The sequence below is a fragment of the Phascolarctos cinereus genome, unplaced genomic scaffold (assembly GCF_003287225.1).
Source record: "Phascolarctos cinereus isolate Bilbo 61053 unplaced genomic scaffold, phaCin_HiC Scaffold_5;HRSCAF=322, whole genome shotgun sequence".
Taxonomy (NCBI): domain Eukaryota; kingdom Metazoa; phylum Chordata; class Mammalia; order Diprotodontia; family Phascolarctidae; genus Phascolarctos; species Phascolarctos cinereus.
This window is the reverse complement of record NW_027555958.1, coordinates 376769809-376895392: the sequence shown is the minus strand read 5'-3', so window position 1 is coordinate 376895392 and position 125584 is coordinate 376769809. Positions and strand designations below refer to the sequence as shown.

General features: G+C 41.5%; 2 protein-coding genes and 1 long non-coding RNA gene across 3 annotated transcripts; 1 reads left to right on the top strand and 2 right to left on the bottom strand.

Annotated features, from left to right (window-relative positions):
• The first annotated feature begins 26534 nt into the window (after window positions 1-26534).
• On the top strand, window positions 26535-91922 carry SLC60A1 (solute carrier family 60 member 1). Its single transcript, XM_021002911.2, has 10 exons — window positions 26535-26918; window positions 57964-58162; window positions 59402-59644; window positions 67682-67850; window positions 73719-73834; window positions 75059-75232; window positions 82209-82356; window positions 86585-86655; window positions 88852-88972; window positions 90638-91922. Exons 1-10 carry the CDS (start codon window positions 26689-26691, stop codon window positions 90667-90669), a joined length of 1503 nt encoding a protein of 500 aa, XP_020858570.1. The 5' UTR covers window positions 26535-26688; the 3' UTR covers window positions 90670-91922.
• Window positions 28187-38690, bottom strand: LOC110219527 (uncharacterized). The gene is made up of 3 exons (XR_002327660.2): window positions 38441-38690; window positions 31732-31806; window positions 28187-28339 (listed from the first exon to the last, which is right to left on the bottom strand). It is a non-coding gene; the product is annotated as an uncharacterized LOC110219527 (long non-coding RNA).
• A 6685-nt stretch (window positions 91923-98607) lies between the features above and the next one.
• Window positions 98608-118960, bottom strand: ELK4 (ETS transcription factor ELK4). Its single transcript, XM_021002912.2, has 5 exons — window positions 118622-118960; window positions 111903-112118; window positions 109859-110740; window positions 108905-109021; window positions 98608-107015 (listed from the first exon to the last, which is right to left on the bottom strand). The coding sequence occupies exons 2-5, from the start codon at window positions 112107-112109 to the stop codon at window positions 106917-106919; spliced, it is 1305 nt and encodes a 434-aa protein (XP_020858571.1). The 5' UTR covers window positions 112110-112118; window positions 118622-118960; the 3' UTR covers window positions 98608-106916.
• Window positions 118961-125584: the final 6624 nt, after the last annotated feature.

Sequence of the window (125584 nt, the reverse complement as noted above, 5' to 3'; positions counted from 1 at the left end):
TGAGGCTGGATTTGACCTCAGGTCTTCCTGACTCTAGGGCCAGCCCTCTACACCACCTAGCTGCCCCATGATACAAATGCGAGTTATTACTATTATTGTCAATATTAATCCAATGCTTGAAGGCCTGTCATTTGAAAGAGAGATGAATATTTTTCCTTGGCCCCAAGGGCAACGAGGAGCACTAGGTGGATGCTATAGATAGGCAGACTTGGGCTTGTAGTAAGAAAAACTTCCTAATAATTCCCAAAGTGGAAAAGGCTGACTTAAGATGTGGTGGGTTCTGGGGGCAGCTAGGTGGCACAGTGGATAGAGCTCCGGACTTGGAGTCGGGAGGACCTGAGTTCAAATCTGGCCTCAGACACTTGACACTTACTAGCTGTGTGACCCTGGGCAAGTCACTTAACCCCGATTGCCTCGCCAAATAAATGAATGGAAGATGTGGTGGGTTCCCCTCATTGGAGGTTTTTGAGGGAGGCTGATGACTTATCTACTCTGTTATAGTGCGGATTCTTGCTCCCTTAGGCATGGGTTGGACCAGATGGCCTATGAGGGTTTTTCCAGCTTGGAGATTCTGTGGTATACTCCACAGAGAAAGATTTTAATGGGGAAACAGGATGGGGACTAAACACTCCCATCCTTAAAAAAGAGAAAGAATAAAAATGAGCCTAGCAACAAGAAGAGGACAACTGTACTAGAGGTCTGCTTGTGCCTTCTGATGATCTTCCCTTCACTCCTCACCTCTGTCTTCAATACATGTACAAACATCCCCTTGCAGTGAATTACTCAGATCCTTTTCTCTAGGTCAGGACAGATAACACATCACATTTAAATCTATACAGTAAAATGGAATCATATGTAACTTGTTCTACACTCAACTCTGGGCTCACATGGAGTACAAGTGAAGTTTCCTATAGCAGATTGTTTGCCATCTTTGGGAGGGGGAGAGGAGAGAGAGAGAAAAAAAAAGCTCAGAACTCAAACTCTTATAAAAGTGAACGTTGAAAATTTTCTTTACATGTAGTTGAAAAATATACTATTAATTTTTTTTTACAGAGTGGAAATATTTTGGGTGAAATTTTAATTATACTCAGATGGTTGGAGCCCCTCACCAGTTCCCCAAGAACTTCTCAGTGTCATATTAATTCACCTTGTACCTTACTAAAAGATGGTACAGGAATCATAAATGGAAGATATAGTAAAAATATTTTATCAGGACACAATTGCAGAGCAAGATGCTTGGAAAACCCATCCTAATACCTATTCTTGAATGAGTATAACCTCACCCTTAATTTCCATTAGAGTATCTTAGGAAAACGGTTCCTCCGGGAATCATCTTCCTGAAACAGGAAAAGGTCTCTCTGCTCTCAGCCTAGGCTCCTTGAGATTGATGCTCCTTTCTGTTCCCCGCTCCCCTTTTCTGCCATGACCTAAGGAAGGAGTTTGGAGGTAGGGGTCACAGTACTACGAATTGTGCAATCTCCATGCTAGGTAGGGTGCAGGGACAGTAGTTCCTCCTGGGGAGGAGACAAACTTTACTTCCTTCTCCTAATATATTAGTGCCCTGTGGCAAAGTCCCAGAATCCCCTTGCCAGAAGTGGTTCTGGAAGTCTCTCACATTTAACTAGCTAAACTCTAAGGTTTACAAAAGTAACTTCCTCAAACAATCCTGTTCTGTGGTTTTTTGGTAGGGTTGGTAGTGCTGGTATTATCCTCATTTTTTTTTTCAGATCAAATAAGATAAAGGACATAAAGTGACTTGTAAATCTTATAGCATTACATAAACATCAGCTGCTTTAAAGGGTGTGCTGGAGCCAGCTCGAACCAGCATATTTATTGCTAAATTTTCAGTGTGAGCATTTCTGCCTTGGAAATCTGACAAAGGCCACATATCAGGGCTTTGTTAATTGTCTGGATTTAAGAAAGTGGTAGAGAAAATGTTCATAATGAACTGAAACTTCAAAAGGTACAACAGCACATTTTCTTCTGCAGAGTCACTTATTGTTATTAAGTATGGGGAAACTGAGGCTTAGGAGTAAAGGGGTTTTCCCAGCGTCACAGCTAATTAGGGTCATAGCCAGGATTAAAGTGTCAGGCTTAGCACCAAGAACCCAGAGCCCTTCCCACCACACAAAGGAAAAACTAAAGCCCAATGAAGTACTATGTTGCTGAAAGAACTGGGAGCCCCAAGAACTGGGTTCAAATACTGACTCTATTTTCTGTTTGACTTTGAGCAAATAATTTTACCTCTCTGGGCTTCAGTTTCCTGCTCTATAAAATGTTAATGGTAATAGTTGCACAACCTACCCCACAGGGTTTCTGTAAGGAAACCATTTTGTAAACTATAAAACCTTATGTAAATATGAGCTGTGATTATTGTGAGAAAGGTTCAGTGTGCTCCCAGGGACATACAGAAAGGCAGCCAGAGAGTGGAGGTTGCCCCTTCAGGCTCTAGGCTTCAAGATGAGCGGGAGGAACAGGGGGAGACAAGGGGTGGGGTTCTTCCTAGGAAATAACCTCTTATTTTGCCTTTGTTTATTAGCTGTCCCAGTGGAGGGAAGCGGTCTGGGGACAACAGTACAGCCTGGGTCCTGGCCCACTGCCCAGAGCTGATGGTAGGACTGAGGAACAAGAATGCATAAGGTTCCTCTACCCAGAGCCATCATCAGCCCCCTCCAGTCATCAGTCAGTATATTCTCAGTTCTCAGTGGCAAGCCTCCCCCTCCCATTTTCATCACAGTTGAAAAGGAGGGGTTTTTCTCAGAAAGCAGAGGACATGTCCTTGATATGCATCAGCAGTGTGATATGGTAGTCAAAGGACCTGTGAAAGCTTAGGCTGCAGCAAGAAGCCATATGCAGAATGACAGAGAGGATGGTCCTACTGCATCCTCCCTCGGTTAGAACGCAGCTGGAGTACCTTGTTCAGTTCTGGGCACCACATTTTAAGAAGGCTTAGAGTATGACAAGAGAAGGGAGCCTGGGAAAATAGATACACTGATGTGGGTGGAACCATGAGTCATTCTAGGAAGCGATTGGAACTGTGCCCCCTAAATCACTAAACAACGTATACCCGAAAGAGATCAAAGAAAGAGGAAAAGGACTCAGATGCACAAAAATATTTATAGCAGCTCTTTTGGTATTAGCAATGAACTGGAAATTAATCGGGTGGCCAGTTAGGGGAACAGCTGAACAAATTATGATCTATAGATGTAATTGGAATGGTATTGTGCCATAAGAAATGATGAAAGGAATAATCCGTCAGTACATATGTATTAAGCACCTCCTGTGTGTCAGGCACTGTGTTAAGTGCTGAGGCTACAAATAAAAAAAGAAAGAAAAAAATTAGTTCTTGTCCTCAGGAAGCTTAATGATCTAATGAGGGAAGACAGCACACAAGAAGAAGCTGCAGAGCAAGGGTGGGAGGAAAGAGAGAAGGTGCTCAGCTTAGGAGCATGATGGCGGCCAGTCCAAAGGAGTGCAGAGGGTGAAGGAAGAGAGGGCTGACCTGGGAGCTTTCTGAGACTGTGAGAGAAGTTCTTAGCTCTGCCCTCCAGCTCTCCAATCAGAGAAGGAGAGGATACCGAGAATACTGATAAGCTGTACCAAGACTGGTGAATCTTGCAGGATGATGAGTTTCCAGCTAATGAGATTTCCTAAGGGCACAGTGGAGTCCAGTTCAAAGGAACTGATGAAGAATGAAGTGAGTAAAGCCAGGAGAACAATTTCTGCAATTATAAGAACATTGTAAAGATAAATGATTTTGAAAGACTTCAAGGCAATGACTGACCATGATTCCAGAAGACCAACAATGAAGCATGCTGTCCATCTTTTGACAGAGAAGTGATGTACTCAGGGGACAGAATTCAACAGAGATTTTTTTTTTGGACATGGTCAGTGTGGGAATTTGTTTTGCTTGACTATGCATAATTGTTACAAGAGTTTTTCTTTTCTTTCTCAGTAGAGGGAAAGAAAAGAAATACTTATTAAATATTTTTAAATATCATTTTAATTTTTAAAAACCTATTTATGTATTAGTCATGAAAACCATGGAAAAAAGTGAAAACAGTATGCTTCAATCTGCATTCAGATTCCATCAGTTCTTTCCCTGGATGTGGATAGCATTTTCCATCATGAGTCCTTCGGAATTGTCTTGAATCATTGTATTGCTGAGAAGAGCTAAGTTATTCATAATTGATCATGGCACAATGTGCTGTTATTGTATACAATGTTCTCCTGGTTCTGCTCACTTCACTTTGCATCAGTTCATGTAAGTCTTTCTAGGTTTTTCTGAAATCCACCCATTCGAATGACATCATTTTTTTTTAAAAAAAAGAAGTAGCCCAAATGATGAGGGAACTGAAGAAAGTGCCATTAAAGGATAAGTTGAAGAAAATCCAATGTTTGTCCTGGAGAGCTTCACCCCTTTCCAGGATGAAGGATGAAGGCTTCTCCCTCACTGGAGAGCTTCAGATAGAGGCCAGATAACTAATGTAGAAATTGCTTCCTGCTCTAGGACAGATTGGACCAGATGGTCTCTAAAATCCCTTCCAAGTCTAAGCTTCTGTGATTCTGGAGTGGGATTTATGGGGAAATTAGTACTGTTTACCCTTCCTGACAAGGGCAGGAGCAGCTGGACTCCTGAAATGTCTGGATACTGCCTTTTTTTTTTTTAGGCAGTTGGGGTTAAGTGACTTGCCCAAGGTCACACAGCTAGTAAGTGTCAAGTGTTTGGTCTGAGGCCAGATTTGAACTCAGGTGCTCCTGACTTCAGAGCTGGTGCTCTATCCACTGTGCCACCTAGCTGCCCCTGTGGATACTGACTTATTGCCAAGCTGTGGGAGAGTGCTTCATCTCCACTGGTCTTTCTCTATCATGCCATAGAAACCTTTTCACCCTGGAAGCTCACTAGACCACTGTACTAATTCTTACATTGGAAGTACTCTGCACCCCTAAGGCCTTGACTTGTGATTGGCTGGTTCTTCCCAGAACCTCCAATTTATGGAGGAGGTCCACACTGCAATAATGTCTCATCTCCACTGGACTTCTTCCACCATGCTGCCATGCTGGCTACCATCTTCCCCAGCCTCCTTCAGCTCCCTTTTGTGTTATCTTCACCAGAGATCTTCGAGAATGGTTGAGGCCATTCTCTGCTTCATTTCTTACCTAGCCTTAATCACTGAATGCACTTTCCTTCAGACAAACTGAGATCTGTTTAAAAAAAAAACTTCACTTAAAAAGGCCAGGGTCACCCACTGCATCCAGAGCCATCTCCAGTCATCCTGATCTGTATCTCATCACTGGACCTATATGGCTCTGGAGGAGAAAGTGAGGCTGGTGACTTTGCACAACCCTCCCTCACTTAAATCCAATTCACTTGCAAGTCATGGCATCACTTCTGTGTGTCAAGGCCCTCTTCCAAGGACAAACAACATCTTCCCATTAGAATGTAAGCTCCCTGAGGACAAGTATTGTCTTTCTGCTTTTATTTGTATTCACAGTGCCTGGCACATTCTAAGAGCTTAATAAATGTTTGTTGGGGCAGCTAGGTGGCTCAGTGAATAGAGCTCTGGCCTTGGAGTCAGAAGGACCTGAGTTCAAATCCAGCCTCAGACACTTCACACTTACTAGCTGTGTGACCTTGGGCAAGTCACTTAACCCCGATTGCCTCACCAAAAAAAAAAAAAGACAACATTAAATAAATAAATAAATATTTGTTAACTGATTGATGGGAGACAAGAAGATTAATAGGGACCTGATAGCTATTTTCAAGTAACCGAAAGGCTAATCTATGGAAAAGACATTCTACTTGGCCCAAAAGGGTAGAAGCAGGCCTAATGGGTAAAGTTGCCAAAAAAGCAGATATTAGTCTGACATCAGGAAAAACTCCTCATCTATTGGAGGTAACCGAAAGGCTAATCTATGGAAAAGACATTCTACTTGGCCCAAAAGGGTAGAAGCAGGCCTAATGGGTAAAGTTGCCAAAAAAGCAGATATTAGTCTGACATCAGGAAAAACTCCTCATCTATTGGAGCTGACCCAAAATGGAATGAGCTTTCTCAGGAGGTGAAGGCTGCTCCCTCACTAGAGAGCTTCAGATAGAGGCCAGATAACTAACATAAAAATTGCTTCCTGCTCTAGGACAGGTCGGACCAGACAGTCTCTAAAATCCCTTCCAAGTCTGAGCTTCTGTGATTCTGGAGTGGGGATCTATGGGGAAATTGGTGCTGTTTACCCTTCTTGACAAGGGCAGGAGCAGCTGAACTCCTGAAATGTCTGGATACTGCCTTATTGCCCAGCTGTGGAAGAGTATGCTGGGCCCCACCTTCAGAGGCTTGGCTCTGAGCACCTCAACCAGTGGTCTCTTGGAGGAGCTGGAGTAGAGCCAGGCTGAAGGTGACTCAGGAGGGTCTTCTCCCACCACACCTCAGCAGGCTTTACCTTTCTTTCAAAGCTGTTGGACCAGAAGCACAGGCTCAACAGGGGAAAAGTTCAACCACCATATATAATTCACTTTTTACCCCGTTTATGCCCCGTTGAGCAGGGTGACCATCCCCACCTGCCCCAATCATTTCTCCCCTCCACCTTCTCCAAACTCTGTGAGGAGCCTTGGAGAATTCCAGACTGATGAAACCCCTCATCTCCAGTCCCAAGGAGAAAGGCAAAATCTTCAAAGAGGAGTGGATTGGAGCCTTCAAACTCACGGGGGGGGGGAAGTTGAAAAGAATATTAGAAGTCACTTTGTCCAACCTTTCGTGGAAGAGGAAATAGCCTCAGAGAGGCTGAGTGACCTGTCCAAGGCTGTACGCTTAGTAAGAGGCAGAAGCGGGACTCAGCCCAGGTCTCACAGTGCTCTGACTGTGCAATTCCCTTTAGGCAGCTGAGGCTGGAGCATGCTGCTACTTTCAGAGCCCAGCCTTGGTCAGTCTCTGGCGACCTTCCATCTCCCTTTAAAAATTGTTTTATTATTTTATTTCGAGTTTATGGAATAAAATAGGCATTTTCATAACATAGTTTAGTTTAAAAAAAAAAGACCACATAAAACTGCAAATCTATTATATACAACTTGCTATTTCTTTTAAATAGATAATAAAATTATGATGTCACTTTTTTCTTTTTTTTCTTCCCTCCCCCACACCACACTAGAGAGGGCTACCTTTAGACATAAATATGTCTATATATATGTAAAATCATTCTATACATACTTCTATTTATCCATTCTTCCTCTGGAAGCAGATGGTGTCTTCCTTCACAGGTCCTTTGTCATTAATTTGGGTATTTATAGGAGTCAAAATGACTTAGTCACTCAAAGTTGTTCTTAAAACAATACTGCTGTTACTGTATACAACATTCTCTTGGTTCTGTTCATTTTGCTCTTCATTATTTCATGCAAGTCTATCCATGTTTTTCTAAGATCATTGAGTTCATCATTAACTTAAAATTCATTTGGAAAGACAAAAAGTCACCTCCCTTTTCAATGTCCCCTCCCACAACTTCTGGGGTTCCCTCAGTATTGTACCCCCCTCCCCAAGAGGTAGGAAATACAGCTGAAAGCACTGGATTGGCCGTCAAAAGAACCAATTCTGATGGGATTTTAGGCTGCATGGTTTCTAGGACAATGGAAGTGACCATCTCAGGATGTACTTTGCTCTGGTTTGATTACATCTGAACTCATGTTAATTTCTGAGTGCCACTTTTTGGGAAGAATATCACTAAACTGGGTGTTTAATCCTATTGGGAATTAGGGTGAACAATGTGATGAGAGGACTGGAAAACATGCTACACCACTGAAAAGATTGAGGATGCTTAACCTAAAAAAGAAGAGACACAACAAAGAACAGTGGAATAGAAGACGCAGCGACGCTGGCTCAGACTCAATGGAAGGGAAAAGTCTGACAATCAGACATGTCCAAAGTTGAAAGGGTCTGCCTTGCGGATGCCTCATCTGAGGGAGAGGGGGAAGGGAAGGTCTCCAAACAAAGGGTGAGTAGCCACCCATAAAGGTCGTGCTAAAGGCATTTCCTACTTCGAGTATGAGCAGAACTAGACAAGCTTTAAGATCACTTCTTGTTCTGAGTTCCTGGCATCTTGGAAGCTGAGTTCCATCATAATCACAGCTCACATTCACATAGCACTTTGCTCTTTTCCTCCCAACAATTCTCTGAAGCAGGTAGTACAAATATTATTATAAATACTCTATTTTGTTCTTGTTCAGTCATTTCAGTCATGTCCAATTCTTCGTGATACCATTTGGGATTTTCTTGGCAGAGATACTGAAGTGATTTGCCATTTCCTCCTCTAGCTCATTTTACAAATGAGGAATTTGAGACAAACAGGGTTAAGTGACTTGCCCAAGGTCACACACCTAGTAAGTGTTGGAGGCCAGATTTGAACTCAGAGAGATGAATCCTCCTGATTCCATCCACCACACCACTTGGCTGCTCCCTTAGGGAACTGATGGTCTGAAGATAAAGTGCTTTTGCCTGAGTTATAGAGCTTAAGAGGGGCAGAAAACAATCTCCAACTCAGGTCTTCTGATTTCAAACCTAGTGCTCGTCCCAGTAGACTAAGCTACCTCAGTCCTTCCTGTCATTACCAGCTAGTAAAGTGGCTTGGGAAAGTCACTTACTCAATAAATACTCATTAGGAGCTTCCTATGTACAGAGTAGCAATGCCAGGCAAGGGATGGGGGACAGAAAGTTACATAAGGTAAACCCCCTGCCCTCAGAAAGATTTCAGTCTAAAGAAGAACAATAATGCAAAGAAATATGATGCAAAATAGAAAGTTAATAATAGAGAGCTAGGCAAAATGCTAGGGGCAATGAGGTGGCACCATAGTGGGTAAAGGCTGGGCCTAGAGTCAGGAAGACTCATCTTCCTGAGTTCAAATTTAGCTTCAGACACTTATTGGTTGGGTGATGCTGGGCAAGTCACTTAACCCAGTTTGCTTCAGTTTCTTCATCTGTAAAATGAGCTCGAGAAGGAAATAGCCAACCACTCCCGTATCTTTACCAAGAAAACCCTAAATGGGGTCATGAAGTGTCAGACAGGACTGAAAAATGACTGAAGAACAACAGGTAAAATACTGTGTGAGGAATAAGGAAGAAAATGGTCGTTTCTAATTAGAGTAGGCAGGGCATCAAGGAAGATTTCCTGGAGAATGGAGGCAGGGTACTCTCTGGCTCTAACGCAGAGTAGGAAAGTAGGTAGAGACCTGGACTTGGAGTCAAGAAGAGCCCAAATCCCTCCTCAGACATTTATTAGCTATTAGAGCCTGGGCAAGTCACTTAACTTCTGCCTCAGTTTCCTCATCTGTAAAGTGAATGAGTTGAACACGATAACCTCCAAGGTCCCTTTTAGTTCTAGATCTAAGATCCTGTGATTCTTCGATATAATTCAAGAGGAAGAGAGAAGCCCCCTAGCTCAGTGCCCTCAGGTTACATGGTCCTTTAGGCTTCATTTACTATATCCCACCCATAAACACTTCTAAGAGTCCTCTTAGAAGCACAGAAAGTTAGAGCTTAAGAGAGCTTTGAGGTCCTCTGGTCCAGCTCTCTCTTCTTACAGGAAACTAAAACCCCTGCCCTGGGCAATGTTGAATTGCAGAAGAGAGGGAGGGAGGGAGCAAAGGAGGAGAGGTTGAGACTGAGTTCTACCTCATTTCTTTTCATGAGGGAAGTAAGTACATTCCCATCTTTTCTATGATTTGTCTTTAGGGAGCCGATAGAGAAATGATGCCACTTCCTTGTGTCTCTATAATATTTGAAAATTTATAAATCACCCTGCTTTCTGGTTACCCTCATCCTAGATCTGGCGCCGGACCTAACCCTCTCCCCATTATCTTAAAAATGAACACGAAGGGAACAAGGAGAGGAGACAAACCTCAAAGTGTCCCCCATCTTATTTCTTTTAAACTCTGAATCCAAGAGAAATAGCAACAGAGATTTGAATTGTTACTAACAGGCCTGTCATCCTCACTCTGCAAGCCTGATTGATTCTTTTCAAGGTTATTTGTCAAAACCCTTCATGTGGGAGTAAGAACACCCAGATTCTGTTCTTCGAATTGCCCCTAGACTAGGTTGGCCAGAACTACCTTACAGCTCGGCAGAATAGGCAGTCACCTAACATGATAAGATTTGAAGGGCTAGGAGAAAGTCCACACACATGAAAAATCGCTCTCCTAGGATATCAGAGATTCATTCCTTTGAACCAAGCATTACCCTCTTCTTTCATTCTCTTTTAAAATACAGGTACCTATGGGAGGGGGTGACATTTTAAATTCCTAACACCTTACAATGAATTTATTTGTCAGATCCTTTCCTCTAGAACCAGAGTTATTTATATAAAGTTTTACAATACAATGGAATGATCCATAACTTTTTTCCCCACTCTACTCTAGGTTCACTGAGATTACAGTTTAAAAGTGGGGGTATTTTGGATGATAATTATAATCAATCTCAGCTTAAAGTGATATTAATTTAGATCATATCTTACTAATAAAACAGACTGGAATCAAATTAACATAGTAAAATATTTAACTGGGGCAAGATTGCTAAGAAAAACAATAGGAAAACCATCTCAGCACCCATTCTGGATTAAGCTAATTATCCTACCAGAATTTCTACCAGAATAGTTTGGGGAAAATAGCTTCTCTGAGGCTCTCCAAAATGGAAAATAATTCTCTCTGTCTCTGGGACCAAAGCAAATAGAGTAGCCTGTGTGGACATTCAAGTTGAAGGCTGAATCTGCTGGTATCATGGTGCTCTGACTCTTCTCTCTGCTCTTGGTAACATCTTTCCTTGCTCCATGAGGTGTCATGAACATCTCAGGACTCCTCACTCCAGAATACCACTATTACAGTTTTGGATATCACCTACTCTAACCCAGCATGCTAGCTTTTCTTCTTCCCAGAATCCTCCTCCAATCCTCTGAGACGTAAAAACACAGCATGGCGGACACATTAATTTCAGAAGACAATGGAGTCCTGGGAATCTATCCCAATGCAACATCACTGTTTGGACCCATTCTGGGAAGTCCAGTCTGTTCCCATTGGATACGCGTCTGTAGCACATAGAATATTACAGCTGGAAGGTACCTCACAAGTCATCTCATTCAAGTTCTTCACACTACAGATGAAGAAATTGAGGCCCAGAGCTAGGGAACTTGTCCAAGGTCATTCATCAAGTTAGTAGCAGAACTGTGCTCCAAATCCAGGTCTACTGATGGTGGGTTCATTGTTTTTCTCTCTAAACCACCACAACAATCCTATGAAGTGGCTAGGACAAGGATTATCATCCCCATTTTAAAGGTGAGGTGACTAAGAATCAGAAAGGGTTAACCAAAATTGAACTTTCACTATGCTCTGTTTTGACCCTTACCTTCTTATATCTACACTTTTGCTCCTATACGAATTCCTGAGCCTGAAATTTCTTCCAACCTACTCATCTTTTTTTTTTTTGTCTTCAACAAATATTTATTGAACAGGCAAAATGTACTTAAAGAGATGAAAAGAGAAGAAGACAGTCTTCTCCATTCTTCCAATAGAGTTGGAAAAGGAGCAAGAATGGGAGTGAACAGATAATGCAAACAGATGAAAAGAGAAGGGAGGTATAAACAAATTTTTATTGAAGTTCTGAAGAGAGGTGGTGATCAGGGAAGGCTTTCTTAAGGAAACAGTCTTTTTGGAGGCCATTCTAGGTTTAAGGAGCAAAGAGGCATAGCCAGGAAAGTTTATTAGGAAGGAAGTGCAGTGTGGTTTTCTGGACCATAGAGGAGAAAAGGAACAATGTGAAATAAAGCTGGAAAGTTAGGGTGTGCCACATTAAGAGCCTTGAGAGCGGGGAGCATTCCAAATCATCCCAGCAAAAGCACGTTACATCCCTATTCTATGAGGAACATTGCCCTAGGTGCTGGGAATACAGTTGTTTATTTTAAAAAGACACTACCTTCAACCAGTTTACACTCTGCTAGGTTAAGGACTTTGGGTTTTATTTCTAAGGCGATTGGAAGCCGTTGTAGAGTTTCTGCATTCCATGGGATCAGGGATCCAAATCTCTGAACTTTCCCTGGACAGACCAGACCTTACAAGAGCTTCCATCCTCCTCAAAGTGAATACTTCATCTCTTGGTTCTCAGTTTCTTCCCATGTAAAATAAGGGGCTAATCCTAACGTCCCTTTTAGCCCTAAATCCTGTAATCTTCTGACCTGTTAGAGCCCCTATCAATTGCATTAGAAGATGCAGTTCTGTGAGAACCAATGGATAGATACTATGCCCAAGAAACCATGGGACAAACAAGCAGAAGCCAGGGAAATGAGGGCCAGCGGCCAGTCAACTATCAGGGTTTTGGGGGAAGAAGAGGTGGTGTGCAAAGACGTATTGTTCCTGACCTTGCTGGAATACAGTTCTGACTCTTCTCCTTTGCCAATCCCTTCCCTCATCCTACCTGGCAATGGCTACCCTCCCTATCCTAGGGCAGGATGGCAAGATGAGCATCCACTGAGCTCACCCGGATATTTGAGTAAGGAAGGTCTGTACACATACCTACCCTCTGGTATGTTTGCTTTTGTGCTTGGCCAGCTGGATGCCTGGGCCATCCTGACACAGCCCTTGGGACTGGGAGCTCTGATGCTCATCTCATGTATAACTCGGAGCATATCTCTCAACCTGCTCCTCCAGGGTAAAAACCAATAATGTGGTTGCACCAGTCACTTTTTTGTAAGGTAGCCCTCCTATGTTTTTGTTTTTTGGAGAGGGGAGAGGTAAGCAAATCTCAAATTCTAGTTTAGAATAGTTATACCCCATTCCCCTCCCCCAGCGAAGGTCTAGCCAGACTGAAGCTGTGGTCCTGAACCTTCTCCTGCTCCCACTTATCACCCAGTTTTTCCTGGGGACTAGACAGCAGGGACAAGATTCTCTCATGAATCAGGGCTCAGGAATTCAATCACTAAGGTGTTCTTGTCCAACATGGACCAGGACTAAGATCCCATCCCATATCAGATACTTCCTAGCTACACCTCTTGAGCCTCAATTTCCTCTTCTGTAAAAAACAGAAAAACAATGCTTTCAATGCCTATCTAACAGGGGTAGGAAGAAAGTGTGTTGCCAATCAGTATCATCATCATTAATACGAAAATGGTAGTTACAGAGACAGCACAGCACAGTGGATTCTAGCCTCTGAATCAGGAGAAAATGGATTCAGGTCCTGCCTCTGATGCACACTGGCTGGGAAACTGGACAAATTACTCAACTTCTCAGTGCCCCAGGTTTATAATCTCTAAGTCACCCTTATAGTCTTAAAACTATACACTACAAAATCAATCAATAAACATTGATTAAGTGTACCGGGCCCTGTGCTAGGCCAAAGTCTCTATTCCCAAGTTTACATTCTAAAAGGGGACACGACGTGTGTGTGTGTGTGTGTGTGTGTGTGTGTGTGTGTGTGTGTGCATAATTACACATGGCTTATCTTTACATAGTCCATACCTATCAATTAATGCAGATTATGTAAAGAAATGGTAGAAACTGCATGACACATCACAACAGATCACAAAAATTTATCACCTAGCGAGTACCTAGTAAGACATAACCTTGGGAGCTGAAATTACATATCACAAACTCAGAAACTAATAAATGAAGAAAAAACAAAATGTCCTTTGGGATTCAACAATTGTATTGGAATCTGTACATGAAGACAAAAATCTATTCCCACAATGTTTAAATTAAATAATTTGTTTTTATGAGCTTTTATTATCTATTCCTCTGATTGCTTCCCCAGTTGAACCATAAAAAATAAAACCCTCATAATAAATTGTACAGTCCAGCAAAACAAATCCTCACACTGGCCATGTCCAAAAATTGATGTCTTGGGGGTCAGCTAGATGTCTCAGTGGATTAGAGTACCGGCCCTGAAGTCAGGAGGACCTGAGTTCAAATCCAACCTCAGACCAAACTCTTGACACTTCCTAGCTGTGTGACCCTGGGCAAGTCACTTAACCCCAATTGCCTAAAAAAAAAAAATTAATGTCTCATTCTGCTTTTTAAGTCCATCCCCTCTCTGGCAGGAGGTGGGTAGTGTGTTTCTTTTGTTTTTAGTCCTCTGAACCTATGATTTATCATTGCATTGATCAGAAATCTAAAGTCTTTCAGAGTTGTTTTTCTCTACATGGTTATTGTAATTGTATAAATTTTTCTCCTACTTTTGCTCACATCATTCTACCTCAGTTCATAGAGATCTTTTCAGTTGCCTCTGAAATTTTCCATTTCCTCATTTCTTATAACACAATAATATTCCATTATATACATCTGCCATGATTTGTTTAGTTATTCTCATAAGACCATGCCCTCTCAATTTCTAGTTTGGCGCTATTATGAGAAGAGCTGTTATAAATTATTATTTTATGTATCAGTCCTTTCTCTCTTTCTTTGATCTCTTTGAGAGTATAGGTAAGCCTAGTAGTGGTACCACTGGGTCAAAGGGTATGCATAGTTTAGTAATTCCAAATTGTTTTCTGGAATGGTTATAACCATTCAGAGCTCCACCAACAGTGTCTAATTTGACTGTTTACCTTCACTTCCTCCCAACATATACTATTTTTCTTTTTTGTCATCTTTGCCAATCTCATGGGTGTAGTAGAACCTCAGAGCTGCTTCAATTTACATTTCACTAATTATTAGTGATTTGGAGCATTTTTTTCATGTATTTGTTGATAACTTGGATTTCTTCCTTTGAAAACTGACTGTTAACATACATATTTTTTTGCTTTAAATAGTTATTTTTCCCACAATTAGAAATCAAGAAAATTTTTAGCATTCATTTTACAATATTTTGAGTTCCAAATTTTTCTCCCTCCCTCCTTCCCCTCCCCTCCTCCCTTCCCCTTCTTCCTTCCTTTCCTTCCCTCCTCCCCTCCCTTCCTCTCTTCTGAAAAGGTTAGGCAGTTTGATATAGTTTATACATATGCCATCATGTAAAACATACTTCCATACTCATCACAGTTGTGGAAGAAGAAACAGATCAAAAGTAAAAAAAAACACACAAGAAAGAATAAAGTGAAAAAAGTCAGAGTGCAATTAGGGTTAGTGTTAAGGTTAGGGTTAGGGTTAGGGTTAGGGGTAGCTTCGATCCGTATTCAGAGTCTATCACTTCTTTACCTGGTTGTGCATAGCATTTTCCCTCATAAGTCCCTTGTACTTGTCTTGGATCATTGTGTTGCTGATACTGTGTACAGTGTTTTTCTGGTTCTACTCATTTCTCTTTATATCACTTTGTACAAGTCTTTCCAGGTTTTCCTTTACTCTGTGTGTCTCTCTGCTTCAAGTATGTTTCTTGTAAGCAACATATTGTAGGATACTCGTTTTTGATCCACTCTGCTATCCACTTCCATTTTATGGTAGAGTTCATCCCATTCATATTCACCATTATGATTACTACCTGTGTTTTTCCTCCATCTTATTGTTCCTCCTGTTTGTCCTCTCTGTCCTTTCACCCTTTCACCGTTTTGCTTCAGTCTACCACCTCCCCTGATTTGCCCTCCCTTCTATTAGTCCCTACACTCCACTTTATTTAATCTCCTCCCCTTCAACTTCCCTGTTGGGTAAGATAGTTTTCTATATTTATACGATTATGTATTTATTCCCTCTTTGAGCCAATGCTGATGACAGTAAGGTTCAAGCAGTGCCCATTGCCCCCCCTCCATCTTCCCCTTCACTGTAATAGGTCTTTCTCACCTCTTCATGTGAGATAATTTACCCCATTCTACCCCTCCCTTTTTTCTGCACCCATTTTACTCCTCTTTCTCATCCCTTATTTTTTTGTCATTCCCTCAAATACACCTTATACCCATACCCTCTGTCTATGTTTATTCCTTCTATCTGTACTGTTAGTGATAGATAGTATCATCTTCCTCTGTAGGGATATAAACAGTTTAACTCTATGGAATCCCTTGTGGGTTTTTTTCCCCTTTGTACCTGTTTGTGTCTCTTGGGTGTTCATGTTTTTTTGACCATTTATCTGTTAGGGAATGTCTCTTAGTCTTCTATATTGAAATCAGTTTCTAATTTACTTATGACACCTTTATCAGAGATTATTCCTCCCAGTTAGCTATTCCCTTCTAATTTTAACATTGGATATTTTGTGTAAAAACTTTTTAATCCTATATAACCAGAACTGATTATTTTATCTTCTGTGATCCTCCCTTTCTTGTTTAGTTAACTCTTCCCCATCCACAGATCTGTAGGGTAATTCTTTCCTCGATCCTCTCATTTGCTTTTTATATTTAAGTCATGTATCCATTTAGAATTTGTCTTGTTATATGGGGTGAAATACTGTTCCACACCAAATTTTGGTCAAATTACTTTTCAGTTCTCCAAATACTTTTTGTCAAATAGTGACTCCTTACCTCAGTAGTGCGATCCTTGGGTTTGTCAAACACAGTGGTACTACAGTTGCTTGCTTCTATATGCTGTGCACCTAATCTATTCCATTAATCATCCTCTCTCATCCATAAATATTTAAGAACTTTTTAAAAAAAATAGATGTCATCTTACCAGTATTCAAAATCTCCAAGCTACATGGAATGAAAAGCTTTCAAAATACAGAGATCAATCAGAGGAGATCAAAACCATGGAGGAACAGGATGAAATATATATCATCCCTATCAGACCCTTATTTGCTACTGGGGTTTCACAGATCCTTTCAGTGAACCTAAGATGATAAGCTTATATCCCAATACTTTTATTCAAATACAAAAAGTATTTATTTTGTCTACCTGTGCAATAGCCCAAAGACAATTATATATGAAAGAATAATAGCAGGATGACAACTTGTCTTTGGATCATTTCTATCTAAACTGCATCAAAAAAAGATGAAAAATGGGATGAATAATAATAATAACAACAATGTTAAAATTATCCTCTCTTTTATGTCAGTGATCAGATCTTTCAACCATCCACATCCTTCTCACCCCCAACATCCACATACTTGTATGTGTGCACACATGCATACATACATAGATATACACAAATACACACGTGCACATATATACACACATACACACCGGATTAACAACAGTAACCTTCAATATTATAATGTATCCTTGATTTCAATGTAATTATACATCAGCGTATAGGTAGGTTTATACAATTACAATGTCAGTGTAATTATACCCTGCATGGATACAGGTCAACTTCCCTTGAATTCTTGTTCCTGGAAGTCTTTGTTGCAGACAAGTTGCAGACCCTCCTGTAGATATTTTTAATGTTCCATGAGTACCAGGACAGTGCTCAAGCTGCCCATCTGTTATTAACCCTCGGTCTCACTACATGACTAATTCTCCTCCCTTTCTAATCATATATTACCTTGAAGTGTCCTGTTATAATAGCTAGAATTTATATAATTTTTAATTATAGTTTATAGCACATGTTATTTCATTTGACCCTCACAATTCTGTGAGGCAAGAGCTCTTATTACGCCCATTTTTAAGATGAGGAAATGAACTCAGGTCTTCCTAACACTAAGCCAGTGCTCTATCCACTGTACTACCCAGCTGCCTCTACAAAAGGTGAGGGGTCACTCCTCCTTTATGCCGTATCATGTTCACACACTCCCCCTTACAGGGCTTCAAGTTTTACAGAGCAATTTAAAGTTTTACAAAACACAGGATCTCACTTTATCTTCACGACCCTGTGAAGCTGATGTTGCTATTTTCCAGAGGAGAAAGTAAAAGCCAAGATTTGAACCCAGATCTTATGACCCCCCTCCCCCAAATGTTTATTTCCATTAAGCACTTCCCATTGCTTAATTTTGATAACTAGCATTTATATAGCACTTTAAGGTTTGCAAAGTACTTTATATCTTGTATCCCATTTGACCCTCACAACAACCCTGGGAAGTAGGTGCTATTATTATCCCCCATTTTACAGAGAAGGAAACCAAGGAAGACAGATGTTAATTGACTTGCCCAGGGTCTTGCAGCTAGTAAATGTCTGAGAGTATTTGAACTCAGGTCTTCTGGACTCCAGTATCAGCGCTCTATCCATCACCTATCAGCTTCTTAACAAAAAAGAGTTCATAATTGTATATGGCATGAGAGTTTATTAAGCCCTTTACACCACTGTCTCATCTGGGCCTCACAGTAACCTCAGAAGTGGGTGCAGGTACTTTTATCCTCATTTTAAAAATAAGGAAACTGACCCTCAGAGAAGTTACATTACATGGCAAGACTGTAACAGAGGGCTTCTGATTCAAAGTGCAGTTCAGATTCCAGCACTATAGCACACAGCTACTCTCTGGACAGAGAATAAGGCTAACTATAGCCCATGTGGACTTCCCTTTATCCACCCTCATCCCCCTTCAGGGTGTCTGCAGGATGTAGATTGTCTTATGTTGGCCTCATGTGGTTAACTTTTTTCTTTACTTCTACCTGGGGCCAACTTCAAGAAAGCCAACAACCCCCAGAGCACCTGGACCACTTCCAAAGGCTAGTTCTCAGAAAAGTCACGAGATCCAATTTGTCAGCGCCCTACCCTCCACAACAGGGTTCCCTTCCCAAAAGCTCAGGGGCTTCCTCTACTTTGCAACATCCCCACCATCAAGATACGCCCTCAGTACTTAACCCGCAAGTTGGAGAGTATTGGCTAAGCTAATTTTTACCAAGGTATTAATGACTGGGCACTGCTGCATGTGTTGAATGTTATTTCTTTTGTTTTATTTTTTGAGATTGGGTCTCCCTACCTCACCCAAGTTGGAGACACAGTGGCTTGATCTCAGTGCTGATCGAGTTCTGACCTGCTCCATTCCTGACCTGGGCCAGTTCATCCCTCCTCAGGCACCTGGTGCCCTCCCTCCTCTCCTGGGGGCTCCATGTATCTGGCACCTGGGTGCCAGACAGTTCAGGACATCAGATTGGTTTAGCTTTACTGCAGCTCAGAGGGCAGTGAAGTGGTACAGTGGATAGAGCACCAGGCCTGGAGTCAGGAAGACTTATCTTCCTGAGTTCAAATATAGCCTGAGACATTTTCTACCTGTGTGAGCCAGGGCAAATCACTTAACCCTATTTGTCTCAGTTTCCTCATCTGTAAAATGAGCTGGAGAAGGAAATGACAAACCATTTCAGTATCTTTTTTTTTTTTACTTCTGCTTTCTTTTTTTTAATTTTTAAAAATTTTTTTTTCCATGTGCTTTTGAGTTGAAAATTTTATCTCCCTTTTTCTCCCCCCCCCTTCCCAAGACAGGGCGCCCAATCTGACATAGGCTTTACATTTACATACCCATTAAACATATTTTCACATTAGTGAAGTTGTAAGTAAAAATTAAAACCAATAGGAGGAACCATCAGAAAGATGAAACAAAATCAACAAGGTAAAAATAAGTGAGAGCGATTCGACTTCCATAGTTCTTTCTTTGGATGTGGACAGCATTTTCCATCCCGAGGCCTCTGGAGATGTCTTAGATCCTTGTAATGCTGAGAAGGGTTCAGTTTAACATTCTTAGTCATTGCATAATGTGGCTGCTATTGTATACAAAGTCCTCTGGGTTCTGCTCACTTCACTCAGCATCAGACCATATAAGTCTTCCAGGTTTTTCTGAAGTCAGCCTGTTCATCATTTCTTATAGCACAATAGTATTCCATTACATTCATATACCACAACTTGCTCAGCCATTCCCCAATTGATGGGCATCCTCTCAATTTCCAATTCTTTGCCACCACAAAAAGAGCTGCTATGAATATTTTTGTACATGTGGGTCCTTTTCCCATTTGTTTGATCTCTTTGGGATATAGCCCTAGAAGTGCTATTGCTGGATCAAAGGGTATGCACATTTTTGTAGCCCTTTGGGCATAGTTCCAAATTGTTCTCCAAAATGGTTGGATCATTTCACAACTCCACCAACAATGTATTAGTGTTCCAATTTTCCCACATCCTCTCCAACATTTATCATTTTCCTGTTTTGTCATGTTGGCCAATCTGATAGGTGTGATGTGGTACCTCAGAGTTGTTTTTATTTGCATTTCTCTAATCAATAATGATTTAGAGCATTTTTTCATATGACTATAGATGGCTTTAATTTCTTCATCTGAGAACTGTTCATATCCTTTGACCATTTATCAATTGGGGAATGGCTTGTGTTCTTATAAATTTGTCTTAATTATATATTTTAGAAATGAGGCCTTTATCAGAAAGACTGGTTGTAAAAATTCTTTCCCAATTTTCTACCTTCCTTCTAATCTTAGTTGCATTGGCTTTGTTTGTGCAAAAACTTTTCAATTTAATGTAATCAAAATTATCCATTTTGCTTTTCATAATGTTCTCTATCTCCTATTTGGTCATGAATTCTTCTGTTCTCCATAGATCTGATAGGTAAACTATTCCTTGTTCTCCCAGTTTACTTATGGTATCAGCCTTTATATCTAAGTCCTGAACCCATTTTGACTTAATTTTGGTATATGGTGTGAGATTTGGGTCTATGCCTAGTTTCTGCCATACTCTTTTCCAGTTTTCCCAGCAGTTTTTTTTCAAAGAGTGGGTTCTTATCCCAGAAGCTGGGGTCTTTGGGTCTATCAAATAATAGATTACTATAACCATTTCAGTATCCTTGCCACGACAACCCTAAATAAGGTCATGAGGAGTCAGACACAACTGAAATATCACTTACCAATAAAAACTGCAGCTCAGAACAACTGATCTCAAGAGATCTACCAACCTCAGCCTCCCTGGAAGCAGGGATTATAGACCTGCTCTACGCTTGGGGAATGTTAGCATTGTAAAAGAAGATGCTAGCGTAAGGTAAGATGTCCTTCTTCACTCCAAGTCTTCTATCTGGGAGGACCTGCCAGAGCTTATGCTCTGTTGGCATAACCTTGAATGAACATACATTGAAGAGATTGTGGGCTTGGTTCCAGAACACTGCAATAAAGTAAATATTGCAATAAAGCAAGTCACACGAATTTTTTGGTTTTCCAGTGCACATAAGAATTATGTTTATACTATACTGTGGTCCATTAAGTGTGCAATAGTATTATGTCTAAAAAACCAATGTACATACCTTAATTTAAAATACTTTATTGCTAAAAAAATGTTAACCATCATCTGAGCCTTCAATGAGTCATATTGTTTTTTTTCTGGTGGAGTGTCTTGCCTCAATGTTGATGGCTGCTGACTGCTCGGGGTGGTGATTGCTGAAGGTTGGGGTGGCTGGGGCAATTTCTTAAAATATGACAACAATGAAGTTTGCCTCACAGATTGACTCTTCCTTTCACTTGAACACTTAGACACCATTGTAAGATCATTAATTAGCCTAATTTAATATTGTTGTTAATGTAGGGAGGTCCGAAGAGAGGGAGAGAGACCTGGGAACAGTTGGTCAGTGGAGCAGTCAGAATATACACAATATTGATTAAGTTTGTTGTCTCACAGAGGCACATTTGTGGTGCCCCTAAACAAGAGCAATAGTAACATTAAAGATCACTGATCACAGATCACCACAACAGATATAATAATAATGAAAACATTAGAAATAGTGTGACAATGACCATAATGTGACAGAGACACAACGTGAGCAGATGCTATCAGAAAAATGGCACCAACACAACACAAGGTTGGCATACATCTCCAATTTGTTGTTTGTTTTTTTAATAGTATTTTTTTTCTAATTACATGTAAAGAAAGTTTTCAACGCTCACTTTTTATAAGATTTTGAGTTCCAAACTTTTTTCTCCCTCCTTCCCTCCCCTCCCCCCTCTCCCCAAGTTGGCAAGAAAACAAACAAAAAAATGCCCACGATATCTATGAAGCACAATAAAGCAAAGTGCAAAGCCTGTAGAACCCAAGGTCACCTCCAGGTCATTAGAAAAAGACTGGAAGGGATAAGTGTCCACACACGTATATGTAAAGGAGATTATCTATTTACCTATCTAGACATACACATATAAAATATGTAATATATAGATATAATACATATGTACACAAATATGTATAGGTATGGATGTGCATATGCATATGTATATATGTGTATATGTGTGTGTGTGTGTGTGTGTATATACATACATACATATTCGTGTGCATATGTATATGTAAGTGTGTTTTGTCTTTCTTTGTACCTCCAGCCTTTAGCCTGGCACACAGAAGGCACTTGTTGACTTGACTCGCTATATGGTCATTAATATAATTTTTTTGATCAGCTCCGTTATTTCATCAGTCTAAGGAGCTTCTTCTGATGAGGAACTTCCTCTGCTAACCTAGATCTGTACCTTCTCTGCAGTTTATAATCTTAGGGCCTTAAATGCCAAAGGTCACACATCCAGTGTTTGGAAGAAACAGGTCTTGATGCCAGGTCTTGATGTTGAGGACAACTATTCTATCTCTTACTAATATGTATGTATTACATACAAAGACATATGTATATATGTGTGTGTGTGTATGTGTGTATAAAATATATACCTTATGTCATATTATATGCAAAACGATATGACATAGTATAATACATAATATGAGAAGTATCAGACAGTGGACAGAGAGCTAACCTTGAAGTCAGGAAGATTTTTTGAGTTCTTGCCTCTTCTCCACGCTACTCTGTCATTTAACTTCCAGGTAATATTCTGTAACTATAAATTGAGAAGTTACTGACTTACATTGGCAGAGGAAGTTTCCTCACAAGGGAATTCCCTATACCAATGAATTCACAGATCTGGTTCCTATCTGATAACAGTCTAATATGGTGATATGATGGATACATGTAGCAGGATAGGATAGGATAATGATACATTTAAATGACAGGGCTTAGTCACTAAGCCTTAGTGAAAGAGGGAAGAAACAGCTTGAATTCCCAACCCTCCCACTATCCTGCCCAGGTATCCCACAGCCTGAAACCAAGACCTCTGTCCATCCAGTCTTTGCTTTCTAACACAACAGAAATCCCACCTCCTCCGGGAAGTTTTCCCAGATTGGGGCCATCCATTCCCCAGCTCTCAGAATGATTTCTAACCACCCCCATGTCCTCCTCCTAGCTGCTGTATCCATCTGCCCATGTTTTATTTCCTGCTAGACTATGCGCTCCCTGAGGGCAGAGGCTATTTCCATCTTTGTAAGGCTCCAAGAATCTGTTCCATTTAGTTTTACTCACTCACTCTGTGGAAACAGTGCATGCTGAGGGGCAGAGAGAAGCCTAATTTCCAGCTTTACCACTGATATGGTAAACAAACTTGAATAAGTCATTTAACCCCTGCATGGGGGGAGTCTCAATCTCTACCACCCCGATCTGTAAAATGGAGAATCATTTGTACCCTTTGCCAACCTCCTGGTGATGATTACAGACAGAAATGAAGTCTGAAATAGCTATGATAAACCATGACAATATGACGTGGAAATAGCACTAGAGCCAGAGGACTCAGGCTGGAATCCTGGCTTTTCTATTTACTAGCTGTGTGACCCTGGGCAAGTCACAACTTCTCTTGGCCTCAGTTTCCTGCTTTGCAAAATTTGGACCAGGTGATCTCTAAGACCCCTTCCAGTTCTTGATGCTATGATCCTATTGACCTTGGAAGAAATAGTTTGTAGGAATTAAGGTTACCCAAGGTTCTCCTAGAAACAGATGAAATTAATTTATACCATTCCTGCCAAAACCCAGGCAATATAATTCTATTTAATTCAACAAATTTTATGCATGCTGGAAGAGCTGGTGGTCCCCTATTACCATGCTGTTTTTCCCCTACTATCACCATCTCCAGGTGTGCAGAGGAAGCATTGGGGGGGAAGGTGAAAAGGGAAGAAGGGGCATGAAGGAGATGGCATTGGGCACCTGACCAGTCAGTCAGCAGTACTGACAAGTACTAGCCATGTTTACGCCCATAATCACAGGATCTATTCTTTCTCTGTGTTCCTCATGAGATTAGGCTGGACTTATGATTTCACATAGGAAAATATCAGAGTGGAAAGTCCCTCCCCCCCCACACAGATTCAGTTCAGTCACTTCTCCATAATTTACAGTATCAGAAAGTTACCTGGAGTCACTGAGATTCTAAATGACTTGACCTTCGTCACATAATTATTATGTGTGAGAGAGAGGACTTTACCCCAAGGCAAGCCCTAAGTCCTACAGCTCACTGCCTTTCCTTTCTTGTGGCATTTCAATCAACAATCAGTCAACAAACATTTATTAAACACCTACTGTGTGCCAGGTGCTGCACTAAACTCTGAGGATACAAAGAATGGTAAAAGACAGTGCTTGATCTCACAGTCTAACGGTGAGAGACAACATGCAAAGATGTACAAAGATATGTACATGATACACTGGAGACAATCAACAGAAGGAAAGCAGTGGAATGAACGGGGATGGGGTAAAGCCAATTGCAGAAGATAGGATTTTAGATGAGAGTGAAAGGAGGCCAGGGAAACTGAGGCAGGGATGAGTAGGGAGAGTGTCCTTGGCCTAGGGGACATCCAGTAAAAATGGCTGGAGTCCAGAGATGGAGTTTAAGGAACCAAAAGGGGGCCAGGGTCACTGAATCACAGCAGACATGGTAGAGTGTGAGATGTAAGAAGACTGGAATGGTAGCAAGGGGTCAGGTTGTTGAGGGCTTTAGATGCCGAACAGATGATTTTCTATTTGATTTTGTGGGTAACTGGGAACCACTGGAGTTGATTGAATTGGGGGGGGGAGTAATGAGGAGCAATGAGACCAGCACTTCAGGAAGGTCAATTTTGCAACTGGATTGGAGTAGATATTTATGTAAAACTGCATGAGGTATCCATATGTGACCTTGTGGTCCAACGTCAATACTTCACTGCCCATCTGGCTCTGTCTGTAAAGACCAGTGTGCAGGCAGATCCTTAACCAGTGATGATGATAATGGTGTTCCAAACACCAAGAGGTCAGAGGACAGAGCCAACACCTTGAGTTAAAGGTCAGGAAACCCTGGGCTCAGATCCTGGGTCTGCTAATAACTCTGTGTGACTCTGGCCTTGTCACTTGACCCCTCTACTCTCCCGTTTCCACCTCCTGGAGCTGGCTGACCTCCAAGATGACCCAGAGTTCTATAATCTATGAGTCATAAGACCTGGACTCCAGTCTGTGCCACTAACTAAGTGAAGTGTCCAGAGGCAAATCATTTAACCCCTTACTTAACCGACTCCTCTGTAAAGTGCCAAGACTGCCATTTGTATGTTCTCCCTCGAGGAGAGGATCACTATTGTTAATCTAATCTGCCTATAAGTGGGATGTAATTGGCCCCCTCCCCCTCCTAAATAAAAAGAAGATGAATTTCTATAACCAATCTTGTGAGGGTCAGTGGGTAGTATAGGGTAGGGTTAGGTTAGTGTTAGTGGGTAGTAGTAGGTTAGTGGGTAGTGAAGGTATTATTAATCTTGTTTTAAAGATGGAGAATCTGAGGCTTCAGGGAAGTTAAGTGAAGCTTTCAAGGTCACAAAGATAGTAAATACTAGAGCCAAGATGACAGTCCAGAGCTTCTATCTACAAGTCCAGGGCTTTCTTCTACTCAAGGCTATTTATTTATTTATCTAGTTATCTGTCCATTTATTTATTTATTTGTTTGTTTGTTTGTTTTTACTCAACACTCTTTAAATCTTACCAAGTCCCCTTCCTTTTGGAAAAGTGGACTCTTCCCCACCCAGTGGTATCTTTCTAGTGACTTTGCTCAGCTTTCCACTCTAGAGGAAGGGAATGGGAAAGAGATAATGAGTCTTAAGCCCTTGTCCTTTCTCCTCTCCCCAGCACTCCTTTCCAGTCCAGGAGTGTGGGAAAGGAGACCAGGGGCAGTTCAGTCCCCTTTCGGACTCTAGGAAGCTCGGGGCGGCGAGTGGGATGAAATCTGTTCTAGACTTTCTTGATTCTAGAAAGCCTATAGCTAGCTGCAGTCCTCTCAACTCCATGAGCATCCCCGCGGGACAAGGTAGCGGCCTAAAATGCTTCTGCTTTATTTTAAGGTTGCTTCACCCAAGCCTAGTAGTTGGAGACTTGGAGCCTCTGGGCTCTCCTTCCACGGACGAAGAATGAGTAGCCAGCTCCCTCCCATCAACTTGGATCTCAGTTTCCTCAGCTGCGGTATGGCATCTAAGGACCCTCTCAACCCCAGGGCTGCATTAAAGAGGTTACTTGGGGCTGAACCTGAATTCTGTTCAACAAACCCTTATTATGTTCCTCCTTCGCAAAGCGCCGCGCCAGGAACCCGGAAAGGCAAAAATGAAAAAGTCCCTGCCCTCAAGAAGCTTAGACTCTGCTAGGGCAATGCGATAGGTCCAAGGACAAATTCAACATTTGGAGAGATGTAAGGAGATTTGCAATCTAGTTCGCCCTCTGTCACTAATGAGCTGTGTGACCTTAGGCAACTCACATGTCTCTGGGCTTCAGTTTCCCCATCTGTAAAATGAGGGAATTGGACTACAGGACCTCTAAAATCCCTTCTAGTTCTGACATTCTGTCAGTCCGTGGTCCCTGGGAAGGAGCGGGGCGGGACTCTCGCCCGCACCAGGAAGAAGCGGGACAGAATGAGGGGTTAGGGACAGCCCGCGCTAGGCACCCGCATTCTACCCCCCACCTTCTCCCCGCCCCAGGCCCTACGGGGCCCGTGGGCGGGGCGAGCTCCGGCCCCCTGGGCTACCCCGGCTCCTCCTCCCAGGCGCTCGGCGCTCTTAGCTGACAGCCCTGGGAGTCCGGCCGGCCGGGGCAGGCGGGGGAGAGTGCCATGGGCTGCAACAGCCACATCTCGGGTTTGTTCCGGCGTAACCTGCAGCCCACGCTCACCTACTGGAGCGTCTTCTTCAGCTTCGGCCTCTGCATCGGCTTCCTGGGCCCCACGGTGTCCGACCTGCGCTGCCAGACTCACAGCTCGCTGCCCCAGATCTCCTGGGTTTTTTTCTCGCAGCAATTCTGTCTCCTGCTGGGCAGCGCTCTTGGGGGCATCTTCAAGAAGACGTGAGTGATCGTCCCTCCTCCTCCCTCCATCTCTTCCCTTCCCCTTCTTTTCTTCCCTGACTCTCCCTCTCCCCATTTATTTATCCTCTCTCCTCCCCTTCTCAGTTTCTTAAGCTCAGAGGAAAAGAGCCCTGGGATGGAAATCGGAAGAGCTGGGTTCGAATCCTAGCTTTACCAGCTGCTACGTGGGGACCTTAAGCAAACCACTTTGCCTCTCAGATACTTTTTTGAAATGAGGGGTTTGGACTAGATTTTCTAAGGCCCTTTTCAATACTGACATTCTGCGGTTCTCGTTACTGTTTTCCTCCTCCATCTCTTTCCCCTCTCTGCAACCCCTCTTCATCTCTTCATCCGTGGTTGCCCCCTGTCTTCTGACGCTTCTTTCTGCCCTCCCCTCCAACTGGTCCAGTTGTTTCTAGCCTCCGCGGCTCTCTCTCCTATCCCTGCTATCCTAGAATTTTTTTCCCTTTCCAGTCGAAATATTGGCAGTTCCCAAGGTGACTTCTGGATTATTTATTTTCTTCATCTCACTAGAATGTGGTTAAAACCAGTTCTCCACCCTCCCATCCTCACCTGAGAGGGAGGTGGGGGGGGGGGGATGGAAGTGGCGGTGGTGGTGATGTGGTTTTCAGTTTTGGGGGGGGCAGAATCTGAATGAGGTCACCATCGCTACTTTCCCCTTCTCTACAGATGGATCTAGGTTTTTGGTTGTTTTTTTTTTAACTACCTACCTACGGCCAGAGATGAATTTTAAAGAGACTTGTAAAATGAGGGAGTTGAACTACCTTCAAGCTGTAACATTCTATAGTTCTGTGTTATAGGAGGCTGGCAAAGGTAAGAGTGTCACCTGAGGGGCATGTGGAAGGGAGGTGCCAGCTTGCACCCTTCCCTCCAGACAGCCCCAAATAAAAGCAAGACTCCTTGATGGAAAATCAATGTCCAGAGGGTCCACTGTAATAAACTGTGGCACCCTTTCTTGCCTCTCCCAAGTACCAAGAGAACTTTTATTTGGGTCCCTCCTCTTAAGAAAGTCTGACCTTTGGCTGGGACGGGATGGGAATGGGCCATCCTAGGAAATAGAAAACCTTCTTTCCCACCTATCCACATGTAATGAGCCCTATTAGGCTACGTTGGTGGTTGGGGGGCAGGCAGAGAGACCTGTATAGAATCTGACCCGTATAGAATCCTAACAGCATTAGAGTCAGAAGGGTCCTTAGAAATCATTCTGGCAACTTCAATGTAAATGGAAGGAATAAAAACAAACAAAACAAAAAAGAATGTTATTTAATTATAACAGTCAAGCTTGGCCCTGAGGAACACATCCTTCCCTTGACAGAATTGGCAAGCGGGATTGGTGGTGTCTATGTGTATGGACTGATGCCTATACGGTCAGGTTCATCATATCTTGCTTCACCACAACCCTGTAAAGGCACAGGGGCACAGCATCAGAGATTGAGATCTAAAAGGGATTTCTAAGAGATTTCTAGTTCTCCCCCTTCAGTTTACAGAGGAGAAAATGGGCGTCTAGAGATAAAGTGACTTGCCAGGCTCACACAGGTAGTAAGTGTCAGAGATGGGGTTTGAACTCAGATCCCAAGCCTTCCAACTTCATTTCTCTTTCAGCTGCACTTTGATGTTTATTAATTGTGCAGAACTGCTCCCCCACCCCCACCCCAATACCTCCTTTCTTTTTATTATCAATTATTATAATGAATGACTCTCTGAGTAGGGGAGTGGGGGGGAGGGATGAATTTGGAAATGGAGGTGATGTAAAACCAAAAGTTATCAATAATTTTATTTAAAAGAAAAATAAATTATCTAGTTCAGCCTCCTAATTTTTTCAGATGAGGGCCCAGAGAGTACTGTGTCTTTGACATGAACCAGGAATGTTTAAAGGTTACTTGTCCAAGGTCACATAAGGACTTAGTGAAGGAGCTGAACCTAGAATGTTGGTCTTCTGCCTCGTAGCATATGGAGGTAGAGAACAGTTTGTCATGTGCTGGCTCATATGATATTGAGATTATCTACTCTGGTTGCCAAGGTTCTGCTCCCCCTTCTAATATCACTGCTCTCAGACAGGGGATCATCTTATTTTCTTCTTGTGCTACCGACCTCTTTAGACTTCCCGCTTAAGAAGCCTCCTTGGAACCCACTCAGGAACATCCCTTAATCATTGAGCAGAGTGTCAGAGCTAGATCATCTCCAGGCTGCTTGTTTTACAGATGAAGAAACTGAGGCCCAGGGTCATGAAGTGATTCACTCAAGGTCACAGAGGCAGTGTGTAGTAGAGTTATGACTGAAACTCAGATCCTCTAACTTTAAGTCCAGTGCTTTCTCCTATAATATGTTGACTGTCTAGTAGTGATGAAGTCTCTTCTACACAACATCTGCTATTGTTGTTCAGTTGTGTCCAACTCTTCATGACCCCCTTTGGGGCTTTCTTGGTAAAAATACTAGAATAGTTTGCCATTTCCTTCTCCAGCTCATTTTACAGATGAGGAAACTGAGGCAAACAGGATTAAGAGACTTGCTCAGGGTCAAACAGCTAGTAAGTGTCTGAGGCCAGATTTGAACTCAGGAAGATGAGTCTTCCTGACTCCAGTCCTGGCAGTCCAACCACTGCATCACCTAACTGCCACTTCTATGCAATGTATTATCCTCCAGATGGTGTAGGGAGTGAGGGTGGGGGTGGGGAGAGGAGTGTTGATGGTTAAGAATCTTCCCTTTTGATACCATTAGGACACTAAGACCAAGAAAGGTTGGGTGACTTATCCCATATCACACAGCAAATTTGGGGACGAGTTGGTGCTATTTCATCCAGATTTCCTTAATCCCAATCTATGACTGAGGTCCTGTAAACCATCTAACCCTCTGTCCAGAGGACTGGTCTATGAAGGAAACAGTAGATTTAGCTCTCTACCAAAGGAAATAGGGGCCGTACGGGGAATGGGGTGACTTTCCCCAGAGAAGGAGTGGAGGAACATGAGAAACACCCCCAGTCTCACTGAATTGTCAGAGTAGACAGTTTTGTTGATGGAGGAGGAAACAGAGGTTGCCTACAGGTCTGCTTCACTTTAAGAAAATTCAAGTTATGAAAGGAAATCTTATTTGGAGTCATGAGAGGGAAGGAGAGAGAGAACCTTGTCAAAAGCAGTTCCTCTGGTGCTGTTGAATGTTTTTTATTAAGAGACTGAGGAAATAGAGAAATTGAAGGCAAGCTTACATGGGATGTATTCAGTGGTTGTGCTGATAAATGTTTACCAGTGAGCTCACTGTGAGGAAAAATGGACCACAACACACTTTTAAGTTCAGCTTGAATTCTTAACATTTTTCTCTATCACTTTCTTAAGTTTAAACAATCAACAAAACAATAAATCAAGCCCTGATCTGTGGCATTCACCAATTTCTGAGGTGCAAATGATCCTACTGAAAATTTAACAATCAACCCTCCAGCACAGCCCTGACCATCCATTGGAGAAGAGCCAGAAATTAAACAAAAGGGTATCCGAAGGGATAATGTAAGCTAATGAAAAATGTGATTTTATTGGCAAAAAATTCATTTACCCAAAACCTTTCTTGACCATCCATTGCATAAATTGGGGCCTACCTATATTGTCACCCCAAAAAAGGTGCATAATCTGACATCTAGGTGATGTCACAGTGAATAGAACATTGTACTAAGAATCAGGAAGACCTGAGTTCAAATCCTACCTCGGGCATTTACTAGCTGTGTGACCTCAGACAAGTGACAACCTCTCTAGGCCTATGTCCTCATCTGTGACGTGAGGCTGGTAATAATAGCGCCTGCCTCCCAAGGTTGTTGTGAGGACAAAATGAAAAAATATTTGTAAAGTTCTTTGCACACCCAAAGGTGCTATGTAAATGTTAGCTATTGCTAGTAATTTAAAAAAAATTGTCCTGCAATGTAATCAGGAACATACAATCTACCAGACAGGACACACACTTCAGGTACCTTACATTTCAAAAACATAAGCTTAGGTCAGCCTCCTGGGATCAGCTGATTAGTGGGAAGGAGAAAGCTTCAAGGGACTGGCTCACAGATAGGAATCAAGATTTTAGAGTCGAAAGGGACCTTGAGGATGACCTCATCCAATCACCTCATTATAACAAGTGAGGAAACTGAGACCTAAAGATGTAGGGCATTGCCTGCCTACTTAGAGCCAGAGGCAGAACCAGAATCTAGGTCTATGCTGTTGTTATTACAGTGGAGAACTGGATCCCTTAAACTTACAATGCATATATATATATATATATATATATATATATATATATGTATATATATATATATATATATATATATATATATATATATATATATATATGTATAGATGTGTGTGTGTATGTATATATATGTGTGTGTGCGTGTGTGTGTGTGTGTGTGTGTGTGTGTATATATATATATACCTACACATATGTATACATGTGGATGTATGGATGTATGTTGCTATTTGTTGTTGTTCAGCTATGTCCGACTCTTCATGATGACCCCACAGACCAATACGGTCCATGAGGTTTTTTTGGTAAAGATACTCAAGTGGTTTGCCATTTCCTTCTCCAATGGATTAAGGCAAACAGAGGTTAAGTGACTTGCCCAGGGTCACACAGCTAGTAAATGTCTGAGAGCTGATTTAAACTCAGGTGTTCCTGATTCCAGGCCCAACCAGAATCCACTCTATCCGCTGAGTCACCTAGCTGCCTCCTGTGTGTGCGTATATAATTAGACTAAAATTGGAGGCAGGGGGTATCAGTAGATATTAGAGGCAGTGTGGTATAATAGATAGAGAGCGCTGACCTTGGGGCCAAAAAGACCTGCATACAGATCCTCCCTCAGCTACTCTGGAGCTTGCAAAAGCCTCAGTCTTCTTATCTGAAAAATGGAAATAATAACACTCGTTTTCCCTACCTCAGAGTGGCTGCAAAAGCCAAAGGAGGTATCTGCAAAACAGTTCACAAAATTTAATATACCATAGAAATAAATGTCCACTATTATTTTGCATAGAGTAAGGTGCTTACTAAACACACACACACACACACACACACACACACACACACACACACACACACACACACACATACAGACACACAGCCAGAGCTCTGACCCATGCTGGAAAGGAAATTATGTGTGGCTTCAGGGCTTCCTGCTGGGACATGAGGCCCCCTGGATCCCCAGCAATAGTGGAGGGTTTGCATTCTGGATCTCTTCCCAGCCACCCCAAGTCAAAATGTGAGAATGAGCTCTTGCCCTTGGTTACCTGGAAAACAAACAGGGCCCCCGCCAAGATGAAGGGACAAAGCTCCCAGGGCTGGTCAGATGGGGAGGCCCTCTGGACTGACAGTGTCCAGTAGCCTTCTCCCCTTACTCTACGAAAGAAAAAAGGCTTCCCCATGAGATGTTACAGTACATGAAATTTCACTGTGGGAGAGTCATTCTTTTGGGCCAGAAAGGCTAGGAGGTCTTGAAAAGTCTCACTTTGGAATGCCAATATCCCCGGAAAAGGAGATAACAGATCTCTGAGAACCAGGGCTCTGGAGGATGAGAGGTTAGTGGGAGAAGATAAGCCTAGGATTGTAGCTTTAGAGGTGGAAGGGTCCTTGAAGTCCATTTCCTCCAAGTCTCTCACTTTACAAATGAGGAAACTGAGACTCATATTCATAGATCTGCCTAAAGTCACACAAGGTTGTAAGTGTCAGAGCTGGGGTTTGAAGGAAGTCTTCTGGCTCCTAATCTATCATTATTTCCATTGTGCTTCTTTGGAGGGCCTCCTTTCCTGGGCCTCTGCCTGAGGACTGGGTGTATCCACCCAAAGGCCTGGCCTAGCTGGGGCCCCAGGCTGGTCCCTGATTCTCTGAGATGGGAATAGAAAGAAAAGACAGTGTGTTTGTGTGTGTGTGTGTGTGTGCGCACGCATGTGTGTGTGTGTGTGAGACAGAGACAGAGACAGAAGAAAAGAATGTGTCTAGGGTGAGAGAGGAGGTACAGCGTCTTTCAAGCTTTCTCCAATCCGTCTACACCAGCCTCTTCACTCATTCACTCACTGAACAGACTGATAGATGTAAGCAACTGGGCTAGGGGCTGGATGGCAAAGATAAATAGGACTCAGGCCCTGGTCTCAAGGAGCTTACACTCTAACTGCAAAGACAAATACACAGATTACTATAATACATGAGACAAGTGCAAAAGAGAAATCCAGGCAAAGACTTAGAAGAAATTTAAAACGAGGAAAATCAGTTTCATTGGGACATCAGGGAAGACTTCATGCAGGAAGGAGCTGCTAAATCGGCCTTGCTGGAAAGGAAGATGGCAGAGATGTCCATTCCAGGCCTGGAAGGGGTAAAGGGGGATGAGGAAAAACATGGAGGCCAAAGAGAATAGGATGGGAACTAAGAGAGAGGAGTCCAATTTGACTGGAATGAGAGATATGGGAAATCTGCGAAAGGAAATAACAGGAAAGAAGTCTAGGAAGGTCGGCCCCAAATTGAAAAGGGCTCTGAATGCTGGAATAAGGCACTTATCAGGTGTTTGGCGGGCTTTCTTCTCTGTGTCACATTCTTCAATACTCCAGCCTTCCATAGCAGTCAAGTTTCTTCTCACCCACTTCAAGTGTTACACCTGAGTTCAAAAAAAAATTAACTTCCCAAATACATGATGAGGAGGACAAGGCTCTACAGCATTTCTTCTGGGAAAAAGAAAAGATCTGGGAAGTTAGGGGGTTGTAACTTCCGATGGAGTCACTAATACACACAGATTATAGATCAAAAGTTGTAAGGGATTTTCAAGGCCAGTAAGTCCAACCTCTTCATTTCACAAATGGGGAAATTGAGGCACAGAGAGGTTAAATGCCTTAGTCAGAGTCATACAGCTATTAGGATCTGAGGTGGGATTTGTACCCAACTTTTCCTGCCTAAGTAGCACAGTGTTAGGCATGGAATCAGGAAGACCTGAATTCAAATTTGACCTCAGACACTAGCTGTGTGACCCTGGGCAAGTCACTCAACCCTGTTTGCCTCAGGTTCCTCATCTGTAAAATGAACTGGAGAAGGAAATAGCAAAGCATTCCAGTATCTGTAGAGGAAACCCCACATGGGGTCACAAAGAGTCTGATGCAAACAACAGTACCAAAACTTACGCCTCCAAGTTCAGTGTCCTGTCCGCTGCATTGCACTGTCCCTCTATGGTTGGAAAGATGATGTGATTGTAGACTGCCTTGAGATGCAATATCTAGGAATGAGGTCATGATCATCCCACTGTATTCTGTCCAGATCACATCTGGAATATTGTGTTCATTTTGGAAGAACATTGAGAGTTCCCAGAGAAGAGGGACCAGGGCACATAAGGGCCTTGAGTTCATTTCCTTTACCAAGCTTTCGACTCATTTTTCATGATTTTCTTGCATCAAGGCCTTGAATTCATACCATATGAAGATAACTCTCAGATCTCTAAATCTAGTCCCATATCCTGAGCTCTGGTCCCATATCAACAATTACTTATTGGATATTTCCAACTGGATACTCCATAGGCATCTGAAGCTTCCACACATCTAAAAGAGCTCATCACATTTTACACCAAAACCCACTCCTCTTCCACACATCCCTATTCCTGTCCATCTTTCAGAGTCACCCAGGTTCAAAACCTCAGTGTCATTCTCAACTTGTCATTCTCACCCATCCCACATAATCAGTCACCAAATTTTATTTCTGCCTTACAACATTTCTCACATGTGTTCCATCCTCCCAACCTCTTAAAGGCAAGGACCAGCTTTTGACTACTTTTGTTTCCCCAGCACTTAGCACATAGTAGGTGCATAATAAATGTTTATTGATTGATTCACACTGCCCTTAGTACAGACCCTCATCATCTCTCATCTGGGCTACTGCACTAGACTCCTATTTATTTGGTTTCCCTTGCCTCAAGTCTCTCTGCATTCCAATGCATACTCCACACAATTGCAAAATTGGTTTTCCTAAAGACCAAGTCTGATCACGTCACACTCCTTGCTTGATAAATTACCTTGGCTCCCTGTTGCCGCTAGGATCAAATACAAAACTCCAATGGACATTTACAACCTGGCCCTTTCCTACATTTCCAGGTTTCTTACACATCACCCCCCTCCATGCACTATGTGATCCAGCCGCACTAGCCATCTCCATGTTCTGTACGTGGAACGCTCCATATCTCATCTCCATGCTTTTGTCCTGGAAGTCTCTCATGCCTGGAACACATTCTTTGCTCGCCTCAGTTTCTTGGAAATCCTGATTTCCTTCAACATTCAGCTCCTTCTTCCACATGGAGTCTTTTCTAGCTTTTCCTCCCTCAATGGGTCTCACTGGACCCCCCTCCCATAATTATATAGTATTCATATTATAGGCATATTATCTCTGCATTAGAAAATAAGGGCCAGAGAATAGAAATTTGTTCACTTTTGTCTTTGTAGCCCTAGGGCTTAATGCCATGATTTATAGTCAGATCTTAATGGCTGATGATGGATTGAAGTGCTTAGCCTAAAGAGAAACTTGAGGGAAGGAGCCTATTAATATGAAAGAGGCAATGAGATATTTTTCGTCCTCACCTCATGCCTTTTTTCGGTGTTCATCCTTCTTGTTTTGTCCTGTTCCTCCCTTCCTGTAGCCTTTGACCCTGTCAATCAGTGTTTTCTCTTTGATATTCACTTCTCTCTAGGTTTTCATGACATTGCTCTATCCCACTTCCCCTTTGCCTTCTCAGTTTCCTTTGCTGGATTTTCATCCAAGTTCTGTCCACTAACAATGGGTGTCCCCCACGGCTCGGTCTTGGGCTTTCTTCTTTCTCCTTTTTCGCTTGGTGATCTCATCAACTCCCATGGATTCAGCGATTATCTCTATACTGATGATTCCCAGGTCTCCTTATCCAGTTTTAAACCTTTTCCTGACCTTAAATCTTATATCTCCAACCTTCCTATTGGACATCTTGAATTGGGTCATCTCATAGACCTCTTCAACTCAACATATCCAAAATGACTCGTGATCTTTTCCCCAGAACAACGTTACTATTGCTGTCAAATACACCACGGCACTCCCAGTTACCCAGGCTTGCAAACATCCTGGACTCTTCACTCTCTATCACTCCCAGGACCTGTCATTTCTACCCATTTCTACCTTCATGACATCTTTTGTATAGGGTATATGTCCCCTTCACTTCTCTGACACTGCCACCAGTCTAGTGCAGGGTCTCGTCACCTCAGCCCCAGACTATCACAATAGCCTGCTGCTCGGACTCTCTGCCTCAAGTCTCTCCACACTCCATTCCATCCTTATTCAACTGCCAAATTGATCTTCCTCAAGCATGGGTCTGACCATGTTGCTCTCCTCCCTACTCCCAGCCCCCTCAGTAAATTCCAGTGACTCCATAGTACTTCTAGGGTCAAATATAAAATCCTCTGACATTCAAATCCCTTCATAATCTGACCCCCCTCCTACCTCAAAAGTTGTCTGACCCCTAACTCCACCCTATGTACTCTGTGATCTAGTGACCTGAGCCTCTTTGCTGTTCTTCAAACGAGACTCTCCCCCTCCAGACCCCAACCATTTTCCCTGGTGTCTCCATGCCTGAGATCCTCCGCCTTCTCTTCTCTGCCTCCTGGCTTCCTTCAAGTCCTCTCTAAAATCTCACTTTCTACCTGAAGCCTTTCCCAATTCCCTTTAATGCCAGCGCCTTCCCTCTGTTGATTATTTCCAGTTTATTCTCTCTATGCCTTGTTTGTAGATAGCTGCTTACATGTTATCTCCTCCATTAGACTGGGAGCTCCTTGGGTGACAGAAATGTCTTTTGCCTTTCTTTGTAACCCCAGCACTTAACACAGCTCTCAACGCGTACATGGTAGGTACTTAATAAATGCTTGCTGACTGACTGACTGCTTGGGCCCCAGAGGCAAGAATCAGGAGCCATGGGGGAAGTAACAGAGACAAAGGGAAGGAAAACTTTTGAACGATTAGAGCTATGTGTAAAGGTGAAATGGACTGCCTCAATGGGGTAGTGAGTTCCCTGTCACCAAAAGTCTTTTTGTAAAATACATATTTATTTTTTAGTTTTCAACATTCGCCTCTTTTTTTTTTTTTTGGCTAGGCAATGGCTAGTTAAGTGTTATGTGTCTGAGGCTGGATTTGAACTCAGGTCTTCCTGAATTCAAGGCCGGTGCTCTATCCACTGCACCACCTAGTTGCCCCCTCAACATTCACTTCTATAAGATTTTGAGTTCCAATTTTTTTTCTCTCTACCTCCTTCCCTCCCCTCCACTGTCTCCAAGTCAGCAAGCAATCTGATGTAGGCTATACATGTGCAATCATATTTTAAAATATTTACATAAAAATATAAAAATATTAGTCATGTTGTAAAGAAGAATCAGAACAAAAGGGAAAAACCAAAAGTCTTTAAACCAATGCTGGATGGCTATTTATCTAATACTGTATGGCAGAGGGTGACTGTTTTCAAATGCCAGACAGACCCTGCTGAGGTCCCTTGATATTTGATGATTCTATAAGTCTGTCTCTGTACTTTCTTCTGTGGGCAATAGGTAGCCCATTTGACTTTGATCATACTCTTCCTATGACCTTTTAGTAATCAGGATGTCATTTTACACTACAAGTGTCCCTTGCTGTAAGAAAACCCCACACCAGAATGTTAGCACTAATTCGACAAGGGTTACTTTCATTGCAAAAGAGCCAGAGAATGGCTGGAGCCAAAGAGGCTGTCCAGGTCATCTAGACGAGAAAAGTGAGCTGTTAAATGACCTGCCCAAGGCCATGTATGAGTGACCGAGCCAGAGCTATAATTCAGATCACCTACCTCCTGGTCCAATTCATTTTAGAAAAAGTTTCAATGCAGGATTCCTTTAAATAGTAGACAACATCCCTACCCCCCTTCCAAGTCCCTCCCTCAGTGCATTTAAAACATACTTTGACAAAAACAAAAACAAAAAAGTTGAATTGGTTCTGAATGACTAGGTCGACATTCAGTTTCCCTGGAACTCAAAGCCAACTTTTATATCCATTTGTTCTCACCGGTATATTGAGTTTTTAATGTTTATTTATTCTGTGGTCTGCTCTTTCTAAGTATGTTGTTAGTTTCTCCAATTAGATTGGGAGCTTCCAGCAAGGAAAGGCTCTCTCCCCATCAGACTGAGAACTCCCAGAAGGCAAAGGCTATTTCTCTCCCAGCAAATTGAGGGTTTCCCGGTTGACATTCCCGAAAGGAAACCTGGTGTCCCGATCAGGTCCTTATTCCTCTGGAGTCCTTGTCATCAATTTTAGATCAAAGGCACCTGACGCCAGATTCGGTCACCCGTTTGTGTGTTTCCTAGCCCATTTTTGAACTTTCTGCCTCTCTGACCCCCATCTTTGCCCTACAGGCAGTTAACTGCTTTTTATGGTCTAAAGAGGTGGGGAAAACCTTCACCAAGGAGACAGACTGTTGCCCCACTCTTCACCTCACCTCGGAAAAGAAACTAAAGCAGGTTTTCCCCTCTTACCTGGATCTGAAGTTTGATGGGGCAAAAAAGAGCTCTCCATTTGATGGTTGAAATCATTATTATTGTCAATGATAACGACAGCACTGGGGATGCTCACAATTTAGTTATCAGTGAGTGGACGAGATAGAGGACACCGAGGTATTCTCTATGCTTCCCTACTTTGTTGGGCCAAAGTACCTCCCAAGGCCCAAGTATGTTGGCAATTAGCCAAAAGCCAAGAACGTGAGAAGAATGGCAATGTAATGGAACACAAGGGTTGGCCCTGCCAGTGGAATGTGGCTGCCCCAGCCTGGCTGAGATGCATAGGAGTCCCCTCCCCCAAATAGGCACACGTGATCTGTGTGAGTCAGGACCCTCTCGCTACGGGCCAATGCCACCAGTATAGAGGCTGTGCCACCATATGCCTTCAGACACCAGCTGAGTAGCCCTTGAACCAAATGTCTCCTTTCTCTAAGTACAACACCCAGATTCAAGGAGGGAGCATTGTACATTTCATACATGTGATTTGTGCACACCACACACAGATAAACCATTAAAGGAACAGAACACTAGGGTCCAGAGAAGTTCAGTAACGTTCAAGGTCACACAGCAAACGCAGCTAGGTAGGTAGCCTCCGTGCTCTTTACTCTGGCCAGTGCCCAGAGCAAAGTATCCCCTTCCCCGCCTCCATCTCAGGCCCCTCTTTCCATCTTACCCCTCCCAATGAGGTTCCAAAAGCTATAACTTCTTTAACTTTTCTCTCCTTCTGTCTGGGGCTGTTAATATTTAACTTGGTTCAGTCTCAGGCTCCAGGATACAGAGTGCTTTTCCAGAACTAGCTGCTTCAAGGAGCAGAGATATCACTGGATTCGCAGCTAAAGGACTTGCGTTCAAATTCTGACTCTTGCTGACTTTGGGCACATTATTTCGCCACCTTGGCATTGTTCCTGAATGTTAAGATGAGGGAGGAGGAACTCTAAAGTTCCTTCCGGCACTAAATACCACGATCCTCTCTACCCCTCCGCCTCACCCTCCTTCTTCACTTCTCACTCCTGTTTTTGAGGAGTATGTCTCAGTCCATGACCCCTCCCTGGTTCCCACCATCCCAGACTGCAACAGGGGCAATTCTATTGCCTCCTCTTCTATTTGGCCCCAGATGGCTTCTGCCAGGGCTAGGGTGAGGAAAGGGGTTTTGAGATCTCTCACTATGGCTTCCCTGACTCCTTCCCCCACTGCAAGATCATTGGAGCATGTGTCAGGAGACCTAAATTAAACCTGAGCTATTCCCAGTTCTGCTACCCTCTACTTGTGTGACTTGAAAAGGTAAAAGTCACTTTGCCCTTTCTGGGCCTCAGTTTCCCTCTCTGTAAAATGAAGATGTTGAACTACTGATGATCTCTAAGGGCCCTCATCCCTGTCATCATATACAATTCTTTCCCAAACAGGAAGAAATAGGGGCAGCACCAGCTCCACTTGGCTAACCCAGAAACTGCGTGTCTAGGGTGTCAGGGATCAGAAAGGGAGGGAGTGCCAAGGGTTTGGTTCGTTTGGGGGGAAGCCCAGGAGCTGAGTTGCAGGGTAGCTCCTGCTCCCCCCCACTCTCACCGGCTTGCTCCCCGTCTGGTCTCCATTTCCTTCCTGCTCTATGAACTTTGGCACAGCGACTCCGAACCTTGCCAATTTGAAATGCACTGGGCTCATCCGGCAGGCTGGGGCGGGTGTGGGAGTCGGGCTTGGAGGCGGATGGGGAGGGATGTTGCTGCAGGGCAAGACAAAGTAGCTTTGCTTCAGAGGAGGGGGAAGAGGAATGATGGGAGCAGAAGGGAGGTAGTGATAGGGGAGAGGAAGGTGACAAAGCTCCCAATTGAGCTATTAGTCAGTATTTGAGGAATCCCTGAGGGACTGACTGATAAACCAAAGTGGGATTTTAATGTTTTGTTGTTTTTTTTTAACAGGAATTGAGTCTACTCTCCATTATTCACACTCATGAAGGGGCATAGTCCATTGGAAATAATGAACAATCTAAAACACATTTCAGTTGGACTTTGATTGCATTTTGTTGCATTTCGTTTTTTTTTTAATCTTCCTAAATTCAATTTTCTTAGGCTATTAAAAAAAAAACTCCCTGGCACTCCTTTGCAAAGACATTGAGAGCAAGCCAGCCTGGAATTAAAAATCCAACCTGGATCACTTTTCTATGGATAATAATGACTGCTATTTAGATAACCACTGATATTTACATAAGTTCGAAAAGCCTTGATATACGTTGACCTCTCTGGGCTCTGAGTTTCCTCATCTGTAAGATGGAGGGATTGTCCTGTGAAGTCCCTTCCCTTCCAGTCTAGATCTATGATTCTATGAGTATTTGACTTGATTCCACAACCCCATAAGGTGTAACTATCTTGTCGGTATGATTATGTTCATTTTAGAGGTGAGTAAACCAAGGCTCAGTGACTTGCCCATGGCCACACAGCTAGTAAATGCCAGAGAAAAGATAGGAATGTAGGTCCTTCCTGGCTCCAGGTTATGTACTTAACCACTGTTGTACTATGCTGCCTCTGTAAATGAAAGTCTACTCTGTTCCTGGAGTTCCTCCTACAGACATGGTAGGATATAGAGGAAGGAGGGTCTGGAGCTGCTTTGGACACTTCCCAGGTGTGGGGCCTAGGGCAAACTACTTAGAGTGGAAAGGAAAGTTCTTGAAGGGCCACTGAATACCTTTGCAAACCAATCCGTCAATTATTCGACACACATTTGTTAAAGATCTACCAGGTACCAGACACTGTGCTAAGTGTTGGGGATACAAAGACAAAAGTGAAACAGTCTTTACCCTCCCTCAAGGAATTTACATTTCTTCAGGGGAAATAGCATGTGTACATATAAACATATTTAAAAATATACAAAGTAAATATAATTTAATGGACATGGGGAAGAAGCATCAACACCTTTCTCCAGTGAAGGAGAAATCACTGCCTCTCAAGGGAGCCTGTTTCCTTTTTGGATACAAAGTTTTCCCTTACACTGAACAGAAATACGCCTCTCTACAGCCCCCCCCAACCCCACCCTCCACCCCTCCAATGCTCCAAAGTCTGCTTTTTGGGGCCAAATATAACAAATCGAATCCCTCTTTCCCATGACAACATTTTAAATACTTGAAGACAACTCTCATGCTCCCCATAGATCTCTTTTGTAGGCTAACCATTCCTACTTCCTCCAACTGTTCTTTCTAAGAAATGCCGTCCAGTTCCCTCATTCTCCTGATTGCCCTTCTCTGGACACTCTCCAACTTGTCAATGTCCCATGTCCACACTTGAACATGATATTCTAGACAGCCAGACTGGTACCTTCTTTCTGAACACTATATGCTTCTCAATGCAGCTTAAGATCCAGCTAGGTTCTTCACCTTCAGTATCACACTGGTGACTCACATTGAAGCTTGGAGTCTACAAAATCCTCATCTTTTTCAGCTGTCTCATCCCATTTCTGCCATATTGTACTTCTAAAGTTGATTTTGTTAGCCCTTGTGAGACTTTACATTTCTCTCTATAAAGTTCCATCTTCAACATCAATCAATAAGCATTTATTAAATGCCAGGCACTGTGCTTAATGCTGGCGTTTCAAAGACAAAAATGAAACAGTAGCTACCCTCAAGAAGTTTACATTCTGTCTGGGACAACAAAGTGCACACATACATATAAATATACATAAAATTAAGTAAGCTCTCAGGCAGAGGAGAAACTAGCAGCTGGCAGGATCAGGAAAGTCTCTATTTATGAGGCGACACTGAGTTTTTAAGAAAACCTAGGACTCTAAGAGGCAGAAGTGGGAAGGAGTATATTCCAGGCATGGAGGTGATGTGATGGGAGATGAAATATTGAGTGTGAGAAGCAGTTAAAAGGCCAATTTGACTGGACTGTAGGATATAGGATAGGGAGTAATATATAATAAACCTGGAAAATTAGATTGGAGCCATGTTGAAAAGGGCTTTAATTTGTTTTTTTTTATTTCTTTTTAAAATTTTTATTTTTTGGGGGGGCAGCTAGGTGGCACAGTGGATAGAGCACTGGCCTTGGAGTCAGGAGGACCTGAGTTCAAATCCAGCCTCAGACACATAACACTCACTAGCTGTGTGACTCAAAATATTAGTTCCAAATTCTCTCTCTCTCTCTCTCTCTCTCTCTCTCTCTCTCTCTCTCTCTCTCTCTCTCTCTCTCTCCACTCCCTCCCCCAAACATTGAGAAAGTAAGAAATACAATACCCATCATTATTCATATGAAGTTATGTAAAACATATTTCCACATTAGTTCTACTGAGAAAGCACAAAAAATAGAGTGAAAAAAATATGCTTCAATATGCATTCATCGTCCATCAGTTTTCTCTATGGAGATGGATAGAATTTTCCATCATAGATCCTTTGGAATTTTCTTAGATTGTTGTCTTGATCAGAGTAACTAAGTCTTTCATACTTGATCGTTATACAGTATTGCTGTTACTGTGTACAATGTTCTCTTGGTTCTGTTCACTTTACTTTGCATCAGTTTATGTAAGTCTTCCCAGGTTTTTCTGAAAGCATCTCACTCATCATTTCTTGTAGCACAATAGTATTCCATCACAATCATATACCATAACTGGTTCAGCCATTCCAAAACTTATGGGCATCCCCTCGGTTTCCAAGTCTTTGCCACCACAAAAAGAACTGCTATAAATATTTTTGTACATATGAGCTCTCTTCCTTTTCCTTTGATCTCTTTGGGGTATAGACCTAGTAGGGGTATTGCTGGGTCAAAGGTTATGAATGGTTGTCCTTACTAGTCTCAGTCCATTCTGAGCATAAGCATTTCTGACCTTTTTTTACAGAACCTTGCTCTTTTTTATATTTATTTTCTGTTTCTTATTTTGTTTCTATTTTTCTTGTTTGTCTTTTTAAAATGTAAGTTGGTCAGTAAATTCCCCATGCACCACGACAATTTCTTAAGATTGTTTTTTCCTCATTGGAATTATTTCTGTTTGTGTATTCAGGATTTAATTCTTAAGACTGTCCCCTCCCTCTGGGACCAAGTACAATTTTAGACCTAGGAATTCTACCTGTGCTTTCTCTGAACCCTTTGAAGTTGATTCTTCCCAAGTCTAGGGTTCAGGTCACGCTATCACTAGCTTTCTTCTTTTTCTCTATTCTGAATCCCAAAATGGCATGGTCATTTTATCTCTATACTCCCACCCCAAGGTTTCCATTATTTCTACTCCAGTTACCGTTTCCTCCCTGTTGGTCAGAATCAAGCATAGAATAGCAGTTCCCTTTATTTCCTTCTCCACCTTTTGAAGAATAAAATTATCACCAGAAGATGGCGGAGTGAAAGCAGTGACTTCCTTGAGCTCTCCTCCAAACCCCTCCAAATACTCATAAAAAATGGCTTTAAACAAATTCTGAAGCAGCAGAACCCACAAAAAGACAGAGTGAAACAAATTTCCAGCCCAAGACAACCTGGATGATTGATCAGAAAGGTGTATCCCACCGGCTTGGGAGCAAAGTGCAGCACCGTGTGGGAGCGCAGGCCGCAGCAAACCTGGAGCAGGCCTCAGAGGACTGAATCTCAGGAAGCTGTGGAGGTTTCCAGACTCCTCGATCCAGGAATGCCAAAGACAATTTAGAAGGTCAGTGGGAAAAGTCTGTTTCTGCAGTGCTCAGAGAGGAAGGCGGGGTTTCAGCTCCATTCCCCATGAGCGACTGAGGTCAGGAATCCAGTGGCTGATCAGAGAGGGATTGCAGGAATCTCTTGCTTTGCTGTTTTTGGATCTGGGTCACAGTTCTGGGTAGTGGTGCTGGGGTGAGGAGGAGCGCTGGTGTAGTGGAGCTTGTAATGGCTGTGGAGAGAAACCCCTCCTCACAGCTACAGGACAGAAAGGAGTACTTGTGGTCACAGGCCAGGAAAGGAGTAAACACCTTGCCCCTTATCATACCACCTTGGAAGAACTGAAAATTTACAGGTCCCTACAAGTATCTCTGAAAACAGATGTACAAACCCTGGAAGCTTGGGTTTTCTCCACATTGGAAGCAGACTCTTACCTTAACAAAGAGTTTAAAACTCAAGTAATTGGCCAGGATCATGAGCAAGCAGCACAAAAAGAGTCAGACTATATTATCTTACTTTGGTGACAAAGAAGATCAAAATATACAACCAGAAGAAGACAACAAAGTCAAAGCTCCTACATCCAAAGCCTCCAAGAAAAATATGAATCAGTCTCAGGCCTTGGAAGAGCTCAAAAGGGATTTTGAGAAGCAAGTAAGGGAAGCAGAGGAAAAACTGGGAAGAGAAATGAGAGTGATGCAAGAAAATGACAAAAAGCGAGTCAACAGCTTGCTAAAGGAGACCCAAAAAAATACTGAAGAAAATAACACCTTAAAAAATAGCCTAACCCAAATGGCAAAAGAGGTCCAAAAAGCCAATGAGGAGAAAAATGCCCTAAAAAGAAAATTGGCCAAATGGAAAAGGAAGTCCAAAAGATTACTGAAGAAAATACTTCCTTAAAAATTAGAATAGAGCAATTGGAAGCTAGTGACTTTATGAGAAATCAAGACACTGTAAAACAAATCCAAAAGAATGAAAAATTAGAAAACAATGTGAAATATCTCAGTGGAAAACACTGAACCTGGAAAATAGATCCAGGAGAGAGAATTTAAAAATTATTGGACTATCTGAAAGCCATGATCAAAAAAAGAGCCTAGACATCATCTTTCAAGAAATTATCAAGGAAAACTGCCCTGATATAGTAGAACCAGAGGGCAAAATAGAAATTGAAAGAATCCACAGATCTCCTCCTGAAAGAGATCCCCAAAGGAAAACTCCTAGGAATATTGTAGCCAAATTCCAGAGTTCCCAGGTCAAGGAGAAAATATTACAAGCTGCCAGAAGGAAACAATTCAAGTACTGTGGAAACACAATCAGGATAACACAAGATTTAGCAGCTTCTACATTAAAGGACCACAGGGCATGGAATATAATATTCCAGAGGGCAAAGGAGATAGGATTACAACCAAGAATCACCTACCCAGCAAAACTGAGTATAATCCTTCAGGGGAAAAAATGGTCATTCAGTGAAATAGAGGACTTTCAAGCATTCCTGATGAAAAGACCAGAGCTGAATAGAAAATTTGACTTTCAAATACAGGACTCAAGTGGAACATGAAGAGGTAAACAGGAAAGAGAAATCATAAGAGACTTATTAAGATTGAACTGTTTACATTCCTGCATGGAAAGATGATATTTATAACTCATGAGACCTTTGTCAGTATTAGGGTAGTTGAGGAAAAAAATTATATGTATGTATAGATAGATAGATAGATAGATAGATAGATATAGATAGAGGGCACAGGGTGAGTTGAAGACTAAGGGGTTGTATCTGGAGAATAAAATTAAGGGATGAGAGAGGATGATACTGGAGAAGAAGAAAGGGAGAGGTAGAATGGGGTAAATTATCTCACAAAAAAAACAGAAAAGAAAAGTCTCTTACAGTGGAGGGGAAACAGGGGAAGGTGAGAGGGAATGAGTGAATCTTATTCTCATAGGATTTGGCTTAAGGAGGGAATAACATACACATTCAATTGGGTATGGAAATCTGTCTTACCCTACAGGAAAATAGGGGAGAAGGGGACAAGAGAGCAGGGGGATGATAGAGGAGGGCAGATTGGGAAAGGGGATAATCAGAAGCAAATACTTCTGAGGAGGGACAGGGTCAAAAGAAAGAATAGAATAAATGGGAGGGCAGGATAGGATTAAGGGAAATAGAGTTAGTTTTTCACAACATGTCTACTATGGAAGTGTTTTGCATAACTGCACATGTATAACCTATATTGAGTTGTTTGCCTTTTCAATGAGGGTGGGTGGGGAGGGAGGAAGAGAGAAAATTTGAAACCTAAAGTTTTAAAAACATGTTTAAAAAAATGTTTTCACATGCTACTGGGAAATAAGAAATACAGGAGATGGGGTATAGAAGTCTATCTTGCCCTACAGGAAAATAGAAGGGGAAGGGGATAAGAGAAGGGGGGAGATATAGAAGAGAGGACAGACTAGGGGAAGGGATATTCAGAATGCATGCCATCTTGGGGTGGGGGGAGGGGTGAGATGGGGTGAAAATTTGGAACTCAAAAACTTGTGGAAGTGAATGTTGAAAACTAAAAATAAAAAAAATTATATTAAAAAAAATAAAAAAATAAAATTATCACTAAAACAAACCAAGAATCTATCAATTGCACTACTCTTGTTAGAGAAAAAAAATTTGCACAGATATACGCCTTACTAAAGTTTCCCATCATTGCTACATCATGCTTCTGGGCTATATTTGTTCAGTTTCTGGAACTCCTTATATTCACATATTGCTTTTTATTTCTTCCTCCATTGATTTTTTTTTTTTACCAAATGCTCTCTATATTATGCTTCCTCCTCTGGTTTCTGGATTTCCTCAAAGAAGTATCTTCTTAATATAAGCTGTATGTCAACTGAGGGCAGGTGGACCAGATTTAATTTTGGACACTTGTCAGTAGTAATATTATGGTTCATGTTAAACTTGCAGACCAATCAAACAAGTATTTTTTAAAACACCGACTATGTGCTTATCAGATTGCGAGTTCCTCAAAAGCAGGGACTGTCTTGTCTTTCTTTATAAGACCAGCAGCTAGCACAATGTCTGGAATATAGTAGGTGTTCAATAAATGTATGTTGACTGATAGACTGACTACTATATCCCAGGCATCATGCTTGTAAATCTGTATTTGAATCCCCTACCGAGGTGATCAATAAGCATCACAAACACAATATTAAATACAAAAATAATGATGGAGCAGCTAGGTGGCTCCGTGGATAGAGCACCAGCCCTGGAGTCAGGAAGACCTGAGCTCAAATCTGGTCTCAGACCAGACACTTGACATTGACACTTACTAGCTGTGTGACCCAGCACAAGTCACTTTACCTCTGTTTGCCTCAGATTCCTCAACTATAAAATGAGAACATTTATCATTTATCGTACCACCTAGGGTAGGTGTTGGAGAGTTATTGTGAGGATCAAATCTGATGATATTTGTAAAGTGTTTAGCCCTGTGGCTGTTACATAGTAGGTGCTTAACAAATGCTTCCTTTCTTCTTTTCTTAATTTAAGTAGTACTGTCATTTTTATTTTATTGGTTCAGCCTCCCATGAACAATTAATATCTCTTCAATTTGTCTATTTCTGTAAAGAGTGTTTTGTAGTTGTACTCATAGTTCTTGTGTATATCTTGGCAGGTAGACTCCCAAGTATTTTATATATTCTGCAGGAGGTGGTATTTTTTTTCTATCTCATCCTACTAGGTTTTGTAATAAGACAAAAATGCTGGTGATTTATATGGATTTATTTTATGTTTTGAAACTGCTGAAATTATTGTTTCAATTAATTTTAGTTGACTCTAGGGTTTTCTAAGTATGCTTGTCATGTCATATGCAAAGAGTAACAATTTTGTTTTTGTCTATACTTCTTTGTCTATGCTTATTCCATCAATTTATTTTCCTAGTCAATGCTACAAACAGCACTTCTAGCACTATATCAGATAGTAGTTGTGACAGTGGACATCCTTACTTTATTCCTGATCTTATTGAAAAGGACTCTAGTTTATCTCTATTACATATAATGCTAGCTCTATAGAGCTATATAATTACTAGATCTATAATAATAATAGTTATCATAACAATAATAATAATTATTATTAGATCTATATGATTTACTTCACTAAGAATAGAACCATTTGGTCCTATATTTTGAGTGTTTTTAAGAGAAATGGGTGTTGTATCTTCTGTAAAGCTTTTTCTGCATCTATTGACATAATCATATTATTTTTGTTGTTCTTGTTATTACCACTGTCAATTATGTTTATATTTTTCCTGATACTAAACCAACCCTGTGTTTCTGGCATAAGTCTAATTGGGTCATAGTATATGATCTTTGTGATACATTGCTGTATCCTCTTTGCTAATATTTTATTTTAAATTTTTGCATCAATCATTAGGGATATTGAGCTATAGCTTTCTTTCTCTATTTTAACTCTTTGTAGTTTAGGTATCAAGATTACATTTGTAGCATTGAAGGAATATGGAAAGATCCCTTCTTTTTCTATTTTGAAAATGCAAATAATTTGTGTAATATTGGAATTAATTATTTTTGAATATTTGACAGATGATTCTTTTTAAAGTCCATCTTGTCCCAGGTTTCCCCCACACACACACTTTAGGGACATGTTTATGGCTTGTTCAATTTCTTTTCCTGAGATTGGATTGTTTGAAATTCTTTATTTCTTGTTCTGTTCTGCATATTTTATATTTTGTAAATATTTATCTACTTATTTAAGTGGTTGGTTTTATTGGCATAAAGTTGGTCAAAATAGTTTTCAATATTTTTTTATTTATTTGCTGTGAATTCTCCTTTTTTCATTTTTATAATGGTAATTTGCTTTTTCTTCTTTGTTCTTTTTATAAAATTTATCAAATTATCTAATGGTCTATCTATTCCCCTGCCACACACCCCAAAAAAAGTTCTTAGTTTCATTTATTAACTCATGGGAGCTTTTGCTTTTTATTTTGTTAATCTCCTTTTTGAATCTTAAGATTTCTGTTTTGGTATTTAATTGGGGCTTTTTCATTTGTTAGTTTTCTAGTTTTTTTAATTGAATGCCTAATTCATTTATCTGTTTGTTCTGCCTTTTGTTGATGAAAGTGTTTGGAAATACAAATTTTCTCCTAAGGACTACTTTGGCTGCATCTTACAAATTTTGGTATTTTGTCTCATTGTCATTATCTTTGATGAAATTATCTATCATTTCTATGGGTTTTTTTTATTCACCAAATTCTTTAGGATTGTCATTTAGTCTTCAGTCAATTTTTAATTTTTTTCTTAAGTGACCCTTTATTAAACATAATTTTTATTGCATTTTGGTCTGTAAGGATGTAATTTAACATTATTACTTTTCTGTATTAATTTGTGAAGTTTCTGTGTCCTAATACATGTCCAATTTTTGTAAACATGTCACACACAGTCATGAAATATATATACTCCTTTCTATTCCCATTCAATAATCTCCAGAGCTCTGTCATATCTAACTTTTCTAAAATCCTGTTCAGGTTCTTCTCTTCTTTCTTGTTTAGTTTTTGGTTAGATTTATTTAGGTCTGAAAGAAGTACATAGGGGACCTTCCCCAGTACTACTGTTTTATTTTGTTTCTGGGTACAATTTATTTAGAATTTCCTTTAAGTATTTAGATGCTATGTCATTTGATGCATGTATGTTAAATACTGACATTAATTCATGGTCTATAATACTTTCAAGCAAAATGTAGTTTCCTTGTTTATCACTTTTAAATAAGTCTATTTTTGCTGTTGCCTTGTCTAAGATCACGGTTGCCATCTCTACTTTTTTGAATTCAGTTGAAGCACAATAGATTTTGCTTCAGCCCTTTATTTTAACTCTGTGTGGGTCTTCATGTTTTAAGCATATTTCTTGTAAGCAACATATCATTAGATTCTGCTCTCTAATGCATTCTGCTATCATCTGTTTTATGGGTGAGTTTTCTCATTCATATTCACGGTATGATTAGTAATTATGTATAATAATGGCACCTACCTCCCAGGGTTGTTGTGAAGATCAAATGAGATAATATTTTTAAAGTGCTTAGCATAGTGCTTGGCACATAGTAAGCACTATATAAATGTTAGCTATTAGCATTATTATTGATATTTTCCTTCATCCTCTTTTCTTATGCTTTTTTCTTGCTTTGTTCTCCACACATTCTTTATCATGGATTTTCACTCTTTCTTTCCTTTTAAACCCTCCTTCATGATCCCACCTCCAAGCTTAGAATTTGTTTAGTTTATGAATAACCCCGAGTTGAATGCATTTTACACCAAATTCTGTGTGTGTGTGTGTGTGTGTGTGTGTGTGTGTGTGTGTTCCATTCTTCTATAACTAGGTCAGATGAAAGTGAGGTTCAAGGGATGCTCACTCCCCCTCACTCCTTCCTCATTTGCATAGACTTCACTTCTACAGCCTGATTATGTGAGATAGATAATACGTTTCTTCACCTTTCCTCCCCTTTTCCTCTCTAGTGTACCTTTTCCCCCACTTTCTTTTAACTTTTTTTAAAAAGATATTCAAAACACAAGAAAACCATTCTCAGGTCCTCAGTCTTATTTGATTCCCTTTATAAACTCTAATGACATTAGGGTTCTGAGGGGACACATATATATTCCTCTTCACCATTAGACTGTAAACATTTTATCCTTAGAAAGCCTCTTCCAATCATACCCTTGTATTTCCTTTTTTTCCTTTTCATTCTTATATTTGTATTTCTGAGTTTCTACTCAGCCCTTATATCAGGAATGCTTAGAAGTCCTCTATTTAATTAAAGATCCATATTTTCCTCAGAAGATTTTCCTCAGTTTTGCTGAGTAAGTCATTCTTGATTGCAAGCCTGTATCTTTTGCCTTTTTGAATATCATATTCCACATTCTCTGATCCTTTCAAGTGACAGCTGCTAAATCTTGTGTGATACTGACTGTGATTCCTTAGTACTTGAACTCTCTAGCTGCTTGCAATGTTTTCTTTGACCTGAATTTCTAGATTTTAACTATGACACTTCTGGGGAGTTTTCTTTTTTTTCCCAGGAGGTAATTGGTGGGTTCTTTCCATTTTCATTTTGCTTATGTTATTTTAATATGCCTGAGCAGTTTTCTTTTATTCATTCTTGAAATGTGATATTGAGGATCTTTTTCTTTTTTGGTCATGCCTTTCAGGTAATCCAATGATTATTATCTCTCTCCCTGATCTGTTTTCCAGGTTAATTTTTATGTAAAATACCTTATATTTTCTCCTATTTCAATCTCTTGAATTATTTTAATATTTCTTATTGTCTCATAGAGTCATCAACCTCTCTTTGTCCTGTTATCATTTTCAGAGAATTATCTGAGTAAAGTTTTCGGTAAGAAAAATTATTTAGATAAATAACTCTTGTGCTAAACTGTTAATTCTCTTCCCAAGTCTTTCCTCTGTGTAGCTCTTATTTCTTTTCTAATTCTTACTTTTAAGTATCCTCATTTCATTTATAATGTCATTTTAAATTCTTTTTTTTAAACTCTTGCTTCATTTCTTCTAGAAATTCTAATTGAACTTGTAGCCAAGCTATGTTTTCCGTTGAGGCTTTGCTTGTAGATATATTGGAGATATTCAACTCTTCTAGATTTGTGTCCTGGGCATCTCTGCCATCATCATAGCACCTTATCTTTTTTTGTTGCTGTTGTTTACTCATTCCTACAGCCTTATTTCTCAAATTGGAACTTTGTGTTAGAGCCAAGCACTGAACTCTTCTAGTAGGGTAACTTTGTATGGTCCTGGCTTATGATGGTACCATACTCTTCAGGAACTTAGTGCTGTGTTCTTTAAGAATCATAGGGGTTGGGGCAGCTAGGTGGCGCAGTGGATAGGCCCTGGATTCAGGAGGACCTGAGCTCAAATCCGGCCTCAGACACCTAACACTCGCTGTGTGACCCCGGGCAAGTCACTTCACCCCATTGCCTCACCAAAAAAAAAAAAAAATCACAGAGGTTAGTTGGGCCAGGTTGCTGCAAATTTTCAGTGGACCCTATGCAGTCCACTGGGTATAGATAGCTGCCCCCTGGAACAGTCCAGGCTCCAGACTCTCATTTGGATCTAGGCAACACAGATGCAGACTTCCCTGTGGATATAGCTCCAAGACACAGTTGCTCACCTCAGCCCATCTGCTAGCTGGAAGCTCTGCACGTTTCTGAGCAATAGTGCTACCAAGTCAACCCTGTTCTTTGCTGGAGGGGATGGAATGAGGTTGAGGGAGTTGCTGAGCTTACAATCCCCTCTCTGGCTCAGAGGGTAGTACTGAAGAACCTGTTTGGGACCCCGGCTAAATCTATGACCTTCTCTACACTGCTACCCATTCTGTGCCAGGGGCTGAGTGGGTGATCCCATCTCTGGGTCAGAGGGATAGCACCTCTGAGCCTTATTAAGGGGGCAGCTAGGTGGTGCAGTAGGTACAGCATTGGAGCCTGGAGTTAGGAAGACTCAACTTCCAGAGTTTAAATCTGGCCTCAGACACTTACTAGCTGTGTGACCCTGGGCAAGTCACTTAACTCTGTTTGCCTCAGTTTTCTCACCTGTAAAATGAACTGGAGAAGGAAATGGCAAACCACTCCAGTATCTTTGCCAAGTAAATCCAAAATGGGGTCACAAACAGTCAGACATGACTGAAACCAATGAACACCAACAGCAATTAAAATGAAAATTGTCACCTGGGAAGGATAACAGGGGGATTTTAGGTCCAGTCATTTCCCACTTCCTGGAAAGCCATCCCAATAACCTCCTTCTTTCTGCCTGCCCTCTGACAACCTCAGCCTACAGCAATCTCTTCTTTCCCTAAATTCACAGCATTGACGGGCTATACTCTTCCAACGGGCCCCAGATCACGTGCAGCCTTGCGACTCCTCCTTGGTTATCTCACACTGTCATTTCAATCTCTTGTCAGCTAACTTCTTGAGTATTTGCATGTCATCATGCTCACATCTCTTAGTTCTCTTCCATTCCCCTAGGCAGCAGCCTGGTTCAGACTCCGATTGCCTCCTCCCTGGACAACTGGAAGAGCCTCCTGGCTGATCTTGACATTAACTTTTCCATCTCTAAGCCGCCCTCTGTGCCTTGTCTAGGAAATCACTGCATTGCACAGATCTGATGAGGTTACTCCACTACTCAAAAACCTTCAGAGGCTCCCTATTGCCTACTCAATAACAGCCGAGCTTTGGGTCAGGGATTCACAGCCCTACACAGTCTGACTTCGATTGACCTTTCCATTCCTACTCCATTCTCCTTTATAAATCCTTAAGCCAGACTGGACAAGCTTGTCATTCCCCAAGACATCCTACACTCTTCTGCTTCTTACTTTTGCCCACACTGTTCCACAGGCCTAGAATTCCATCCCCTGGCATACCCCATCCGCCCCATCTCTACCTGGTGAAATCCTGTATTCTCTTTAAGTTCCAAATCATACACTACCTCTTCAATGAATCTTTCTCTGATTCCCTCAGCTGGATATTATCTAGGCGGTGGGGTGAGTAGAGCACTGGAACTAAGGACAGAAAGACCTGAGTTCAGATCCAGCCTCAGATACTTAACAGCTCTGAGCAAGTCACTTAATCTCTAATCCACCTAGGTTTCCTCCACTGGAAACTGGGATCATAACAGCACCTACCTCCCAGGGCTGTTGTGAGGATCACATGAAATAATAGTTTAAAGATCCTAGCACAGTAGGTAGCACACAGTAGGCACTTAATAAATGCTTATTTCTTTTCTATTTTCCTTTCTCTTCTTTCTTATTTCTTCCCTATCAAATCTATCTATTTATAACTGTCTCACTTATCTTATTAAATGAGCCTCAATTTTCTAATGCTTGATTGTGAAGTGGGGGAAAAAAAGTCTATATGAATGTGATATCATCAATGACTAGCTTTTAAGGAAAAAAAAGTGTCCTTCAGGAACGAGATGTTCCAAAGGAGGTGGCCTGGTCATGTTGTAAGAGAAAAGGCTCACAGGCAGCTTTGTCGCTGCGCTGATGGTACCCAGAGAATGTGAAGAGGCCTGAAGGAAGGAGTAAATCCTCCCCATCTGTTGGAAGACATAGAATCAGGGCCAGCTAGGTGGCACAGTGGATAGAGCACCAGCCCTGGATTCAGGAGGACCTGAGTTCAAATCCAGCCTCAGACATGTAACACTTAATAGTTGTGTGACCCCGGGCAAGTCACTTAACCCCATTGCCTAGCCAAAAGAAAAAAAAAACAGGAAGACATAGAATCATAAATGACAGATTGAGAGCAGTAAGGAGTGCAATCTGTCCAATCCTTTCACTTTACAGAGAAGGAAACTGAGGTCTAGGTTGATGAAATGACTTATCCCAGGTGACACAAATAGGAAGTATTAGAGGCAGAATTTTAACCTAGGTCATCTGATTCCAACTCTATATTATGTAAGAGGAGAAGATCTGGTTGGGTATTGAGCTATACTCAGGGAAGGATGCATTGATGAGAATGCAGAACTAATAAAGCACAGATTCTTGTTTTTTCTTCTTATTAAACCCCAGAGGCCTTGTGGTGACTGGTTCTTGAGGGCAAGAAGCCACGTCTTATGGATCTTTTCTTTCCTCCTTCCCTCCCCCACCCCCAGTACAGTACTTTGAACTTAGATCATACTTGGTAAATGTTTGCTGGGTTGAATGGGATGGAAATAACTTCTTCCTCCAACTAGATTAGAAGTCAAATGATCATAAGAGCTCAAACAGAAATTAGCGGTCATCTAAAGCCCCTTTTAAAGTAAGTAGCAGAAGAACAAGGATTTGAATCGATGGGTAGGGGTCATATCTTCATCTTTTATTTTTCTCTTTGGTAATTATTAGAAGTTGAGTAAATACTTGTTAACACTTTAGCTTTAAGCTATTTCTGTCATCATGAAGAAATTAATTTCTGTCATCATGAAGAAAAGTTCTTAGGAATGCTGTAAGTGGAGATAAGTAGAGGAGAAAGTTCATGGTTGAGGACTTCCAGGGAAAATAGTCTTGGACTGTCATTACTAGAGACTGGAACTAAGGGTAGATAACATAGCCTCCGAGGTGTACAGTTGGGAAAGGGCAACAAAGAACTTTTTCAAAATGGGTTTTAGGGGGGCAGCTGGGTGGCACAGTGGGTAGAGCTCTGGCCTTGGAGTCAGGAGGACCTGAGTTCAAATCCGGCCTCAGACATTTGCCATTTACTAGCTGTGTGATCCTGGGCAAGTCACTTAACCCCGATTGCCTCACCAAAAAGAAAAAAAAAAGATGTGTTTTAAATGAATGCATAAATTTTTTAATGAAATATTTATTTTGTGAAAAATCATGGCATGTTTTATCAGGAAGGTTCAAAGCCTCCCAACAGACAGGAGGGCTACAATTTTCAGAACTTGCAGTTGTACACAAATGCTTTGTCCTAGTACTGAGATCAGGATAGAGACTCTGGTCAGCAGCAAGTAGCTACATTTATTTATTCATTCAGTAAGCATTTATTAAGCACCTATTATATGCAGGTCACTGGGCTAAATGCAAAGACACACATCTGGGGCAGGTGGGGATGAAAGCAGTGACAAGGAAATGGCTGCGTGACCTTGAGCAAGTCACCTCCTCTCCCTGGGCCTCATTTTCCTCCTCTACAAAAAGTGAAGGTTATACTGGGTCAGGGATCCTTACCAATTTTTTGTGTCATGGAGCCCTTTGGCCATCTGGTGGCACCCATAGACTCCTTCTTGGAATATTTTTTAAATTTAATAATTGAAAGAAATGATAACTTGCAGTTAAACGTTAGTGAAAATGAGGATGTGATTCTTCCCCCATCCAACTGCATGAATTCCCTGAAATCTACCCATGGACCCCAGGTTGAGCCCCTGGACTAGATATGATCTTTCAGGTTTCTGCCAACTCTAAAATACTACCTAGGCACTGGAGATTAATTTCTGCATCCCAGCCATGCTGAATGTCAGCCCAGGCACTGGTTAGAGTCCAGGCTCTTATCTCTCCCCAAAGAGAAAGGGCACTTGCACATTAAATACATTCCCTGAGGCCAGCTGTGACTGTGACAGTCTAAGAGGCTTGGTTCCCAGGTGGCCACAAGGGGACAGACCCTCGCTTTCCTTTAAAGCCCTGGATTGGTGAGAAGGTGTCTCCACTCCCACTCAGCAAACCAACTGGCAGGGAGGGCATATGATAAGTAATCTCCTTCATCAGATCAGCTGGAAACAGAACCAAGAAAATAACAAAACTGGAGCTATCAACAGGGGAAAGCAGACCAGTCTGTGGGGCAGCTGAGATAAAAGGAGTTTAACAGAAAAAGGAAGAGATTAGGGAACTGTAGAAAATCATCAGATAAAGGCAAGGGGACATAGGCACACTACAGCTGTGGAAACAGTCGTGGTCCCACTTTCTTCGCAGGGGATGGGCATTTCAAAGCCTTCAGAGGTCATCTGGTTCATCCCTCTGCCACCAAGTTCAACACCAAAACCATTCCATAATGACCCTTTGCCCTTCAGGACGTCCCCTTCCACAGCCTCCAATGCTGGATGCATCTTCTTGTCCAACTCCATTCTCTCCTGCTAATACCTCAGTTCAATGTAGACTTCCTCACGTTGATAGAGAAGACTTCTAGTCATCTCTAGGGGAGTCTTTGGCACTCCATGTGTGCCAAAGGAGAAGGAAGAATGGGAAGGGAAGCTTTCCAGATACAGACCTTGACAGAGGGTACGCTAGACTTGTAGTAAGGAAGTCCTGCATTCAAAGCCCACATCAGACACTGACTACCTATATGGCAAATCACTTAACTGCCCTCTGCCTCAGTTTCCTCATCTGTAAAATGAGAACGTCAGACTTGATGGCTTCTAAAGGTCCCTTCTAGCTCTAACGCTATGATGCTATGAAGCATGTCTTTTGCTGTAAAGAGGCAGCTAAGTAGTACAGTGGATAGTGAAATTAGAAACATCTGAATTCAAATGTGGCCTCAGGAACTTAGGAGCTATTTGACCCTGGGCAAGTCACTTAATCTTTGTCTGCTGAGGGGATGATAAGAGCACCCCTTCAAGAACGATGGACAAACCACACACCAATAATAATAGTACCTATCTTCCAGGGTTGTTGTGAGGGTAAAAAATGATGCTATTTGTAGAAAGTGCTTTGCAAACCTTAAAATCCAAAATAAATGCCATTATTATTATCCTCATGGAAAGTGCGCTGGCTCTAGAAGCAGAACTGGATTTAAAGCTTAGCAATGCCTCTTGCTAGTTGGGTAACTCAATTAACCTCCAAGTTTTACTTTTCTGTAAAATGGGAATATTAAATGCTTTCAATACCTACCCCCACAGAGTTGTGAGGAAAGTGCTATGTAAATCTTAAAATGCTTTGTAATTGTGATCTATTATTGTGATCTTATCTGAGAGTCAGGCCTGTATGTGAGCAGCTGGGTGGGTCCTTGGCTAGAGATAAGAATGAGTTTTCCATGCCCGCCATCATACCTTCTACTCCCACCCAGAGGATTAAATTTAATTTTTTTTCCCTGGCACCCACCTGCATTTGGTATATGAGGGGTGGGGAAATGTGAAGCTGACCATCCAGATAGGGAGAATCAGTTTCAAGGACAGCTTGGTTCCTGTTCCCACCCAGGCCTTCTCTCTAATTTCTGCCTTTGGCACTGTCCATCCAGGAATTCAGATCACCTTTCCTCCCCACCCTTTCTATGAGAGATGTAGGATCTATTTCTCCCCTGTCATATAGATGGGGCCCAGAACAAGTGATCTGCCCAAGGTCACATAGCAAGTAGGGGGGATACCAGCTCAGGGGTCTCTCTGGGCATTGGTTCTCACCAAGGACAATGGTCCTCCTGGGAACTGCCCAGAGGAAGACTTTCTTTATCTCACTGACTCCCCACATACTTCCCTATCCAGGCTGGCCAAGTCACTGTGGGTCCTCTTCACCTCATCTCTGACCATCTCACTAGTGTTTGCTGTCATCCCCTTCTGCCAAGATGTGAAGGTGTTGGCTACAGTCATAGCTATAGCTGGTCTGGCCATGGGATTCATAGACACAGTGGCTAACATGCAGTTGGTGAAGATCTACCAAAAGGATTCTGCTGTCTTCCTCCAGGTGAGCCTGGGGACAGATTAGGAACAGGACTTTTTAGGTGGTGATGATGAATGGGGGATCTTTCTTACACAATCCATTTCCATCCAACCTAACCCATCTCTTCTCCCCACCCAACTCTCCAGTCCCCATCTGTCTCACTCTCATAAAATTAAGGGCTAGAAGAAATATTAGACAGGAACAAACCCAACTCACTTCACAGATAAAGAAGGTGATTCCCAAGGAGGTAAAACAACTCACCCAATGTCATACAGGTAGTAAGTCGCAGAGGTGGGATTTGATACCAGGCCCTCTTACTCCAAAGGCAGTGCTCTTTATCACTCCTTCCCCCACCCAGCCTTTGTCTTCACCCATCCTCCTCCCCATCACCCAGCTTGTCCATCCTTCTCCCAAACACTCAGGTATTCCAGTTCAAAGTAGCTTTCACTTCCCCTCTCCCATGCTGGTCTTTCCTCTTAGGGAAGCTAACCAGCTGCTAAGCTTTGGCTATGACTCTCCTCCCCTGATCTGGGGCTAGTGAAGCAAAAGTCAAAAGGTTCCATTTTTTTAAAGGCAAATTATAGCCAAAGGTGGGCAGGTGCCACAGCTTGGTGTCATGCCACTTTCTCCATATGAGACCTTGGGCAGGTCAATTCCCATCTGAGCCCTCTGTACAAGGTGGTAACTAAACTGCAAGACCTCTGAGGTCCTTTTCAGCTATAACATTCTGAGCTCTCTGGTTCACACATAAGATGGTTTATCAGGAGCATACTGAGAAAGGGATTTCCAGCCTTTAGGGAGACAGCTCCATTCCACTCCACCCCATCCCACTTCTTATTCTGAATTTTTACTTCTTTCTGCACCAGGGGACAGTCTCCCTAATGGGATGTCAGAACTGGAAGGAGCCTGACAGGTCAAATTTCCAAACTTCCAAACAAAATTCCAAACTTCTAATGCCTGCAGGAATCCCCATTCTGCATGACAATGCAGCAAAAAGAGCAAAAAAATATGAAGTCAGAGGGCCTGAATTCAAATCCCACCTTTGCTTCTCATTAGCTGGGTGACCGCTGGGCAAGCCTTAGCTTCCCCAGCTGTAAAATGAAAGAGATAGAGCAGACAAGCTTCAAGTTTCCTTCTACTTGTAAATCCTATGAACCTGTAGGGGATGGGAGAGGGTACCATGTCCAGAACTTAGCAAGGCTTGGCAGAGATGGTGACTGAGTTCCCTTGTCCATTGGTTGTCTCATCACTATTTCCTACCAGGTTCTCCATTTTTTCGTGGGCTTTGGTGCCCTTTTGAGCCCCCTCATCGCTGACCCTTTCCTTTCTGAGGCTGATTGTGTGCCAACCAATGCCACGAACCATGACAGAAGCGGCAGCCCCCATTTCCAAAAAATCTTGACACCCCACCGTCCTCTGCCCAACCTGACCCACCATGAGCTACCTGCCCATGCCTGGGTCGGGAATCAGATGTCTTATGCCTTCTGGATCATGGCCTTGATAAATGTGAGTACCACCCTGGAGATGGGGGCAGCACTAACATTCTGTGTTTCTGTGATTTATGTAGAACGTGATTTTAGAAGCATAGCACCCTGTGGCGGGTAACGGATGAAACGTCTAAGGAAACAAAGGTTTGATCTTCTAAGCATATCGATTTATTAAGTGTGGCAATTGCCCAGCAATCTCAGACCATACCTCCTTCAGCTAAGACCTGGACGCTGAATACAGGGGGAGACAGACTTTTACATACTAAAAACAATCAAATGAGGCCAATTAATTAAAAGGAAACAACCAGGATACATTAGGTAATCTGATTCCTAGTTGGAGGAAAGATTAGGGATTTTCTAAATTGGGAGGGAGAGAATGAACAGGTACAATTCCCTGAAATCAGAAAAGGAGGCGTCTCATTCCCAAGGGTCTGTGAATAATCGAAGGAACATGGAAACAATACCTGATCGATCAGTACAAGGCCAGTTTTCAGATAAGATATATGAGCTGCTTGAGATGTACAATAGTGAGAAAAGTCCTTGCATCAGTCTTTGTATCTGACTGGTTTTCTGGTCAGCATAACCTAGGTCTTTGGTTAAGGGTCTCTAAGTAGGATGTAGGAGTGGTCCAGCTTTCCAGCCGCTCAGGGCTAGGTTCAAACAATAGAATAAGGTTTTCTCCCAATTCCCACAATTGAATGAAGTTTTCTCACAAAACAGAAATTGTGCCAGACCCATAATTGAATAAAAAGGTAACTGAACCAGCTCCACAATTGAGTCACAAGATGGAGGCAGTGTGGTGTGCCCAATTCCCACCACCACTTGCTATTCTAATCCCCTCAATTCCCTCAATTTTCTCAACCCAAATGAAGAAAGGCTTAGAAAATGAGAATATATGGTCAGGAATGATTTAACCCAATTCACTGCAATAATTAAATTCGACATTATTAAGTGTCGATTACATACAATAGATACAAGACACAGCTGATAGGGGGTCTCAGGAAGACCTGGGTTCAAGTCTTGACTGTGTGACCTCTAACATATACTGACTATGTGAGCCTGGCCAAGTTATTTAACTTCTCCATAGCCCAGGCAACTCTCTAAGATTATAAGGCGCAGAACAGTTGCTGATAAGAATTATTAGAGAGAGTTTTTCACTGGAAGTTCTCTATACTAATTAATTCACAGCACTAGACCAAAATAAAATAAATAAAATAAAAATAAAATAAAATAAAATTGTACCAATCATCATGGAAGTGCAAAGATGAAAACCATAAGGTCCCTGTCCTCAAAGAGCTCCTAGGATGTAGGATAAGACAAGTCCACCAATAAACATTCTACAGGACAGGATGTGATAAGGGCAAAGCAGACAATGTCCTCAGGAAAATTTGAAGAGAAAAATATCATTCATGGCTAAGACATGGGAAGGGAAGAACCAAGAGGAGGAAGGGGAAGTTGAGGAGGCTTCATGGATAAGCAGCACCAAAGTGAGGAGGAGGAGGAGGAAGAGGAGGAGGAGGAGGAAGAGGAGGAGGAGGAGAGGAGAGGAGGAGGAAGAGGAGAGGAGAGGAGGAGGGAGGGGGAGAAGAAGGGAGGGGAGGGGGAGAAGAAGGAAGGGGAGGAGGAGGAAGAGGAGCAGGAGGAGGAGGAGAAGATGATGATTCCAACAGGTAGAAGTGAAGAGTGAGTACAGTCCAGGTGTGGAGGATGGCCTCAGCAAGTTCATGGAGCCTGGAGATAAGGGAACAGCTAGCAGTGTGATGTGATAGCATAGAGGAGAAAAAATAGGAAGGGAGGCTGGACAGGCAGTTGCACCTGGAGGAAAATAATCATTTCAGAACTCTTCTCAGATCTCTGGAGGGTTGTTTTGCAGAAGACAGAGACCTGCTGTTTTCTTTTGCCCAGGCTAGGAAAAGGAGGGACAACAAGAGGGATTCAGGTTAGATGGGAAATGGGGCACAGAGGGATAAAACAATCTTCTGGCCAAGGGTGGCAGCCTATTAAGTACAAAAGAAATGTATGTGACACACCCAGGGGAGCTGGGTTTGAATTCTGTCTCCTCTACCGAACTACCATCAGCCTCTGGGTAAGTCACTTGCCATCTCTATGCCCAAATTCCTCCCTCTGTGAAAGGAAGGGATTGGGGGCAGCTAGGTGGCGCAGTGGATTGAGCACCAGCTGTGGAGTCAGGAGGACCTGAGTTTAAATCCGGCCTCAGACACATAACATTCACTAGCTGTGTGACTCTGGGCAAGTCACTTAACCCCAACTGCCTCACCAAAAAAAAAAAAAAGAGGGGATTGAACTAAATGACCTCTAAGGTCCCCTCCCGCTCCAAATTGATGATTCCAGGATATTTAGAGGAGTTCCTCTACAGGACCAGGGTGAATGAAATTCTTTTGGGGAGGGCTTGCAATGATGGGGAGCTAGGAAAGGGAGACTGTGCAGACTGGAAAGGAGACTCCACTATAGGACCTTGGCACCATTACCCTTCCCACCCTCCCCTTTGGACCATGATGCCAAAGGAGAGTCGGGTGCAGGACTGACTCGCTGCATTGTCTGTGGGGCAGTGTTGGCTCTGCCCTTGGCCTCACCTCTGCTGACATTCTACAGTATCAGCCTAGGTGGGGAAGAAAGACCCCAGATGACACAGGAGGACCCCCAGGACTCTGGGGACAGTTCTTATCTCTTGGTGTGGCACTCTCTCAGCACAAAGTGGGAGGCTGGTGGATGGGATAGGATGCTGGGATCTTGGGGTTACCTAGTTAAATCAGGAAGGCATTCGGGCTTGGTACTGGAAAGCAGGAAGAGCTGGGCTTGAGTCCTGCTTCATTTATTTCCTATTAGTGTAACCCTGGACCAGTCAGTCTCTCTAAGCCTCAGTTTCCTTATCTATAAAATGTGGATAATAATTGCATCTATCTCACGGACTGTTATAAAGGTCAAATTGGTGGTGGGGGAGGCAGTATCTCCACAAGTGCTACGTAAACCTGTGCTTCTTTCATCTGCACTGTTACCCCCTTGGTTACTGGATTCAGAAGTAAGATTAGGGATCACCTAGTCTGACTGCTTCATCTTACAGATGAGGAAGCTAAGGCCTAGTGACCTACCCAAGATAAACACAGATATTGAGTTCTGAGCTGGAATTTGAACCCTGCTGTCAGAGGGATGAACACACTGACACCTTCAGGGCCAAGTCCTTCAAGTGAGAGTCTGTGGGTCAGTGTAACCACCATCCCTGTTGGGGAGTCCCTTGCCATCTCCTGCTGTGCCCCCACCAGGTGTAGATTGAGCTGCTGATTCCCTTCCAGAAGGGTGAGCCACAGGCACCACCCCCACCCCAGCAGCCCATTCAGCTGGGCAAGGGCAGCTGGCCATCTCAGGGCTATGGCCTCCCATCCCCCGTCATCGCTGAGGATAGCTTTTTCCTCTTCCTCTTCCCTACCTTTGTCACCCACCTCCGGACTCCCTCTTCCTTTCCTTTGGTCAGCACCTGCACTGGGCTTCTCTGGGACAGTCCCTAATCTCTCCCTGCCCCATCCCTCACCCCATATTACCTATTGTTCTGGAAACAATGACTCTATCAGCCAGTCCACTCAATGGGCACCATAGAGGGGAAGGAGCTCTGTCCATTGCAATAATGCATCAAGGTTGGGACTCCAGTGGCCAGGAAGCCAGAAGTTTTAGGTACAAAGGCCAGGCTCTGTTCTTGCTAGCTAGGTAAGTTGGTGAGACCCCAGGGTTTTATTTTGTTTTTTGTTTTGGTTTGGGCTTTTTTTGTTATGTATTTGCCAGAGGATTTCCGGGCTTTTTCCATTGGCTCAGTCAGAAAACAAACAGTCCTCCCACGGGAGAATGGAAATCCCCACCCGCCCACTCTTCCACTCCCCCACTTTTCTTGGTTGTCTTTTATAAAGGAAAAGCTCACTTTTCTGTCGCCCAACCCTATCACCATCAGCACCACCCGGGTGTCTAAATGCCCGCCGTTTGGGAAGGACCCAAAGTAAATGGTCCTGAACTGCTGCAAGAGGCACCCGGCTTAGACGTAATACGAGCTGGCATCGTAGAGTTCTCTGAAGTCTGCCAAGTGCTGTACAGCCATACAGTGCCATTTGATAGAGCTCTCTGGGCAGGAAGCTTAGGCACAGGAATTGTAGCTGAGGTTTTATTTAATACCTAGCATTTATATTGTGCTCTAAAGTTTTCCAGGTGCTTTAGGTATCTTGCTTCCTTCCTTACAACTGCCCCAAGACTTAGGTGCTATTATTATCCCCATTTTACAGATGAGGAAACTGAGGCTGAGATTAGTTAAGTGATTTGCCCAGAGGAAGGATTTGAACTCAAGTCTAGCACTCCATCCACTGTGTAGCTGCCACATAAGTAAATACCTACTGTATACAGCAGATACATACATATAGATTCCTATATATGCATGTATATACATATATGTGTATGTGTGTATATATTATGTATATATGTGTGTGTATATACATATACAAATACACATATATCCTGCATCTTGTAGACCAGGTATATTCTAGGCTGGTAGCTCCATCCTATCCTTTGGATACTGGAATAGACCTTAAAGTTCATCTGGTTATTTCAACTCTTTCAATTTACAGATGAGGAGACTGAGGCACCACATCCTTACCCCCACACTAAGAAATAAAGTTACTTGTTCCGGGTAAGAGAGGAAGCAAAAGTAGGGGCAGCTAGGTGGCAAAGTAGATAGAACAACGGCCCTGGAGTCAGGAGGACCTGAGTTCAAATCTGACCTCAGACACTTACTAGCTGTGTGACCCTGGGTGAGTCATTTAATCCCAATTGCCTCAACAAAAAAAAAAATAGAGAGGGAGCAAGTGACAGTATTGGGACTTGAACCCTGGTTCCTGATTCCTAGAGCGATGTTCTTTCTCCCCATTTGACTACCTCTTCCAGCCCACCTTCCCAATCATCCTGAATGTTGTTCAAACCACCCCCCTCCTCCTTCTACTGTCACCTCCAGGAAGTCTTCTCTGGGGCACTGACTATGCTGACTTCTTAACTCTGTGTCACCTTGGGACGAAGTTAGATCATCAGTTCTTAAAGTGTTCTGAAGTCATTTCACGTGTGTGCATATGTGTGCATGAATGTGGTTTTCCCTTTCTCCCTCCCCCCAAATCACACTAGGAGCTTTCAAGATAAAGAAAAGGCAGCAGTGTAGTAATAGTGTAAATAGCCCTGGTCTGAGAGTCAAAGAACCTGAGTTCAAATCCTGCCACCATCACTTATCTGGTCTCTCTTGGCTTCAGTTTTCTCATCTGCAAAATAAAGGTGTTGGTATAGATCAGAGGTGTCAAACTCTATCAGGCTTGAACCAAATTAAAGTTCAGTTGGGAAATGTTTAACAAAATAAATACAAATACAACATAGATACTGTGAATATGTGGTTTTCTAAGTTATTGACAGGTATCTGTTATAGATGGCCTTGGGCAGCTAGGTGGCACAGTGGAGAGAGTGCCAGGCCTAGAATCAGAAAGACTCATCTCCTTGAGTTCAAGTCTGGTCTCAGACATGTACTACCTGTGTGACCCTGGGCAAGTCACTTAATCCTATTTGTCTCAGTTCCTCATCTGTAAAATGAACTGGAGAAGAAAATGGCAAACCACTCCAGGGTCTTTGCCAAAGAGTTGGACACAAATGAAATGACTAAACAACAACGATATTCTCCATCCAAGGAGGTCCCAGGAAGTTGTGTCTACTTCCAAAATTGCTTCTAGCTGGGTCCCATACTTGGCTTGGGATGGCCAACTCTTCTCAACTGGACCTGAGTGCCTTGTCCTTCCCTAGCCTATCCAATGGCCAAGAGCAGATGAATTAGCTATCTTATGTCACGAGACCTTGAGAAACATGGCACTTCCAGGGCTTCCTGCTTTCCCAATGGCTCGATGGGCAGCGTGATTTCATAGTAAGAACAACAGACCTAGCATCCTGGGCCTGAGACATGGCTCTACCACTTATCTGTTCTGTGACTTTGGATAAGTCAATCAGGCTCTCTGAGCCTCAGTTTCCACGTCTTTAAAATGGATGTTAGGCTAGACAGAATCAAGTGAGAACCTATAAGTAAATAAGTCCACAAAGCCCTATAGAAATGAGAGAATTATATCCTCTTAGAAGCAAGCTAGAGGAGATGAGCACAAATTCAACAGTAGGAAAAACTGAGGTGAAACATGAAGACTTTCCCTGAACTGCAGGGAAGGGAGGAATGAAGTGGGGGTGGGGGACTCCTCTGGACCACTTCAGAAATAGAATCGCTTTCCTCCTTGTCCTGGGGAGGATGCCTGAGGCAGGAGGATAGATTTGTTAGCTTCTCAGCCCTGTTACTGGTGATATCAATGCTTCCACATTTATTATGTCACTGAGTTCTTCTGTGTGTACTCATGAGTGTCTTAGTTTATTCTGTTTGGGAGGAGTGCAGGGTGGTCTTTTATGTTTACTGTAAAAGAACCTTATATAGCACCACAGGGGTGGGAGCTCTTGTTCCGACCTCTTGCCCTCCTCCCAGCCCAATCACGAGTACACCAACAGGCCAGCCACTGGTGGTACCTTGGGCAAATGGGGTAAGGCATTTCTGACACTCAGCTTCCCGCTCTGGAGAATAGGATAATAATCTTTACCAGGCCTAGCTCACAGGGCAATTATGATGATCAAAAGAGATGAAAACTGTGAATTGCTTTGTACGGCATAAAGTTCTGTACAATCTAAGAGAAAACTCACCAGGAATGACTCATAAGGATGGTGGTGATGACTGATCCAATAGCTTGATTAAACAAACTTTTAAGTCTCCTATGAGCAAGGAAGCTTAAGGTAACAGCGGAGCCTGGGAGTTAGAACAGCTAGGTTTGGGGAACTAGATTCAAGCTGCCCATGGGAAAGGGACCTACCACTTCTGGGAAGTAAGGGAAGGGGAGAGTTAGAACAAGATAGAACTAGACCAGGGGATCTATATTGTAGAAAGTGAGTTTATATCTTAAATAGTTCATCACCTTAAAACTATCCAGTGCCTTGAGATCCTGGAGGGTGAGTGTAGGGGTAGAAATAGTTACAACTCTCTAGTTTCCAAATAAACATGCCTTTGTAGGTTAAGTGAAGTCACGTTAATAAACCAAAAAGCACTTACTATATGTGCCAAGCACTATCTAAGGACTGGAGATACAAATCCAAGCAAGCATGGCTATGCCTTCCCTCAAGGAACCTACATTCTAATATAGGAAGATAGCACATAAAAGGAAGCTGAAAAGTTGGGCGCTTGGAAGTGAAGTCTAAAGAGTCAGGAAAGGAAGTGGGAGAGGCATGAAGGTTGGCTGGCCTGGACACTTCCTCGAAATGGAGCTTCTGAGAGAAAGTCACTGGTGGAAGAGCAGGAGGTATCTTCCAAAGCCAGAAAGCAACTGCTCCAGAGAAAGGAGCAGAGCCAGAGAGCAGTTTACATTTTAAGAGGGGTAGGGATGGGAATAGGACCTGAGAAATAATTGATGTAGGAATGCAGGAAATTCCTAGATGAGGAAACTCCTTCTGCCTATGCAGCTTGGTACCTTCTCTGAAAATTACCTTAGAGAATTGCTTAGAGTACTAAGGAGTTGAATGACTTACCCAGGATCACACAACCAGGGTCTGTTGCAAGAGGGGTTTGAACCTAGGCCTCTTCCTGGCTCCAAGGAAAACTCTCTAGCCACCACATGAAAACATATAGATAATTACCAAATAAATATAAGGCACTGGAAAACTTTTGCAGGTGGGGGATCAGGAAACGTTTCATGTAGAAGTTGGACTTTGAGCTCAATTTTGAAGGAAAGTAGATATTCTAAGAGGTGGAAATGAGCAGAGAATGCATTCTGGGTGTGGGAGACAGTCAACACAAAGGCAAAGGGCCTGCAAGTTTGATTCTGAAAAGGGTTCAAGTGCCTGTAAATTCTGGACAGTGAATATATTGGGAAAGAGACAAGCCAGATGGGAGGTGGGGATCTTCCCATGCTGTCCTGACTAGCACTGTTTCCTCTCCTACTCCCAAATCCAGCTACCAGTACCCATATCAGTTTTGTTCCTGCTATCCAAGAAACGGATGGTACCCTGTTGTCCAAGGAAAAAACCTCCGCTTCTGACCGCTGATGAGCTTTCCCTCCAAATGGAGCCGCCTGAGAAGGAAGACTCCTCTTCTCTAGCAACTAAAGCACAGTCAGAGAGAGGTAAGGGCTTTACTGGTCCTTTAATACATTCAGAGCCATGAGGTGGAGCATCCTCAGATACCTTTCAGCAAAGCTGAGCTGAAATCCCAAGCGGAGGTACCCAGAGAAATGACTTGTTCTTAGCCTCAGAACCCTTTCTTGGGAAAAAGGGAAGAGTAACCAAGAGAACTGGAGGGTAGGAGACCCTCTTTCTAGTTGTGTGGTCTTGGTCATTTCAACTTTCTCAGTTTCCATTTCCTCCTCAGTAAATTAGTATAATAAGACTTGCACAACCTATATCACAAGATCGCAGTGCAGATTAAATGAAAAAATGCTGTATTGATATCCACTGCAGCAACTCAAAGGGACTTTACAGAAGAAGCTGATGGATGAGTCAATACTGGTAACAAAAGAGCCTTTTACTTGAAGCATTTAAGAGAAGGCCACTGGAAGCACCTACTTGATCGTGGAGGGGAAAGAAAGGTTTGAAAGAGAAGGGTCCTAGGGAAGTAATCACCTCCTACAATGGGATAGCACCTCTAACACAGGTCCTCTGTATTACACCAGCCTTTAGCCATATTACACCACCAATTAGGAGTCATATCTCCCTCTACAAATGCCCCAGCATGAAAAATGCCTCAGGCTTAGCTCAAAACCCAGGTTACAATCCTAGGAACCTTGTCCAATACCCGATAAATGGGACATACTCCTAGCAGAAGTGAGTCATATTGATCTTGACATGCTTACTAAAATTAAACCTGAAGATGAAAGGAAGTTGCAGTCAAATACAGGGATGCCTCACAAATTCTCCTTGGAGAGGCAAATAAAGGAGGTGACAAGACTGTTTTTATCATGTAGCCAAACGTTACATGAAATAATATTTTATGAGACATTAGATCACATCACCATTGCACTTACGTATTTAGAAAATTGCCACCCTAAAAAGTTACAGCATTTGGTGGCAACATCAATTACAGAGGATGAAGAGATGGAAAAGCTCCATAAACTATAAAACGACCCTCCAAACTGAATGATCAAAACTTTGACATTTAACTACTTCAGCATGCAGCATGAAACTAGACACAGAGAAGGGGAATGCAAAACACTGGGAAATGTGACTCAGGAGTAAGTAAGTTTTGAAAAAGGCTTAAGAACACAGAAGTCTCAAGCACATATCACAGTTTTGCTGTTGTTCAGTCATGTCTGACTCTCCATGACCCCATTTGGGGTTTTTTAAGCAAAGATACTGGAGTGGTTTACAATCTCCTTCTCCGGCTCATTTTACAGATGAGGAAACTGAGGCAAACAGGGTTAAGTGACTTGCCCAGAGTCACACCCCTAGTAAGTGTCTGAGGCCTTATTTGAACTCAGGAAGATGAGTGTTCCTGATTCCAAGCCCAGTGCCTTGTGCACTATGGTGCCACCTAGCTGCCCATATATCACATACTTTATTCTTTTTTAAACTTTCCTCTTTTTTTAGGAACTTAACCAGTGGTCTGCTGGAAAAATGTTTAGCAATTTGCTCTCCAAGAAAAAAAAATATACGCACAGCTTGCTTTTAAATTTAATCTCTATTATTAACATTTTCTCCATTACTCTTTTAAATCTAGACAATCAACCAAATTAGTCAAGACCTGATTTGTAGCCTTTGGTGGCATAAATGATGCCAATGAAAATTTAACAATCAGCTCTAGAGAATCTATTCAAGGTGGCTCCATCACACCCTTCCCAAACTAAGAAATATGAACATTTTATATATAAAGAAGAAAGGAGGGCTGTATATAAAGGTGTGAACTTCTATTATATACAGCTTTGTTTTTTAAAGATCAATTAAATTTAATACAACAATAATAAAACTCTTCTGCTTGTCTGAGTCTCCTTCCAAACTTTTTTCTATGTATGCTTTTAGTGTTTCATTGATTGATATTTTAAAAAATACATTTCTTTATTTTTACATGCAATAATAATCTGCCATTTCCATGACCTCCTCTACCCCCCTCCCTACTGCCTACTGAACAAAAAGAAAAAGAAAACCCTCATCATAATCAATTCATAGTTTATCAAAACAAATTCCTGTATGGGCCAGGCCTGATAATGTATGTCTCTCTGCATTTTAAATCCATCACCTCTCTGGCAGGAGGCCAGTGACATGTTTCATCTTCAGTCTTCTGGACTGGTGGCTTATCATCACATTGTTCAGAGTTCTAAAGTCATTCATGTATGATTTTCTCTATGATGTTACTGTCACTGTGTAAACTGTTCTAATTCTGCTCACTTTACTCTGCATCAGTTCATAGAAGTCTTCCTAGTTTCCTCTGAAACATCACTAGTTGCGGCAAACACACAAAAAAGGGAGGCACTGGATAGAATAAGCACCAAATAACATCACAAAAAGCAAAAATGAATATTTTTAACAGGCAGGAAAAGACTTATTAGTGATGTGAAATTCATTCCTAAATCATCTGCCTGTTTACATCTAGACCACTGACTAATTGGAGCAAATATAAAAACTAATACAAAATTAGAAAAAGAATTGAAAAGAGAAAAGGATATGGCACATAATTAAAGCAACTCTAGTCTGACATTTTAAAACAAGTTAATGACGCTAAAGAAAAAATGACAAATGAATGGAGGAATGGATATTGACACCTATCATAATCCTACAGAAACTGCCATCACAAGGAGAACGAAAGAGCCTAGATATGGGCTCAACCAATAAAGCATATGATCTTGCCAAGCAAAGAGCTCAGGGCAGCACCTATTTAGAATATAAATTAATTTGTAAAATCTTACCCAAAAGGATGGCAAAATATTATGAGCAGTTGCCTCATAAAACAGGGAAAAGCAGTGGAGAGAAAAGCAATTAAAAAAAAAAGTTTAACAAAAAAAACAAACTATGCAAAGTCATCCTAGGAGAATATTTAAAGATGAAACTGAGAGGGGGACAACAAATGGATAATTCTTTACTGTAAATAAACTCTTGTCATTATCACCAAAGACCATAAAGCTACCAAATGTGGGCTTTAACATCACCATGCCAGACGCGCTTCATGAGGAAGTAAAAATGGCACTGAAGAAAACAAGAAGGAGAAAAGCAGCGGGCCTAGACCAAATGGACGTAGAGGACGTCTGTCTTTTAAGGCACTGAAAGATCAATTTCCAAGGTGTCTAAAAAGAGGGAAAGATACACAGAAAAAAATATGGTCCTTATTATTATTGTTCCAAAAAAGTAACCAAGAAAATATCAACAAATAGCATCCCATCTATCTACTTTGTAATCTTTATAATCTACTTTGTAAACGTTTTAATGACAATAATCTATATGTACATTGTAGGAATCCTCGATAAAGGTAGAGAAAGGAATGGATAGGTCTTCATAACAGATCACATCCTTACTACTGCATAACTGATTGAAGGATGGAGCGGATACAAGATCCCTCTAGGCTTATTGTTTGTTGACTATAAAAAATATTTGATTAAGGGGAACAAAATGTCACCAGATGCCTCGAACTGAATGCCTTCCATAAATATGTCACAACCTTACAAGGTTACTGGAAAGATGTGACAACAGATAACTGGTGACCTTGTAGCTATTAATTCACATCAAGTGAAATATAAAGATATAGACAGCACTCTCCAAAGGGGTTCACCACTGCCATGGAGGAGGCTCAGTGCAGACACCAAACTGAAGAAGAATTCTTTATAGATAGTGGAGTCCTCCAGAATCTCCTCTTTGCAGATCACTATGTAGATTGTATCAAGCACAACAGGGCCTCCTAAATAAGATCCATTAATAACTCAAGAGAATTCAGCCCAACTATCCACATGGGGAAAAGGTGAATGAAGAGTACTTATTGCCCAGGCAATGATATGCAATTAGATGGACAACTTATGGACTACATCCATGAGTATGTTTATCTTGGACAGACACTGAAAATGGACAATGATCTGGGCCCAGAACTGAACGTGAGAAGGAGAGTTTGGATTGCCTGTAGGAAATTACATCATTCTTTTTTTAGGGACCCTGAAACAAAGGCCTATCTGTTTAACACCAACATTTTTTTTCTGGTGGTATATAACCAAAAATCTTGGAATATAACAGGCTCCAAAGAACTAAAGCTGAGAATCACTCAGAGGGTGATGAAGAGGTGCATTGTGAGGTAAGCAGCCAGAAACATTCTACCCAGGAGAAGCAAAGCAATTGATGTCATTACAGAAATATCAGCCTGAGAAAAAGTTGGGCCAATGACATAGTGAAAGTGAGAGATACCCAGTGAACAGCCTGATTGCCCTGCTGGTATCTACACAATATGAGGCCTATATAACGACTATACAATACAAGGCCTAAATAAGGAAAGTTTTCCAATAATTAAAGCTATTGAAAAGTAGAAGGAGCTGTTTCTGGAGGCAGCAGATCCTCCTTCCATCTAGGTCTTCAAGTAGATGCCAGCTCCAAACCACGCCACTTTCACTCTAGCCTTCCTCCCTACTTCTTCCCCGCCAGAAACTTGTAGTCTGCCCTTGGAACTATGCTGAGTTCTGATAAGGGAGCTTTGGCCTTATCTTGCCCAGATCCAGTCTTCCTCCTTACCTCCAAATAGCTCCAAAACATGAAGCAGTGCCTGTAGACCTCCCCTCTTCCAGTCCCTCCCCCTTATGTATTGTCTTCCCTTATTAGAATGTAAGCTTCCCGAGGTCAGGGACTATGTCTTTGCTTTACTTTGAATTCCTAGGGCATATAATAAGTTTTTAATCAATGTTGAATATATGTATCCAGATCAGAGGTTCTTAACCTGAAGCCCATGAACTTTTAAAAACAATAAATGTTGATAACTGTATTTCTATATAATTGGTTTCTTTTGCAATGCTATGTATTTTATTTTATGCATTTAGCTACATTGTTCTGAGAAGGGGACCATCCGCTTCTTCAGTGGTCCATAACACATAAAAAAGAATATGGTCTGTAACACAAAAAAGTCCCTGTTTTACATGCTTGTCAGGGATATTATAGAAAAGATTCCTATTCGGGTTGGACTAGATGACCTCTAAGGTTCCTTTCAACTCTAATAATCTCCGATTCTGCAATTCTATCATCACTGTTAAAAACAATCCCCCACTAAAGTCCCCTGCTATGCCTCCAATGCTTCACGAGTAATGTTGATCCAGTCCAAGCCCTAGCAGGTCCTACCAAGCTGAAATGGCTTTTAAGCACAGAACCATCTCTGGGCACTAAGTGCCTGTTGTTTGAGGCCCAGTGGAAACAGGATCACAAAAGCTCATTGCTAGATTGGTTACCAGATAACGGATATTTTCAGTCAGAGAAACTCATAAAGATTGGTTACAAAAGCACGGGAAGATTGTGATTCTATTAATGGAGGGGTTACCTGCATGAATATAATCATGTATACTTGAAGTATTCAAGTAGGTATTGATAATAGTAACAACACTGTCTCTTTTTTTTTAAAGATCTTTTTAAATTTTTTTTGGTGAGGCAATTAGGGTTAAGTGACTTGCCCAGAGTCACAAAGCTAGCGAGTGTTATGTGTCTGAGGCTGGATTTGAACTCAGGTCCTCCTGACTCCAGGGCTGGTGCTGTATCCACTGCACCAGCTAGCTTCCCTAACTCTTGATTACATGTATGGTCTTTGGAAAGTTGTTTAAACTCCCTGAGATTCGGTTTCACCCCAGCAGTGAGGGAGAGAAGGAATCATCTATGCTGACTTCCAGGCAGGCAAATAAAAGCTGGAGTGGGTAGATGTGGTCAGATTGGATACAGGTTTATCTCCTCTTTGCTTGATCAGCTCCTCTGCAGAAGGGGTTGAAAGAAGGACCAGAAGCAGGTAGATCTCTCTTCCCTCCTACACACCTCTCTGTATTTCATTCCTCCAGGGCATGGAAACCTGTTTATCTGTTGTCAAAAGAAGACTTTTCATGGTGCCTCTTGCTCCTTCTTTGCCATTCACATCACTGCAACCCTGGTGCTATTCATGACAGATGGAATCACGGTAAGCCAGGCTCAGGAGGGGCAGGGTCTAGGGTAAACCACAACCCCTGCAGCCAAAGTCAGACATCCAGGATTAGGCATTGAGGGAAGGAGGCTGTGTAGACAGATTTTCAAGGACAAAACTACCCTAGGTGCTCTCTGCTTCCAGGGGGCTCTCTGCCAACAAATAGGTCACAGTGAGGACACAGATAGAAAAAAAGCTGCCAATTTCCAATCTGACATGAGATGTGGGCAGAGAGGAAGGCATAAGAAGGATCCTGGGAAGATGGAAGCGTAGGTTAAACATTTCTAGGCTCAGGGAGACATCTTTGAAGAATCTGGTAGCCCGAATATTGGGTATGATGATGATGATGGTGATGATGGTAGTGGTTGTGGTGATAATGATAGTGATGGTGCTAGTGGTGGTGGTGATGGTGGTGGTGATGATGATGATGATGATGGTGATGATGACAATGGTGGTGGTGATGATGATGGTGATGACAGTAGTGGTGGTGGTGGTGATCATGATGGTGATGATGGTAGTGGTGGTGGTGGTGGTGATGGCGGTGATGATGATGACGATGGTAGTGGTGGTGGTGATGATGACGATGGTGATGATGGTAGTGATGGTGGTAGTGGTGGTGGTGATGGTGGTGATGATGATGGTGATGGTGGTGGTGGTGATGGTGGTGGTGATGGTGGTGGTGGTGGTGGTGTGATCATGACAATGTGATGATGGTAGTGGTGGTGGTGGTGGTGGTGATGATAAGCAGTGTGGTTCAGTAGATAGAGAGCTGGCCTTGGGGCCAGAAAGACCTAGATTCAGGTTCTGTTCTGACACATACTCCTTATGTGACTCTGGGCAAGATAAGTTAAACTTTTGGCATTCTAGGCAATTGCTGTTATTCCTCACTCCCAAACCTTGCCCTCTTCTAATCTTTCCTATTACTAGTAAGGGTACCATCATCCTCCCAGGCTCACTGGTACAGGGAGCTGCTTCACCAACAGTCCCCTATGCCAGTAAAATCATGGGCTTTCAGCAGTACTGATAGCCCATACTTAAATAGTGCTTTAAAGTTTACAGAGTGATTGATAAAGATTACCTCACTGGATCTTGACAATAATTTTATAAGGTAGGAGCTCTTATTACCTCCACGTTACAGATGAGGAAACTTGAGGCACCTGGTGTGGGGTACTAGTCAGACAAGACAGCAGCCTCATTCAGTTTGTACTGGTTTCTCCACAGGGTGAATATTCTGCCTTTATATACACCTATGCAGTAGATGATCCACTCTTCGTAGGACATAAGGCAGCTGGCTACCTTCCCAGCATCTTCTGGGGCTCTGTCACCATAGGCCGGCTCATCTCCATCCCCATCTCTTCTCGAATAAGCCCAGCCACCATGGTCTTCATCAACTTGGTATGTTCACAATACTGCAGTTCAGGTCAGGGGGCTGGCAATGACCACTTCCCTCCTTCCTCCAGCCTCCAAACCCCACCACATGCACAAACATTTGTGCAATTCTTCAGCAATGTTGAGATGGATATGTTGGGGCAGATGGGGAGTGGAGAAGAGGTGACTTAGCTATGAGACCCAAGGGAAGTCCTTTTACTTCTCTTTCCTGGATCCCTAAAATTACATCATTGCAATAAACTTCTCCCTAGCTATAATGTTCTCTGAACAATACTGGATTTGGAGTCAGGGGACCTTAGTTTGAAACTCAGCCCTGCCACCTACTGACTCTCACTTTGAGCAAATCACTTGCTCTTCAATGGGTCTCAGTTTCTACCTCGGTAAAAATGAGGGGGGTTGGGCTAGATACTCTTTAAGGCTCTCCTTCCACTCTAAATCCCATGATCTTTGACTCTACAAGAAGTATGTGTGCAAAACAGGGAGGGAATTCACACTGGCTTGCATAAGACAATTTACAGCATTATGAGCCTAAAGCTCATATCCTGCCAGGAAAGGAAGGAGGCATGTCCCTTGTCCTCATACATTTGACTTTCACACGTGAAATGCACAAATACCCAAATTGCAGGCTGTTTCTCTCTCTCTCTCTCTCTCTCTCTCTCTCTCTCTCTCTCTCTCTCTCTCTCTCTCTCTCTCTCTCTCTCTCTCTCTCTCTCTCTCTCTCTCTCTCTCTCTCCTTCTCTCTCTCCACAATAAACTTCAGGCAGACTCTGAAATGTGTAGAGGACCTAGGCCCAGGCTGGGATCCAGGTCACCTGAGACCTGGTGCCATCTTTGCCAGTGATTGGATAATTCACTGTCCACTCTGGGCCTCCATCTGTCTCCCCATCTCTTATATTGAGATACTATTTATCCTTCCCCTATCCCTCCTCCTACTCCCCAGCCTGCAATATGCACCTTTCACCTGACTATTGAAGGGAAAAGGAGCCAATAAATAGGGGATCGCCTTGACTAGAAAAGAACAGAGAAATACAAGGATTTATCATTCTGATTTGTTTTGACAGCTCAGAGATGAGCTTCAATGATGTGGCTGTGCCACAAGCAGCCTCAATGCCTTTTAAGGGATCTTCTCACCCTCTTGGCTCATACCTACCCACCCAGAAGATCTAGGGAGGTCTATGAATGGTACTCCCTCCTACTAAAACTGACTCCTCACCACAAACATAAAGTTCACAGTGTTATAAAGGAAATTGTTTTAATGAGAAAAAAATTTGAATCAGTCAACAAACGTTTAGTAAATGCTAGTCACAGGATTAGATGCTGAGGATACAAAGACAGAAATAAAACTGTCCCTCCTACCCTCAAGAAGCTTACCTTTAATCAGGGAAAATAGCATGTACCCGTGGAAATAAATACAAAATTGTGCAAAGTAAATAGAAGGTTATTTGTGGAAGCAAGAGGCACTGGCAGCTGGGGGTGGAGTAAGGTAGGGTGGGGTAGGGGAATCAGAAAAGATTTCATGCAGGAAGTGACACCTAAGCCGAGCCTTTGAAGAGAGCTAGGGATTCTCAAAGGAGATGAGGAAGATGTACATTCTAGGGATGGGGGCCAGCATGGGAGCTGGAGTGTCCTATATATAGAATAGTAAGAAGACCCTTTTGGCTAGAGAGCAGAGGGGATGAAAAGAATAATGAAAAGAAATAAGCCTGGATTATACAAATAAAACCAATGTAACAAAGATTAGAAGGAAAGCAGAAAATTGGATGGGGGGGGATTATAGACATTTTCTTGGATAAAGGGCTCATATAGAGAACTTGGTCAAATTTATAAGAGTCATTCCCCAATTGATAAATAGTCAAAGGATATGAACAGGCAATTTTCAATGAAGAAATCAAAGCTGTATATAGTCATATGAAAAAATGCTCTAAATCATTATTGATTAGAGAAATGTGAATTAAAACAATTTTGAGATATCATCTCGCATCTATCAGATCAGCTAAAATGATAGAAAGGAAAAATGACAAATGTTGGAGGGACTGTGGCAAAACTGGGAAACTAATGCACCATTGGTGGAACTGTGAACTGATTCAAACGTTTTGGAGAGCAATCTGTATTTTTGCCCGAAGAGTTATAAAACTATGTATACCCTTTGACCCCCCGATACTACTATCCCAAGGTCTTTTTGTGGTGGCAAAGAACTGGAAATTGAGGGGATGCTTATCAAATGGGGAATGGCTAAACAAATTGTGGTATATGATTATGATGGAATACTACTATGCTGTTAAGGATGAGCAGGTCGGTTTTAGAAAAAGACTTGCATGAAATAATGAAGAGTGAAACGAGTAAGACCCAGAGAACACTGTACACAGTAACAGCAACACTGTTCAAAGAATAACCGTGAACAACTAAATTATTCTAAATATTATAAATACTCAAGTCAACTATAAAGGATCTACAAAAGAAGATGCTATCCACCTCTAAAAAAAAGAACTGATAAACAGAAGGTTTTTCATACATACACATAGATAGATTAAATAGATACACACATATATCTGTGTTGGGGTTGGGGGGGAGATAGTTTGGAACTTAAAATGTAACCAAAAAAACTTATTTTTTTTAAAGAAAGAGACCTGGAAAGGTAGGCTAGAGCCAGGTTATAAAGGGCTTTAAATGCCTGACAATGAATAACCATCATCCTAAAGTTGAATATAAATGCCCAGAGATACCCCGGCCTCCTTCACATAGCCCTTTCAGTCTCCTTTGCTGAATCAGTACCCAGGTCAATCCCACTAATCATGAGTGTCCACCAAGTCTTGATCCTCTTCTCTTCTCCATTTGTGCCATCTCAATTTGTGATTTTATCATCTCTCATGAGTCAATGATTATTTCTATGCAAATGATTCCCAGATCACTTGACCTAGGCCTGCCCCCCCCTTTCTCTCCCTCTTTCTCCCTCTTTCTCCCTCTCCTGACCTTCAGTCCTGCATCACCAGCTGCCTTTTGTCCCTCTTGAGCTGGATGGATGACCTGAAAGCATCTCCAACTCAATGTCGACAAAACAGACACCACCATCTTCCTCCCACAAAAAAACAGCCCTTTTCCAGACTTTCCTATTACTCGCAAGGGCACCACCATCCTCCCAGTCACCAGCCTCATAACCCTGGTGTTATCCTCAACTGCGCTCAATTTCACTCCACATATTGGATCTAGTGTCAAATCTTGTCCTCTCAATTTCCCAGTATCTCTTGTATGTATCTTTGCCCCCTTCAGTCTACTCATAAAGCCACCACCCTAGTGCTGGGTCTCAGTGCCTTATGCCTGCATTATTGTAGTCACCTGCTGGCATCCCTGCCTCACCTCTCATCCTCCTCCAATCCATCCTCCCCTCAGATGCCAAAGTAATTTTCTTAAAGGGAACATGTCATACCCCTCTTTTAAAAACTCTGGTAGCTCCTGATAGTAGTAAGTAGGACTTTAGGGAAGGCTTTAAGGGGGAGCCAGGCCTTGAAGGATAGATAGGATTTCTCCAGGTGGAGTCAGATGGGAAGAGCATTTTGGGCAGAGGTGGCAGTGTGAGCCAAAGACACAGGAGAGAGGAAAGCACAGGGTGTACTTGAAGAATAGCAGAGAGTTGGGGTACATTTTGAGGTGCAGCTAGGTGGCACAGTGGATGGAGTGCTGGGCCTGCAGTCAGAAAGAACTAAGTTTAACTCTGACCTAGGATACTAACTAGCTGTTTGACCCTCTATCTGCCTCAGTTTCCTTATCTGTAAAGTAATAATAGCACCTAGCTCCCAGGGTTGTAGCGAAGATCAAATGAGATAATATTTGTAGAGTGCTTAGCACACAGTAGGCACTATATAAATGCTACTTATTACCTTTTGAATAAAGTTGTAGGGGAGGGAGAAGGAGGCAGGCAGGGTACAGAGGGGAGGTTATTTGCTGAAAGTAGGAGTCCAGTGAAAGGATTGTGTCGAGTGGGGAGGGGGGCGGGTGTTGAGTGGGGTGGAGGAAGCAGTTTGAAACCATCCATGTAAAGACTGAGAAGAAAATGACCAGAGCTCAATGAAAGTATTATCAAGCATTGGTGAGGGCCTGGCTGAAGCTAGAAAGCAGGCATCATAGTAGCTTGTGACTTTGAGAACGTCGATTTAGAGCTAGGAGGAACCTTAGGGGCCAGAAGAGGAAAAAGCTCAGAGAGGATGTGACTTGCTCAAGGTCACACAGGCAGTAAAAGAAGAGCAATAATTCAAACCCAGGCCCTCTGATGTCAAATCAAACATTTTTTCCACGGCCTCTCATTTTCTCCAGCAACATCCATCACTCAGGATTGCAGACAGAGAAAAGAGATGGGGCGACTCAGGGTTGAGGACAGCACAGGGCAAAAAGTGAAGCAAGTCAAGGAGAAGGGGATGATGGCGTTCAGGGAACTAGGGATGTTATCAGGGAAATGGCCAGTCATGAGATGAAGGTTGAAGAATAAAGCAAATGAAGCCCCAAGGGTGCCTGATGGATTGGGAGAACAGGGAGGGCCTAGGGAACAAGATATAAAGCAGGTCTGGTTGGAATAAGTTGGAACAAGTGGGGAATTTCAGAGATCAAAACATTGATTATTTCATGAGAGAGGTAACATGGTACAGTAGAAGGAATGTAGGATTTGGAGTCAGGGAACTGGAATTCAAGATTACCTCGACCAAGTCTCTTAACCTGTCTGTGACTCCACTTCTCAGTCTGTGAAATGAGGGGTTTAGACTAAGATGACTTGTAAGTCTGCCACCTCTAAAGCTATGGCATGCAATAGGGGAAGACGCTCCTCCCTCTTCCCTCTTCCCACTGGCAGTCTGGCCTCCTGTCACCTGTTGTTATTGTTTTTACAGAAATGTGGACAATACTTACTTAGAACTCATTTGGAGGGGCTTTCGTTTGGAACCTTTTCCGAATTGAGACAGAATGATTAGTTTTCCTAGGGAGCTAGACAATTAAGGATAGTTTAGTGAAACTTCAACGGGAGCAGCTGTGGCAGCCAGTGCCTGTAGTTTCCACTGCTGGAGCACGTCAGGCTGGTGGATTTCTTGAGTTTGAGAATTCTGAGGTCCAACAGGGCTAAAGCCCATATGATGTTCATACTAAGCCCAGCACTGATACAGTAAGTACTCCAGGAGTAGAAGGCTCCTTACCTAGCTAAGGAGGAGCAGAACAACCCCAGATGAAAAGAAGAAGGAGCAAGTTAAAGTTCCATGCAGATCCACAATAGGATCGGGCCTGTGAATGGCCTCTGCATTCCAGCTTGAATAAGGTAAAGTGGCCCAGTTAAGGAAAGAAGGAAAGAAGGAAGGGAATAAGGAAGGAAGGAGAGAGGGAAGGAAGAAACAAAAGAAACGAAGGAAGGAAGGAAGGAAGGAAGGAGAGAAGGAATCAGGAAAGAAAGGAAGGAAGGGAAGGAAGAAAGGGAATAAGGAAGGAAGAAGGAGGGAAGGAAGAGAGAAGGAAGGAAGAAAGAAAGAAAAGGAAGAAGGAAAGTAGGAAAAAAGGAAGGAAAGGAGAGAAGGAAGGAGGAAAGAAAGAAGGAAAGAAATAAAGGAGGAAATAAAGATTCCATGTGACAGCTGCATTCTCTGTGATCCCACTGGAAGGTATTGGGGTATACTGGAGAAGACGCTGGACTTACAGTCAGGAAGATCAGGATTCAAATCTCACCTCAGACACTTACTAGCTGTGCAAACTTGGGAAGGTCACTTAATCTCTGTTTGTCTCAATTTCCTCATTTGTAAAATAAAGGGCTTGGACCCAGTAGCCTCCAGCATCCCTTCCAACTCTAAATTTTGATCCTATGGTCTACCTCAAGAGTTCCCAGACAGTAACAGGAAATTTACTGATAGAGCTGGAAGTCTTACCTGGAAGGTCTCCAAGTTACTCACTCCAGTCACAACCCCCTCTCCATTATGGCCCTTGCTCTTGGCCTGGATGGATAACTTTTTTCCTGCTGGTAATCTTTCCTCCACTCTGCTCAGAGACTTTACTGTGAGTACCCCTTTTCTCTTCTCCTACAAAAGGACTTTCCATCACTCCGCTCAACCCTGCTGATCTTAAAATTCTGGAAGAAGTTTTAGAACCATTCATTCCTTTTCCTAAGAAAGTTTGCACTTTCAACAGGATTGCCTGGCCTGCCAAAGCAGGAAGCTGAGGAGTCTTGGATGGAATTGCAGGCAGTGTTGCTAATGACATTAAGAGAAGGCCATCTGGTGTAATGGAAGGAACACTGGTTTCGGAGTCAGAAGGGCTGGGTTCAAACTCCACACTCACTACTTAGCTAGGTGGTGAGCTGATGAAGAGGATGGATCACTGGATCTGAAGTCAGGAAGATCCTAGTTCAAATCTGGCCTCAGGCACTTACTAGCTGTGTGACCTGGGCATGTCACTTAACTGAGTCTGCCTCAGTCTTCTCATGAAGATAATAGCAACACCTACCTGCCAGGGCTGTTGTGAAGCAATCAAATGAGACAATGTTTGTAAAGCACTCTGCAAACTTTAACATGCTCTATAAATATCTGCTAGTTATTACCTGTGTGATAGGACTTCAGTTTCCTCATTGATAAAACAAAGGGACAAAGGGATTGGATTATATGATCACTAAGGTTCTTTCTGTCTTTAAATCCTCTAAATCCTGAACCCTCTAAATTTCTCAATTCTCCTTGGACATTTACACAAAAGGTGAAGTTCCCAAGCATGCCCACTAGGTGGCAGAGCGACTGCACACAGCTCCTCCCCACCTCCAGGGTGCTTAAGAATTGCTTGTGATCTGGGAGCCTCTGAGTGTTCCAGGAGACTCCCTCCCCAGATCAAGAAAGTTGACCGATGGGTGCTTGACTCAACAGAGGCTCAGATGGGGGGGTGGGGGGGTGGGGAGGAAGCTCCCACTTCTCCTTTGTTTACCTAAAGTTTTTACCAGCCTTTTCTTCCTTCTGCTCCATCTCATTTTCTACAGGTAGGAGTGGTGGCCACGTTCCTGGGTCTCCTCTTGGTCTACTACAACATTGTCTTCTTGTTTGTGGGGACAGCCTGTCTGGGACTGTTCCTCAGCAGTACCTTCCCTAGCATGCTGGCCTATACTGAAGACATCCTCCAGTATAATGGTGAGTTTTTGTGTAACCAAGAGGAAAAAAAGAAAAAGGAGAGAAAAAAACTCATCAAAACCAGTCCTCTTGCTTGACTTCCCAATTCTGGCCTCTGGTACTGCCATTCTTCTACTCTTCTAGGTAGGAAACTAAAAGGACTCTGATTCTTCCTTCTTCTTCCTCCTCTATATCCACCCTGTCAACACATTCTTTTCATACATCTCTTAAATTCACCCAATCCTCTTCATTCTCACCACCAATACCTTGGTCAAGCCCCTCATTCCTGAACTACAAGCTTCTAGGCTTCACTCCCTTTTAATAAATCCAGAGAAGTGTCATTTTGTAGAAAAAACAAACAGACTCAAGTTCACATCCTGACTCTGATGCTTGCTGTCCCAGTAACCATGGGCAAATCATTGTTCCCAAAGCCTCAGTTTCTTTAACTATAACCTCTCCAGAAACTGTTGAGATAATGCTGCGGCTCATTTAAATCTAATTCACAAGCAAGTCAAGACATCACCCTTGTGACATCACTGGTACTCTCTGAAAACAAAGGATGAAAAACCAACCAACCTTAAAGAGCTGTATAAATGAGAACTATTATGTGCTGGCTACGTAAATGTTTCCAAGACTTCGGCTATGCCTGGGAGCTACTGTTTCCCAATGCTTCCTCACTTACAACAAGTACATCAAGCCTGAATTCCTCTGCTTGGCTTTCGAGGGGCCTCATAACCTGGCTCCATCATCTCACCAACCCAGCCTTATTTCTTCCTGCTCCCCAACATATACCCTTCATTCCAATCAGCTTGGTTTCCTTATTGCTCATTGCACATAGTAGGTGCTTAATAAATGTTTGCTGAGTGAATGAACAAGTACGTGAATGCCACTGGTATACACCAAGCTTCCTTCTCCTTGTCCATGCCTTTGTTCATACCATTGCCCACAACTGGAATGTCCTTACCCTTCTTCCAAATCAAAATCCTACCCATCCTTCAACATGCAACTAAAGTCTTCCTCCAGATAGGTATCAGTTTCTCCAAAGGGGATCCTTACTCTCAGAATAGAATTGTAAGTCCTAGCTGTTTGGGGGCCATGGCGTCTTATCATTGTTTCTTTGATGTTGTGATTCCAAAATCCCCTTTACTGCTCCCCTCACAATAAATGGCTACTATTTATTTTTATAAGTTAATTAAGATTAATCTTGTGTTGAAAATTTCATAATACCCTTTCAGTTAATTGGAGACACACTGAAGAGTTGTAGAACCAGTAAAAAGATTAGTAATTTCTTTGGAAGGAAGAGTGGGGAGGAAGCACAGGCTGGCTAGGAGGGAGACAGTCAGCAGCAACCATATGTGATAATGACGTAAGGAGAACCTAGATCACTGAAATCCAAAGATGATCTCAAAAGGTAATTTTACCTCTTACCTCCTCTCCAACCAGCTAAGTTAGGACCCAAGTGGCCTTGAGTTTTGACTAGGTAGTGTGGTACCTAGTTAGATTTCTATCCAAAGGATTCCAAATCTGGAGACAGAAGGGACCTCAAAGGCCATCAAGACCTACTCTCTCATGGAAAATGAAACCCTAAGGAGGTTAAGTGACTTGTCCAAGGTCACACAAGTATTAAGTTACAGGGGCAGGATTTGACCCTATTATTCTTTTCACTGTACCACCCAGCTTCCTAGAGGACTTAGATTCAAATCTCAACACCGCCATTTAGGTCCTTTGTGACTTTGAATAAGTCATTCCACCTTTGGGGCCTCAGCTTACTCATGTATAAAATGAAGAAGTTAGACTGAATTGCCTTTGAGATCCATTCCAACTCAAAAAAAATTGGGGGGGGAGAATTGGGGTTAAGTGACTTGCCCAGGGTCACACAGCTAGTAAGCGTCTGAGGCCAAATTAGAACTCAGGTCCTCCTGAACTTCAGGACTGGTGCTCTAATCCACTGTACCACCTAGCTGCCCCCAGCTCAAAACTTTTATGTTATTCTTCTTTGAATTTTCCTTATTACCCCTGGTGGGAGTACCCCCAAAGTCAAGGAGGAGGCTGGTGCAGAATTGTTATATTTCAACTGTGAAGTGCCCTGGGATATAGTCACCCAGCCCACCCCTCCCATTTTACAGATGAAGAACCTGAGACCAGAGAGATTATGAAGTCACAGAGGTAGTGAGTGGTAGAAGACACACTGGAACCCAGCGTGGATTCCAAAGTGTCTGAAGCAGGATTTGAACCCAAATCTTTCTGATTCCAAGTCCAGCATCATCTATTATATCAAGTTGTACCTGAAGCACTTGAAACGTATGTGCTTGGAACTATCAGACGATGTAAATGACAGAAGATTCTAAGTCTCAAATGAAAGGTATACGTTATAAGGCCAACAGGAACTCCGAGAAGGGAGAGGCAGCAGCCAGAGCAGATGTGAAGACCCGAGTGGGGCCTTGAACAGTGGGCAAGTTAGACAAGCAGAGTATGAGAAAGGGCATTGCAGGCAAGGGAAATAGAACTCAACCTTCATTAAAGACCTACTAGGTGCCGAGTGTCAAAGGAGATGCAACAATAAATACAGCCTCAGTTTCCTTCTCTGTAAAATGAGCTGGAGAAGGAAATGGCAAACCACTCTGGTATCTCTGCCAAGAAAATCCCAAATCGGGTCACAGAGAGTCAGACATGACTGAAATGACTGACCAACATAAGTCTCCTGGCCTCTCAGTGTCCCAGGCAGCTTTCTAAGGCTATGTCCACAAACTAATTATTGATCTACCTTGGTAGAAGAAGCCTCTATACTGTGCTCCCTGCATTGATAAAAATCACAAGTTGGGCCTAAGAAACAACAACACCTTACATCATGCTTATGTCTATACCTGTTATATCTCTCTTATTAACTACTAATAATAACAACTAACACTTATATAGTACTTACTATGTGCCAGGCTCTGTGCTAAGAGATTTAAAATTATTATCTCATTTGATTCTCAGCAACCCTGGGAGGTAGATGTTATTATTATCCTCACTTTAGAGATGAAAAAACTGAGGTTAAGTGACTTGCCCAGGGTCACACAGCTAGTAAGTGCCTACAGACAGATTTGAACTCGGTTCTTCCTGACTCTAGGACTGGCACTCCATTCACTTCTCCACATAGCTTCTTGAGGGAGAGATTATCATATTTTCAGCTATATCATCTCCAGCATCTAGCAAACACTACCTTGCTTAGAATATATTTAACAGGGGCAACTAGGTGGCACAGCAGATAGAGCACTGGCCCTGAAGTCAGAAAGACCTGAGTTCAAATCCAGCCTCAGACCAACCACTTGACATTTACTAGCTGTGTGACCCTCAGCAAGTCACTTAACCCCAATTGCCTAAAAAATTAAAAACAAAAAAAGAACATATTTAACAAACATCTATTGAGAACTGAATTCACAGACATGATATTTAGAAAGATAAATTGAGACCAGATTGTGGAGAGCCTTGAATGCCAACTTAAGGCATTTAGACACTATTTTATAAGCTATGGGTGATCATTAAAATTTTTTTTAATTGGAAGTAGAATGAAGAAAAACATATAAAAGTATGGTCAAGGGAACAGAGGGAGCCCAAAGTCCCTGTCTCATCCTGCACTAACTGTTGACTTACTCCCTCTTACTCCTACCAAGAGCCTCAGAAAGTACAGGGCTAGAAGCAGGGCACAGATGCAGGTGCTTCCCCTTGCACAAGGAGATTCCCTCCCTGCCTCTCTCTGTTATGGGGACAACAGGAAAGAGAAGTGAATACATTGCTACAATGGGTATTTAAGAATATTAGGAAGTTGGTAGAAGGGCTGTCAGGAAAGAGAAGTGAATACATTCCTACAATGGGTATTTAAGAATATTAGGAAGTTGGTAGAAGGGCTGTCAGAAGTTAGCCTTGGAGCTAGGAGTGTGGAAATAGGAAGGGTAAACAGTCCTTCTGTTCACTGTCAGCTAAGCAGAGGTGTGAGTGCCTAGGAGCTCCCAGCACAATGGTGCCTGCCCTAGACCTCCTTCCCCTGTCTGGATATCATGGTATGTGTGCGGGAGTGGGGTGGGGAGGGGGTAGAGTCTGCAGCACAGACCAGGACCTTAGTGACAATGAGAATAATGATCAGATGCTGTCTTATAGTGAACACAGCTGAACCTAATGCCCAGTTTCCATTTCTGAAGAATGCCTACCCCAAACAATCTAACAATTACTAAATGCCTTTTTTTTTTCATCTTTCTTCCTGTGCCAGGCTGTGCAACCACAATGCTGGTAACAGGGGCAGGAATTGGTGAGATGACACTCCAACTGTTCATTGGCTCGGTATGTGGGGGCAGGGGGAGAAGAGGGTGCCTGGGCAGTGAACCTCAGGAAAGGGCTGTGATGTAGTGGAAAGGCTCAGGACTTGGAGTCAGAAACTGGGTTTCCAATCCTGGCTCTTTCACTTAATTGCTAGCTGTGCGGCATTGGGTGAGTAATTTAACTTTTGGGGATCTTGGCTTCTTCGTCTATCATATTAGTTAGCATTTATGTAGTGTTTTAAGGTTTGCAATGTGCTTTACATATGTAATCTCATTTAATGATTCCCAAACAAACCTTTGGGGTAGGTGCCCACATTTTCTAAACTGAGCTGAGGTTAAGTGACTTGCTCAGGGTCACACACTCAGATCATCCTCCAAGTCCATCGGCCTGTACACTGCGCCACCTAGCTGCCTAAATGAAGCAGCTGGGCTAAAGGATCTCTAAGCGTCAGATTCTATGATACTCTATGGCAACCAGTCACCTTCCCCCGATTTCTCACTCACAGAGTGAGCAAGACTCTTCTTTGCCCACCGCAGTGCCCATCTATCACTGCTGTGCAAAGGCGGGGGGGGGGGGGCGGAATCAAGTGCTGGTGGGAGGCCAGAGTGAAGGGAGAACCTTGGGAAAGACTAGGCAGCCGGGAAGGCAGTGGTGCCATGGGAGGATACCTCGGAAAGAATGCTTTCACTTTTTTTCGATTTCATCCACTTTCACATGTTATGACTGCCCTCCGGAACTCTCTTTAAATCACTCCTTGCCGAGCACCTAGGCCACTGTCCCAGAGGGACACAGGCTTCCTGACTCAGCTCCTGTTCAGAGATCAATCACCAAACAACTCTAGTTACCTTCAAACAAACTAATGGGGCAGCTACGCAGCACAGTGGGTAGAGCTCCGGCCTTAGAGTCAGGAGGACCTGAGTTCAAATCCGGATTCAGACACGACACTTTGATGCTTACTAGCTCTGTGACCCTGGGCAAGTCACTTAACCCCAACTGCCTCACCAAAAACAAAAACAAACTCTAATCCCACTAATTCATCAATAAAGTGTGTGGGGGGGAGGGGTCTCCTTTCCCTCTGCTACAGTGGACAAGCCTGGGGCAGCCTCAGGGCAGCTCTCAGACATATCAGACACAGTGTGATTAGATGAGGGGTCATGAGGTGTGTGTGGGGGGGTGGAAGGTAGCTGGCACATTGCTGTAAATAGTGGATGGACAGCTTGGAGCAATGAAAAGAAAATGACATTAGATTCACAAGACCTGAGTTTGAGTCTGGGACCTGATGTTTCCTAGCTGTGGGACCTGAGCCTCCACCCAGAAAAAGAGGGATGAAGAATAAGACTTGTACATCATAAGAATAAGCCCTACTTCCCATAAGTCTTAAAATGAAATGTAAATGTATCCAACTTCTGGTTCTAACACTTAACCAGACAAGGAAAAGTTAAGGCACTTGGATGGCATAGTACAGACAGCGCTAGACCTGGAGTCAGAAAGGGCCACATACAAATTCTGCTCCAGACACTTATGAACTGAGTGACCCTAGGTAAGTCTTAACCTCAGCTTTCCCATCTACAAAATGGAGATGGTAATGGCATCAGGGGACAGCTACATGGCCCAGTGGATAGAGCACCAGCCCTGGAGTCAGGAGGACCTGAGTTCAAATCTAACCTCAGATACTAAGTAGCTGCGTGACCTTGAGCAAGTCACTTTGCCTCATCTGTAAAATAAAATAAAAAAAAAATAGGAGAAAGAAATGGCAAATCACTCCAGTATCTCTGCTAAGAAATCCCCAAATAGGGTCACAGAGAGTCAGACATGACTGAAATGACCGAATGACAAAGATGGGGAATAATAAGGCTTGTATGGTCTACCATGACAAAAGCTCTCTGCACACCATAAAGTGGTCTGGTCACTGTGATTTTTAATTGATTGATGGGAATGGTTTTCATGCAGTGAACTGGGGCCCATGCTAACAAGTAGAAGGAACTTCAGGAGGTGTCTTGGACCAGGTGTGTGGGGGTAGGACTTCTGTCCTCTCTGGGATACTCACCTCTAAAAGCAGGGCAATGTTCTCTGCCAGCCCCTATTGCTTCTGTTAGGGAAATGAGCCTGAACTTGACTGAAAATTTCATCAAAGGCTCAAGAAAGATGTTTCTTCCCACGCAACTTCAGGGCCTACGTTTAAAAGGCTCTTGTGTCTGTGTGTTTTCCCGTTGGCAGATTATCCAAGTGCTGGGCAAATACAGCTTCCTGGTCTGTGGCGTGATCTTTGGCTGCCTGGCTTTTACCTTCTACATCATGCTCCTGTTTTTCCACAGGATATACTCCAGGCCCTCATCAGGTAAGGGAAGGATCTATTTTTCTACAAGAGGAGGAAAGCAGAATGGGAGGGCAGCAGGGCTCTTAGCACACCATAGCTAGTACCCTGTTCCAAGCAAAATGCAAGGAAATGTTTATTTTTCTGCTGTTTCCTTTCCCCCTCTTCCTGGCTTACCATGCAATTGTTGGTGTTCGGGGGAGCAAGGCCAGGTTAGGCTAATGCATGCTTTCTCAGCTGAAAAAAAAGAAGTGGGGGGAGGAGAGACCATCAATTGTGAACTCAGCTCAAGGAACCCCACCCTGATAGAGAAATGCCTGGCCAAGAAGCTGTCCCCAGCCTGCTCAGGGCACCAGAAGCTGGTTCCCGCCTCTGCTGGCTGGAACTCATCCCAGGGGCCTAGTTGGCTGTCTCTGTGCTGTTCAGGGACTTGACTCTAATCCAAATCTTGTTTTCATAAAGAAAAACTTCTACGCCAAGTTGCAAAGAAAAGCTCCTTCAGGGCAGGAATACCTCCCAAGAATAGCCTCAGTCTCTGAGACCCCAGGCAGGGGGAGTCCCTAGAGCTATTTTTTCAACCCTGCACCCTCACATGCCCTTTGACAGAGTTCTCAAAAACCTCCCCTCTCCAACCCACCTCCAAGTTGGAGTGTTGCAGCCAGTTCTTGGGAGGACGCACTAAAACAAAACTGCTTCCCTCTATCATCCAGTTCAATTCATCAAACATTTAACAATCAGCTACCTCATGCAAGGCACTGTGAGTGAGTCAGGAAGACCTGGATTCCAAACCTGCCTTATTAGCTAGGTGATCCTGGCACTGAGCCTCAGTTTCCTCATCTGTAAAATGAGGGAGATGGCAGGTGAGGTTGGACTAGGTGGCCTCTGTGGAAAAACAGGCATGCTAATACATTGTTGGTGGAACTGTGAACTGGTCCCGCCATTCTGGAAAGCAATTTGAAACTATAGCCAAAAAACCATTAAACTGTACATACCCTTTGACTCTGCAATACCCCAACTAGGTCTATATCCCAGGGAGGTCAAAGAGGGAAAGGACCCATAGGTACAAAAATACTTAGAGCAGCTCTTTTTGCGGTGGCAAAGAATTGGAAACTGGGGATTTGCCCATCAACTGGGGAATGGCAGGACAAATTATGGCATATGGTTGTGATGCAGTGCTATCGTGCTGTAAGAAACAATTAGAAAAAGCTGGCAAGATTTGTATACTCTAATGCAAAGTGAATAGAACCAGAACAATTTACTCAGAAACAATAGTGCAAAGATAAATCAGCTGTGAAAGACAGTAACTGATCAACACTGACCGGCCACAACTCCAGGGACTCATGAAGACAGAGAACTGATGGACTCAGATTGCAAACTGAAGCATCTTTTTTCTTTTTCTTCTTCTTTTTTTTTGGGGGGGTGGGTATGGATAATGCAGAAATCTAGTTTGTATGACTACACATACTTGTAAGGGGTTCCACTTTTTTTGCCTTCTCAATGAATGGAGGAGGGGGAGAAAGAAGGGAGAAAATCTGAACTGAAAATAAAATAAAACTGAACTTTCAAAAAAGGAACCAGGACAAGGAAGAAAAGCAAAAGGCTTAGATAACCCCCCCCCAAAATAGGTCACCAATTGCCTACTGACCAGAGAACTGACTGTATAACATTATCTGTTTTTTCCCTTTGTAGTCTTGACCTTGGACAAACCACCAGGGATATAAAGCTCTGAAGTCTACCAGCAGTAAAAGTCAGGTGAAGAAGACAAAGGCGACCCCTCCCCCAGAAGCACAACACAGACCCCCACCCTTGTTTGATAATACTGGAGGAGAAGTCTAAAATATTATTTAAAATCGCTCCTCTGGTATTAGGTTCAAGAAAAAATAATTTAGATCAACTCTAGGACACTGGCTTCTCTTAGGGCAAATCAACACGAGCCTATTCAATTCCCCTTCTTTGCCTTCACACTGCTAAGAGTTGCCTATCGAGTCCAGATGTGGAGAAAAGGAATACACGTACACATACAATTCTGATGACTCCTGGACTGAACCCTTAGGGTTTTGGCATTCAATCTTGGATACAGTCTGAAAGCAATAGAGCCAAGCTTAAAATATGATGCTCAGTGACACCTGACAAATGTAGATAAATGTGATATTTTAAGTTAACCTAGATGAACCTCGGGTTATTTCCTCATGCACTACACCCCAAAAGGAACTACTGTGCTTTTCTTGGGACCAATCCAAAATCTAGGGGATTCTTGATTTTTATGGTCCCCCAAAACTCAGTGATTCATCTTCACTGTGAAATTTTGGAAAGAAAGTTGAATCTTGATGGCTCTAGGATATGAACAATCTATGACTAGTCTAGGAAAACATAAGAGTGGGACAATGTCATGTACTCTGTTTTCCTTTTCTGCGTGGATGTGTGGGTGGGTGTATGTGGCTGGATATCTACAGAATCAGCAGAAATAGCAGTGAGAATTTTTCAAAACAACTGTCAGGCTTAGTGCTTTTACCTCTTCTACCTAGAAAAAACTCCCTCTCTGCTCCATGTGAAGAAGGTATAGGGCTCAGCCAAGGAAAGGAAAAAGCTGGACTGTCTGGTACTTTTAAAAGCTGTGCCCTATACGAAAGTAGTGACTGGAGAGGCAAGTTATGAATACCATATGGAGTTGACAATGACAATGACAATGATAATGAGAGAAGGGAACTATCTCTCTTTACTTTTTTTTTTTAAAGAAATGGATACCAGTGACTGATTACATATTGGTTTATTTGCACTTTCTGGATGCATCAACAGGTGTGTGTGTGTGTGTGTGTGTGTGTGTGTGTGTGTATATACATCTACATATGTTTATATATACATATATACTTTATATATAATATACATATGATATGTATGTTTAAACATATGTTTATATGTATATGTAGGTGTGTCTACATACAAACATTATTATTAAAACTACAGTGATTATCAATCCACGATCAGGTTCACTCAATTCAACAAGCATTTTAAAAGGACCTACTACATCCCAGCCACTGTGAGGCATACAGAATCAAAACATGCCTTCAAGGAGCTTACATTCTGCTGAGAGGAAAAAAATAGGTATGCAAATAAGTAAATACAATATATTCACAAGGTAATTTTGGGAGAGAAAGGAGAACACTAACTGGGAAGGATCAGGAAAGGCCTCACTTAGGAAATAGCACTGGAGCTAAGCCTTGGAGGAAGCTAGAAGTTCTGAGAAAAAGAGGTGAGGGAGGGAGGAGGAAGAGCATTTCAAACATGGAAGGTAGCCTATGCGAAGGCACCAAATGGGAGACTGAATGCCATCCCATAGTTTTGTCTGTGATTCACAACTATTACAGATTGGCCAGTTCAACCCAAAGAATACATATTCTACTTGACTGTTGTTCATATGCAAGAAATGGGCTCAAAAGGCATTTATTACGAAAAAACAGAGCTAGCTTTCTGAAAAATGGGTTACTTGGGGTATAGCATATCCTCTTACCAGAGGGCAGTTAAGGACATCCATGCTAAAAAAAAAAATTTGTCCATGTAATAAGTCCTAGGTTTCAATCTAACTTAATTGTCCAATCTAATTGTAGTGAAAAGCTGCCCTAGTCAACAGAAAACAGCTCTACTTTGCTCATTCAATTAAACGCTCATTCAATTAAACTGTAGCATGTTTTTATGTTATGTTTCAAGGGAGGAATCAGGAGCAAAATAAAAATGTCACTTGACCAATATGGGATGGTTGTAATCTATACCTTACAGGATCATAGACTTACAGCTGAAAGGGACTTTAGAAGTCATGCAGTTCAACCTCCTAATTTTATAGGAGGCTGAGGCCCAGAAAAATGAAATAGGACTTGTGTGAGGTCACACAGCTAAAAAGTGGAAGACGTGGAATTTAAACCCAGGTCCTCTTTCTCCAAATCCATCTCTCCTTCTACATCTAAGGATGCTCTTATTGAAAAAAAGGCCACTCAGGCGGTTTGAGCTCTGGGTGTGTCATCCCGGGGCATAGAGTGTCTTAATCATTTCATAACCTCCAAAACAAAGGCTAACTTTCTTATTGCCACAGGATAGGACTCTCACATTCTATGAACTCAGATGGTGGTGTTTCAGAGGCAGGAAAAATCCTTTTAGGTGCTAGCTTGATATTGCCTCTCTTCCTCCGAGTGTAATTAGAGGGATTAGAGAGGCGGAACCCATCTTTCAGAAACAGCTAGTGGAAACCTCTAATGGTGTCCCTGGTTCTGCTTTCCTTTTTCCCTCTAGAGTTTGAAATACAGCTGCTAGGGAGTCGCTACATCCAGTAGACTCTTTCTTGCTCCTTCCTGGGTACTCTGGACAGAAAGCCATCTTTTCATCACAAGCTCAAAGCTACAAACTGGAGATGAGGTGTGCCTACAGCAACTCCTGATGATCAACATAATAAGAGCTATCATCTACACAGCACTTTGAGAAGTGGGCAAAACACTTTGTTATCTCAGCTGATTCACCCAACAACGCTATGATGTAGGTGCCATTGTTATCCCTATATTACAGATGAGGAAACTGAGGCTGAGACAAGGCAAAATGAAGTCTTACCCAGGGTCACAAAACTAATTAAGTGTCTGAGTCTGGATTTGAACCCAAGTCTACCTGACTCTAAGCTTGATGATCTATCTGCTGCACCACCCATCTGTTTCATACTTCCTGATAATGGTAAATTCTAGGAATATGTAGAATCATCAAGCTATATGAAGGGCTACAGTGACCTCCTTGATAATTCCTCTGCTGCTCCACTAGTATGGTACACTAGAAGGATTTGCAGAATCCTAGAGAGTTTTGAATTTAGAGAATCATAAGACCTGGATTTAAATTCTGCCTTTGCCACTTAACTATCTTTATGACTTTGGGCAAGTCATTTTCAATTCAATTCAATAAGAGTTTATTAAGCAGCTCATTTATGTGCCAGGTCCCAGGCATACAAAGAAAAAAGCAACAGTCCCTGGGCTCAAAGACCTTATTATTATTATGGGAAAAACTAAATAAAGATATATACAAAGTAATTTAGAGCACTCTGGAAAAGCTTTCTATAAGAGATGGAACCTGAGCTAAGCTTTGGGGTTTTGTTTTTGTTTTTAATTCATTTAGTATTTTATTTTTCCCCAGTTGCATGCAAAAACAACTTCTAACATTTATTTTTAAAACTCTGAATTACAAATTCTCTCCCTTCCTCCCTCCCTACCATTGAGAAGACAAGCAATTCAACATAGTTTATACACGTGTAGTCATGCAAAATAGTTCCATATTAGTCATCTTGTGAAAGAAAACACAGACCCAAAAAAAAAATCTCAAGAAAAAGAAAGTTAAAAAGTATGCTTCAATCTATATTCAGACACCATCAGTTCTTTCTCTGGGGATGGACAGAATTTTTCATCATAAGTTGTCTTGGATCATTGTATTACTGAGAATGGCTAAGTCATTCACAGCTGATCATACTACAATATTGCTGTTACTTTATACATAGTACATTTGCATGTAAGCCTTTTCAGATCTTCCTGAGAGCATCCTGCCCATCATTTCTTATAGTACAATAGTATTCTATCATAATCACATGCCACAACTTCTTTAGCCATTCCCCAATTGATGGGTATCCCTTCAATTTGCAATTCTTTGCCACCAGAAAAGAGCTGCTATAAATATTTTTATACATATAGGTCCTTTTCATTTTTGTTTTTTTTTTTATTATCTCTTTTGGGATACAGACCTAGTAGTGTTATTCCTAGGTCAAAAGGTATGCATGGTTTCATAACCCTTTAGGCATAGTTCCAAACTGCTGAGCTAAGCTTTGAAAGAAACCATGGATTCTAAAGGGCAAAGTGAGGTGGGAGCAAGTTTCTGGCATAAAGGACAGCCTCTATGACGGCATGTAAGTGTTAGACAGACTGCCACATACAGGGGATAGCAAGGAGACTGGTTTGGTTGTGCATGAGGGAAAGTAATATGCAGTCAATCTGGAAAGATGGGTTGGAACCAGATTATGAAAGGTTTTAAATACCAGACAGAATAATTTGTCTTTTATCCTAGAAGGAATAGGGAGCCACTGAACCTTCTTGAGGAAGGGAGTGATATGGTCAGACCTGCACTTTGGAGATTTCAATTTGGCAGCTGTATGGAGGACAGACTAGAGAGGGGAGAGATTGGGGCACTGAGGCAAATGAGGATAACTGCAACAGTAAAATTGAGAGATGGTTAAAAGAGTGGTAGCTGTGTGAATGTAGGAAAGGTGACAGAAAGAAGAGATGTTGTGGCAGTGGAATCATCAGAACTTGGCAACTGTTGAGAGAGAGAAGGAGGGAAAAGTAGAATTGAGGGTGCCTCTAAGATTGCAAATCAATCAAAAAGTATTTATTAAAAGCCTCCTATGCACCAGGCACTGTCACCCTAGGTAACTGGAAGGGTGGTGCTGCTCATGACAGAAACCAACAAGTTTTGAGGAGTGAGGGCTTTTTTTTCCCTTTTAATTGGAGGGAGGGGATAGTTGTTGACAAATTTTGTTTCAGACACACCAAATTGGAAATACCTATGGTCCATCCAGATAGAATGTCTAGCAGGCAGTTGATGAGACCAGAGTGGAGATCACAGGAGAGAGATGGGAGTGGATATATAGATTTGGAAGCTATCTGCATACAGATGATACTTGAACCCATGGTCGATGATGAGATCACCAAAAGAGCATAGAAGATTGTCTCTCTGGATCTGTTTTCTTACCTACATCATCTCTAAGGTGCCTTCTAGTTCTACATTCCTCTAAGTGTGGAGTGGCAGAAAAAGCACCAGGTTGGGAACCAAGGAAATGGGGTTCTAATCCCAGCCCTCCCATTAACTCACTCCTCCGTAAAGCCTATCTACTCATCTACAAAATAAGTAGGGCTATATCAAAGGCGTCATATGGGCCTTATGCAGCCCACAGCACTCCTAAATGCGGCCTGAACCAAAATAAAATGTAATTGGGAAATACTTAATAAAAGACAAAAATACAATAAAACATAGATAATACTACATTTTACAACTAAGTCAATACACAGCCTTCAAGGATCCTTATGCACAGTTCAATGGTCCCTGTTTCTATTTAAGTTCGACACCACTGGGCTAGATGACCTCTTACGTCCTCTTAAGACCCAATAGCATAAATGAAAACAATTAGTATCACCCCAGTTCACTTTAATGTCATGGAATTGCCATTATTTTCTCATCCTTTCAAAGGCCGTTTCACTTGGTCTCCCTTCAAACACTAGATATATTAAAAGTATGATGATTCACCATCATCTTTCACTGTCTTAACATTGTAATTGCTAGGGATGACCACGTATCTAGTTTAGTCCAATAGGAGTGTTATTTTAGGTTACCAATGTTTGCTGCCACCAGATGCGGCAGAGACAAGTTGGACTAACATTTGTTGAACTAAATTGGCTGTTAAACAGTAAAGTGCTACACTAATATAAGCTACTAAATCACCCCAAAGAAATATTGACTACATCCTATTCTTTTGCTTTGCCATCTTTGAAATGATGGTGTGATCAATTAATTCCACTTTCCCTAAAGTAGATCATCCAAGTTCTGTATAAGCTCAATAACTTCAGATACCGCCTGCTCCAAGCCTTGGTTTCTATTTCAGTGAGTACATAGAAGAGATGATGTTTCCTCAATTAGAAAATTACAGCTATGACTGCCTATAGGGACTAGAACAAAAAAATCTGAATGGACATCAAAAAATCCCACTTAGGTTTTAATAAGAAAAAACATGGAGTAGAGCTTTCATATACTCACATACACTATGCAACTCATTATTTGTTTTTCTAATTACTGCTACAAATATTTTTTGTGATACTGATCACTCTCCTCCCCTCAAGTCTACTTAAAAATTTTAAGACGTCCAATTCACATCCAACGTCTAATGGAAAGACCCGAATGACATTTATTAAGTACCAACTAGATGCAAGGCACCGTGCTGGGGTTTAAAAGATGAATGAAGACACAAATCCTTTCCTCAAGGAATTTCCAATTTTGTAGGAAGGTTACAAGTTATAGTATAATGAGTGTACAGGAAAAGTCTAGAGTAGTATGAGAGATAACTGGATAACATATCTGGGGGGATCAGGAAAGACTTCATGGAGAAAGTGGCATTTGAAGAGGCTTTTAAGAAAAATATTTAAAAAGGTAGTTATATGGGAAGAAATCATTTTCATCATGGAGCACTGCCTACCTAAAGCATGAAGCAAGAGTAGGAGGAGGTGGGTTGAGACCATGAAAAGTCGAGTAGTCTAATTTGACTGGAATATAGGGTAAGGGGAGTAGAATGAAATAAGGTTGAAAAAGTAGTTTGGAGCCAAATTATAGAACACCTTGAATGCTAGATTAAGGAGTATGATTTTTATTCAATAAGCAATGATATTTAGCAAAACTAAAGGTCTTTTAGCAAGGTCAGATAGATATACCTTAGAAAATGACCCTGTTTAGTAAGTTAAGAATTAAAGCAAGATCAGAAAGGATATCTAGTGAAAAGGACGGAGCAGATGCCAGAAATATTGCAGAAGTAAGGATTTTCCTAACCAACTCCATCCTGATACTCTCTGTATTCCTAAGGGCTCTCATTAGCTTTGGTGTATGGGAAGTTACTATTTGTTATCTATCATAACATCTTCCCATAGACCATGGTTTATTGCAAAAGGTCCATTTGGAGATGAGGAGAAAAAAAATGCTGGATTTGGAATTCCAAGGAAGTAAGTTTAAATCCTGGCTCTCCCATTTATTACTCATTACTTGGTACCTGTGGATTTCGGACAAACCATTTAATCTTGCTATGCCTTAGTCTCCCTCCTCTATAAATTGAGTTGGATTAGATGACCTCTAAAGGTCCTCTAGCTTCAAATCTATGATCCATGAACATTCCTGTGCCTCACTCATACCAAATACATTTTCCTATGAATTCTATATAAGAAGTTACCTAGTAAAAATGGGTTTGCTGGGGCTGAATCATTGAGAAGAATAAGCCTGCTGGGATGAAGTCTGCCTCCAACATCAGCCCCGATCAAGTTCATGTTCCTCATCTTTTGACTGACCCCTTGAAAAACTATGGACAAGAGGATTAAAACGTGAGAGATTTTTTTCATCCTTTTTAACTTGTATCCCCAGTGCCAAGTATATAGTGTTTCTTCAGTACTTGTTGACTGGTAGGAAACCACGGGATTTGATCACGACAGCAGCCAAAGCCCAGATCACTTGTCTCTCAAATAAGTCTTCACCAGTACAACCAGGAGATAGTGGAATTAGTCCATTTCAGGGCCTCTGGAGAATGATACAAGGAACTGCTCCTTTTGGAAGCCATGATTCAAGGAAAAAACATGCAGGGAATGTTGAGGAGAATGCCCTAATATTTTAGGTATACCTGGTGTTAAAGCCAGGGGACAGGAGGATATCAGCATGAGTTTGAACCCTATGATAGTCACAGGCATCACCTCTGAAAGATCACGGAGAACAGTACCACAGGTTTAGGAATGGGCAAGGGAAGAGGGTAGAAATTTTAAACTATAAATTAGCAAGCTAGACTTTGATTCTTGGCCCGAATGAATAATAGAAGATAAAGAAATAATTCATACAGGAAAGGATTTTGTTAAAAATATTTATTAAAAAAATACAATTGTTTTGCATGTCTGGTTGCACATATAACTATTAACATATATGCATGATTTCTGACTTGAATAAATTCGCTACAATGCTTTTTAAAGCCAGTTCGCATTATACAAAGCAAATCCCTCCGTCAGTTCTTACATAAAATAGTTTTCTAAAACTTTAATTTTTTTTAAAAAAGGTACACATTGCCACTACAGCAATGTGTGTGTGTGTGTGTGTGTGTGTGTCTGCACGCGCACGCATGCGAGCACAAAAACTTACTCAATTTTTTTTTAAAATCACCTGATTATTCAGGGCAGCCCTCTCATAAGAGTCAGAGATGCTCTGGTTATCAACAATATTTTTTTCTTTTAAAAGCAGCATGCTTTAAAGCCCTCAAAGTGCAAACATAAACCTTTTCCTCACTGATCTAATCCTTGTGATAAGGTCTCTTTGCTATGTTTAAACATAAAAATTCTGGATTCTAGCTGCCCAATACTCCTGATCAACCTTGAAGATCATCCCTTTATTACTTCCCCACAGTGCATTAGTATTGCTCAGCTAGAAGACATGGCAGTTTCTCTCTAGTGGCACCATCAGCACTAATATTTTTTGCACTTTCCAACCTTTTTCATGTTGTAACACTCTGAAGGTCTGTCTAATGTAAATTGTACTGGGATTAATAAAGACCAGGGATTAATCAACATTTCAATAGTTATCTAGCTTTCTGTTTTGTTTTGTTTTTACTACATACGTACTTGCATTATACACTAGCAACACAAGCATTACTTCTTTACAATGGAAGTAGATACTAGATATTAGATACAATTTCAATAAAATGAACAAGGAAAAAAATTACAAAGAAGCAACTGTTCCCAGTTAAGTTGATTTAAGTATAAAGAAAGCACTCTAACAATTTTTCATTACCACATGTCCCAAACTAAGACCTATTTCTGAAATTATGCATTTTCTCTGATGTAAAACCTGTCAGTGTTTACAGAGTAAAACTCTCACAGGTAGATATGCTTTTTAAAAAATCCACTCCATGGACTGGGTGAATGAAATCCAAGAGTGCAAATCTGTTTAGCCTCAGTTAATGTTAAGCTCTTAGTTACATCAAAGATATAATCACACATATTACCAACACTAGAATAGCTCAACCAATGGAATTTCTAAAGAACTAATATTAAAATTATTCCCCATTAACTACTCACTCCCAGCTGTCTCTTGTATACATATACTGTTCATAGACACAAAAGTGCTCTTTAGCTGACCCAACAAAACAAGGACCATGGAGAATTTACTAGTTTGTTCTTCACAAAGTAAATCTCTAGACAGCCTTATTTTCTGAGCCAACTCCTGATTATCTGTCAGAATAAGAGACAAGAGCTGAAAAGCTAAAATACAGAAATAAGAAATTTTAAAGCCTCATTTTAGTGAATAGTATCAATCTCCTCATACCAAATTCTTAAGCCAACAGGTATCAAAATTAACTTATGAGTTTATCTGTTTAATTTCCCCTAGCCACAATAAGTGAAATTGTCTAAAGGCAGAAGGAAAAGAAACAGTTGTAGGCTGGATGTAGGATTTATACTAATAATAAACTGAATAAATTGCTTTTGAATAATCAAGAAGTAACTATATCGATTTATTTGCTATCTCTTAGAAATGCACCTCACAGATAGATTCACTAATACTGTACGGGGGGGTACATAAAATATGCTACTGTATCACAAAAGCAATGAATGTAATGTACATAAGGCCATCTGGTAACACTGCACCAATAAACAAAAATATATGAAATGTTTTTAGAAGGGACATAATTTCCCTCCACACCACAATGAACAATAAGTAACAATGGTTACACAGAGAAGAAACCTGAAATCTGACACATTACAAAATTTTGTGTAATCCATTAATAGCAAAACATAAAAATCACATTCTATATAGCACAATTTTAAAAGCTTGTATATTTAAAAACATTCTAGCCAAAATACACCTCAAAAAGCCTAGTAGAATAATCAATTTTGTGAATCCATTTGCCCCCCTCCCAAACAGTATAAATTCCAGAAATTATAAAATAGTAATAACCTCCACTCCCTGATCCTCTAAAGCCTTCAGTTGAAAAATTAAAAATTAAAACAAACAAAAAATTAAGTGCTTCCAGTTATGAAAATAGTGCTAATAATGGTGCACGACAACATGACAAATAGATTCGCATCAGCAAGCAAATAGCATCCTACCACTGTAGTCCAATCATATCAGGTTATTTAGTTTGCCAAAGCTCTGGGCCAGCTTTAGGTCATCCTCAATCCAAAAGGTCCTAAATCTGCCCTAACAGAACCCTCCTAGAGCCCCATTACCTGACTGATCAAGGTAAGGAAGGCTGAGAACAGCACTCATCCCAAGGTATTCTCTCTACTCTGGCATTTCTCCTTCCACTGACAATGCACTGTTCAAAGGGTTAAATCAGGCAACAAAGGCCAACTTCTAGTCATTCAATCCATGGTCACATTTCTCTATTTTAAGAATAGTAATTTCAGTATAAACCCCTATAATTATGCTGCAAGCAACCTGATGAACAGAGTCTCAACAGAGAAGCAAAAGTAAATGAAGACTATTGTTTAAAAATCCTGTTTGCCCAATCTTATACCAATAAAACAGACCAGAATATAAGATAATTTTTCAAAATTACATGTCATAATAGCACTGGGCTTTTTTAAGTTGGCAAGCAATAGTCCACATTAAGGCTTATGACTTTGTATTTACTGATATTTTTTAAAATAAGAAATTGAAATGTGCAAGGCATTAAACTTTAAAAAGTGATGTGAAACTGCAAAGTGCAGCAAAATTTTAGTTCTAGTATAAAATATATAGCCTAGGAACTATCCTAGTCTAAAGGATGAATAATACATATATATCCCTCTGAAAAATAGATTTTTTTATACATATATATATATACACATACACACACACACATTTAGCCAATATGCCAGAATGACTTGGAAGGAAATGTTCCAGTCTCTCGATTAAATATTAAAAAATAAAATTTTAAAACTGACAAAACTGTCAGATGTATATTATACCTAAGAGACCAGAGTTACTGTTATTTAATGTTTAATCACTTTCCCATGAATATTCTAATTAAAGGTTTCACTAAACATTTTAACAGAAATTTGAATTTTCTATTCTTTGTAAGATACCTAAGTTAAAACCAATATTCCCTCTCTCACAAATTACTTTCAAAATGGTAGGTATAAATGTCAACACCCCAGCTATAACAATTTTCTGGCAGATTGTTGATCTATTCATTAAAATATTTTTTCAGAAAGGTGGCTCTGGGAAAAAAATGGTGGCTCTCAGGGGAATATTTATTCTACATTGGCACCTCAGATGTGCTCAGTTTGCAAATCAAAACAAGATTTTCTTACCAAGAGGCTATACCCAGTATCTAAAATCAAGTCAAAACCGTCCCTTTTCCTTGCTAGTTACTAGGCCCACCCGCAAGAATTCTAGATTTCAAGGTGCAAAAGCTTCAGTGGTGGTTCTTCTGATAACCTAAGAGGCAGAGTAGGGTACTTTGTTTTAGGAAGTACAAGCAACATTTGAAAAACAACCACCCACACAACCTATCTTGGACACAAAACCAAGCAAGCATATGTAACAAGATGCTTTTTTTAAAGAGCCTATTGTCCAACCAGTTCTCTGACTGGAGAAAAATGAAAGTTAATCTCTACTTCATTTAAAGCTATTATGGATGGGAAAATTAACTCCATCACACTACCCTATGCAAGTCTCTTCGAGAAATGACATTGTTATACTCCTAGCCAGAAGACTCTCTACCAGCATCCTTCCTGCTTTTCTACAGGTCTTAAAATTCATCTTGGGCTTTAGATTTCATCTAATAGGGATGAAGACCCTGCCACTCCCATCAATTTGTTTTATACATAAAGTTCTAGATACATCATAAAAATGGCACTTCAGAAAGCAGAATTCTGTATTTCAAAACCTAATTTATCACAACAAAGGGCAAAAGGAAAAATGGAAACAAATCAGATTGGAACTGAGTGATAAATAGCATAAATCCATCCCTAAAAACATCCCTTTAGAACCTAAAAATGTTCCCTTATGTCCAAACAAAACCTTCCAATGAAGGATGAAAATAGGCCACATAAGTATACAGTAAAATAATTTTACATAATCCTGAAATTTGTAGTAAAATGATTACATAAAGGCTAAAAACAATTTATGGCAGTAAAATGAAAATTATAGTCACATGGAGGGGGAACTATTGGGAACACAAACTCTCAATTGCCAACTTATATTTTACCCAATTCATTTGGCCTTTTTTATTTGGCAACTTTTTAAAGAGAATGCTGAGTTTCATAGAAGTTAATGGCACACTCATGTACAAAATTCTAAATCTGTTATGGAGACGTTTGCATAAAAGGAAAAACCTAATACAAGAATAATCTGTATCATAAAAAAATACATGATTTTTTTCAAGGCTGAACTTGGAAGTAATACATTAAAACAATACTGCATGAATGTCTATGAGTGTGATTAAACTGACTGCACAAACAGCTTATCATCAGAACACAGCATCAGGAAACCAGTACTTCAGTATTAGCAAGAAGCAATGTTGTTGGACAACACATCATCATTCAATACGGGGTGTACACATAAATGAAGTGACGCTATTCCCGAGAGTTAAAGTTCTGGAATTCTAGGTTCTGTTTTTCTTTGTAAGTCTTACTGGTAATCTGGAAATAACTAGTAAGTAGAGTCTCCAGTGAGCTCTCAATTCTCGCTGTCTGAAACAATAGCATATATAGGTCTAGGCCCTTAAAGGGCTTTTCCAGTTAAGCTTAAGTCAATTCCCTAATATTTCCTACATGTATTTCTGAACTTAACTTTTTCTTCCAGAACATAAGGAAAACTTCCTGGGTTTGACTAGGTATCACCTGTGAAAGTGCTAAACCAACAGTCCTAGAGATTCAAAGCTCTCTCCATGGAACTAGAAAAAGCAAATATTACAGTATCTCCCTCCCTCAGAACCAGATTATCCTAGGAAGCAAAGAACTCTGGACGTGGCATCAGGAGACTAGGGTCCTAGCCTTAGATGGTGCCAAAGGAATGCTTTACAGTATACAGACTGCTAAAAATACGTAACAAACTTGTCAAATCTCTTTCCCTGAAGAGCTTTAAAAATGTGTTGAACATATATTTTACATGGTTTGGATACAGTTTTACTAGAATGATGGAGAACAAGCAAAATGACCGTGACCTTGTCCTTTGCAATTCCAAGATGATGCAAAATGAATTAGTGGAAGTTTTTATCTTATTATAACATATATGTACCAATCCCAAATCACTGCAACACACCACTTTAAAGAATAAAGATTATTAGCAACAGATTATGATTTGATTTTGAATATAAGGCAGCATAATATCTTTAATGAGGAATAATACTTTGAGAAATGATTGTGAAAGTTGTTGCAAGGTAATATGGGTCAGATGGCAAAGAAAAGAGAAGAAAGTCAGTCATACAGCAGAGCTCCTACTACCCAATTCAACTAGCTTCCCTTCTTTCACTTAGGCTATTGTTGCCTAATAGCATTCATCCCAGTAACATGATGGATAATCAGATGTAACTATTACACATCTGTATCAGCCTTCTCAATGACTATTGTTCCTAAATGGGATGCTACCTTTCTGATAAATATCTCTAAAATTTTCCAAAGATTCTGATACTGAGTTTTTGCCTAAAGGAGGTAGGTTAGGAAAAAGATGATCATGCCAGCCTTGTTCAGATGCGTTACAGTTGGCAATGTTTCATTTTTAAAAAGAACAGAAAGCTTCTCAATGATAAAAGACTCACCACCTTCCCTCAAATAAGGATGATCTCATGAAAAGAAAGCAAATCACAATCAACCAGTTATGGCTACATACCTCTCTAAGGTTGCAGGGACAGATATATTTAAGGGAAACCAGATAAAACTGGTTTCCATTAAGCTGCCTTTAACAGTGCCATCTAGTTCCCTGACATCCCTATCCTTAAAGACAGGAAATGCACAGAGACCAAAGATGTGATCTTGGAAAACAATCCAATGGCTTTATTCCTCATGAAAATAAATTTTTCCTTAGTGCTTAACAATTTTAAAACTCCCAGGTAACTTGAACCCCTAGCATCTACTTATTACAAAGTACAAAATAGTAAGCATACTAATGACACTAGCTCAGAAAGTGCTATTGGAGGTTTAATTTTCAAAGAGATGTACAAACTAAATAATCCAAATGACAGTTCCTGGTCACTACCTACCGCTACCTTTCAGCACTGCTATTGCACATCTCAGGAATGGATGGGTTTCTTATGCTAATGCTCCACAAATGAGCCAGCAACATACCTCCGAAATTTCAAAATATATGAAGGCAGTTCCCTGAATATATCCTTTTCCTCCACTCTCAGTCAATCAAGCTATGTATTAAAATTGATCTACTAGGCTGAGAAAGAGACTATTTTAGGACAGAAAGACACCATTCCACACCAAAAGTGGGTGAGCAAGTAATGTTATAAAATCTTGAGACCTCTGATTACACAAGTTATTATGAATACAATCTATACCAAAATTATGTAGCCAGCTACTTTCTTCTAATTAAAGTCTCATACATAAGAATCTCTATACAGTATAAAAACAAATTTAAAGTGAATTTTGTGCAGCTGGAAGGTGCTGAGTTGATGTATTGTCATCTGGAATCCTTCGTTTCTTTATCCCCAGCACAAGCAGTAAGCATATGAGTTCTCCCTCATCCTATTTAGTCAGTGTGATACAATCTTATGCTATCTCTAGCACAAAGGGAAATTCAACCTGGGGAGATTATCTGAATCTAGACTTCCAGGCCAAAAATATCAACGCAGTACCCAACTATGATGCTGGCCTCAGTCCAGTTTCTTGAATTAGGAAAAGCTACATTCACCTCACATGGACAGGGAATGATTTCTACCACATGGCTGATGTTTGGCGAATTAAAGCAAGTTCAGTGACTCTGAGATGAAAGCCTGCATTTCTCATTACCTGAACAACCCCAAACCAAAGCATGGGTATTCTCAAGTAAATGCCCCACCCATTAAGATAAAAATATTCCTACAAAATAAGTGCTTCTTTACCTCAATGCTGATTTTGAGGACTTCACTTTTCACCTTTCTCTCACATCTTCAAAACTATCACAACTTCAAATTTTAAAAGGAAATAAGAAAACAATGCATAGCAGAACCTGAGTAACTATGAACAGAAACGGGTCCTGTACTTTGGGTATCTTTTTGACTGAAAAAGCCACAAATGTTCTTTCAGCTTGCTCATTAGGCGTCTTAACTAAACATGTCCTAAGTTTTCAATAATGCAGCATCATCCTCACAACAGCCTATTCCTCATCCACAGTACTGTATTCAGTGGGTGTACAACTATACCACCCAGAGTGCGGTATAGACAATGTTTCTATGCTGGATGCAGAGTCCCATCTTCTCAAAGAGTCTTCCAAGCACTGTCTTATAAATCAGTGCCCATCACTTCAGGTTTAAAGAGTCTCCCTCAGTGTAAAGGAGAAAAATGGGACCCCATGCTCTGTTGACAGGTTCAGACAATATCGCACATGGCTCATGGTAACTGAGAGATTCACCCTGAAGAAATGCAAACTAGATGCCTCTTTCTGGGTTGCTTGCATATACTACAATTCACTGCAAAACTGTTTGTCTCCTCAACAGTGCTATTAACACCTCACTCTGTATGAAAGAGGAATACTTCTTTGTCCATGGCCATTTATCAGTTATAACTGACAGTGTATTCTTCACAGTGTGAGAAAGAACACCAAGAATCTCAAGGTGTGGCCAGTTTCATCCATCTGATGGTTTCTTGAAATAACTTATTCCAAGTATGAATCTCTTTCCTGACAACAGGTCCCAGTAGCCAAAATATTATTTTTGTTCTCATTTGCTCATATCAAAACACTATTCCATCTCTGTATTTTGCAAAAAACTCCTTTTACCCAAAATGAAGAGGGAGGATAAAGAAAAGGAGAGGCAAAAGGGACAGGTGGAGTCTAGACTCCAATTAAGGCGTTTCCATACATAGTCCCAACTTGAGTCCTATCAAAGAAAACTCTGAAAAGGCATTTTAAATGGGAACGGCAAAAATCACAACAATCCATTATCAGCATTGTGTAATTACAAACTGCTCGTTTTAAGTATGATCATGCTGAATGTTTTTTTCTTCTTTGCTTCTTAGTTCTCTTTTCACAAGTGCATGTGCTATGTTTTTTGCAGATCTGGAGAAAAGGGGCCAGGTGTGGATGGTCCATCCAGGCTAGACAGAGTAAATGACCCATGACTGTTCAGGACAGAAGGAAACTGAGAAAGAAAATAAAACACATTATAATCTTATTATTCAATTTCAACTTCCATTTTCTGTCTACTGAACTCCCTGAGGCACAACAGCTCATGCAGTGGCTAATAGGACCAATTTCTTGCCAAAGGCAGTCATCACTGTTTATCATCAGAACACATGCCTGGACTACAGAAACTTTATTTACAAAATGGAGTTTCTTTCATAAAATTCAAATGTCAATATCCTTTAACCCACTGTCCCATAATAGAAACTGAGAACACAAAAACTGGTCCAATTTTAGGCCATACTCCAAAAACATTCTCTCTTAAAGAAGGAAAAACAGAGCTAGGGAGACAGATGTGTATATCTATGGAAAAACAACAGCCTGCTATACTGTAGGCTACACCAAGCTTTTATATAAGCCAGGCTTGGGCAAACAATACAACCTACAGTCTCCCTCTATGTAAGTTTATTTTCTTAACAAAAATATGTTACTGTTACAAAGTAGGAAACCAGCTGATAAATCAAATCCAACACTGTTATTGTCATTGCCTCTTTTCCATCTCCCTTTTAGATACCATTTAAAAAACACAATGGAAATTTCCTAAAATACGTTTCGCTATAGAGTGGAATTTAGTAAAATGCCAATAATGGAATCCATCTAAGGGGGTTTAGTTACTGAGGTACCAAAAAGACTTCGTTATAAGGAAGTTCTGCCTAGTTTTCATGTCACAGATCCTGAAGAAAGTGACAAAAGAAGGCTTCAGTGTATTTATGGTTCCTGGAACAAAACCTCCCAAGCAGTCTTGCTTTGCAGACCATTCTATAAACTCTCAGTTATCTCTGCTAATAAAGGGCAAGGAAATATGGATAAACAGAATACAGAAAATCTCTAGGAAATTTAATTTGAGTCAATAATTTAAGGGTCATTTACTAACTTAAGGGAAGCAGCTAGGCGGCTGGAGAACTGGATGTGGAGACATGAAGACAGGGTTCAAATCCTGCCTCAGATATTATGTGACCAAGTCATTTAACCCATCTGTCTCAGTTTCCACATCTGGAAAAATAGGTATAATAAAGCACCCACCTCACAGTGTTGTTGTGATGACTAAAGGAGATAAGCTATCTTAAAGCACTTCACAAACCTTAAAGTGATATACTGGGTGTCCCAAAAGTCTCAGTGCAGTCAAAAAGCTTTTTTTTTTTTTAAAAAGGTCAAAACTACACCAAGACTTTTGGGACAAGTGTATGAATTCTATTTCCTTTTCTTTATCCCATCTACTCACTGAGAGAATAAATAAGCAGTTAAATGATAAAAAGAAAGAAGAGACTGGACAGTCCTTAAAATGGACAACCAATTCCTGAATCATTATTAATTGGCATACTTCTAGATCAGTGAATTAATATATTTAACATCTATTCTTTCAGGGAAACTATAGAAAGCAAAACCTACTTTTTTTTTTTAATAGAATAAAGGCTAAAGACCTCAAGGGCTTGTTGATTTCTCAACTGACAGGATATTTACTACATTCAATCTGTTAGAGGACAATTAGCTACGTTCACCTAAAAAAAAGAGTCTTTTCAAAGTTTAAAATGGTGGGAAAGATTTAAGGAGAATTATCAACTATTTAAATATTTAACAACTGCAGCTCTAACTCAAATTCATATAATATGAAACAACAACAACAAAAGAAATCTAGCTATGAGGTGGATATTTATCACAGATGCTGGTTTTCTGTTATTTTATGAGACTAACAATAGAGTTCCAAACAAGAGTCGGGATTCAGAAACATATGTATTAATTACAAGCTACAGAGTGAACAATTGGACACTGTGTTCTTGCCCTGTTTCTCAATTTAGACTTGCCCCATATATAAAATCTGAAAATGATGAAATGCAGTATATAATTTACCTGGAAAAGGGTGTTAGCACCTTGCAGTCTGGCTGGACTTAAAGGAGCAACAGGACTGAGAGTGCTCCAAAAGTGGATACTGGAGAGCAAAGGACTTGGCGTCAATAAGATAGGAGTCTGTAATACACAAGACAGAAATATTTACCAAATCAAATCACTGACATCCCAGATAGTGTCACATACACAATAGCCTAAAGCAAAAACTTTCTCCAAATCCGAAAAATACGCAAAAGGCAAAAACCCGATCACCACTTTAAACAGCCCAAGAAAAATAAAGGCAACAATAACTTCTTTCTCTTTCTTTCCAGGGGTTTCCCCAAGTAAGAAAACGGATTCTGATCCACTGGTTCTTTTTTCCAAGTGAAAAAGAACAGAAGGTAAGACTCATTCATATAGGGATATTTTCTCCTTAATGAAAAGAAAGCCTGAAACTAACATGGGAGTAATTCACCTATAAAAAATGTTACGTGGGATGAGCAAGTTAACAAATATCTAACATAACTGTGCAAACCTGTTACACAGCATCATACTGGTAATTTTTAAGAGTTCTCAGTACCTATTTTCTGATACTGAAACTTAACTACAAAAAAGCCTCAGTGTTAGAAAATACAATCAGTGTTCTTGGTCTTTGCCAACATCCAATTTGATATGACAAAAAAAAAAAAGACACCCATATGTACTTGGGGAGGGGACCCAAAGAGGTTGCTTACAACATCTGACATTCTTTTTATACCAAAACTTTTGTGAGGAGTTGTGTAGCCTAACTAAGTAAAAAGAAAGGAGATGAAGTTGATTTAAATGTAAAGTATGACTCAAAGGGTCATCCTTAACCTTTTCAGTAACTGAAAGACAAAAAAGAAGGCAGTAGCAGATTGAGAGCTTAAATTATGGCTGAATTTTTTTTAAGTTATGTAAAAGCAAACAATCCTGACATTAAAAGAAGGGAAGAGCTACCTGTGAAAAAAGTGCAGGGGTGAGAGAAGCCGTAGGGAGAGAGGGACTCAATATTCCCAGTGGGCTTGGATCACTGCCTGTGATCACCAGAGTAGGTGCCAGCTCTAGCCCTTTGGGTTTCTTGGACCTTGATGAATGATTTGTGCTCTCTTTCTCTAGCAGTGCTAACTCCTGGTCTTTGGGCTCCAATGAAAAGTTCTGAGAGAGGCCCACAGACTGAGAAGTCACTGAGTCAATGTCTGTGTCAATATCTAGGTCTGCATTAGGACTCAAGGGTGGTGAAGGTGATCTGGAAGGATCCTGCAAAGAGGGAGATATGGAAGAAACAGGAGGTGTAGTGGTAAAAGTGGTCATAATATAGGGTATGGAAGGTGGCGTTTCTGGAGAAGACATTTTTTGAGGAACTAAAGTCTCCAAGGCTTGGAGGGTTTCTTCTGAAGCTGTAGAAATAGTTGGGCCAGCTGAAATGGTAGGAGGAATAGGAGCAATTGATGACTTTTTGGAGGGTGTTGTCACAAATTTGATGACTGAAGGTGTTGGTTCCTGGGGAGATTTTTTTTCTGCCAGTTTCTCAGCTGGATTCTCAATTTTTATAGACTTGAAAAGCTTTACATTGGAGGAGTTCAAAGAGTTGAGAGTAAATGAAGAGTAGAGGCCAGAGTGTATATAGTCATTGCGGCTAGAGGCCTTGGCACATGGCTGAGGTGGCTTCTCTTTCCCTCCATTCTCCAAATCTTTTGAATTGGTGATGACTTCATTGAAGCCTGAAGTTTCACAGTCTCCCTCAATCCTCCCCACAGCCACTGGATCCATGTTCAAAATCTCTGGGTAAGAGACAAACTTGTACACAAACTTCTGACCATTCACTTTTTTGATGATATTCTGTAGATAGATAAAATAAGCACATTCTTATACCCCCCTCATTAATTTAGTTGCTATTCCTCTTAGGACAAGTTGTCAAAATACTTCTTAGACATATGAGATTCCCCAGTAGAGAAGTTAAGACACTTCAAAATGCAAGACAGGGAAAAACTTACAAACATCTGAATTATTATATAATAATACCACTGACATTCTGCATAAAGGCTGGAATATTTTAATATTCACAACCATGCAAATCATAAGTCAAAAATTGTAGATCTTGAGGCACCTGGATGGTGCAGTGGATAAAAGCTCTGGCCTTGGAGTCAGGAGGACCTGAGTTCAAATCTGGCCTCAGACACTTGACACTTACTAGCCGTGTGACCCTGGGCAAGTCACTTAACCCCAACTGCCTCACAAAAAAAATTGTAGATCTCAGATCTTAAAATTCTATAGATGTAAACTACACCTATCCTGAGAAAGTAAAAACAAGGCATTATAATCAAAACATTAAACTCCTGTTAAGGCTCCCACTTACCTCAGAGAGACCCAAGTAATTTCTTATCTAGTAAAATTACATAGAAGGAGCAAAAGGGCAAACCACTTGCTTTGAGGTTAATGAAATAAAGGTCATTGCTTAACACAAAGCAGATACTTAGTAAACATTTGCTGAACTATTCTTTTGATCTACTTTATCTCAGTGTCATCAGAATGTATTTTAAGTAAATATAAATAAAATAAGTATATTTTAACAAAAAAGTAACTCTATAATGTCATTGATAGCCATTTATTAATGTACTGATTCCATGAGCTATGGATTAAAGAACTAAAGGAAAAGTCAAATGCAGATATAAACATTGCATACTAAAAAAATCAAGTTATAAAAATGGGAAAAAACAATCTAGCTACAAGAGCCCAAATCTGTTGTATTCTAATCCTACATTTGCTTTGTTCTTTTAAACACTGCCACAACCAGTAACAGTATGGGGGGAGGGGGGGAGGGCAGGGAAGGGAAACACGAAGTAAAAGTCTACAGAAATACAGCTGCAACATATGGACCCTCAATCCTAAATTTAAAACTACAAAGGCTCTACATCAACTTATTTAAAGGAAACCTAACATATTAAAGAAACAGTCCTTCACTGAGACTGTTCAAGCAAACAAGAATGAGGATTTCAATTACCTTTACGTAGTAGTATCTAAGTGCTCTGCTCAGCTTGTCATAATTCATGCTAGGTTTGTTCTTGCGGATTCCCCAGAGTCGAGCCACCTCCTCTGCCTGCAAAAGTTTGAACTCCCCATCATTAGAGGTCCAGCAGATCATATGTTTGTTCTGAGGCTCCTGAAGGAGCTGAAGGAGGAACTGCCACAGTGTAATAGCACTGTCCATAGCAGTGAGCTGGAAAAAAAGATAGATGAGACACATGATGACGTCAGAAAATGCTCTTTGCCTTTCCAACAGACAACAGGGAAAGAAAAATTATGTTATTTCTACAAATTGTAGGAGTCAGAATAATGGTTGCCAATTGAAAAAGGCTTTTGCTATGAATTCTAGCCTAAAACCTCACCGCCATAGCCTTTTGAGAGATCCTAGTCTAAGCATTTGTTAAATGCACTGCCTTGTCCTGAGAAAAATAACTGTCAATGACACTCCCCCCCTTTAACCTCCTTCCCCCTCAAGTGTCACAGCTGTCATTTATGGACCAACAGGCAGCAATGGTGACTCAAACATCATATTCCTTAGTTTTATTTCACAAAGTCAATCATCATTCTACAATGCTCCACAAAGATCATAATTTAAATATGAAAAGGCCTTTACTTGATCGTCTGAACCTTTTAAAAGAAGAAAAACTTCAAAACCTCAAGTTTTATGATCTCACTGTGATGACAACCCCTTTCTCTGGATGGTGAAGCAACTTGGAAATTCTCCCATGATGTTATTCATACCATAAAACTTCAAAACTGTCTGCTAGAAAGATCTTGTTTTTTATAGAAGAAACCCAGGCTTAATATACATTCCCAGGAAGCCAATAACTAGAAAAGGTTATAAAAATAAGTTAGCATGAAATACCCTTACCTTCACCATCTAGAAGTGAAACCTGAACAAGTTAACATCAACATGTGTAAACATAAATAAAAAACAAAGTCTATCAATTACCACTTAACACTATCCTGAAGTATGGAAGTTTAATGTTTCAAGTCATTCATTAAGTTTGTTAGGGTCTCTGAGTTATGATTAAAGTAAAATTTAAAAAATATTGATCATCCACTGTGTGCAAGGCACCTTGTAAGGTGCTGCAAAAAGAGGCAAAGATTAGGGAAAGAAGGTTAACATTCTTGAATTACTCTATTTTGTTCTCTTTTTTTAAAAAAGTTAAATTTTATGTTTTGAATTTTCAAGCATTTCTTTCTTTTCCTCCCTCCAATTTCTTCCTCACCAAAAAACAAATAAACAAACAAAAACAAACTTCTTGTAACAAATAAACAATAGTGGAACAAAAACTCCTTTAATGCCTACGTCCAAAAATGTGTCCCTTTCTATGTATTCAGTCCATCACCTGTCAGGATGTGGGTAGCATTCTCCATCACTGGAAATCTGGGATCATGGCTGATCAATGCAATGATCAGAGTTCTTTAAGTCTTTCAAAACTGTTCTTTTATACAATGCTGTTGCAATAGTATAAAATATTCTTCTGTTTCAACTCCCTTCTCTCTGCAAGAGTTCATACAATTCTTCCAGAATTCTCTGAAACTGCCTTATCATTTCTTACAACACAACAGTCGTCCACAACGTTTAAATACCATAAATGTCTTCAGTCATTCCCCAACTGATGGACAGCCTGCTATACTTTCCTTCTGAAGAATTCGAAGTGCTAATGTTCCACAATTAATTCACAATGTATCAAAACATTCATTAAGTTTGTTGAAGGTGTTCCTACAGAAGTCCTACTAGTCCAGTTATACAGAGAAGGGATACTACAGCCCAGAAAAGGGAAAGTTATTTCTAAATTACATACAAGGTCAACAGAAAAGCTAAGTACCAAGTTTTTTTTAGACAACCAAGTATTTTATACATTTGGAAAACTCAGGATAATTAATACTGACACTAACAGTGACCTGTGAAAGATTACAACATGCTACCATAACGCTAAATAACTATGTTTAGAAATCAATTCCATTCTGGTGTTTACACTTCAGTCAATTAATGTGTGTTACTAGAGCTTTGTGTCTTTGGAACAGTCCCAAGTCAGAGGCATATTCTTTATGAGTTAGAATGTTATAATTACTAGATTCATATTCTTTTTGGCCATACTTCTAATGATACACCATAGTTATTCAGGATATTATGCGTTCAGGGATACACAAGGCTTCCATTTAAACAAATATTTGCCAGGCAAGGCCTGTTAAAATTGCTGTAACATTCTCCCCAATAAATACTTAACTGAAGAACCCAATTTCCACATACTCATCAGTATGATGAGAATGCTACAGCCGATTAAGGGGGAAGGGGATGAAAAGTAGGGGATCTGTGTTCATCATAGCTCCAATCTAACTTTCCCGACAAACTGGACTATTCATCATTCTCCCAAAGCGTCTCACACTTTTCCACTTTTGCTCACTTCTCCCTGTATCTGGAACTCTACACATTAAGATTCATCAGCAGCTGCTCAAATTCTACTTATACTAGAAAGCCCAAATCCAAATATCCTCTTCCAGAGAGGTCTTCCCTGATTTCCTACCAAGACAGAACTGTTCTCCATTTCTATGAACCCAAATAGCACCCTTTTATAAAATCATATAATTTTAGGGCTAGAAAGAAACTGAAGAGATCATGTACTTCAATCCCTCATCCTGTGAGAGAATTGAGGCTCAAATATTCTTACCTCAGATACATATTAGCTGTGGGACCTTGGATAACTCACTTAAATTCTTTCAGGCTTAGTTTTCTTCATCTGTAAAACAGGGATAATAGTCCCTACCTCACAAGGTTGCTGTGAGGATCAAATGAGATAATCTTAAAAGCATTATATAAATCTTGCAAATCTTAAGGCATTATATAAATGACAACTTATTATTATCACCTTTTTAATGAAATTATAGTCTGTTCTACACTAGTTTTTATGTACCTTCTACCATTCCTACTAGATTATAAACTCCTTGAAATTAGGGATTCCATCTCATTTATTTCTGTATCTCCCCCAATGTTCTGCACATGTTTAATGAAAGAATGATTCGTGGAGTTAAAGCTTTTGCACCTTCAATTTATCATGACTCACCTACATTTACAAAAATAAAAGCATGATCTTCTTCACATTCTAGCACACAAATGGTGGATTGACAAAGAGTAGTTTCCAAGATGAAAGATATTCTCAAGATGGCAGGTGAAATAGTGTCACAGAAAAGAATGAGGTGGAGGGGGGTTCGAGTGAGGGGGTGTGGCTTGCTGGACAGGGGCAAGAAAAGGGATGTATCGAGGCAATGAAGATATTGTAAAAACAAATATGATCAATAAAATAAGATTTTAAAAAGAATACCAGATTTTGAGTCAGAAGATCTGGGTTTTGAGTCCCAACTCTAGTATTTACTAGCTATGTGACCGTGAACAAATCACTTACATTTCTCCAAATTTCAGTTTCCTTACCAGTAAAATGGTATAATACCTATACTACCTCATAAGATGTGTAGTAAATATTTTGTAAATTTTAAATCATTATCTAAATGTTAGTGCATTATTACTTAAAAGATGATGAGAAATTAAGCTACAGGCATAATTTATATTTGGTCATCAATTAGTGATTTTAACATCACTAAAATAATACTGAGTCAGTATATCAAATGCAGAAGCCATATTACAGAACAACATTCTCTCTGGGCGCTGACTGACTTGAAATACATTTATTGCATTTGGAATTGGAGATGTTGAGAATGAGAAGAACACTGCCACACTGAAATGAATTATTTGACTGGTACTATCCCATTCAATTAGGATATCACCCTATTCTTGCGTTGACATCTTACCCAAATTTAGTTGGCTACTTATTCCTTGTGTCCAACTCTTAAATACTATTTCCTGAAAGTATGGTATAAACAGATTTCAGTAATATCTTTTTAATGAAACAACTTGTTTTTAACACATTATACTCAATAAGTAAGCATTTATTAAGGGTCTGCTATGTGCCAGGCCCTGATATAAAGCCAAAATTATCATTCTCTGTCCTCAAGGAACTTATATTCACATACACATAAGTATACATACAAATACAAAACATATATATAAGGTATTAAGCAGAAGGGGCAGCTGCCAAGACAACCTCACCCAAGAGGCAACATGGTATAGAAGAAAAGATAACTATTGGCTTTGGAGTCAGTAGACCTCTGTTCAAAACCCACCTTGATCTTCCTATTTATATAACCTTGGACAAATCATTTAACCTTCAGTTTCTCAGTTTCCTCATCTGTAAAATAATGAGGGTGAATGAGTTGGCCTATGGTTCCTTTCAGCTCTAAAACTATTATCTTATGATCCTCTAGAGTTATATTAAGAAAATTTAAATTAAAAAAAAAGCAAAGATGATCTTATTCTTGTCACTGTGGCTCAAAAAGGAGAATACACTATATTTTTATTTCAAGATTTCTTCAAATACAGCTTGAAAGAGGGAACACTTGTGTTTTCTTTAGCACAAAGACTAAAGGAGAAATATAATGATCTTTTCTCAAAATTAGTTGCTATTAATACAAGTGGGATGCTGAATATGTTGCAACTGAGTCTGCAGTGAACATCTCAAAGCTTTGAGAATTTGAGAAAATATGTATCAGAGCATGATTTCTTAACTTTGAAATAAAGGATAATTTCTATATCAAAGTACAATGTTAATACTTTCTTATTATGAAAAGGAAGTCTCTAATTAAGTGAGACCTTTTCCACCCTAAAATATGTTTACAATACAGACTGGTTCAGTTGCTATAGTGACACAGAGCATAACTGTTTTTTAAAAAACAAAACACTAGGCTTTAAAAAACTTCAATTATTAACTAAAATAAAATAATCTCAGTTCATTAAATGGACCAAAATTGGTACTGAATTATCATTAAAATACTAAGAAACCTAATCTCTTAAGAGTGTACTCAAATAGCACTGGGAATATATAGCAAAGTATTACAAATAATAGCAATGGAAAAGATAATCATACTTTATTAACAATGTAACTGATTTCCACTTAAGCACTTCTGAAACAAAACTGAAATACAAGAAGGGTGGAAGACTAAGATTGAAAATCAAAACTCATCAAGCATTTTAATAAAGATAACACTAGAGAAACAAATAAGTTATAGTACACTAAAGTTTATGATGTATTTTCCTCACTTCATCATTCTGTTAGATAAGTATTTGTACTAGGATTTTTTTTGAGGGACTTGTAATTTCATAAGTGTAAGGAGCTCCAAGAGAGGTTACCTCCACTACCAATGCAAACAGGCACCTCCTCTCTAATTTAGTCTTAAATTTTGCCTGGGGCTGAGAGGTTAAGTGATTTGCCCCAGATCTCCAGACTCAGGTCACCACTCGATTTCCACTATGCCAAGCTGCCTGATGATTGTGACAGAGAAAGGAAAGTGAGACTTAACAAAATTCCATGACTAGCTCAGAGTCACACATCAAGGAAATATGGGAGCTTGGGATTTGAACCAGGATACTTTTTCTAAAAGTAAAATTATTCTTCCTACAAGATCAAACCATAAAAAAGGGCATGACCTAGCAACCTAAAGGTGCGATAGTGAGTTTGTGTGCCTTTTTTTTTTTTTAGCAAATACTACCCTACTGATCTTACTGAAATGGATAAAATATCATTTTCTTTGCCAAGAAAACCCCAAATGGAGTCAGGAAAGGTCAGACACAGCTGAACTACAAAATAAAAGCCAAGAGTATAAAAAAAAGCAGCAGTATCTCTTTCGGCTATGTCAGACAACAAACAGGCCTTCTTCCTCCCTGTTTCATGGTCCAGATCAGGTACATCACTGCTATGAGTCCTTCCACCTATCAGTGACTGCTTCCTTTTTACACTTCTCTTACCTCTCTGAATCCCTCCTATGAACTCATCATAATACAACCTGTAGTATTATCTTGTCCCTAGTTTCTTGAGGGCAGGGACGGGGAGGATCTCGTTTCACTTTGGCATCCCTGACACCTGGAGCAGCCTACTGGGGCATAAAGGCAAGGAGAAAAACATGCTTCTGACGAGTCCCCTTCTAACTGCTACTGCTAACTTTGTACAACTGTGTAGAAAGTGAAATTCTTCAAGGGTAGTCTGAAAAAGAATGAAACTTTATAGCCAGCTCAGGGAGAGGAAGCAAGGCTGATGACCGAGCGCCCCAGAGGAGATCAAAGTCCTGAGAAGAGCTACAACCTCCCAGGCCTTTGTAAGTAATCAGTGACTGTACTTTCATTTTCCGACTTCCTGCCACCAAATAAAATCAAACTCGCTCCCTTCCTCCCGGCCCAGACAATGATGCTTTTGTTGGGGGGTGGGGTTGGGATGCGGCTTGCGGCGCCCCGGTCCGCCCGTCCTCCGCCGAAGCGGGCTGGTCCCTAGGGACCATGCCGAGGATGCACCTCCGAACATCCCCGCAGTCGTGGGCGGGGACATGGGGGGGGAATGCGGATCCCGCTCGCGAGGACCGGAGCGGGCTGTGGGTGGCGTGAGATTGGAGGTGACAGCAGAGAGCTCGCGGGGATAGGCGGCCGGGGCGCGCCCACCCCACTCCCGCCCCCGCCGGCCCCACCCCCAAGCAGCGGGGGGAAGGGGCGCTCGCTTCCTGCGCGCGGCGTGGGCGGCGGCCACGAGAGCCGCGCCGGGCCGGGGCGCCAAGGAGGAAAGGCTGGGGAGACGGGCGAGGCTCACTCACCGAGGGCGCGGGGGTCTCCCTCAGATCCTCCTCTCCCTCAGACGCCGCCGAGCTGCGGCTCAGACGCGGCGGCCGCCGCCCGCCGCCGTCTGCTCACGCGGGCAGCCCACGGGCGCTACGGCCGCGGAGGCGGCGGCGGCCGAGCCGAGCCCGCCGGGCGTCCGCAGTCGCCCGCATCTCCCGCCGCGGCTCCTCCCGCCCCGTCCCCGTCCCCGTCCCTCGTCCGCAGGCACGCACACGCACGCACAGCCTGGGCTGCAGAGCCGGGCAGTCGGGCCGATAGCCGCCCTCACCGACCGGCCAGCGGGCGGATGGGCGGGGGCGGGGGCGGGGGCGCGGGCGCGCGCTCGGAGCGTTCCTAGCCTCGGCCCCGCGGCCTCCGCGGCTCTCCTCAGCGCTGCCACCCTCCAGCCCAGGCCGACCCCTCCCGGCCTCTGTATCTGTCGACGTCACTTCCGGGGGCGGGGCGGGCGGAGGGGAGGAGCGGTCGCTGGCGGAGGAGAGCGTGCAGGGGCCGCCGCCACAAACACCCCGCTAGAGGCCGGGGCCGGAAGCGGGTGGTGCGGGGGCTATGGCCACCCTCCGCGACGTGCGCCCCCGAGCGCCCCGACCCGGCCGTGCCCGGGGAGGGATTTTCCAGGGCCCCCTCCGGGGAGTACCCCAGGGAGGTATCCCTGGCCGGGCTTCCCCTGCCACTCCAGCGGCCCCTTGTCCTTGTCCCGGTTCCTGGGATGTGAGCATTTATTAAGCATCTACATGTGCAAGGCCCCGAGCTAAGCGCTGAAGATGCAACAAGAAGCCGAAGACAGACCCCACCCTCCAAGGACTTACCGTTTAATGGGGTAGACAACGTGCATACAAGTATATACAAAGCAAGCTACAAAAAGAATAAATAAATAGTTCCGAGGGAAGGTACTGGAATTAAGAGTCAGTAAACATTTATTAAGCACCTACTATATGCCTGGCGATGTGGTTGGCACTGGGGATACGAAAAGAGGCAAAAGACAGCCTCTTGCCCTCAAGGGGCTTCCAAAATAATGTATGTACAAACAAGTATATGCAAAGCAAGTTTCGGACAGGATGAATTTGTCTTTCGGTCAAGTCTTGTGTCCTTTTGCTGACCCCGTTGGGGTTTTCTCCGCAAGAATACTAGAATGGTTTGCCATTTCCTCCAGCTCATTTTACAGATGAGGAAACTGAGGCACACGGTGTTAAATGACTTGCCCCGGGCCGCAGCTAGTGTCTGAAGCTGGATTTGAATTCAGGAAGATGTCAAGCCCGTTACTCTCACGGCTTGACCTAGCTGCCCCATAAAGTGGATAAATAGATAACTGAAGGGGGAAGGCACTAAGATTAAGTCAGTCAGTAAGCACATACAGTATTAATAAACAAGCACTTTACTTATGCTTTGCTTACCAAGTAAGCACTTACTATGTGACGGAACTGTGGTAAGTGCTGGAGATAAGAAAAGAGGCTAAAAACAGTCCCTGCCCTCAAGGGGCTTACAGTGTCATGAGGAAAACAATTTACAAACAGGTTTATACAAGGCAAGCTATATACCGGACAAATAGGAAATAATTAACCGAGAAGGCACTAGAATTAAGAGGGAATGGGGAAAGCTTCCTGTATAAGATGAAGATTTTAATTGAGACTTAAAAGAAGCTAGGAGGCAGAGATGAGGAGGTAGAGCTTTCTAGTCTAAACAGCCAGAAATAATGCTCAGAATGGAGAAATGGGAGGGTCTTGTTTCTAGAGCAACCAGGAGACAAATGTTACTGGATGGAAGAGTGCCTTTGGGGAGTAAGGCATAAGAGCTAGCCTTTACATAGAGTTTTTAGGGTTGCAAAGCACTTTACAAATATTAATTAGCACTTCATTCTCATAACTATCTGGGTTGTTGTTATCCTATTTTACAGATGAGGAAATTGAGGCAGGCAGAAGTTAAATGACTTTCTATGGTTTACACAGCTAATCAGTTTCAGAGGCTGGATTTGATCTCTTTCTAGTCCTCTATTCACCCCGTCACCTAGCTGCCTGGAGGGATCCTGCCCCAGGAGTTAGTCAATAAACATTTATTGAGGGCCTACTGTGTGTCAGGCACGGTGCTAACTGCTGGGAATACAAAGAAAGAAAGGAAAAAAAAACCTATAGTCCAGGTCCACAAGGAGCTCACAATGTAGTTGGGGAGATTATGCAAACAGCTATGTTTGAAAAAGATATATACAGGATAACCTGGAGATAATTTCAGTGAAAAAACTCAGATTTAAGGAGGATTGGGAAATGCTATTTGTAGAAGATAGGATTTTGCCTGACACAAAGCCTGGGAAGCAGGGACAGAGCTGAGGAAAGAGCATTCCAAGTATGAGGGAAAGGCAATGACATTCAAGAGATGGATTGTTCTGTTCAGCATCACTGGATCATAGAGTGTGTTGAGGAGGGTAATGTATAAGAAGGCTGGAAATATAGGAAGGGGCCGGGTCATGAAGGGCTTTAAAATCTAAACAGGATTTCCTATTTGATCCAGAAGGTGATAGGGAACCGCTGGAGGTTAGTGGAAGGTGAGGAGAGGTCAGACCACTTTAGGAAGACCAATTTGACAGCTGAGTGGTGAAGAGAGAGGAGACAGGAAGACTAATCAGGCCATTATCACGGTCCAAGAGAGAGGTGATGAGGGCCTGAACCTGGATGGTCTCCAAATAACTATGTGTCTTGTTACCACAGCCACCTCATCAAATACCAGTTTTCTTGGGGCAAAGACTACAGTGCCTCTGGCATTCTAAGAAAGTATATATTTTTTAAAAGTATATTTGAAAGGAATAGCAAGTTGTGCATAGTAGATTTGCAGTTTCATGTATAATTGTCTTTTCTACTGTACTAATGTTATGGAAATGCTTTTTTATTCCATAAATTAAAAATAAAACTTAATGATGAAATAAATAAGAAAAAAAAACAAAGAAAAGAAAGTATATCACCCCAGAATGCCTGATGTTTGATAACTCCTAAATGAGCCCTTGCTTTCACTTTCATACCTCTTTGGCTAGCTAAAGGAAAATCTATATAGCCCCCCACAAGCCAACAAGGAATTTCCTAAAGGAAGGGATTTAAGAGTTACTAATAAGTTAAAAAGTATTTAAATACATTTTACAGGCATAGAGTGTGGTGGAAAGAGGACCAAGGATCTGGCTCAGCTACTTATTGTATGTGTGATATTGGACAATTTATTTTGCCTTCTGGGTCTGTAAAATGAGGGCATTGGACCAGATAATCACTAAGGTCCCTTCCAGTTCTTAAATCTACGAAATGTCTTGCTCTACCAACTTTCTGATCAATTCAGCGAACATATTAAGTGCCTAATATAGTCAAGATATTGGGCTAGGTTCCGGGAATACAAGGCAAGAAGCCCAACTCTGAAACAGCAGACACTCTAGTATAGAAGACAGACTAAGTGGTATGAACAATCTGAGGATGGAGAGTATACATTCTTTTGGGGAGAGGTGGTGGTAGTGGAGTCCCTCAGGACTGTGAAGGCACTTGATAGAACTTTAAGGAAGAGAGGAGCTTCAGCAGATGTGATGGAGAAATCTGTTCTAAGCATAGGAGATAGGTCTATACTAAGGCATCCAGAAAGTGAAGGCAGGACCAAAACAGGGAAGAACCGTCCAGTTTGACTAGAATTTGGAGTATATTGAAAGGAATTGTATGAAATAAAATGAGGAAGGTGAATGAGAAGGACTCTGTGACTACCATGCATCTTCTCTGCTAGCCTCTGGAAATATGGATTAAAAAATGAGAGACAGTAGCTGCCTTCAAGGAGCTCACATTCCACCAGAACCTTATTTGTGTCATGTATCTTTCTGGCAGTCCAGTGAAGCCCATATACCCCTTCTCAGAATAATGTTTTTAAATCATTGGAGGATATGCTAAATTTCAGTTAGAGATTAAGGATGTAATTTTTTTCCCCATTCAATTTCATAGACCTCCTGAAATCTTTTCACAGATATTGATCCCAGGTTGAGAACCCTTATAACAGAGAGATACAAACTATTCAGAGATAAATACATACTAGTTAAATAAATACAGAATGATTTATATACATCCATCTTGGCTTCTCTGCAATATTTGACCCTGTTCACCATCCTCTTAATTTTCATGATACTAGTTCTCCTATATGAATCTGCTCCTTCTCAATTTTCCTAACTATGGATGCATCCCCAAGACTGTCGTGGGCCCTCTTCTCTATAATCTATTGCCTTGTTGACTCATTGCTCTGGAAGTCCATCAAAACCCCCAGATCTTTTTCAGACAAACTGCTGTTTAACCCTTTCTCCTCCCCTCCTACTCCCTAGATTTTTCAATGAATTGTAAGACTTTATATTTATCCTATTTAATTTCAACTCATTTGACTTGTCAACCCTAACCAAATGATTGAAGGGCCACAACAGCTTTTCAACTGCCATTAACTCTAAAAAAGACCCAGAGAGCTCACACAGGTTATCAAAACCACAGTTAACTTTAAAAAATAAAATAAAACAAAAATAAAACCAAAGAGGTAACAGTGGTCAAAGCTTTCTTTATTCCCTTGGAAGAAGGAAACTAGACCCATGTGCTGGGGCCCCCTCTAGCAAGAGACCTGCTTTATTGTGGGTAAATCTCAATACCTATACTAGCAGCTACATAGTGAGCTGTAGCCCTGACAATGAGGGGTAACAGCAGCAATGAGACAACTTTGATGCATAGGAGGACTTCGTGATTGGAACATGGGTGATACAGGTGCTCATCCAAGCTCAGAGACTACTTGGTGCTAGTGTGAAACAATTCTGGGATTTTGCTATGGTTGAGATCATCCAGAGGTTGAGTGCAAAGGATTGCTGTTATACCAAGCTCAGGGCACAGCTTGTTTGCTGGGCCTTAGCTCTGGAAGACAGGGTATCTCCTCATAGTAAAAAGAAAGGGCTGATCTTGGCATGGGGATCCTGACAGACTCAACACAGTGTCCTAACTTGTCAAGATTTTTCCAGATCCTGACAGTTGTCCAGTTTGTTTGCTATGTCTCTCAGCTTTGGGGCAGCAGCAAATTTGATAAGCACACCATCTATGCCTTTACCAGAGTCATTGGTAAAAGTAGCGAAGGACAGAATAAAAACAATTGGATTTTTTCCTTTCTGGTACAAATGTTATTTCATCAGTGTCAGGACTTCCTAGTAAGGAAAGTCCCTCTACCAACCCAGATTGGCAGCTGTTCTGCAACGTGAGCTTGGTAGAAGCCTGGTACAGAAAGGTGGTATCTTGCCCAAGGTCATGCAGCCAGTATGTAACAGAAGCCGTGTCCCATGTCTTCCTCACTCTGAGATTATTTTTCCACAATACCATACTGACTTTCAGATTTACCTACGTAGGTATTATCTATGTATTTATGTCACCTTGCAGAAAAGAATTTTTTGGTAGAGAAATCATCTAGAGGCTAAGTTATAGAGGAATCAGTCAACAAGTGTTTATTAAATACTTACTATGTCTCAGGCACTATGCTAAATTCTGGGGATGTAAAGAAAGGTAAAAAAAATACTGTCCCTGCTCTCAAGGAATTCACATTTTTTACAAGAGAGATAATGTACAAATAACTATCTACATTCAAGACATTTACAATATAGGGAAGGCAATTTAGAGGGAAAAGATGGGAGAGGAGCATCAGGAAAGGCCTTCTACAGGAGATAAAATTTGAGCTGAGCCTTGAAGGAAGTCAGGAAGGTTAAGAATCAGAACTGAGGAAGGAGAACATTCCAGGCATGGGGGACTGCTGGTGCAAATTCACAGATTTGAAAGACAGAAAATGTGAGGAATAGGAAGTAGGCTAGGGTAGCTGGAATGCTCATAGAAGGAGCAGAGAGGAGTAAAGTGTAAGACTTAGAAAGGTAAGAAGGGGGCCAGACTGGGAAGGGTTTTACATTCCAATGAATTTTCTATTTCATCCTGGAGGTAATAGGGAGCCATTGGAATTTATTTGATGGGCAAAGGGAGTGATATGCATAGTAAGAGCTGTGCTCTCAGAAAATTACTTTGACATAGGAAAGGACTAAAAGCAAGGAGAACAATTAGAGATCAATTACTGCAATTGTCCAGGTGAGAGGTGATAAGAACCTGTACCAGGGTGGCAGCAGTATGAGTGAAGAGAAGGGGACATATATAAGAGATGTTGTAAAGTTTTAAAAAGAAAGACTTGACCGACTGGATAGGTGGAGTCAATGACAGATTAGATACAGAGGAGTTGAAGAGAGAGTTAGATTGTGAGTGCAGACCACTTTTTCTGAGTCTGGCAGGGAAAAAGAAGAAAGAGGCCAATGAGGCCAATTAAATCTTGGGCCATAGGTAGCCTGATATTAAGACTGTTCATCTGTGCCAGGTATTTTTCCAGTAAATCAATGCAACAAGCACTTATTACATTCCACCTGTGTTCAGGGCAGTGTGCTACGGGCTAGGAAAACAAAAGCATAATCCCTGCCCACTAGTAGCATTTACTTTTAATAGAGAAGTAATATTTTCCTAAAGATAAAGCATTAAAAATCATCCCCACTATTTATAAAGGTTTTTTTTGAGGTGGTTGGGGTTAAATGACTTGCCCAGAGTCACACAGCTAGTGAGTGTTATGTGTCTGAGGCCAGATTTGAACTCAGGCCTTCCTGACTTCAGAGTCAATGCTTTATCCACTGTACCACCTAGCTGCTCCCCCCCATTAATAATCATATGAAAAAATGCTCCAAATCATTAATAACCAGAGAAATCCAAATTCGAGCAACTATGAGATTTTACCTCATAGCCATCAAATTGACAAAGATTACAAAAGAGGAAAATGACCAATGTTTTGGGGAGGAAGGCTGCAATAAAACAGACATACTAGTACATTGTCGGTGAATTGGTCTAGCTATTTTAAAAAGCAATTTCAAACTATGCCTACCTAAAAAAATTATA

What these genes read in the sequence shown, in the direction of transcription:
- ELK4 (XM_021002912.2), bottom strand. Translation starts at nt 112,109, where the DNA reads ATGGACAGTGCTATTACACTGTGGCAGTTCCTCCTTCAGCTCCTTCAG. An exon ending in CCCCTGCACTTTTTTCACAG is followed by an intron (nt 109,022 to 109,858) that starts GTAGCTCTTCCC and finishes TGTGTATTACAG; the next exon opens with ACTCCTATCTTATTGACGCC. An exon ending in GTGCTAACACCCTTTTCCAG is followed by an intron (nt 107,016 to 108,904) that starts GTAAATTATATA and finishes TTTCTTTCTCAG; the next exon opens with TTTCCTTCTGTCCTGAACAG.
- SLC60A1 (XM_021002911.2), top strand. Translation starts at nt 26,689, where the DNA reads ATGGGCTGCAACAGCCACATCTCGGGTTTGTTCCGGCGTAACCTGCAG. An exon ending in ATTCTGCTGTCTTCCTCCAG is followed by an intron (nt 58,163 to 59,401) that starts GTGAGCCTGGGG and finishes ATTTCCTACCAG; the next exon opens with GTTCTCCATTTTTTCGTGGG. An exon ending in ATACTCCAGGCCCTCATCAG is followed by an intron (nt 88,973 to 90,637) that starts GTAAGGGAAGGA and finishes TTCCCTTTGTAG; the next exon opens with TCTTGACCTTGGACAAACCA.